This window comes from Neolamprologus multifasciatus, chromosome 7 (genome assembly GCF_963576455.1).
Source record: "Neolamprologus multifasciatus chromosome 7, fNeoMul1.2, whole genome shotgun sequence".
In the NCBI taxonomy this organism is placed as follows: Eukaryota; Metazoa; Chordata; class Actinopteri; order Cichliformes; family Cichlidae; genus Neolamprologus; species Neolamprologus multifasciatus.
This window is the reverse complement of record NC_140445.1, coordinates 66,157,002-66,278,897: the sequence shown is the minus strand read 5'-3', so window position 1 is coordinate 66,278,897 and position 121,896 is coordinate 66,157,002. Positions and strand designations below refer to the sequence as shown.

Here is a 121,896-nt window from a genome sequence, read left to right as displayed (position 1 = left end):
CGTTAATCGCCCTCTGGCATCGGGCCGTGCTTTCTTCCTCCTCATACCTATTTCCCAAAACTGTTTTGGACGCCTTACCTTCGTGTCCGTGTGTTGGATCAGACCGATGATGGTGGGCGTCGTTTTCATAGATGTGACTGCTTAGATCGGGCTGTGAGTCCCACATGCAGGGGCCAGTTTCAGTTTGGGCTCCAGCTGATAAATCTGAGAAGATATAAAATAGTGAAACAGGAAAAAAAGGATTCATACTTTTCCTCATCGTGACCTTATTCTAAGATAAGGAGCGATTTAGTCTTCACTGCTAATTCAAACACACATTCAGACATCAGGCTCTTAATTATTCAACAACTCATTTTCAGACATGTTTGGTTCATACTGTGCTGACAGCATCACACAGGTTCTCAGCTCCACATCCGTGATGGGATTTTCTCGTTTCACCAGACACTCCATTGGATTGACGTCCGGAGGCCGTGCAGGCCGTTGAGTGCAGCGAATTCACTGTTACAGTGAAGAAATCTGTTTTAAATGATTTGGTTTTGTGACATCTTGTGTTTGTCCTGCTATCAGAAGCTGCCCACACTGATCATAGACGTCAGCAACAATAGTCCGCTAGGCTGTGGTGTCACCGCCACCTCTGACCAATGAGAGAAGTGGATCCACGCCTGCCAGTCTGATCTACAGCTGGGATTTTACAAACATATTTAAATGTGATGAATATAATGGTACAAATAAGATTCAGATAAGATTATGAAAGATAACTGCGACTCTTTTCACAATTACTATAAATATTACATCTGTGTGGAACTTTTGATTGAGTCTGAAAATGTTCAATAAACAGATGTCTGGAGGAAGGAAGTGCAGACAGAGGCCTAAAGACAAAGTATGCTCTTTTCATATTTTTACCTTTGTAATTATTTTAACTTTCTATAAATGTCCTGCTTTGCTTTTGTAAATGATGTCACTGCTTTACGAGGCAGCTCACAGCTGGATGACATCATACGATGTAGGAGTGACGTCACCAAAACGCTGAGTATTTACAGAGAGATGATCCAGAGTAAATGTCAGAGTTCGATACTGATTCAGTGACATTTGGGCTGACAGAGCGAAACTATTAGACTGCTGAACAAGCTCGGACGTGGATGGGAAAAGGTGAAAGTGCTCCAACAAGGCAACGATGATCAAGCGACTCACTTCATTCGTGGTGGAGGTTTCTGTCATGGAGGAAACACAACCAAGTAAAATACATGACGTAACAAATGTAGAGCAACTTAATATAACAAGTTTTATAAACTCACAGGAAACACCCAGCAGGGCAGTGCAGACCAGTGTTGGTCAAGTTACTTGAAAAAAGTAATCAGTAACTAATTACTGATTACTTCCTCCAAAAAGTAATCCCGTTACTTTACTCATTACTTATTTTCAAAAGTAATTAATTACTTAGTTACTTAGTTACTTTTTAAAAACACGATTTACAACCTGAATAGGTGATAAAGTGATAGATCTTTCAGCCCAATTCTACTTTTTCTACATAATCATCATACAAAATGTAATCAAATGGAAAAGTCTCTTTTTAAAACTTGTTTTATTAGTTTTAATCTTTTAACTTTATGCATCAAGCAAAAATTTAATTATCTGCAACATTCTCTGACTGGAAGAAATTAGTTTAATATTTAAACCTATTTTCTGCACATTCCAGCACATAAAATAAAATATTTGTTTGTGTTTACACTCAGTCTTTCAAATAGATGCAAGTAAAACACAGCAGAAAATAAATAAAGTCAAAGACTAGCGGTCCTGTTGCTCTATTTTCACCTGTAAAGCAGGAGTGGGGTAGGCGGAGGGTTACCCTGGTGCAGGTGTGCAGCGGTCAGTGGAAGAATCCGCGAGTTTCTCTGTGAGTTTCCCATTACGTCGTAGCTACTCGCTGCTTGTTTGGAAGTTTAGGGGTTTTTTCGCTGTAAAAAGAAGTTTTCTTCCCACGCACAACGGACACTAATGTTTTTGTCACTTTTTATGGAATCAAACTCAAAGTAAGGTCAGTACTTCCACGCTTTAAACGCTGCACGCTCATACTCTCTCTGCACTCGATATATGATCCATTGTTGATCTGCACACAGCTGTTGTCACGAACGTCGCACTCGCTTACGTCACTGTCATGAGACATTCTCGCAGAAAAATCACGGTTTTAGTAACGCAGTAACGCAGCGTTCCTACGGGAAAGTAACGGTAATCTAATTACAGTTTTTGCAATATTAATCCCTTACTTTACTCGTTACTTGAAAAAAGTAATCAGATTACAGTAACACGTTACTGCCCATCTCTGGTGCAGACTAAAGCTGACCACTCCTCCTATGACTTCATCAGTAACACACTGACGCTGATACGTGAAGGACTCACACATGCTGAGCAGCTGAGTTCAGCGACCCTGCAGTTTAGGAGCTTTTTAATCAGCAAAATAGTGAAAATGAATCCAAAATGATCAACATTCCTGTGAAAAGCAAAGATGAAAGAAATTTAGTTACTTTAATAATCAAATTGAATTCATCACTCGTTTATGATAAGTCTCTGCTGCATGTGCTCACATGTTTAAATGACTGTGATCTGATAGAAAAGAGATCTTTTCCCTTTCTGTTGCAAACAATCCACCACCTGCTGGTTGCTCTGTGTTTTCCCGTGACAGCAGTTTATAGGTTACGGAGAAGTTTCCTCGCCGCTAATCCGCGATTGCTCACGGTCTGGGATTGGGCCTTGACCTTCAGGTGCTGCGGGTTAATCCCGTTAGCCCCGCGGGCATCCGCTGTGAAGCTCTCAGCAGACCTGCGCCGGCTGTGCCACACTCTAGATCCGTGTAGCAGCGGCATGCAGAACCACCTGTAGGCACCTGTAGGCACGCAGGTAAGGAACGCAGCTCCGTTATTACGTACAGTGAAATGTGCAACTTTGTGGGTTAAGTAGGTGGTGCTTTAAAACCTGATGGAGCAGACAGCTGGTGAAGTTATTGTGGTTTCATTTCCTGTGCTGAGTGAGCGTGTGCGCTATCTGACCCTCCTTAAAGATGTTTTGAAGCCGGGACTTTAATTTGAGCTTTAAAAAATAAAAATCTAAATACAATCAAAGTTAAATTATAATCTTGAACTATTTTCTTTCTTTTTTCTTATAAGTGAAGGGACCGTTTATAATAAGGATATGTGTGAGGATGACAGTCGGTAGATTATTTGGGGCCAGAGTTGCACGATTTAATGCCACAAATTTGAGAAGAGGCTCTGATCTCTGCTGATGGGAACGACGTCTTCTCCGTGGATCCACGACAGGATTCTTCCTTGAAACGATTCCCACTGCTGAAAACATGCGACAGCTCCGAGCGCTGTGATTGTGCTGTATTAGTGTCTAGAGCCAACCTATAGATGCAGCTGAATGAATCTTGGCCCTCGTTAGCTCACAATCACCGATAGCTGCCCCCTCAGGCACGAGTGATGCTGACAAAGGAAAATGAAAACGCATGGTTTAAAAGAACAATCTTGTGATTGACATTCAGAAATAATCGTTTGTCTCGTGTCCTGGACGGTGAGATCACGGTGCAGGACATCCTCCGTCTCCCCCCTGCTGATGAGGATTATCTCAGCGGGCTGATGAACTGTCGCCGAGGACAATATGGATAATCATGCATATATGTGTGAGATCAGTCAGCACAGTGGCTCTCCTGGAGCCTCTGAAACACTCCGTCTTCAGTCGTGCACATAGGCCGCTTCAAATGTTCTCGTTCCCACATTCGGGACGTGTTTCTTCCTCTCTGAGCGGTCGACCCCCCGCGGAGCCTCTCGCTAAAGCAGCTTACGGTTTGCTGCTGCTGGAACAAAGTCCTGCCTCCTAACGTCCTCTAACTCTTGACTCTGGGCTTTGCATGATCCTGATTTCTGGGAGTCTCTCCTGTGAGCTGACAGTGTGAGCACTTGAAGAAGCTGCTTTAATGAAGCCACGAGTAACGAGTTACTGATTTATTATCATCAGGACCATCGGCCATGTTTGACGAGGCTCTTTAATGTGTTTCTGTTTCACTTCAACAGGATGTTTAACTGGGTGGTGAAAGTGGTTCCTCAGCCTCCTGATGCTGGGACAGACGACGCTGCCAAGACCCCTGATGCTGTACGACACACACACACACACACACACACACACACACTCATACAGAGTAATTAACAGTCTGTTTTCTTTCCTTTCAGCCAACCAAAATTAAAGAGGGTGAGGATTATCTGTAACCTTTTATTCTCTTTTATTCATCTCTATATGTGCTCATGGATCTACAGCAAATGTCTTTATCTTCTCCTGCAGCTGCAGTGAAGACCGCCGCACTGAAAGATGCAGACGAGGTTTCAGAGGAAGGGTAAATGTTTGTGTCCATCAGCATCTTTGTGTCTCGGGGCATGCGCAGCTGCTGACTTCTATCTGTCTGCGTGCGCATCCTTTACAGCCAAGCGCAGACTGGAGTCTTGGGCTGGTTGTCTAACGGGTTCGTCAGCGCGCTCCCACAGCCTGCGAGCAGCCCCCGACTCAGCAGAGCCAACTCTGAAGCCAGGGTGAGTCTTTCTGTGACGTCGTAGTCGTAGGAGATGAACTATAAACACATCGTCTCCCTTATGATGTGGAAATGTCCTGAGCACAGTTTAATAATATTTTATGAGCACCAAATGTTCACACAGTTTGCTGGGGGCTCGTGTCCTGTAAATGACGCTAACGAACACTAACTTACCCCTGTGGGTCCTTCTCATGAATAAATCCTCACATGAAGCTGTTTTATCAGCTGAGTTTGTGCAGCTTGTACAGTTATTAGTTCAAATTACCAAAAGAAAGCAGAAGGACCTCCTCACGATCACCTCGTCAACCATGTGACTGATGAACCAACACACGAGTGTGTCACAATCATTTGTTTTGTTGGTGTAAAGATGCACTGAGCTGAGCTGAGAATCCTGGACTGTTGTGGACAAACTGTTTTATTTAAGCTTCATTTTATTTTCTACTCTTCTCTCTTTGTTTCTATATATTCAGCCCGGAGAAGATGGAGACAGGTACAGTATGACTGAACATGTGCTGAGTTTATAATGAACTCACATGAAATCAAATGAAACTGTGCTTCTCTGTCAGGTCAGTGATCAACTGGGTCACTCAGGGTCTGACCAAAGTGCTGCCTCAGCCTGACGACAAGTACAGAGAGGCTGAGAAGGACACGAAGGACGAGGAGCACACGGAGGTTAGAAAACAAAGCCGGAGAACTTTCAACATTTAAAAAGTGTCAGTTTGTCCTGTGAGCATGTTTATCTTTAGGAAACATCAACACTAAACTCACTGAGTGTTTAATGGAGGTCAGTGAACAGTTAAGTGGGTGACACTTGGCTGAAGCAGCGTGATACTGTCCCACAGGCTTAAAAGACTAATCGCGTATAAGGATCAAGGCTATAAAGGAAGTTGGGGGGGATCCTGTTAAACACCTTCACTGCTATCTAAACCAGGGCACCAACATTTATACTTCTTTGTTACTCTGATAAACAAAACAACACCAGCATCCTGCTCCTGCCATCGTCTCTATGTTACGCGTTTTAATCTCTCTCTGCTGTTCCAGGTGTACGACGTGGACACGATGCCAGGTATGTTCCACGATCATGCAAACACACTGGATGCATGTTTCTTCTTGTGAGTTAATAACAAAATGCATGAATGAAATGTTTAAACTGGGGGGGTTTAAACTCAGATTTCGATCCACTTCCTCACATCCCTGTGGTGGAGATGGTGTCAGACGACGAGGACACGGAGAGTTTGGCTCCTCACTTTCCTCCCAAGTGAGTGTAAACCGCCTCCTGCTCCACGTTCACACGGCAGCCGTAGCGAGGAATAATCTGCACTTTGTCTGAATTGCACCCCGAACACTTACAGGCGTCCTGATATTAAATACACACTAATGACACAAATCAGCGAGTTAAATATGCTGCAGACGTTCAGGCGGCCCCCTTGCTCGCTCTGTTTCAGTGTGGTGACCTGGATAAAGCAGATCGTCCCTCAGCCGGTCATACTGCCCCCTGGTGCTGTGCCCGTGGAACCGTCAACCAAGTCCTCCCGCAACTCTCTGGATAAAAGTAAATGAAGCCTGAAAATCCCAGTTCAACAGCAGAAACTGTGACTTTGTTTGAGGATATATTTTTTGTAAAGTGCTTCGTGTTGTCTGCTCCACAGTTCTGTCTCCGCCGCCTGAATCGCTCAGTGGGATCTCTCTGGATACTGAAAGCAAGGCCTCTGGGTGAGTCTAATAACATCCACGTGGATGAAGCGGGACTTGAGAGCGCCTCCTTTTTAGCAAAGCAGCATTTTGGGGGTTGCTCATGGTATGTTTGCACAGTGTGAGGCGCACTCCTGACACTTGGGTTGTTGCTCCACAGTGTGGTGAACTGGTTTGTGTCAGGGCTGGGTCTGAAGATGCCTCAGCCTGTTTCTCCATCCAAGGATGAAGCGAATGTAAGTGATGGGGAACAAACAACACCTGACAGCTGATTCTTCTTCTGTCATCTACTGACTCATGTGTCCCTGTTTCAGACTGTACCTGAAGTCATTCAGAAAGGTGAGTCTGAATTTTCCTGTCAGTCCTTTTTGATCCTGAGCGCCACAGTTCACAGTTCAATCAGCTGGATTACTATTCTGTGTTTTCTAATTCTAGAGAAAAGCGTAGAGTTTGTAGAAAAGAACATAAAGTTACCAGTAAAAACTCTTTCTTCATTTTGAACAGCTCCTCTGCATCAGTGTGACATTTGCAGACTCTTGCATGCTTTCTGTTGAAGCAGCTTCTTGTTTTTTCCTTATAGTTAATGAAGAGGTGTTTTGGTCGGACGGCCGGAGCCTAACTCAGTCCCTCTTCTCCTTCTGTTTCAGGGGGGAAGGTGCTGCGAGCCCCTTAAACAGCAGGAGGAGACGGCTGGGGGATGCTCTGACCCGCACAGATAGACCAATAGGCTCATTGAACTGTCAGCAGACAATAGGGACGATAGGCAGCTGTGAATGAACACGTGAACATAATAATATCTTAAACTCACCTTACTGTACTCTGTGCAGTTTAATATGAATGTATTGTAAACTAAATATAACACAGAAAATGTGTTTTATCCTGTAATCCTCACATTTCCTGTTTCATACCGGAGCTTTTAGAAGTCGCCGTTTGCTTGAAATGACTGTAGGCTGTGCAAAAAAATCATTTTAATGCTTTTTTCTCTTAAATGACTGTAACAGTGATGTCCAGTAATGGTTTGGAGATTACATTTGCACCTCCAGAAACGGGCTGTGACATCACTGTGACGCTCCCTGCGTCAGGGTGCGTCGTATGTTCGTGTTGCCATTTCACTATAAAAAAAAGCAGCAAGAGATACTGTAACAATCCTGATGTACTTACCATAGATTTACACACCTTTTTATCCTTGATATGATGATTAAATGGCAGCTATGTTCAGTTATTATTGTGTTCGATGAGGACAGATTCTGTTCTGTACGGAGCCCCACAGGGGACATGGGAGGAAAAAAAATTAAGACGGACTTTTGCGAGATCTCGCAAAACTAACTCGGGATCTCGCAAAACTAACTCGGGATCTCGCAAAACTAACTCGGGATCTCGCAAAAGTTTTAGCCGCATTCTTCCCACTAGCGCGAAGCTAACGGGAGGTCGAGACCTACTACAGCCGGGAGGAACACCGCTTTCCCGGCACATCGTGCCTCGACTGCCCGGTCGGCTTTGAGCCAGCGTCCGAAGAATGCGGCTAAAACGTTTGCGAGATCTCGCAAAAGTTTTGCGAGATCTCGCAAAAGTCCGTCTTAATTTTTTTTCTCCCATGTCCCCTGCGGGGCTCCGTAGCTCTGTGTCTTTAAAGGACCTGCGTATTTAATTTTAGTTTCTTGAGAATATTTTGTGTTTTTTTGCTTAAAGAAAGTTGAGCTCAGTTTGGTTCTTGGTCACGTTGCTGTATATTTAAAACGTAACATCAAGCAGAGCCTGCACGAGTCAGCGTGAGACGAGCTGCAGCGTGAGGCTGGTTTGATCGTATGTATCTGCTGTGTAGCCTTGAACTGTGAACTGTGGGCTGGGGGTGTGTTGTGATTTAAGAGAAGCACGCTTGTCATGCAAATGAATGTAGTAAAGACTGTAAAGGATGAAGTGAGAATAATAAAGGATCAGTGTGTGAACTGATTTTGTGGTGCTTTCATCAATAACACCGATAACTGAGAGGTCTTCGAATCCAACAACATTTCCTACCACCAATGAAATCGCAGCTGACGATCCTCGCGCCCAATAGAATTATAATTATACTGGTTAAGATAAAATCCCCCAGTTTTACCAACCCAACAGTTCTCATGCTTATCGCCCTCTCACAGCATCAGCCAAACTCAAACCAGACATGGTGCTGGAAGACGTGGAGTCAGACAACGAGGGCCAGCACAAACGTGCAGATCCTCCCAAAGCTCAAGCTCCGTCTGCATCCCTGCTTCCACCGTCACCTGCACCCCAGCAGCAACAGGAAGTGACACAACCCTCACAGTTGCAGAAATGCAGCGCCGCCCCTCCGGAGCCACAGCCGTCAGAGAGTGCCACAAAAGTATCTCTGGAAGACGCAGAGACCCAGACAGGCCGCTGGACGCCGTTTATTGAAAACATCAAGAAGGAGGCTGAAGGGGTGGCGTTGGCTACCATGGAGGAGCGGTAAGGATGGCGGACAAATGGAGAGAAACAGCTGCGTCCCTTATCAGATACTGAATGTTTAAATCCATCATTGTAGCACCAGGATGCTTTTTTAAGATATTCTCTGCTGTCATATTTAACACCTTACGACAATGAAAACAGCCAACAAAGAGAAATGAACCTGATTTAATGTAAGGACGAGATTTTCTTTATCATCAAAGGATATTTAGCTCACAGCACAAGCATGTTGTCCTGTTTTCCTTCAGTCTGCTTCAGGAGAGGATGGAGATGGCCCGGATGGCTGAAGAGGTTGCCAGGCAGACAGCTGAGATGGCCGTTAGACAGATGGCCAGTGAGGGACAGTCCCTCAAGCTCTCGCTGGGGAGTCAAGAACTCCTGGAGGAGCCTGAAGCCGAGTAAGACGGTGTACCCAGAGCAAACGTTTGTACATGTGCTCAGGTTAGCTTTGGCAGTGAGAGCCTGTTTGTGATTTGACGCGAGGCTCCGTGTCCACTCTGACCAGGCTGCCGGTGCTGCAAGAAGAGGAGAGCGAGGTGGAGATCAGCAAGGCCCCAGAGTAAGAATTCAAATAAGAGCTTCCTGGTTGTTAACGTCGTTGTAGGACTTTGTCACTGTGCATGTCATAGTAGTCTTGTGCTGTGCATAGCAGATGTGCATAAATGCTGATGTTGTTGCTGTTCCCCTGATTGATCCAGCAGCTTGTTGAGAAACAAGTAGCAATGCAACAATATAATATACAGGTTACTTTAAGCTGCAGTCAGGACTTTATTAGGTTATTTGATAGGAAATAAAGGATGTTGTACTAATAAATACACATAGAATAGTGTGTAACTGCATCTTCCAGCAACGTCATGCATTTTCATAAACTTTATTACCTTTGGGCAGTTTAATGTGTGGACGTCTGCAGGCCTGTGCTACAATCAGTTTCTAGCAAAGTGGATTTTATGTCCTTTTATTTTATCCGCGTAAAAAGTGATCTTGACATTAAAAATGTGGTTTTTAAGGGAGTTTCAGTTTCAGCTTTCTTTGTCATATGCAAGTTAGCACAGGGTCAACATGAAATGTGTCTGACAAGCACAACAACAAATCTGCAGTATAAAACAGTAGAATCGACTATTATACATATAAATATACACAAGTTTAAATAAAGATATTTTGAGCACTAAACTTTACAGAGAGAAACAGAAAGTGACGGGTATTGAGGTGTGTGTGTGTGTGTGCGTGTGTGCGTGTGTGTGTGTGTGTGTGTCGGGGGGGGGGGGGGGGCGGCAGGAGTGAGCAGCAGTACAAGATGGGCAATATAAGTAGTATCAAATCTACCATCACAGTTTATTATAAGGCAGAATCGAGCGCAGACACAGTGACATGTATCAGGCTCAACTTTGTAAATCTTGTTGACTAAAGTCTGTTTGTCAACACCAGCGACGATATTGGACATAAATAAATAAATAATCACTCTCTGTTACGACACTAGCACGGTCAGTTTGTTATCAGCAGGTCCAAATCCCGCGGGTTCTCGTTATGTGATCTTTGCATCGCATCACTGTGTCGTAGCAACCACGGCTTCCCTTGGCAACAGCGGACCCTCTTACCTCCGCGCGCCCGCCTCTTTTCCTCCTCTCAGCTGTTGCCCCGGTAACCCCGCGCACCTGCTGCAGCTGCTTCGTCCCTGGATTAAAGATGGACGGACATATCGGAACGGAACCTTTTCCTCGTTGTTTTTCTCATATTCCTAAAATCACCTGATGCAGTTTATGCGTCTCAGCAGCAGAATTAACGCGTGTCGATGCTGGTGGACATTTTTCTGTCGGGACTAATAAAGGTAAACACAGCCTATTTAAAAAAAGAAAAGAAAGAAAGAAAGCGTCTATAAAAACGTGACGGTAAAACAGAGTTTCTAACGTTTTTCATGTGTAAACAGTAACTCGTGTACAGAGCGAGCTTTTCTGCTACAGGTGGTCACAGAGTCGGTAAATTTGTGCTCAAAGAGAGAAAACAGAAGCTGAAGTTTCTTCATCCACAACAAATATTTCTGATATCCAGTAAAAAGCGGCTTAAATGACTGTAACCTGGTTTATGTGTGTCACGTTGGAACCTGCTGAAATATAAAAATAAATAGTAGGAACCAACTCTGTCATAATTGAATGAACTGTGATTTTACTGTAATCTCATAACGTTAAAACAAAGGAGAGCCTCTCCTAAACTGCAGTATGTGTCCAGCTAACAATAACAGCACTTATTACACTGTAAGAATCCGACAACACCAGCTGTGACTTGTGTCACCATAAGAGGACAGCTGTGTGTTCCCTCTCGCTCCTGGGCCGCCCAACAACCCGTTCTCTTGTCCTGTTCTGCAGGAAGAACGAGAGTCTTCCTCAGGAGGAGCAGAAAGTTGAGACTGAGGAGCCCGCCGTCAACGAGCCAGGTAGATGCAGTTCAAATATATATTAAAAATGTTTTTATCATTAAGAGGAGTTTCTCTCATTCAGCGTGACATGTTTAAGTAACATCAACACTCTTCTGAACAGTATTTACAAATGCAGGACTGTGTGTACGATCAAAGGACGAATGAATGACTCATTTCAAACCCGTATTGCATAGGTGTCAAACTCTAATTACATTTGTCCCGCGAAGCCACACCAAATTACTATTAGAGCTGGCCTACTGGTATTATACAGCTAATATATATATTGTTCAGTATTAAGCTTTGCTTGTTCCATATTCAGTTTTTCAGCAAAACCTGTTTGAGTCCATAAGAAAAGATTCATTCTTATATCTGGAGGAATAAATATATTTCAATAAATATTAATGTTAGCCCACGACTTTGTTCCAGTTTTGAATTTTGGCCCACCGTGTACTTGAGTTTGACACCCCTGCTTATTGGATCTTAGAGCTGCAGAAGGAAGCCTCGACCTCACCGCCTCCGAGCAGCGAGCCAGTGGAGATTTCTGGGCCAGAACAAGCACTAGAAGCAGAAACCAAGAGCCCAGAAGCTCCTGCAGAAGCTGAGCCCATCACTGAGCAGCCACAGAAAAACGAAGACATCGGTCAAACTGCTAACGCTGACAAGGCTCCTGAAAAAGTAATGTTTGACATCCCGCGCCGTATCACTGCGTTACTCTTGACTCTGTTATGCTAAAGCTAACTGCCCGACTGACTCAGTACAGCTAAAAAGATTTTTTTTAAATTACTATCAAGAAATCTGATAATAATGTTCATCGGATACCTGATTCCCAACTGTTGTGTGTGTGTTTTTGTAGGAGGAGGAAGCTACTGGGGATGACTGCGGTGGTACGTACCGTCTTCTTATTGTCTTTCAGGAAAGTCTCAGATTGCTTATCTGACTGTAACGCTCGTTCATCTCTTTGGACTTTAAATAGTAGATTCATTCACTGCTTGAGTGTGACTGCAGAGTTCATCTGGAGAGTCTGATATTGTCATTCTCGACTGGCTTCATTGCTGTCTGATTGCCAACAGTGCCTTTCTCCTACTGTATCTGCCTGTCGCCCTCTCTCCTCTGTAGCTCCAGTCAGCTGTGATGCATTTAAGAGCTGCCTGATGCGCATTCCCTTCACCTCCGAGTGCCTCGACAACATCAACGCATTCTTCAAAGAGAACGGCATCACTCCTCCCCAAATACCTTCGGTGCCTAAACTCTCTGACTTTACCAAGTACTTACCCACCCTACCCCCAGAGATACGCCAAGAGCTCTCCCAGATCAGACTCACACAAGTTCCCCGAAATATCGCCCAGACTTTCACCGAGCTTTTGCCCCAAAGCTCGGAAGTCTCAGTGGGCCCTAGTCTGTCCGGTATTTCCCAAAGCCTCTCGAACGTCCCGCAGAAGCTCTCCCGGTTTCCGAGCTTGGCGCAGCAGTATATCACGAACATTCGGAACCACCTCAACAGCCTTATGCCTCAAGATGCCTAAGAAACAACAACAACAGCAAAAACAGAAACAAGACAACAGTCAGCAAGATGTAGAACTGAGCCGGCTCGTACGACACGACCCTCTCCCTCCTCCTCATCATCCACAGCTGCGATCCCGATCCCCTTCTCCCTCCTCCCCTAACGGCAGCATCCTCGAGTTGCCCAACGTGCCATCCTATCCACGCCTGCCACCCATCGTCAGCTCCCCTTCCAAGCAACCCAGACCCCTGTCACATCAGCTGTCTGGTCTATCTAACCCAGCATTCTTCATTGAAGATGACTCAGACATCTCAGCAATAAGACCTGCAGGTGACTCCACATCAGTGTAGCGTTCACTGTCCTCTCACTCCCTGTACATCCTGAACTCAGTCATACTGCATGTCTCGTCATATGTGACAGACTCTAAAATCAACCTGGCAGGTATCTGACACTAAATCAAATACGAACCATCAGTAAAGGATGCTTGAGTTCAGATGTTTAGCTCGAGAGTCTGTGCAGGGTAAAAAAGTAGCTCTTTGTGTTGTTAAAGTAGATTTTTGTGTCTTTTTGTGTTGCTTTGTCGTTCCTCGAATAAGCTCACCTCTGACCCCGAGTTTGCGAGGGCTCATAGACGGGTAAGGTAAAGAGTTAAGGTGTTCCAAAGGATTGAAATATACTGACGCCATCTATTTTCTTCATCACTTTGATGAAGTCTGTCAAATGACTGTTGACAGAAGTGTGCCAGTGAATCATGAGCCAGATTAACCAGATTGTTTCGCTTGCAAGATTAGTAAACTAGTCCTTCACTATCAGGGCGTCTATACGTGGCCTAGTTCACGCGTGAATCCGCGTCATTAGCCCGCTGTAGGTCCCGCTAAATCGACCTTTCTCCCAGCCTGCCCTGCTCCTGCTTATACTTGTGACCTGCTTTGTCTTTTGCATTGCTTTCAGTAGTACGTGACGTTTACGTTGCAGCATCAGTGTTGCCTGTTTGCAGTGATGCGGTTGGCCTTGACTAAATGAAAATAAATGTCTATTTCTCCAGAGAGCTCCAACATCAGCCTTCGCCCAGCTGTTAATGTAGAGGATGTTGACTCTGATCATAAGAGGGCAGGAGGAGCAAAAGGAGGAGGAGGAGGGGAGGAACAAATCTCCCAAATCCTCACCCCACAGGACCCAAAGCTTACAACCCTCACTGTTCCTGTGACCCCTTCAGGTCGTCAAAGGTGAGCTAACGGGGGATTTATACTTCTGTGTTAAATCTGTCCCATAGGTGCAAAGCCTACGGCATAAACTGACGTGGATGTAACTGCACGTCGCGTTGACGCAATGAGCAGCTGGAGGGAGATGTTTCCTTACAGCCATTACAATTGTTTCGGCAAAGCCAAAAAGCTTGAGGGACAATTTAATTTACCTAAAAAATTCTGAAACATTACACAGCCACAACAATGAGTGACGAGCTGGGAAACTAACGTGGCAACATTTTCCATTTTTCCATTATGGATGGCTCCGCACGTGAAACACTGTGACCTCATAAACACCACCATCCACTGACATGGTTTACACTAGGGCTGCCACAAACGATTATTTTGATAGTCGACTAGTCACCGATTATTTTTGCGATTAGATCATCATCCATTGGATGTAAAACGTACAGCTTATTGCACCAGCAGCATCTGCTCTTATATAACTATCATTAGCTTACAGCTTTAAGTGTTTAAGGTCTGTGCTAACTAAAAATAAAGACAAGATGATAGTTTATTAAATTTTAATGAAATTTGCAGATTGTTTCGGTGAAGTTTAATAAACTCCTTGCTATCTAAAATATAACAGGACACCGGAGTAAATTCTCGAGCATCTCACACTTCTGATAATCAGCTGTCTGCTTGATGTTTATTCAGCTGTGTAAAAACTATAACTTTAATCTCAGCCAAACCGATTTACTCAGGAATAAATAAAATACTGAAAAAAGCCAAACAATAACATTTTTAAGTTATCTAAGTGACTTATATATCATGTTTAACCTGAGTAGCGAAAGACGGCGGTGGGTTTGTAAACGATTTGCCGGGAGTCCGGTGTTCTCACGGCTCTAGTTAGCCTAGCCCCCGGCTAGCTATCGAGCTAGTGGCTAACAGACGTCTCCGAAAACGTCGGAGCGCTTTTGAAAATATGTGGTGTCTTGATAAACTGAGCAGATATTTGAGGTTTACACAGCTACATTCTCGCCTGAAAATATGTTAAACGTTTATTTTGTGACCCAGAAAGAATAATAAGAGTAATATTAAAACTAACTAGCTGCCGCCATTGTTGGAAACTGAGCTGGGCTGCGCTATGAATTCTGGGACACAGCTTCTTCTTCTTCGGGGTTTACCGGCAGCTGGCATCCTTGTTCATGCAGTGCTGCCATCTTCTGTTTCAGTCCGTTATTACACTCTTAAATCCTACTACTTATTCCTGCGTCTTTTGTGATCTTACAAAGCTTCAAACGACGCGTCGACTATTAAATCAGTCGTGGACGATTTTAATAGTCGACTAATCGTGGCAGCCCTAGTTTACACTATTAACACTGCTCTACAAATTCACAGCAGAAGACTGAATCAGCATAAAACTGCATAAACATCCATATTTTTAGTATGATCACTAACTAAAATAATTATGCTCTTAACTGACTTGCTTCTATAAAACTCGCTGTAAGATTTAATTAAACACTAAATATTTAACAATACGTTGTTAGATGTTATTTTTGTAAGATACACTAAACGATGAAGATAAGAAGCTGTCCATGCCGCGTCCTCCTAAAGAGGAGAGCAGCTGTGCAGCTTGTAATCAGATTAGTGCCCATAGCATGTCTGTGAGGGCACCGTTAATGCTGAACAATATCAATATCGTTGTTTTCTCTGTCTGTAAATGCAGCTTTGGTTGTATGTTGTCAACAGACTAGTGTGTGTTACATTTAACATTTTGCACTCAAGTTTTGATCTCAGTTCATCTCAACTAAATATTTTTAACCCTTTTCTCTCTCCTTACGCTTTGCATCTACAGTAAAGGAGATAAAGAGTAAGGATCCTGTTTGAATTGTCTCCTGGGGCATTTGTGCACGCTCTTCCAACAGTGACCACTTCCACCATGACACTATAGATGTATTTGTGTAGCATATATGCAACCCTGCCATTATATGTCATAACACAGAAATAAGAAGTAGACTCACTGGGATACATGATCTGTGTGCGAGCTTCTCTTTGTCATGTGAAGCATTTTCATCCAAATATTTGTAGCAGAAAAACTAGAAATGCAGTTGTGCAATGTTTCATCATAAAAGGCGTTTGTCTCATATGTCTTTTATTATTACATTTTCCATTTTGGAGTGAAATGCTTCACACTTCCTACAGTCTGTTATGCTTTCTGTGATTCACCCTACTGCCCCCTACTGTCCATCTTGTTGCTCTGCAGTCTTTCCAGAGTCACTGCTGCTGCTTTTGTCTGTATTTTAGTGTCCTGCAGAACGATGTGCGTGCACTCAGAAACATGTCCTATCCTTTCTGCACGCAAAAACTCTGAAAGCTGCCAAAAAAACTACGCACACGAGGAAACCGGCACGTACAGTTTATGCAGAACACAGAAAACAGTTTGTTTTATGAGCCATTTGGAAAGAGTGCTTCCTGTTTTGTGTTGCTGTGTCTTGTGATGTTCTGTTGTAAAGTGTGATGGTTCTGTTTCTACTTTTGCACGGCTTTGTGCTTTTGGTTGTTTTCATAACGTAGCAGAAGTCAATAAACAAATGCATCACAATCCTGCGCTTGCTTCGTCACTGTGTCACCTGCCGGTCACATCACTGCGAGTGATTTAGACTTCCTCATCTGTGTCCTGGATTAACTCCGTTCTTCTGTTTGACAGCAGTGGAAGGAATCGCAGGAGCGTCTGGACAAAGATGTAAGATATCTGATCCTTATTGGTCCGTGCACTTTCCCATCTGAGGCTCACTTATTTATTCAGTCATCATTTCTATTTTCAGTCATTAACATGGATAGCTGCATGCAGCTTTTCTTACTTCTTTTGTCATTGTTTTGACCATAATCTGCAGTGATGTTAGCTTTTACTGTGTGAAATAAAGAGAATAATGTGACTAAGTCTGCCTGACTTTGACAGCAGGAGGCTTCATTCTGAAAGTGAGGATGACGATGAAGAGGCAAACATGCCCGTCAGAGCCTGGCCCAGCCAGTCCAGCCTGCACAGCACAGACGACGTGTGAGCGTGCACACACCGAGATAAATAAGTGACATTTACAATAAGAAAAATCAGCATCGTCTAAATAAATTCATGTCTCTGTGTCCAAGTCTGAAAGAACGTCCAGCATCTTCTGCCAGTCAGACCAGCACGGTGGTCAACGAGAGGCTTCAGGAGCTCGTCAGGATGTTTAAGGAGAGAACGGAGAAGGCCAAGGAGAAACTCATCGACCCAGACAGCTCGGATGAAGACAGCATCATCACCTGTGAGTCTCACACAGAAACAAAAGAAGTCAAAAAGATTTGCCGGCACATTTCAGTGTGTGTGTTACGGTGCACTTCACTTCCAGGTACAAAGAGTCTCGAGCCTCGCACGGCCATGAAAGCTGCCACTCAAACACAAGACTGATAAAATTACATAAAACTGCCCAGTGACTGTCACACACAGGTGAGCAGCTTCTGCCACCCACAGAGTTTTACCCACAGTGTCGCTCATTCAGTGAATGCCTCAGTTTCACTCTGTAGTTAAGCGCTTCCCAAAGTAGCTTCCTGTAGGTCACAGTCTTCAAGACAAACAGATAAATCAGTGCTTTGTTTTTAGCAAGGAGGTTTGTTTTATAGAGAAATGTCCGTGTATAAAGATGTGTGACCCCAGGAAGCTGCTAAAATGTTGCAGCCAATGGGATCCTAATAAAACCAAACCAAGGTCTGTGTGCACACGTGCGCCACAAACACCTCTGACAACAGGCCGATCACGTTTTTCTCTTTTGTTGTCACGACAGCTTCTTGTTACATTTAGCATCTGTTATTATAGCACCAGTGAGACGCTGGTCAGTGTAACAAAAAACTGACACTTTGTGTCACTTTTAACTGTCCAACATGTCGTCTGTGGCACCCTGTAAACAGCTGCAGTGTCCTGTGGTCTGCTTACAGATGGATAAACCTTTAACACTTTATTTGTTCCAGTAACCGATTTTTATATAAATGTCTACCAAATGCTAAGAAGGTAATAAAGCTTTGCTGAATCTTATCTTTAAGGCACTGTTTTCTTTCCTTCCTTCCTCCAGCTCCTCCTCAGCCTCCAGCTCCTCAGCCTGCTGCTGGAGCTCAGCCGCCAGATGAGAATGAGACGCAAGCAGGTCCGTCAGGAGGAGGAGGAGGAGGAGGAGAGAGCGGGACGGAGGAGGAGGAGCCTGGCCGTTGCTGCAAGGTGAAAACACCTCGGTGGATACGAGCCTGTGTGCGATTCCGCTTCCCCGCCAGCATCGACCCTTTCACCAGTGAGAACCCAGCGAATGCGTCACCGTCTGCCGCCTTCAGTGTTGTGCTGGACAGTTACTGGAATCATACCTCACACACACCCACAGGCTAAGCCACACAAATCAGACCAGATATTTCTGAGAAACAACCCCACACACTTATCAAGAGCTTTGATTCTTATCTTTAAAGGAAAAGAACACGAGAAACATGACATCATGTGAGGCTTTGAAACGGTCAAACGACTGCATTGTCCTGTTTTACAGAAACCCGTGTTGCAATCATCGACCATTTACTTTTCTTTGTGAGACTTTATCTTTTCTTATTCTTTTGCATGTTTTCTTTAGTAGCACTTGGATCTTGTTGGTGGCAGCTGATGCTTTCTTAGTTACACTCTGACCTCTGTGAACCGTCCACTCACTTAATTCCCTGATTTCTTCCTCTTGTCAGACCTGATGTACGTGCTGTGGATGTTTTTGGTGTCTCTGGCCTGGAACTGGAACGTGTGGTTCATCCCGGTGCGCTGGGCCTTCCCCTATCAAACCCCGGACAACATTTACTACTGGCTGTTAACCGACTACCTGTGTGACCTCATCTACATCCTGGACATCGCTGTTTTTCAGCCGCGCCTGCAGTTTGTGCGTGGAGGGGACATAGTGGTGAGTGGGTCAAAGGAGTAACATGGACACTTGTTGTAGTTTAAGAGTATAATTGTGCACATTTTGCTTTTGTTACAGTGTGACCCAAAGGAGATGAGGAAGAATTACATGAAAACCAAACGTTTTAAGGTAAAACATTAAGAAAGTGAGGTACATGTCAAAGGTCGTGTTTTCTTTGCATTTAAAGGGTAGAATCAGTAAAGTGAGATCCTCTTGTTTTCAGTTTGATGTGGTCAGCCTTGTTCCCCTTGAGCTCTTCTATTTTAAAACTGGCATCAACCCTCTGCTCCGCTTACCACGGCTGCTGAAGGTGAAACCCTGACACCACACACCCAACGTTTCCTCCAACAATCTCGCTGCTCGCTCATTTCCTGGGCTCTACATCACCTTTAGTTTTAGGAATCAGTCATTTACAGTTTCAAATACTGAGCTCTACAAATATTTTCCTTCCATATCTGCAGATCAAGTCCTTCTTTGAGTTCAACGAGCGTCTGGAGGCCATCTTGACCAAAGCCTATATCTACAGGTCAGCGTCACACTGCTGGTCGTGTCCTGATATGTTAGCACTCGAGTGGCAGGAAAAAATTGTGACTGTATTGTCCTCGTTTCCTTTTTGAAATAAAGTTTTAAGAGACATACAAAGCTACCGAGTCACAGGTGAACAATCTGCTGTCAGATGTGCGTTTCATGTGTTTTCCTGTGTTTTCCGTCTCTTAGGGTGATTCGTACCACCACCTATCTTCTTTACTGTCTGCACTTTAATGCCTGTCTCTACTACTCGATCTCTGACTTCATAGGACTGGGACTGACTCAGTGGGTGTACAATGGCGAGGGCAACAGGTTGGTGGGTTGTTTTTAGTAGTGGCCATGTGTCTTTTAACCAAATGACTGCTTTGAAGATAAGAACAGAGTGTTTCTCTTCTCAGTTACATTCGCTGTTACTACTTCGCAGTGAAGACCCTGATTACCATTGGGGGTCTGCCAGATCCCACCACCCTGTCTGAGACCATCTTCCAACTCATCAACTACTTTATCGGAGTCTTTGCTTTCTCAATCATGATTGGACAGGTAGGCGCACAAAAAAGTCTTTGCCCACCTTCATGATTTCTTTTTTAAATATTTTTCTCACACTTAAATGTTTCAGATCATCAAACAGATTTTAATTTTACACAACGATAACCTGAGTAAGTATAAAATACAGTTTTTAAATGATGAAAACAAAGCCAACATCTACCTGCACCTGTGTGAAAAAGTATTTGACCTGTTGGTTAAATGATGAATTAACTGCGACTGATCACGTTTTTTGGACAGTTGAGTTCAGTTTCACTAACGCACAAGGCCGACACTGGAACATGTCTGACAAAGTGAAGTCCGCTAACAGAAAGCAGCTCATCCCTGCACGATGTAAACAAACATGAAGAAAGTCAGTCTGGAAAGAGTTACAGCGCATTTCTAAGGTTTTGGGACTCCAGCGTTAAAGAGACTGGAAACTATGGTGTGTTATGGCCCTGCAAAGTAAGGGATTACTGTTGCAAAAACTGTAATTAGATTACCGTTACTTTCCCGTAGGAACGCTGCGTTACTGCGTTACTAAAACCGTTATTTTTTTGCGAGAATGTCTCATGACAGTGACGTAAGCGAGTGCGACGTTCGTGACAACAGCTGTGTGCAGATCAACAATGGATCATATATCGAGTGCAGAGAGAGTATGAGCGTGCAGCGTTTAAAGCGTGGAAGTACTGACCTTACTTTGAGTTTGATTCCATAAAAAGTGACAAAAACATTAGTGTCCGTTGTGCGTGGGAAGAAAACTTCTTTTTACAGCGAAAAAACCCCTAAACTTCCAAACAAGCACCGAGTAGCTACGACGTAATGGGAAACTCACAGAGAAACTCGCGGATTCTTCCACTGACCGCTGCACACCTGCACCAGGGTAACCCTCCGCCTACCCCACTCCTGCTTTACAGGTGAAAATAGAGCAACAGGACCGCTAGTCTTTGACTTTATTTATTTTCTGCTGTGTTTTACTTGCATCTATTTGAAAGACTGAGTGTAAACACACAAAATATTTTATTTTATGTGCTGGAATGTGCAGAAAATAGGTTTAAATGTTAAACTAATTTCTTCCAGTCAGAGAATGTTGCAGATAATTAAATTTTTGCTTGATGCATAAAGTTAAAAGATTAAAACTAATAAAACAAGTTTTAAAAAGAGACTTTTCCATTTGATTACATTTTGTATGATGGATTATGCAGAAAAAGAATATTGGGCTGAAAGATCTATCACTTTATCACCTATTCAGGTTGTAAATCGTGTTTTTAAAAAGTAACTAAGTAACTAAGTAATTAATTACTTTTGAAAATAAGTAATCAGTAAAGTAACGGGATTACTTTTTGGGGAAGTAATCAGTAATTAGTTACTGATTACTTTTTTCAAGTAACTTGACCAACACTGTGGCCATATTTTGGATCACGTTGGCTGGATTTTGTTCTGTGTGTCCTGTGCCTTTAAGAGTCTCTGCAGGTCCTTCCTGATTGGAGAGCTGGCAGCTGCTGATTGGTTCCATCATCAAGTGGCTGTTTTAAAAACCCTCTCCAGCAGTTGTTACCCCTGACAGCAGCAGAGCCGTCCTCCAAACCTTTATCTGAGATAAACTTCCGTGTGTGACTTCGGAGAATTGCTAAGTTTTGTATACAGTGTTTAGATGCTTTCACTTATAAATAGGCTCTGAAGCAGAAGACGTGGACTGCCTTCCTTCTCTTGTTTATTCAGTTAGGGAGTTAGCAGTAGCGCTTGTCTTGTGTTTGCTAGCACCTCCCTTTTTGGAATAGCTTGTTCTGTTTGTTGTTTTGGCCTTTGTTCACCCCGGAGTTAAAGCTTTCGGTTTTTGGTAACAATAAAACCACCTTAACCTGTAAATTGGCTTCTGGATATGGCTTTGGGGACCGGGCCGGGGTCACTCTCCTTTTAACCCTTATGTGGCGCTCCTGTACTCCTAGACCAGGACGTAACGTGTGAAGCTTCCAAAGGAGTGAAAAAAAGTCTGGATGATTGTCAAGACTTTGGGGAAATATTGTGTGGACGGGACTAACACAGCATCATACAAACAGTCCACAGTGGTGGTGGCAGTGTGATGGTCTGAAACATTTAAATGTGACAAATATCGAAAAAGAAATCAGAAAGGGGGCAAACGTGTGTAACATTAAAAGCTTGTGATTGTTTCGGGACACTAATAATCCTCATTTTGCTCATTCGTCTGTCAGATGCGAGATGTTGTCGGTGCAGCTACAGCAAGTCAAACGTACTACCGCAGCTGCATGGACAGCACTATCAAATACATGTCCTCCTACCGCATCCCGAGAGACGTCCAGAACCGGGTCAAAACCTGGTATAACTATACGTGGCAATCACAAGGCATGCTGGGTGAGGAGGACGTGATATATTTGCATTCATCTTACGCATCCGATGTTTCCGTCACACCTGACCCTTTGCTTCTTCCTTTACCGTCCAGACGAGCAGGAGCTGCTGAATCAGCTGCCAGATAAAATGCGTCTGGACATAGCGATCGATGTCAGCTACTCCATTGTGAGCAAAGTCCCTCTTTTTCAGGTAGGAATTAGAAATACAAAATGTAGAACATACTGGTTTCACTTAATCTCACTTTTTAAAATACTTTTATGCATCTGGAGAAGTGACGCCGAGGTTGTTTTATTGTGGCTCTCCCTCCTGACAGGGTTGTGACAGACAGATGATTTTCGACATGCTAAAAAGCCTGCGCTCGGTCGTCTACCTCCCGGGGGATTATGTCTGCAAAAAGGTACATGTGCTTATTTCTCCATGTTCTGGTGTATAAATAATGTCAAATAGCTCTGTCTAATCAGCTGGCTCGGGTATTTCACTTGTCTAAGGGCGAGGTGGGTCGGGAGATGTATATCATAAAGGCTGGAGAGGTGCAGGTGGTCGGAGGCCCAGATGGGAAGACTGTCTTTGTCACTCTTAGAGCAGGATCAGTGTTTGGAGAAATCAGGTAAAGACATGGAGCACAATTAAGAGTAAAGGTAAAACAAAATGTTTTCACACGTGCAAACAAGCATAGAGCCAAAAAACAGTGATGGTCACACTCCAAGGTCCCAGAACCATTTTTATACATCAAATCAAACAGTTACACTTACAGAGAAATTCCTCTTTCCTGAAATGTAAAAATGCAACTTTCTTTTAAATAATGCTGTTTTTAACCACAGTGCTCTTTGTTTGGTAGCTTGCTTGCAGTCGGCGGTGGTAACAGGCGCACAGCCAATGTGATTGCTCATGGCTTTGCCAATCTATTCATCCTGGACAAAAAAGACCTGAATGAGATCCTGGTCCACTATCCAGAGTCCAAGAAACTGCTGCGCAGGAAAGCCAGGTGGAATATGAATAGAAATAATATTTTCCTGTATCTGTACTGTGTGATTTCCCCTCACTGCCAGCTCATCAAACGCTTCGGTGCTGTCGGCCACCCATCATCAGTTCAAGTAGCTATGAATCCAATCCAAAAGCATTTTAAAACACCCAGCACAGGTGTACAGAAAATCAGTTAAAAACAAAAGAATAACAGAAAACAGCAAAAATTAATAAATATATAAAACACATAATACATAAAAATTAAAACAGCCCTATAATAAAAGAAAACAAGCAAGAAAACAACATCTTAGCTCAGAGAGATAAGATGGGGCAAGGCCATGGAGAGCTTTAAAATAATTTTATTACAGGAATCCAGCCGACCGCTAACAAAGGCGCGGATCACTGTCTCAAAGTGCTGCTGTGAAAGAACTGGCTTTATGTTAGCCTCAGCTGAAAGAAGCTAGATTTGACCACTGCCTTAATCTGACTGTCAAACCTCAGGTCACCGTCCGCTTTGACCCCCAGGTTTGTGACGGCTGGTTTAACATACTGGGCTGCGTCGAATCTGCCTTTTTTCTTTAGAGGGACATAGATCTGACAGTCATCAGCATACAAGTGGAAAGCAATGCTGTGCTTTCTCAGTACAGAACCAAGAGGAAGCAGATATAAAGAAAAGAGGAGGGGGCCTAGAATTGAGCCCTGTGGGACACCACACAAGAGGGGAGTGCTGTGCCCCTAATGCCCACCCAGTGCTCCAAAGGAGAGAGGAAAAGGATCCCCAGCATCAGTCGCTAAAAATATGTCATAGAAAACCTTTAAAAGGGCTGATTCAGTGTTATGAAAGGGTTTAAAACCAGACTGGAAAACCTCTAAAACATTTTGCTTTCCCAGGAAGGTATGACTACTTACAGTTGTCGTTAGCCGGATTATCCTTGTCTCAAACAGGAAGATGCTTAACAAAGGAAAGAAACCTGAACCTAAAGACGAGGCTAAGGACCCCCCGCTGGTACCAGCAGCTCCTGTCAGGGCAGAGACGCCCAAACTGTTGAAAGCAGCTCTTGAGATGACGGAGAGATCGTCGGGACTTAAAGGCGCTTTGGCAAAAGTCAAAGAGAAGACGAACAAGTCCAGCATCTCCTTACAGGTAAACATGATCAAACCCTGAGCTAACCCAGCAAATCATCTACTCTGAATAGAAGATTTATTTACTCTCCTCTTCCCTTCTCAGCCGTCCATCTCCTCCCCCCTCCCGCCTCCATCCCCCGCCTCCAGCTTGGAACCTGACAGGGAAGTGGACACGCCGTCACCCTTGTCTGCCGGCTCTCCCACATTTCGCTCTGCTTCCCGGTGTCGGTACTCTGCGACGCCTCAGTCACCCTCTGAGTGCCACAGTGACACAGTCACAGAGGAGCCAATCAGTGATGATGAAGGAAACAGGAAGAGGAAAGAAAAGAAGTCGTGATTACTTTCTATTTATTTAAATGTATTTTCTATTGTATAGCGCCAAAGCTGCTGCCTCAAGGCGCTTTAGACTTTATGGGAAAGACTCGATGATATCAGAGAGAAAACCTCAGTAATCAGATTTCCCCCTATGAGCAGCACTTTGGTGACAGTGGGAAGGAAAAACTCCCCTTTAACAGGAAGAAACCTCCGGCAGAACCAGGCTCAGGGAGGGTCTCAATAATAGTTTGAATGATCGTTAAATAATTATATCTATAATTATAGCCTAATGCATTTAACACATTGTACTAGTTAAGTTTTATAGCTCATCTAACGTAACAGGAAACTATCAGTCCCACGATTCTGGCCCATTTTCATCGTCTGCACTGAGTTTACCTGAGTAAATTCTGCAGGATTGAACTTGTTGTCTTTCTGTGAAACAGGAAAAGAAGAAAATGTTTTTGCTGTTGTTGTTTCCTGAATGTTTACGGATTCTTTTTGTAACCTTGAAAGTACGATTGCCTTACATGTCTGACTCTGTGTTGTGTTGGTGTACGTTTTGTTTTGAACAAAGATACTGGGTAAGGTTGTAGCAACATCTCCTAACTTCATAATAATAATAATAATGGATTGCATTTATATAGCGCTTTACAATGCCACTATTCATTCACTCTCACATTCACACACTGCAACAGCATATTTTACACATTGATACATATGTAATTGTAAAGCAAACAGTTTATTACTATGTACTAAGAACTAGCCTACTGATTGAATTAACCTCACTACGGTGGATCTTTTTATGTTTTCTTTTTTGTACAATAATGTAAATATATCTGTTTTTGTATTTATTTAGCTCTCACAGTTTAATTTTAAGTCACTGTGCTGTTTGTGTTGTCACGAGAGTACAATAACTGTAGAAATGCAAAATGCTTCACTTGTGCTGTAAATGCTTAATATAATCGCACAGCAGTACTTTTGTATAGATGTACTAACTGTAGCCACAAACCAGTGATCCGTACCGTCAGACCATAGAAAGGAATCATCGACAAAGGCCTGTTTTTTCGAGTAAATTTTATTGAAATAAATGAGTTTTCGTCATATTTTAGCATCTGTTCTTGTCTTTGACTTGTCATAAAGGTAAAAAGAAAAAAAAATATCCTGAAAAGAAAAAACAAACCGAAACTAAACAGGAAACAACAGGATGTGAAACCAGTTAGTTCTGGTGGTTGAAACAGTAACCACAGACCAGGATCTGGTTCTTGGTTCACTCCAGTTCAAATCAAGAACAAATTTGACATTTTTACTTCCTGGTGTTTGTTCCAACATATTTTAACTTTACTGATATTAAACTGGAGGTTTGTAGTATTTGTTGGGGGGAAAGGGGCTTGAATGATAAATCTAGTTAATATTCTTTTCTGCAGGTCAATACGTGGGTTAATTAATTCTTAACAGCCAGTCCCCACAGTTAAGTTGCAGTCTTCTCATACAGGGGAGATTTTTCTGCATGAAGTCATTTTAAATGTTTTTGCAAGATTTTCCAAACGTTAACTTTCACTGCGGATGTTTAGTATTTGACCCACAGTCATATCTGTCCCGTTTTTGCACTGATCATCACCTGCATTCATGCATATATCGATCCGCTTTGCACTTTTAACTTTTATTTTTATGTTTATTTAAGTGTAGTCTTACTTGTTTTGCACTAAGTACCGAAACAATTTCCTACTGTTGTAAACCTGCTCAGCATTTGGCAATAAAAGCCTTTCTGATTCGGATCTAACAGCTGACCGCTTCTCCTGGGCCGCACCATCGTCTGTGTGGGGCAAACAGCACATTTTCCGTACATTTAGGTCAAAGCGTCAAAAACAAAACAGATCAAAGCTACGCCGGTACCGAGCGTGCTGGAAAAAAAACACAGCGCCCCGCCCCCTGACGTCATCGGCGCCTCCTCTGCCGTCAGCTGATCGCACCTGAAGAGACTGAGCGTGCGCAGAGCCTAACGTAACGGGGCTTTCAGGGGAACGACAGCAGGTAACGCAGCTTTTAATGAGCGTGCAATGAAAGGAAACCTGTAGCTGTAATTATTAGTTCACGGACACCGTTTCTCGGTGCTGTGGACGCATTAGCTTAAAGGCTAAACTTAGTTCACGATAGCTGCTGTTTGGCTAGCTGAGTCACTGGAGATGGTCCTGACGATGGGGGACAGCGATGAGGAGGACGCAGTGGAAACTCCTGGGCTGCCCGTGGAGGTGAGTGCATTTTTCCTCCAATACAAACCCAGTGCTCGTGAGCTACAGTAACAGGATCTAATGGCAGTCAGCCACTGCGCATGACCAACTGTACCTGTCGAACAGTGCGCTCTCAGGTGAGCCTAGCTCGGATCGATCTCTTCGCGGATGTTTAATCTAATCCAGCATTTCTGTCTCAATCCGCAGGTCGTAGTTTACATCCTGAGTTTTCTCCACGCTTCAGACAGGAAGGAAGCGTCGCTGGTCTGCCGTAGCTGGTACAGCGCCAGCCAGGACCCCCGCTTTCAGGTCATTCCCCCCAGACCACAACAGAGACGATGAATTGAAAGGTGGCTGCACATTTTAACTTTGTTTTTTTCAAATTGCAGAGGAACATCACCTTCCGCTTCCCGGCTTCGGCCTCGTCCCTGGAGCTCATCAGGGGTCTGGGCCGAAAGCCCCGCTGCAGCCTGATAATCAGCCAGCTCGACGGCTTCAGCATCTCCAGGTCGCTGCTGCTGGAGGTGCAGTACTCTGACGAGTTAAACAGCTCCTGTCTGACACATGTTAGGGGTCCAGGTGGTTTTGTGTTGTTGTGTTTAATATAAAATGTCTCAGCATCCATTGCTCCTTCTGTGAAACTCTATTCCTGACGTCATGTGATGACAAACCCACAAAGAAGCAATCATAGCTTCCTGGTAGGCTCACATAATTCACACACCTCCAGGCAATGGAAACTTTTTCTTTTTTACAGTGGATTTGTCTGGACTCTAGTCATCTTAGAAAAACACTAGCATTGTTTTAACATTTATATATGTCACAGCCTTATTATTTTAATTTCCTGTCACAAGGATAAACATGTGACACGCCATAAATAAACGCCACGGTCCAAAGTTCAGAGCAGCTGTGGTCATTACTTAATAATTCATGCTTATCACAATCATGTACATCTGTGTGTGTGAACGCTGGATTATCACACGAAGATAAGGACCAAGTTTAGTCCACCTGTGTTGGTGTCAGAGCAGCGTGTGGATTTTAAGCTTTAGGTGATAATAAAAAATCATTTTTATGGCAGATGTTATAATTGTTCTTGTTAATTCACATAAAAGTCTCATTTAGATTAAAATGCTTTTTGCCAAGACTGACGTGGGAGCCCACTCTCCTGTTTCCCACTGACTGAAATAGCAGCTGCAGCACCTTTGCTAACCTTCCTGTTTTGTGTTGCCTCCTCCTCAGGTGGGCCTTTGCCTGGGCCCTAAACTGGAGAGCCTGGCCCTGCCTGGAAGCAGCATAACAGAGGCTTCCCTGCTGGGCCTGCTCCCTCGGCTTTCCTCCCTCCGCAGGTTGGACCTCAGAGGTCTGGACAGCCTCTTCATGTCTGGAGCGTTCCTCTCCAGGGAGGAGCACAGACTGCAGGTGGGTGGAGACGGGCAATAAGAAATCTGAACAATAAATTTTTTTATGGTGTCATAAAAATGAGCAATCATAATCTGCTTCCAGGTGCGGTCAGCACTGTGCGGTCTGGAAGAGCTGGACCTGTCTGACTTGCGCTACCTGTCTGACCTCACCTTCAACCGGCTGACCGGATGCACGCCGCGTCTCCGTCGGCTCTCGCTGGCTGGCTGCCATATTGCTTTTGAGTTTGACCCGTATCGAGGGTGCCCGGTGGGGGCCGTCGAGGACTCTTCAGCTCTGCTGTCGCTTAGGAACTTGAGGAGGTTGTTGATGGAGCAGAAATCCACCCTCGTAGCTCTGGACCTCAGCAGAACATCCATCACCCCTGAGTCGCTGCGCACCGTTGCACAGGTCGGATGTCGGCACAAGTTTCAGCGTCACTAAGAATCCGTCCACTGAGAGCTGTCGCTCTGTGTTGCAGGTTCAGGGTTTGTCTTTAGAGGAGCTGATCCTGCACGGCTGTAAGGAGCTGACCAACTACTCAGTGGAAGTTCTGGTGACGCACCAGCCGAGCCTCCTCAAACTGGACATCAGCGGCTGCACGGAGCTGACCAGCAGGTCTGTGGAGGCCATAGCGCGAGGTCTGAAGTCACTGACGCACCTCTCGCTGTCGCAGGACTGGAGGATCACAGAAAAAGGTTCCCCCCCCGTGCACGTTCTTGTGTATTTAACATGTGATCATTTTTATATTTGATATTATCGTTGGAGTGACCGTAATCACGATGATGGAACAAACTAAAAGCAGCAGCTTTAAGGGGGAAACAAATGAAATAATCAGCATTTTTCTATTTGAATAGAACTGCAAGTTTATTATGTTCGGTTCTTCACGCTCGCAGCTCCTCACGCTGCCTCTGTGATTAACATCGTGTTACCCACAGGCCTGTCGGACCTGCTGTTGCTGCCCTCCCTGCGCTCTCTGGACCTCTCTGAGTGTCTGCACATCAACGGCACAGAGATGGTGAAAGGCTTAAAGGGATCCGATGCTGCCAGACGACAGCTAGAGACGCTCAACCTCAGGAGCTGCACCTACATCAGGGTCGGTCATTGTCCGCGTCGCTTCATTCGCTTTAAAACAGAAAAATCGTAACTTCCTGCCTTTCTTTTAGGATCCTGCAGTTTTCTTTCTCGCCCGGCTGCTCGGGGACACTCTCTGCGAGCTCGACCTGACTTCCTGCAGTAATGTGACGGACCTGTCTGTGTGCGCCGTCGCCACCTACCTGCAGAAGCTGGTGGTGCTGCGGCTCGGCTGGTGTAAAGAAGTGACAGACTGGGGTCTGCTGGGAATGGTGCAAAGAGCCAAATGTGAGCCTGACGAGGAGACGGTGAGAATCCCAGCTTTGTGTCGATGTTCTGCTCTGAGCACGTGTGCTTGTTATAATAATTCGCTCTAACAGGGAGACAAGGGGCCCAGGTTCACCCGCACTTTTGGCAACATGGGCTTCTTCAAGCCTCCTCGCTTGCCTTTCGAGGAGCGACCCAAGCTGGTGACTCCGAATGACCTGGAGCAGTTCAGACAGCAGGCTGGAGCTTCTCTTCTAGCTCTCAGCAGGCTGCAGGAACTGGACCTCTCTGCCTGCTCCAAACTGACGGACAGCAGCATCACTCAGGTAGGAGGAGGACGGGCAGCGGGAGGTTTCAGTTTGCAATGCAAAATATTTGAAAAGTTCTCGTCTCTCAGGTGATGCGTTTCCCAGATCTCCACCATCTGTCTCTCTCCATGCTGCCGGAGATCACAGACGACAGCTTAGTGTCGACGGCGCGTCACTGCCGCAGTCTCACTAGTCTCGTGCTCAGCCACTGCCCAGGTATCAGCGACCGTGGCGTGGCGCAGGCGGCGCCCTACCTCCCCAGACTGCAACATCTCTACCTCTCCTGCTGTAACAACATCACCGACAGGTGATTAGCACACACAAGTAGCTGCAGCTCATCGGAAAGTCATCAAATTCTTACGCTGTTTGCTCTCCAAACCCCGCAGATCCCTGCTCCTCCTGGTGCAGCACTGCAAACGTCTGAGGACGCTCGACATCTCCAGGTGCAACAACATCTCCGTAGCAGCGGTGGACTTCCTCCAGACACAGCTGCCCTTCCTGGAGAATCTCCACTACAAATTCAAAGGTGGGGCTGATCTTAGCCTAAGCCTCTGACAGGCTGAGTGAACATCCTGAGAGGCTGCTGGGACGTGAAGAAGAAAACCTGCTGACCGTAGTCTGCTCTCAGCCTGCACATGTCAATATTTTGTGCAAGAGAGGAAAAATACTTTAAAGTTTACAGCAGGACCTCATTATGTCATCTCTTGAGTAAATATCTGCTCCTTTGTGTGGAGTAGGAATCACCAGTTTGGACCAAATGTTATTTTTAAAGGTTTCGAAGCACCACAGGAGGAAGAAAGTCGTCAGTATTTCATGTATTTACTGTTCGGAAAACTTGATCTTTATATTTAAATTCTTTGAGGTGCTTTTAAATGAAATACTGCTGTCACAGACGTAGAACATGTTGATTATAGAGATTGTTGTAGACCGATGCCAGCGACGCTCCATTTCCTTTGTTTTAATGCTGGCAGTCTTTGCTTGTTTGTGATGTTGTTAAAAGCAGGATGTAGGACGGGACACTTTGATGCTGTGGAGTGAAAACGTTTCCCCAACTTCATCTTTTAGATTAAAACAAAGTAAATCAGGTTTTAATCACTAATTGCTTTTCAAAAAAGTTGATTTTAAATATGATCGAGTGTCAGATGTTCTTGGAAAGGGAGCATCATGCCAAAACGAGCGAGTTTCATTTCCACTGTGGACGCTGTTGTACTCATCATGGACCAAAGTGTGCAAAGGTGTCTTTTATAAATAAACCAAAGTTTGTTTTTTTGCTGTATAAATCAAATGTTTTTATTCATGTGAATTAAATCAAAGCACATGATTCAACGTGGACAGAGGTCAGAGGTCAGTGTGTCAGTGTGGAGCAGCTGTGCTGAAATCAACCCCCTTACAGAAAAGACTGAAAATGAAAGCTGTCAGTTCCCCAGTAGCTCCTCCAGGTGGCGCCACTGAGCGCTCACATTATAAAACCAGCCGTGGACAAAAAGCATCAGTTTTAAAGTTACAATGAAATTTGATCCAAAAAGCCAAAAGTCATCCACTGCATGTACCGTGTGATTGTGACAGAGGGACATGTGCCTGTTTGTAACAACGATTAAAAATCATTTAATGCATCTCTGCTGCAGAGCTGCTGAGGTCCATATGAAGACGAGTGCCTGCAGGTGCATGAAGCTGCGTCCTGTGTAACACTGAACACCTGCTGTGTGTCTTTGCTGCAGAATAAATGACGTACCGTGTTGTAGTTAATGCCCTCTTTAACAAAGCCTTTCCACGCGAGTCTTCCTCACACACATTTAGAGAATTCAAAAATATAAAATGATTGTAAAACAAGTGTAAAGTACCATTACTTGAGTGGTTATATTAAAAAGTATTGAATTACATTTTGCTCAGTACCTGTGTGAAGCTTTCAGTGCAGACGTGCTTCACTCGTTTCACTTGGATGTTTAAAATAAGAAAACTCAAGCGTCAAAGTTATAAATCTGTGATTACGATGACGAGCGCGTGCACATAGCTCCGCCCACACAAACGTCTCGTTTCACACACACGTATTTACACAGTCACACGCTCATTGTTCCGTCTGGCTGAAGTCGTAGCAGAAGTTGAAGTTGCTCGGAGGTTTGGGAACGACCGGAGCGTTGTCGGGTATGGGAACGTTCTCCAGATCTAGGAGGCGGAGCTTAATCTCCATAGACAGGAGGATCTCCAGCTCACTCCGCATCGATTCGCTGCTCATCTCCCGGCCGAGGAGCACGCTCAGTCCGTCCGTCCACAGGCAGAACTGAAGACGTAGTGGAAGCTGGTTAGATTTGGTTTCTGTATATCACAAAGAAACTGAAGGAGGTGACGGAGCAGCATTTAGACTCACGTCGGTTCTGGACGGGGCGATGAAGTTCAGGCTGTACTCCTCTACGTCGTACGTGATGCTGAACGCCAGGTCGAGGACCTCCTACAGAGAAAGCTCAGTGAGACAGCGTCCACACTTATTATCAATCATTACCAGTAACAAGAATTATTGTTAAACAGAAAGAAGCTCGAGAGCAGCAGAGACGTCCCAGTGTGCTTGGTGAGGACTTCACGCTGGAGAGACCACACCTCTCACCTGGCCTGGGAACGCCCCAGCGTGACCCCAGATACCCTGAGTGAGCCCATCGATGGACAAGTCATGTTTAGTTTCTCTCCATATTTCTCCCTTGACTGTCCACACCACCGACAGCGGGAGGTGGTCACCGTGGTACTGAGAAGGTGAAACAGCTGACCTTATTCTGTTTGCCTTTGTTCTCCTTCATGTGAGGACAGTCTTTACCCGTCAGCAAGCCTTTGATATCTGCGACTGGAACTGAAGAGGAAGCATCAGAACACACATGTGGTTAATATACTTCAGACAATTAAATATAATGTCAATAAAAACTATCTGTCGGAGTCATATTAGCTCCTTCTTCTGTTTTGAATAACAAAGGGTTGTCAGTGCCAAGCGGTAGCTGCAGGTGGCCCCGCCCCTCCCCGAGGATTCTTCCTGTTAAAAGGAAGTTTTTCCTTCCCACTGTCACCAAAAAAAGACTGTTGGGTTTTCCTCTGTATTACTGTAGGGTCTACCTTACAATATAAAGCGCCTTGAGGCGACTGTTGCTGTGTAAATAAAACTAATAAATAAAAAAAATAAATAAATATATATATATATATATATATATATATATATATATATATAAAAATATAAATAAAATAATAAATAAAACGAATAAATAACTAATAAAAACTGCTGCACTGTTCTGCACTTTGTATCAGGGTTTGTTGGGCACTGATGCTTGATGATTAATCAATGAGCATAATAAACTGGAATTTCACACATGACAATTTCTCACAATTTAATTTTAATGGATAAACCTGAGCATGAATATGGCTCGAGCCATTTGGTGTAGAAAAACTGAACTCACTCTTCTCCTGCAGTGTTTCTATTGGTGGATTTTCCGTGTCTTCCTCCACATCGCCGTAGTGAAGCATTTTGTGATTGGGCGACAAGCGACAGTACCACAGTTTATCTGAAGAGACAAAGACGTGGGTTAGCCTGACACGCTCAGTCTGCCGTTTGCTGTACGCGAGCCTGTGAGCGCTCTCACCCTGTCTGCGGCGGCTGCTGATCTTCCTGAACATCGTGCCCTGACACAGCCTGTTGAGTCTCTGCTGCCGGATCAACTCGAGCAGCTCCGGCTTCAGCCGCTCTTTGAGTTCACTGGAAAGAAAAGCAGCAAAGAGCTATAAAATTATTTTGAAAACGTCACAAGCAGTTTTCTCGTTGTTCTGAGACATAAATCATCACTATCGCCCAGATGACATTTATTCAAATTAGGCCTGCCACGATTAGTCGACTAGTCACGATTACGTCGACTATCAAAATCGTCGAAGACTAATTTAATAGTCGACGCGTCGTTTGAAGCTTTGTAAGATCACAAAAGATGCAGGAATAAGTAGTAGGATTTAAGAGTGTAATAACGGACTGAAACAGAAGATGGCAGCACTGCATGTACAAGGATGCCAGCTGCCGTTAAACCCCGAAGAAGAAGAAGAAGAAGAAGCTGTGTCCCAGAATTCATAGCGCAGCCCAGCTCAGTTTCCAACAATGGCAGCAGCTAGTTAGTTTTAATATTACTCTTATTATTCTTTCTGGGTCACAAAATAAACATTTAACATATTTTCAGGCGAGAATGTAGCTGTGTAAACCTCAAATATCTGCTCAGTTTATCAAGACACCACATATTTTCAAAAGCGCTCCGACGTTTTCGGAGACGTCTGTTACCCACTAGCTCGATAGCTAGCTGGGTGCAAGGCTAACTAGAGCCGTGAGAACACCGGACTCCCGCTACTCAGGTTAAACATGATATATAAGTCACTTAGATAACTTAAAAATGTTATTGTTTGGCTTTTTCAGTGTTTTATTTGTTCCTGAGTAAATCGGTTTGGCTGAGATTAAAGTTATAGTTTTTACACAGCTGAATAAACTTCAAGCAGACAGCTGATTATCAGAAGTGTGAGATGCTCGAGAATTTACTCCGGTGTCCTGTTATATTTTAGATAGCAAGGAGTTTATTAAACTTCACCGAAACAATCTGCAAATTTCATTATAATTTAATAAACTATCATCTTGTCTTTATTTTTAGTTAGCACATACCTTAAACACTTAAAGCTGTAAGCTAATGATAGTTATATAAGAGCAGATGCTGCTGGTGCAATAAGCTGTAGTTTTACGTCCAATGGATGATGATCTGATTAGTCGACTATCAAAATAATCGTTTGTGGCAGCCCTAATTCAAATCTAATCAAAAATCAAGCAGCAGAACTCTGTTACACTGAGTGTTTAGTGACAAACAGCTACATAACAAACACCAGTATGACCTGCTGGTTGTTCCATACGGGTGGAAACTATTTGGAGTCGTCAGCAGAACAGCTGATCGGACAGTTTAACAAATCACATACTCCATTTTTATTGAATCGTTTCCAGAATGTGGGGTCAACACACGGGACGCTCAGCCGAACTGTGTGTGGATCACAAACACACTGAACCTGAGCTCGTTTATTTCAAGCTTCTGTTACAAATCTGATCTTCGCATGACTGAATCAGTACGGACGGCGGGAACTGCAGACCTCGACATTTCTCTGACATGCAGAAAGTAAATGACTTCAACTGTAAAAGGCAAGAAGTCAATCTGGGAAGCAGTGGGCGATCATCTGATGCGATGAATGCTGGTAGCTTTTAAACAACCTATCCATTTACAGATAGCCTACAGATAGACAAACATCTGTTTATACAGACTATAGGACAGTTGGTGCACATGGCAACTCCTTTAACACAGACCGGTACGCAGCACGTAAACCTGCTGATGCTCACAGCACAGGTGGAGCCAGAGTCTCTTCCTGGTGCAGTCGTTCCGTCTGCCGCAGTTTGAGGATCTCGCTGTAGTTGAGAGCGTTAACTTTGTTCTTGAAGAGCTCCAAGGAGGTCGGCTTACTCGACAGAGTCCTGGTGATCTGCTCCCTCACCACCTGCATCACCTGAGGACAGATATGGAAGCACAGACGGGTTACATGCTGTTGGTGTTTCACGGCATGTCAGCCTGCCTATTTAACACGTTTGTGCACAATGGTTGAATATTATTCCTTCATGTGGGCAAAAGAAGACTCAGAGCCGCTCAGTCATCAGTGCGATATCCTCTCCACGCACGAGCTCACATGATGGCCTTGCTTGCATTTGCCAAACGGTGCCATCATAACTTCCTTGACCTTAATGTGACTAAGACGTTAATCACTGGTTAGAGGAAAGATGGCGGTAAACCGAAGGCCAGAATCAAACACAGTGAGACTCCAAATTGTGGATACTTGTAAATATTTGGGAACGCTCGACTCGCAGCTTAAATCTGATATAAACACGACAAACTGCGGTTAAACGAGGACAACAAAGAATTTATTTTTGCAGAAGCTGAATGTTTTCAGTGTTTCTAAGAATATTTGATAGAATTGTTATCATTCTGTTATTGCAACACGTTCTTTATGTGCTGCTTTAATGAGCAGGATGTGAGTAACAGGGACAGTGTGAGCAGTATTCCTGAGCTCGAGTCTCGCGCACCCTCGACACAAAAACTGCTCCTCAAATTCTTTCACGTTCTTCTATTAAGCTGCTGGATGTTAAACGTAAAGAATAATAGTTTGTTCTTGTCCCGTCTCTTGTCCACAGCTCACCTGTCGGTCCGTGGGGGGTTCAGGGGGTTGAGGTTAGGAGCAAACCCCTCGAGCTCTCGGTTCGTTCATGCATCAGGAGTTAGTGAGGGTGGTCTCCACCCAGCAGCTGCTTTAATGTCTGTATTGAAACATACTGGAGTCAACACTGGTGAGGTCGTCGTCTTTGTGCAGGAAACTGTTCGTGCTGCTCGATGACAAACTGGTTTCTATCGTTGCCTGTAAAGTGTTTCTTTAGCTCAATTTTTACTTTATTTTTGTTTTTATTGAGATGGTGGTCGAACTGAATCGCCCAGCGTTTTCTGAAGCTCCGTGCTTCAGTGTGTTTCTACAGTGACGCTCACACAGAGACGGGAGGTGACCCTCAGCGCAGTGACATACGTGTTAAATCTATGGTTCCCTCAGTCGTAAAAAGTGGAAAATCTATATAAAAATCAATAGTGTTAAAAGACCGAGCCAACTCTGCGCTGCTGCGGTCACCCCCCCCTCACCCCCTCACCCACACACATACGTAGCTGACCTAGATCATTCCTGTTCACGCCCAATTTGATTGACTGCAAACAATCAGCGTCTAAAGTGTAGCGCGACACGTCGAGAAGCCTCGACTCGTTCTCAGAGCTCAGAGTAATCGCTCGCTCTCACAAACGTGACCAAAGTGTTCATGACTGCAGACAACAGCGGAGCCGTTTTTGTCCCGCAGCAGTGGAAACGCTGTGAAATCCAGACTGAACATGAAACAAGCGTCTACAGTGTCACAGCGCGGCTGCCTGCTCACGTCCTCAGAGCCAAAATAAACGTCCAGCAGCAATCACACAACACGCTCCCACCACCGTACATCTGTTTACCACTCATCTGTACACATCTGTACTTTCTATTCTGCCCTTATCTGTATGTAATCTGCTCCTATTGCACTTCTGATTAGATGCAAACTGCATTTCACAGCCGTGTATTTTTACATGTGCAACGACAATAAATCTAATCGACACATTGTAACGATTTATTAACAGCTTCTATTGTCACACATTAAAAACAAACAAAAAACCTTTTAGCCTTTGATGTCTGAATCACTTTTAAACTTAATATTGGCCTCTGTGTGCACCAGTTAGTTAGAAACTATCTTACCTCCATTCTTCCTCCTCAACAGACGATTATTTTAAAACCACGGCTTCAATTTTGACCCTCGGTCAGTCGCAGAAACGTGACGCGGAGTCAAAGTGAGATGGAGAGATCACCTATGACAGCAGAGGCCTTTGAGTGTTTGGTAAACAGACACGCTGGTGCTCACATGCACACGCCCAGCCGGGTCCGGCCCCTCTGTCGTTTAGCTCAGCGGGCCAATAGGAGCAACGGCAGCTGCCTCTCTGTTTGGCAGCGTGTTCACGGACGCTAAGTGTGCGTATGTGTGTTAGCGGAGGACGGCTGTTCAGATCATAACACAGCTACACAAATGTGTTTGTAAGTGGACCGAGGAGATTTCTTAATGTTGGAGGCGCACATGCAACTAAAACCTAAATAAGCGATATCACATGCGCCGTCACAGCCTCAGCTTTTCTTCTTCTTTGCTTCTCCCTGTCAAACTTTTTCCTTCTCTCCCTCTCACATCGTTTCCAGTTTTACGTTCCCCTCTGTTGTCGTGTCATTACTGCCGATGCCCTGGGCGCTTTGTTTTCCTCGTTTCCTTCTCCCTCTGTTTCTGCCATTCGCCGCGGTTCTCTTTGTCCACCTAATGCTGCTTTGTCCTTGCCTCAAAGCACCCTGGGAGGTTGGACACGAGCAGGAACAAAAGGCCAGTCTGCTGGTCTGGCACACAGGACACTGGCGTGCACCGGAGAGGTCAAAAGGTCACAGGGTTTTATGAGCACTGTGTGGATGAAGGATTGTTGAGATGAAAGATCAAAGATGAGAGCGCTCTGCTGACAGCTTGGCTTAAACCACAAAGTAACTGTGCGTGTGGGGGCAGGTCAAAATACAAACTTAGACAAATGTACAATTTAAATTTAATTTAAAGCATTCTGCTTTTACATTTCAGTCTCTCTGTGCTTCATTTTTACTATATCAGCATTTTTATTTACTTGTGTCACAGTTCATTAAGATAACTGAGTGGAAACACCCTGTGAGGTGTGATCAAAACAGTCCACCAATGGGCCTTAATGGATTCAAGGTCTCCCATTCAACCCATGCAAGGTCACCCACATGACCACAGGGATTAAAGTGCAGCTATTCCCAGATCATTCCCCGGAAGTCCAGTTCCTCCACCTGCACTCTGCAGCTTCTCCACAGACCTTAAATTACATTTTACTGTAATTTGTTCTGCTGCACACTGGCCTCAATCATCTCCAGCTATGACCACAATTTTCTGCAGCGGTTCGAATACGAAACATCAACTGAGGGGCGATGAAGAAGTGTTGGCTTCCCGCCCTCTGAATTAGCATTTTTCCACAGCATGTCTTTATCCTGTCTTCCTTCTCTCACCAACCAATCACAGCAGATGGCCCCGCCCCTCCCTGAGCCTGGTTCTGCTGGAGGTTTCTTCCTGTTAAAAGGGAGTTTTTCCTTCCCACTGTCACCAAAGTGCTGCTCATAGGGGGTCATATGATTGTTGGGTTTGTCGGTCTGTGAAAATATTGTCTGACATTAAACCATCAGGTTGGGGGGCGCTGGTCTACGATGCAAAGCGCCTTGAGGAGACTGTTGCTGTATAAATAAAATTGGATTGAATTTTTGAAATCAGAGTGCAGCTGATTTGTATTGTTCAGCAGAAATGGGATTAACTGTGGAGCAGATCTATTCACCAGATTTGTTCTACTTCCTGAACAAAAGCTCACCAGAAGAGATCCAGCATAGCTTGCACAAATACCCGCGGAGGGGGACTACTGACCTCTGTGTGCCTGACTATATTTAAATAAGGTAACTTTTTTTGCTTTTTGAACTTTTTGATGACACCTTGTACTACCCTTGAACTTCCTGAGCCTGAGGCCAGCGGTTCCCTCTGACTCCTCCGGTCTGCACGATGAAGCATCCTCGGGTTGGACACTGAACCACAGTTTCATATGCATGTATGACTCTGTGCTATGAATATAAAGTGTTTTGTTCCCGACCACACACATGCATCTAACATATATAACATGAAGAGCTGTGTTTGGTGCTATTGTGTAAAACGACGAACGTCACATAGAAGAATTTACAAAAAGCCACCGTTCACTTCAGTTTGGTCACCGGCTCGATTCCACTCATTGTTTTCTGATTTATGGAAGCGTTTTTGTGGTTGGGTGTACCGCAAATGACTCCAAGTACTCCGTGGGAAAGTGAGACTGACTGTCACTGCATTTAGCAAACATCCCACATGTGGCCATGGACGGTTTGGATCTGACTTGCCCCACGTCACCGGTTCACACTGCCACAGCCAACGACCAGTTAGGCCGTTCTAGATGAAGAGAGCAAACTCCCGTCTATGTGAGGACTGCGTGGTGTATAAGGACGGAGTTCCTTCTAGCAAAGCGAGCGCCTCTGCTGCTGTACCTTGTCGAAGTCTTCCTGTGTGGCTCTCATCTCTTTCCAGGTCTTATTGAGCAGCTGAATGCAGACGCAGAAAAGCTCCTCCATCAGCCGGTCCTGACTGAAGAAGATGGGGTGGTAGTCGGATCCCGTCTCCGAGGCTGTGAACAGATAAAATATATTAGAGCTCGAACAAGAACAAGCAGAGATCGCAGCGCGTAAGAGATCAGACTGACGTGGCTCTCCGATCCGAAGGATTTCACACAGGATGAGCGTGAGCTGGATGCTGCTCCTGGCAAAGGGACACTCGTGTTTGTCCTCTCGACTGCTGTTCTCCAAGACGAACTGAAGACAGAGCGGAAACTAAGCTGAATGTAACAAACGCAGCCGCTTACATGCACCCTGTCATCTTCAGACAGAGGTTTTCTATGTCTAACTAAACTGCAGATAAGTCCTGCTCACCCTGCTGTAGGCATCGGGATAACGCGCGGCAAAGTAGTACATGGTGTCCAAAGCTAAGAGACCAGGAGGCGTTCGTGACAAGTCCTGACCGGGGTTACTATTATTCTGAAAGGAAGGAAGACAACAATGTTTCACATAAACGACAGAAAAGCTGGCAGACAAACAGTTACTGTGTACGATCTCACGCTTACAGAAAAGCCCAGTTTCCTGAACTCTTTAGCACAGAGCGAACGCCGCCGTTCGTGACTCAGACTGTTCTCGCTTTCCGTCTCGAACGCTGCCTGCCTCAGACCGTGAAGGATGTCTCTTTGTTCCTGAGGTGAAAACAGGCGGACACACAGTGCGTGACAGAACATTAGAAAGGGTATTTTATTCATAAGATTTCAGGATTATAAATGTAAAAACATAAATGTGCAAACGTGGGTTTAACATGTCTGTGAAGGTCGTCGTAGTCTAAGGAGCTCGGAAAGAAAAGCGTCTGGACTCGGGCTTTACTCTTACACCTGAAGAAGCTTCTTGGATGAAACGTCTTCAAGGAAACTTAAAGTCCGGACGCTTTTCTTTCCGAGCTCCCTGAAACCTGACCCGCTGTGTTGCGGCTCACCTGGCTGCAACAGTCCAGAGGCGTCCTCATGCGGGGCTCCTGGAGATTCAAGGTAACTGACTGTAGGACATAGAGGTAGTGGGCCATCTCGTCTTGGACTGAACCAGAACTGTGGATTATATTCTGCCAGAGACACATTTGACATGAATACATTTTATATTTTATCATTATTAAAAGAATTTGTGAAACGTGATCGTGAAGATAATTTACCTTATATATGTACTGACGGACATTCTTCTTAGTCAGGAAATCAAACATATCCTGTAAAACAAGAAGAGCGTGTGTCACTGGGCTGCAGAGACCTGCTTCTACCACCGGGTGGCGATATAGAGTCGACGGGCAGCGTAAGGCAGGAGGCTCAGCCTGAGGGACTTTGACCTCTGTGACGAAATCACTGCTTGCTGGTACGTGCATCTCTGACTCAACCGCGTTTTTGTTCACAACTATTTTGCTGATAAGAAGGGCGGGTTTGTTGACCTGATGTAAAAGTGAGGAAGTAACAAAGAGCCTGAGAGAAAAGAGACGAATGAAGGAACCGTTTGTGCACATGGAGAGAGGAGCAGAAAGACTCGACTGTCTGCAGACGTTTGCAGCGGTGCCTGTGGGATTCTGACACGCATGGACAACAACTGTCCTTCACCCGGAGGCACATGTGCAACTGCAGTCTTCTCAGATTATGAGATAAAAACAAAGGGAATGAAATTATTCCAGGAACAAGTGCAGGCTCCTGGTGCAGTCCGTTCTGCTACAGCCACCTTTACCTGACGGACGCCTACATCAGCTACACTGACACATACTTTCATAAGGTAATATACAGTGGGGCAAAAAAGTATTTAGTCAGCCACCGATTGTGCAAGTTCCCCCACTTAAAATGATGACAGAGGTCAGTAATTTGCACCAGAGGTACACTTCAACTGTGAGAGACAGAATGTGAAAAAAAAAATCCATGAATTCACATGGTAGGATTTGTAAAGAATTTATTCGTAAATCAGGGTGGAAAATAAGTATTTGGTCACCTCAAACAAGGAAAATCCCTGGCTCTCACAGACCTGTAACGTCTTCTGTAAGAAGCTTTTCTGTCCCCCACTCGTTACCTGTATGAATGGCACCTGTTTGACCTCATCATCTGTATAAAAGACACCTGTCCACAGCCTCAACCAGTCAGACTCCAAACTCCGCCATGGCCAAGACCAAAGAGCTTTCGAAGGACACCAGGAAAAGAATTGTAGACCTGCACCAGACTGGGAAGAGTGAATCTACAATAGGCAAGCAGCTTGGTGTGAAAAAATCAACTGTGGGAGCAATCATCAGAAAATGGAAGACATACAAGACCACTGATAATCTCCCTCGATCTGGGGCTCCACGCAAGATCTCATCCCGTGGGGTCAAAATGATCATGAGAACGGTGAGCAAAGATCCCAGAACCACACGGGGGGACCTGGTGAATGACCTGCAGAGAGCTGGGACCAAAGTAACAAAGGTCACCATCAGTAACACACTACAACGGCAGGGAATCAAATCCCGCAGTGCCAGACGTGTTCCGCTGCTGAAGCCAGTGCATGTCCAGGCCCGTCTGAAGTTTGCCAGAGAGCACATGGATGATACAGCAGAGGATTGGGAGAATGTCATGTGGTCAGATGAAACCAAAGTAGAACTTTTTGGTATAAACTCAACTCGTCGTGTTTGGAGGAAGAAGAATACTGAGTTGCATCCCAAGAACACCATACCTACTGTGAAGCATGGGGGTGGAAACATCATGCTATGGGGCTGTTTTTCTGCCAAGGGGACAGGACGACTGATCCGTGTTAAGGACAGAATGAATGGGGCCAAGTATCGTGAGATTTTGAGCCAAAACCTCCTTCCATCAGTGAGAACTTTGAAGATGAAACGAGGCTGGGTCTTCCAACATGACAATGATCCAAAACACACCGCCCGGGCAACAAAGGAGTGGCTCCGTAAGAAGCATTTGAAAGTCCTGGAGTGGCCTAGCCAGTCTCCAGACCTCAACCCCATAGAAAATCTGTGGCGGGAGTTGAAAGTCCGTGTTGCTCGGCGACAGCCCCAAAACATCACTGCTCTTGAGAAGATCTGCATGGAGGAATGGGCCAAAATACCAGCTACTGTGTGTGCAAACCTGGTAAAGACCTATAGTAAACGTTTGACCTCTGTTATTGCCAACAAAGGTTATGTTACAAAGTATTGAGTTGTATTTTTGTTATTGACCAAATACTTATTTTCCACCCTGATTTACGAATAAATTCTTTACAAATCCTACCATGTGAATTCATGGATTTTTTTTTCACATTCTGTCTCTCACAGTTGAAGTGTACCTCTGGTGCAAATTACTGACCTCTGTCATCATTTTAAGTGGGGGAACTTGCACAATCGGTGGCTGACTAAATACTTTTTTGCCCCACTGTATTCACACAAAGCATCAAGTTTAAATGTTTTTGATCCTTAAAAGCTGTCACTAGGACACATTTATTCACCTGAATCTTTTAAGGTTACTGATGATGAAGAGTATGCACGGTGCTGCCTGGAGGCAGACACCGAGCCAAACTAAAACACCTGATCATTTGCACGCTTTGAAGTTTTACTAGTGTGGAAAAGAGGAAGTGCATGAAAGGTTTGAAAAGCAGAGGCACCTTTCGGTCCGAGTCTCCGGCTGTTTGCAGCAGGGCCATGAGTAAGGCCATGGCTTTGGTTTGTATCTGCTGATTTGTCCTGAAAAAGGTCAGAGACACAAAAACATTATGTTTACAGCTTTGCAGCCACATGGAAATGCGTGCATGCTCCTTTAACAGATTTCAGTTCTCATATCACCACACTGCACTCATGCAGTAAAAACTGGACAGTTTACATATTTAAACTTCCTGTTACAGAAACAATGCTGTGACTTACTGTCACCTCGTTACAGCGGCGTTACTCGAACGCGTTTCACACGACGCTATATTTATGTGCCAGATTAAGTGAAAGCAAATGATGCAGATTAATGATTTTGAACTTTAAGATGCAACAGTGACTTGTTGCGTGATGAACTACTTACACCTGAAGGTGAGCAATGAGCCTCTCCATGGTGATTTCCTGTTTGACATGCAGGAAAAGGCTGTGGCTGCTGAGCACCATGCTCTCCAGGATGTCCAAGCACACCTGCTGTATCGAGGCGTCGGTCGACTTGGCGTTCACAAAGCCGGCGATCTGAGGGAGAAACGCGAGCTTCAGAAAATCAAACTCGGAAAACACGCGCGAGGCGTGCGGAGAGCAGCGGAGACCTTTTTGATGAAGACAGAAGAGAGGTTCTCCCACGAAACGATCCCGTGATCCATCAGCTCCATGAACCCCGTCAGCGTGTGCGTCATAATCACATTACTCCTGAAAGACAGTAAAAAGAGGCGAGCATGAGACATTCACACGATCAGAGTCGGTGCTTTAAAGTCAGTAACAGTAACGTGTTGCATCGCTGAGAACTCAGCCAATCGTGTTGCTGCTACCATCACTTCAGTGAATCAGTCGGCGATATCTGACGAGGATACTAACTCATTAGAGTCTTCTACAATCTTGACCAATAAGAGGTGTCCGTCTCGGCTGATGAACTCCTGAGCAAAGGTCACGTCTGTTGAAACGCTCGCGAGTTCCTTCAGCGAATCGCAGCGCACGCCTGCGTCTGAGCTCTGGATACCCTTGAACAAATCCTCCGCGCAGCGGCCCTGAGTTCATCCACGCCGACGAAACACACACAGAGAAACACACACAGACAAACACACACAGAGAAACACATACAGAGAAACACACACAGAGAAACACATACAGAGAAACACACACAGAGAAACACATACAGAGAAACACACACAGAGAAACACACACAGACAAACACACACAGAGAAACACATACAGAGAAACACACACAGAGAAACGCACGGGCTCAGAAAAATCATCCATGGAGCTTTAATGCAACAGTTTAGACCTCTGGAGTCGTAGTTTGTCAGCATGTAGCGTCTCGCTGCGTCACTCAGAGGCAGAAGGATGAAACAGGCTGCAGACTCACCGGTGCCTTGGTCAGACGCAGAATGCAGCCGTTCTTGATGTCCAGGCGATTCTGCGACACAAACGAGCAGGCATGCAGACACGGAGAAAAGGTTTAAGAAGAACACCAAAAATAATCCGCGCACACATTTTGTTGCAGTTTGTGTGTCTATCAGAGGACGGCACGTCCAGGCACAGAAGCTCAAGAAGCTCATTCCTCACATCATCAAAGAATGACTCATCCTGCATATGTACTGTTTATTTACCAAAGGCCAAACAGACCGAGGTTAAAGCGGGTTAGCAGGCCGTCTGAGGCTCGGCTGCTGTTTGCACCACGACCCTGTTTGGCTTTTAAATCTAGAGCAGAACATATAAGACTGAATGCACGTGAACACAGACGTGACAAAATCTTTCAGCCCACATTTACTCCTCATCTCCAATAAAGCATCTCAGTCGCTGCTCTTCATGCCACTTACAAATGAGCCGTGCAGCTTTGCATAAATGTCACAGCCAAGAGCTTCTGCTGTTCTTCTTCTTAACATTTATTAAGCACAAAGTCAAATCTTTGCAGTCAAGTCTGTTTTGTGAGTCTGCCTGTGCAGACAGGATGAACCCAGCACGTTAGCGGTTTTTGGTGGTCGGAGAAACAGCTCAGAGAAAACCACCGACCACCTCGCTGCTGATAATATTAACACGCACATTTCTGAAGTCAGACTGCCACTAAAAGCAGGAAACAATCAGCAGCAGTATTCGACTGCCTCAAATAAGTCACAGACTCCTCAAGAAGCCGACCTTAACCTGAAACATCTGTGTTTAACTACCATCCCTACGCTAACTGTACAGGAGCTGCAGAAGCCTCGTCTGCATCTTTCCTGTCTTATCTCAGAGAGCAGGGAAGCTTCAGCAGCTTTCAAGAGGAATCTGAGTGAAGCTGCTTCTCGCTGTAGCTTCTGTTTGTCCTGTTTCACGCTCGTCTTTGACGACTGAGCTCCAGGAGACGCTCGTAAACGCAGGCGAAGCGCTGACAAAGTAGTGATTCACTGATCTAGTGGCAGAGATAGATGCTTATCTCGTAACCATGGAAACATCTGGAAGGCTGAGGGTCTGGTACTCGACGTTTTTGCAGAAACCTGAGCCAACGACAGACGTTATGTTGACTGTTGCCGACTGACCGATTCGGTGATGTACATCTGCACTCCGTCAGCATACTGCAGGGCGTAGTTGTCGGACCCGGGGAGATTCCACCTACACACACACACACACACACACACAGACACACTTCAGTGTGACCAATGAAGCACGATGATGTCAGAACGACCTCCACCCTCCATCAGACTTACCCGTCGCACACCTCCTTGATCACAGCAGACAGAGGTTTTTTCTGCAGAGACACAACAAAACAGCACTTAGTCACACATGATGCAGACGCAGCATAAAGCAACACACCTGCTGCACAACTACCATGTTTCTCTGTCAGGGAGCCGAATCCATGCTTCAGTAATGACATGCTCTTATGGGATCGCGGTTCCACAACTATTCCCGCTGGCTGGAAGCCTTGTTTGCTGGGCAGAGGGAATCCTACAGCTCGCCGACACTTTGTGTGAACAATGTTGCCCTCGGTGCCCAGAGTCCTCTTACGGAAATAAAAGCCAGACTACTTCCATGTCTGCCTCTCAGCTATCCTGCTATTAGCGGTCAGCCCTGTGGTTACCCTGTCAAAATGTCTTCAGGTTCTGTGGTCGACCCAGTGGACGGTCTGTCATTAGTGGCAGCAAAGAGGGTCAACGAATCAGATGCGTCTGCTGGAAACGTTCGGGCCAATGGGAAGTTTTCCTGGAGAGGTAGAATTGGTCGCGATTTAAAACGACCAATATTGTGTCAAGAAAGGCCCAAAGTAACACTCCTCAATAACTTATTGTGATGCTTCCTCCAAGAATAATCCCGATGAGATTATCAGCTGTTCTGTTAGTGGGTGAAAGGCGCTGGCTGGGAACCTGTTTAAGCCGACGCTAGTGTGCAACTCTTCACAGCCCTGCTGTTCACTACACTTCACTGTCTTGCGCAAGGAAACAACTTCCCCCAAGTTTCTGGGAAACATATGGAAAACTTCCCCACAATCACACGTAGTGCAGCTGGAGGGGAAAGACGTGTGCACAGAAAGCATCACTGCTATGAAACACTTTTATGGCTCACATCAACACAAAACCCCAGAACGAGTAACAACTGTATTAATAACAACATGTTCATGTGAAACAGTCACTCCCAGGGCACGAGACCGACCGCAGAGTCCGGTCATGTGAGTCGCCAACAAGAGCGACTGAGAGGAAGCTGAAAACTCACATCAGTGCATCACTGTGGAAATTTGAAGTGAAGGCAGAGAGAAAGTGTGAAAGGGGCGTGGCTTCTGTGATATTATATCAATATGTGCTTTCATGTAGTCAGTGTTGGGAAGGTTACTTTTAAAATGTATTCCACTACAGATTACAGAATACATGCCCCAAAATGTATTCTGTAACGTATTCCGTTACGTTACTCAATGAGAGTAACGTATTCTGAATACTTTGGATTACTTAATATATTATCATGCTGTTTACAACTACATGAATGTACTATTGCTGTGATTTATTACTGTTACTGAAGGTCCGCGGCTCCGAACCGTAGTAAAGGGACCTCTGGCTAATACGGTGGGTTCTGTGTCGGCTCGTAGCTGAAAACTAGCTTTACTTTGTTGTCTGGGTCAACTTTGCTAGCAGAGACAGAGAGAGGCGTTGAAAGGCTGCTCCAACAGAACTTATTGTTTCAGAGGAAAACACGAACACGGTGTACAGTCGAGTCTTAATAGCTTACTTACAGCTGGGCTCGTCAGGCTCTCTTCTTGGCTGCAGTGGTTATTATTATATTTACATGCTTCCAGCTCCCGTTTCTGCTCGATGACAGCTCGTACTTTTCCTTTTTCTCCCTCCCTCGCTCACAGACACATAACGTGTATGGCAGTCCATTCTCCCTGCAGCACGGACTACACTGCCCATGATGCTACATTCTTTAGAGCTATACCTGTAGCATTCTGCCTGTTAGCTTAGCACAACAACAACAAAAAGGCCTCTCTCACCCAGGAAACACGCAGTCGCAGAGAGAGAGCGTCACCCTGTAACCACGGCAACCGTAACGCTGCCTGGAACAACAGAACGTAGCTGTCAAACAAAACCCAAACAGTCCTGACCCGCCACAATATGAAACAGGGAAGTAGCGCCGTGTAATCCATTTATTTCAACAAAGTAACTGTATTCTAAATACCACCTTTTTAAACGGTAACTGTAACGGAATACAGTTACTCATATTTTGTATTTTAAATACGTAACGGCGGCACATGTATTCCGTTACTCCCCAACACTGCATGTAGTTCATGTAGGTGCAGCGGGAAGTGAGAACATTTGAGTTTAACTGTTAGTCTTACATCGCGTTTACAGTCGGGAGCTGAAGTGTTATTCTGACAGCTAATTTAAACATTTCATGTTACAGCAGCTGTTTCAAACCACAGCGGTGAGGAAGTGGAGGATCATCACCATCGGCACACACACACACCTAAAAGTGCCAATATTATTAGTGTCTTTCAGTTTCTAGAGTCATGATTAACTCACCTCCCTCTCTCTCACCCTCTCTCTCACCCTCTCTCTCTCTCTCTTGTTGAACTGACACGAGCAGGAGTGGGCGGAGCCTTCACAGACACACGGGCCAATATGGCGACACCTTTTTATTCCCCCCCAGCAAGAAAATGCCCAACACTGTTCAGATGAATGCACGTCTCTGTGGTCTGGCGTTGGCTGCAGCCTTTTGTCCTGTGACTCATCAGTGCTGCTGTGAACGTGCCAGAAAGTCTCAGCTCTGCTGGACTAAAACCAACCTGAATTAATCGACCACGTTACCTGATGCAGCCTGACTGAAACATGTCACAACCTGGAGTTCAATCAGAGCCTTTGCATTCTGACCAACTCTCTGATGAAATGTGTTCACGATGGCTGCAGAACTGTGGTTAAGGTTCCCCTGTTTGATTCCACCGAGCAGCTTTATATTCACCAGGATGCTGACGGTGCAACAAACTCAGAGCTGAGGGTCACAGCTCTGCCAGGTCCTCACACGCCATCCTGCACAATCTCATCTTTTCTTACACAAAAACTCCCAAAATGTCAGAAATATAAGATCAGGAAACTCTTCTAAGTCGTCCCTTTTCACACGTAGCATCGAGAGAGCGACGACTTCACTACGAGCGACTTTCTCACACAGAAACAGTCAGATCACGCATTAAAGAACGTTTAATGTTGCTGCATCAGACGTCTGCACGATCGTAGGGCATCGTTCACGGCTGCGGTGCACGTGTGAAAACAGCTTTCAACTCAACAAGACGAGTAAATGAGGTAAGATGCTCCGCGGCGGGAAACAAAGTCCCCTGTGGTTTAAAGCACATCAGACACTCAGCGTGACAGACGGCGTTATTTTAACCAACCAGAGCGCGACGGACGTTATCAGTTAAAAGCGTGCACATTGTATAAATGTGTGATTACCTGGTCCAGTTGTATGAGCTGGGGGTAGGCCCCGGGCATCTGGATGGCGATCTTCACGATGTCCTTCTGCTGCGGCATGACGGCCCCTCGTGGTTACACCGCTATTCAGCTGCTAACGGGAAAACAGCGTTATTGGGCACCTGTGGCATTTATATGAAATACATTGTGTCCCATTTCAGAACCATGTGACCAAAATGGACTCGAGTTTGCACAAAAAACGAGTCTCCGTCATTCGACAACAGAAAGGTGGAATAAGAGAGTGAAAGCTGACAGTCTGTGAATCTCATGGCTGCCTTGTGTTGATCCAACAACGTTTTCAACGTGAAGCTGCAGAACGCGGCGGTTCCTCTTTCACCGTTTATTTATGGCGAGCTGAGTGAAGCTGAAACAGGTAACCTGCCTGTACAGGCAGCTCCAGTCCTTCCATCGTTCTTCTCACTTCCTCCTCGGCTCTGAGACTTTTCCCAGAGGATAAAGAAGCTTCAAACCCTTCCTCGTCCTCCTCCTCAGCCTCTCCACACATGGACAACACACACAGTCTGATGTTGAGTCTTCTGTACACTCACTGGCTTGGTGTGATTAACAGCCCAGCCTGCGCTCGATCTCTTGGATGGTTTTTGCATCCTGTCACTTCCAGCCTCAAAAAGAAAGCTCGCAGTTCACAGCCGCATGCTTCGAGGCCTCCTCGCCTCCCTGAGGCGCTGTCTGATAAAAAAGGCCGTTTTAAGTAACGATAAGAATGCAGCCGATACCTGGATGTCACCTGTCAAACATCCATCTTTGTTTGGGGGTAATTCACATGGACTAGATGGAAGGAGAAGTCTGAAGGGCTAAACCTGTTCGGGTATGTTGGATGTGGTGCCAAAGGTCAACTTCCCTTTGAAAATAAAGTATTAATCTTAATAGAGATTTATAGAAACTGAGGTCTACTCAGCGTCTGACTGATCGAATTCAAAGGCCAACCTGTCACGCGACGGTTTTATTAACAATAACTGAGTACCTGCGGTTTTTAAGCCGTCCAAGCTGCTTAATGAAGAATGTGAAACTGAGCCCGTGTAGGCTACTTGCTGTGGTTACTGCTTCGGCTGCAAAGAACTAACCAAACAACTACACATAAACTGCGTCATATAGCTCAGCTTTGACTACACCAGTTTCCTCATCAGCCTGCAAGTGGAAACTGAACTTAACTTCAGGCCTGGTGTCAAAATCCAACATTTCAATAGAAAAATGACGAGTACATCAGTCAAAGCGCTGTAAAAGTGTAAAAGTGAAACTTGGCACAAAGTTTCCTTTTTCCCAGTGAGCACAATCATCAGGTCGACACTGACTGGCGTCGTAAGTTACAATAAGACACCACTAATAGCAGGATAACGATGTTGTGATGATAAATACAGAGAGGATGGTGGCGCTCACAGTAAACACGCGACCTGCTTGGCGTTATTTACGTCATCAAATATAACAAATCAGCCAGTTTCTGCTCAAGCGTCTCCACTTAAAGAGACAAAGAGCAGAAGTTCTCTGGGAGGAAATGCATGGTTGATGCCAGAGGTCAGCGATAATGGCCCGACTGCGTCCAGCTGACAGAAAGGCAACAGCAACTCAAATAACCACGTCACAATCAAGGTAAGCAGAAGAGAGTTTGTGAACGCACAACACACCTTGAAGCAGATGACCACAGCACGTGGCGCTCCTGTCAGCTGAGAACAGGCTCACCAAAGCTCGACGACAGCAGATTGGAAAAGTGCTGCACGGTCTGATGAGCCTCGATGTCGGGGATATTTTCTCAGCACACTTTGGGGCTCTCGGTAGCATCGTCTAAACGCCACAGCGAGTACTGTAGCAGACCACACCCAGCTATTTATGACCACAGAGTCCTCTGATGATTGCTCGCAGCAGGACATTGTGTCAAATCATTGCAAGCTGCTTTCTTGAACATGACAGTGAGTTCAGGGCAGCCAAAGAACCCTCACAGTCACCAGATCTCATCCAAGCACAGCGTCGTGGGGACGTGGTCGAAGGTGACACATCATGGATCTGCAGCTACTTCGTCAACATGGACCAAAACCTCAGGATGTTTCCAGCTCCTCCGTGAATCTTTGCAGGCATCATCTGACAGTGTGACTCTGTACAAGAATAATCTGTAGACCAGAGCATTCAGAGCTCACAGCTTTGCAACACTGCTGTCGCATCTATACGCAAACTATACGATCTATCAGAAAGAAGGAAGTGAGGTTGTAGACGAATGTGGCCTGGCGACAGGAATAGAACATCTCAGTTCATCTCAATCAGAAGCTTGAATATTGATCTAATCTGAGCAGACTCGCTCACCGTGGCCTGTCCAGGACGGAGATCAGCCTGCATTCCTGTCATCCAAGAAGAATCAACTTAAGCTAATCCTTTAAAAACACTTTGTAGGAAATGCTTAAAGTGTCTGAATTGATTTTATACAGCTTTACATTTAACGCATTAATGGTCAGGAACACGACACGATGGCAGAAATACAAATTAGAATAAATTAAAACCTCTCATTAATAGAAGTTAACATTTCTTTAGGGGAACGAACGTCCGCAGACAAGGAAAGATGAACTAAAAGATGTTTTTTGCATTTTTAACTAAACCCAACTTGCTTGTATCGAAAGTTAAAAAGCTGCTGATCAGCAAAACTGTGGAAGCTGCTTCATTTACTCAGGAAAAGAGGGAAGCTTTCATGTGAGGCTCCAGCAGAGGTTAACCACCAGTGCGTGCTTGCCTCAGTCTGTACCTGTCTGTGCCTGTCTGTGATGCCCCCCAGAATTAACCGAGTGGAAGCTGAAACCACACCCACTGTCTGGCTTAAAACAGAAGAGAAGTTGAGGTTTAACTTTAGTACTCTAAATGTAATGATCCCAGTTAACAAAAATCCTTTAATAAGCTGAACAACTGGTCAAATAAGAGATTAGCCAATCTTTAAAAGACACAAAAAAGCCTCAGCGGTGTAACACATGTGGATAATAGCTGCTTCCATCTGACAGCCAAAGACAAGACATGGTTCATTTTACAGGCCAGCAGTTACTCAAATTTATGTGTAAATCAAAGAAGAAGGAGAAGAAGAAAAGTCAGCCTTGCTGCGGTTAATCAGATACAATTTTCTGCTTTTCTGAACGGAAGTTGTTAGAAATGTAACAACAAACAGGTCGTTATAATATGGGAAGTTCCAGCTGCTACAATAGACGAGAGAGAGCACATCTCTGTGCGCACTCGCTCACTGTGCGGCTGGAATAGGTGGGCTCCCTCTGTGCGCAGTTTGAAGTGTGCGGAGTTTGAACTGCGCAGACCATTAAAAACATAAATGCATTTAAAGGAGATGATGTCAGACAGATTAGAGCCACATTCAGCTGTCACCGTCTATATTCAGTGAGCGGTTTGCTTCGTTAGGCTTAAAACCACAAGCAGGCTCAGAGCTTTTGTTAGCCTGCAGATCCTGTGTGTGTGTGTGTGTGTGTGTGTGTGTGTGTGTGTGTGTGTGTCTGAGACCCCCTGGACTGGCAGACCCCCCTACCCACTGGAAGTGTGTATGTAGGGAGGGAAGAGCTCAGCTGCCTGAAATTCCTGACCTGACAGAGCCGCACATACACTCAGTAAATCCCAAATGCTACAGGTTTCCAAGAAAAGGGATTTATATGGTAGAGAAAACTGGAAGCTGCCTTTTTAAAATAAAAATAAAAAACAGAAACACTTATATTCGAGTTTTTCTTATAATAATTAAGAATAAGACAATTGTGCTTTACATATAGCACATGTCAGTTAAGTAAAGTCATGTGTTGCTGCATTAAGTTAGCAGCTAAACAATGTTTTAGTTAAAAGTAGTTAAAAAAATAAGTTAAAAGTGCACCTAATCTGATATGAGCGCAGCCACAGCGAGTTGGAAACAGTCAACAAGAAAAGAAATGTGAGCACAGCTTTCTTTTTCCCTGAATCCTACCTGGTATGAGAAGACGAGTCAAGAGCTACTATCCTGCAGGAACCGCCGCAGTCGGACCGAGAAACATTTGCAGCTCCTTTTTTACTCTTCAGGAGGAACCGAGTCGGTCCGCGGAGGTGTGTTCCCTAGAAAAACATCCGACCGCTGACTAAATCTGTACCAGCGTCTCTGCAAAAAGTTTTAACTATGATAAGTTGACCTAAAAGTTCCGGGTCGGCTGGAGACTCTTGGTCGAGCGTTTTTTCTGAGTTTTTTTTTTTTTTTTTGGAGTCAATCATCTCTGATTAACAGACCAGTTTCCGATTTGGATTTTCACAATAAAACCCCTCCCGCGTTTCACATTAATTAAACGTTTAAATTGAAAATAAAACTAGAGATAAGGAAGAGAAAAATTAAAATGGGAACAATAACCAACGCCATATATTATTTTATATTTTACTACTTTATTGTTCATGCAGGAAACCTTTGACCGTCACGTTTTTTTCTTTCGAGCGATACAGTTCTTTTACTTTGAAACTAAAACGACATACATACCGGATGTGTCGTTGCTCTTTATGGTGACTTCTATCATATTTTCTTTCACATTTCTTCACTAACACATAAAATTGAATTCAAAGTTCCGGTGGCGTACAGCTGGTTACAGCCGCCCCCTGCTGTCGCCTCATAGTCCAGCAGAAAGACTTCTGTTTGTATCAGGATAATGTCAGAAAAAAGGAAGCAGAAAGACCTCTTCCTGTCCTGCTAAAGTGCTATCAAGATATTGCTGATCATGTTCCCCTTATATGCGAAATATTTTTCCCACAGATTTTCTGCCTTTGTTTACAGATGACAGTAAAACTGACACGAAATGCGAGGAGGAAGATAGCCGGGAGAGCCAACAGGAAGCTCATAAAATGGGATGTAATGTTTATCAAACGGCTACCATGACTCAGTTTCTCTACTTTCATCACAATGTGCAGAAGCTTTAAAGGCCATATGGGAGATATATAATAGAAGGATACTCTATACAGATGGTCCTCTATGTGTTGACCAGTAGAGTTTAAGGTCTAATCCCAGAATCCCATTACTTTTATCCTTCAACAGTTCCTCATAATCAGGTTACAGTTGGAATGAAATCAAGTGTGAACTGTAAGAAACGAGCAGTAAGTAACAAGCCACTCAAAATAATATTTAAGTGTTTATTGTGTTCCATTTGATGCAACTACAGCTTAGCAATTGTGATCCTGTTAAAAACTGACTGCATACTCGAGTCTTACACGGATACAATTTGTTCAGCGACTACTGCTGAACCCCGGCAGCTCACGACACTGTCCAAAACACAAACACTGGATATCGACTGAGGAGAGGATGAGTAGCAACCAGTCTGTCCACAGTGACGTCAAAAGTGCAACGACGGGAAAGGACGCTTTGCTGAAGCAGGTTTTGTCGATAAATTTCTTGAGTAGCTCCGAATTGGTGGCGAGAATCCTGTAATAATATATCTAGCTGGTATAAAAAATAAATGCTATTCTATACAAGCAGTAGAGGGGGATATACACAGTACATACTGTACAAACATACACGTCTTCCAGGGTAAAACAGGATGTTACACAATGAAATGATTTTACAGAAAGCACTTGTGTGTCCTTTGCGCAGAGAATAAACTCAGGTGTGATTTAGAGTGATGGGCAGATTTTCTGCTTACAACAAAAACCATTAAAACTACAGAAAAAGGATCTGTGCCACATATACACTTAAAAAAAAAAGGATAATTCAAGAAATACACATTTCACTGCAGCAATAAAAAGTACATCAAAAATGCCTTTTACATACAAACGATGGCATTCATATACATACATTATGAGTGAAAGTGAAGTCGTTTTGGAAGCAGAGGGGAGTTTGTCCTCTGACAAACACGAGTTGATGACTAAAGTGAGCCTGAATTTCTTAAAAAAGGAGAAAATTGCAAGTTTCGAAGCTCTAGTACCAGCTTGAAGTCAGTTATACGGTGAAGTTTAGAGAAGATTTTTGATTTTAGCAAGCACCAAGTTCAACATTTTAATTAAATGATGTTTTTTGGTCCATGATTCCTCGTATCACAAATTTAAATAGGCTTAGTTTTGCATTAAGATCATGAAACTGGTACAAAAACCACTCGAACCCTGAAAGATTTGGAAACGTCCCATTATTCTAAAGAAAGCAGCTCGTATAAGATTACGTGGTGTGATTAACTGACTTGGTTTACCTGCAAATGATTTCTCTGAAGTTTTAATGCGCTGGTAATACAAAATATATATTCTCTATGTACATGAGGACAGTGCATTTTAACCAGCTCTGTTTGGACTCAGTGAAGTCATGCATGACTTTTAACCTGATAGTAAAAGGGTTTCTCTTAAATCCCGGAGACTTCTGACTTAAGAGATCGGTCTATACAAAAACACACTCGCAGACACACAAGCACACTCGCATCAAGTGTGCCCACGCACGCTTGCTCACAAGCACGCGGGAAGCCGATACACAAACGTAACCCCTTATGATACATAAAAATCCCCCAAAAATATAATTACGACTCTTTTTTCCTGGAAAATCGGTAAGTAAAACGTTTTGTTCGCCTGTGTTTCTTCAGGAGGCGGCACACGGAGCTGCAGCTCATCGTGTCAGTGCAGAGGTGCCTTAAATGCTCCTCAGATGGGGATGGCTTTCCTGCACCTCCTCACGCCTCCACCGTCACGGAGAGGGAGGGGCAAAACTCGGATAAAATGAGGGTAGATTATATTTGGGCCAACTGTTTCCTGCTCTGACGACAACCTCGGAGGTCAGAGGTTGAGAATGGGGACGTCAAACAGGTCACACAGACCTTCTGTCTCGTCCAGGTTGTATATGTAGTCGTGGTCACTGGGTGGAGGCGACAGGCGGAGGAGAGGAGAGAACACTGGGGGTGAAAGAGAAATACATGAGACCTGTTATAGAGAACTAAGATCAGGCACCTTACAGCGTGGTGTGATTTCCTTCTTCTCCAACAGAGTCGACATTTAATTCCAAACAGAACGCAGATATTTGGAGAGTCATGTCAACAGTCGAGGGATAAACGATGCTTTCATCCAAATGAGCTCAAACACGTTCTGGCTACGATTTTCCTGCACAAACGCTCCACTTTGGAATCTTTCTGGGAACACCTGAAAAATACAAATATTCCAGCTCGTCTGTGAGCAAACATACCTTCTGATGACATCAAGTCCTCTAGCAGGTCACCACTCATGATCTCTGTCAGAGGAACAATAACATCAAGAGACATTTTTAAAGCACCGAGTCTGCAGGAGAATGAAGACAAGCATCAGCAGAAACTTTCCTAAGGAAACATCAACTTCTGCAAGAAGCCAGAACGTCACGATCTGGGAAATATTTCCAATGCACGCTTTCAATGTGCAGCAACGAATAATGTAGCTAAGCTGAGGAGACGTTTACCTTTTGTTGGGTCAAACATTTCAGAGAAGTCGAGCACTGCAGAGAAAAGACAAAACAGTGTTGCAGTCGACTGTAACCAAACCTTTATTGCACCAAAATGGCAGAACGGGGTCAACACTCACACTCAGATGGACCTGACTTCATTGGTTCGAATCCTGCAGAGGCAGAAGACGCCGCGGGGCCGTCCAGAGAGGCGGACGACTGCAGCTGCTGAGTAACTGCAGCGGGCGTTTCGGTTGTTGGGCTGAGCGCTGCGGTGGCCGTCACCTCTGAAATAAAGGCAAGAATCACACAACAAAAACATAGTTTGACATAATGTTGGACAAAATGTAGGAAACAGTGTGGCTGTTGAGAGAAAACGTTATAGGCGCTATTTGTTACAACCAATTTTCCCCGTGTGGGACAATTAAAAGATTACTCTACTCTCCTTACCCGTTGCTGTCTGGATGGCCGACGGAGCCGATGTGATAGGAGCTGTTTTTGTGGGAGGAGCAACAGCTGTTTTGGGGACCTGAAGAGGAAACAAACAAGGTGGTCCAGTACTCGAGTATAAGATCACTGTTCTTATTATTGGCACTTCAGACTCACTAAACAAAGAGAAAGTGATATCTGTGTGGACCTGTGTGCTGGCAGTGGGCACCTGGGAGGTAGGTGTTGGAGCTGGGAGGTTCTGCAGGACGTCATCTGGAGGAGGAACGGGCAAAACAACGGGCGAGGCACTGGAGGGGTCTTTATTGACCAATAAAACTTCAATGGGACCAGATGTACTTTTAAGACGGATCTGGTATTTTCGCTGCCCGTTGAGAACCTGCACACACAGTCGGAGACATGAGCGAAACAACAACCGCACCCGGGAGCGCAGAGGAAAATCCACTACAGACGTCACTTACAGATTCTGGTATGGGCACCTCTAGCTGCGTGCCTATTGGAGCACGGATGGCGAGGAGAGTGTCACCTGTGGAGGGAGGGCAGGGAGTGAGAAAAGCTGCTTTTGAGTGAAAGAGCGAAATGCCTGCAAATCCAAGCGTGTGAAACTCTTACCTTTAAATGCTCCACAGAGATCTTCGTGTTTTACGTAGGCCATAGTATGAATGTGTTAAGTGCAGCAGCGACACAAACTCAAGTGTTGTCAACACAAACACTAACAATGACTGAGAGACATTTAACGAGTATTTGAAAGAGTTCAAGTTTAAGCTTGAAAGAAAAAAACGTACATCTGTAACTAAACTGCATATTTATTAGACACCCTCAGAAGGACCTTGTGACATCATTAGGAGACATTAAAAGTCTCCTTCTTGGACCACGGAAGAAATGCTTCACCTGTAATTCATACTCTCTGAAGACCTTTGAACACTAATATACAGGGTCATGGTCGTCTTTCATTATGCTGCAGCGACTGTAGTCCAACCTACCAGTCAAAGGTTTGGACACGCCTGCTCATTTCATGGTTTTTCTTTATTTTTACTACTTCCTACATCCTCCAATTTCCTCAAACTCAACAGTAATAAAACTGAAGTTTTACTTGTTGGTACACCATCTATCTTAACCAAATCCCACAGTTTTTCCATTAACATTGAACGTTCTCCCACCCTCCCTCCCCTCAGGGTAAGAGTTTGGGTGTCATACTTGATAATACTCTCTCATTCCAGTCTCACATTAATTACATAACCCGGTCTGCTTACTTCCACTTACGTAATATTAACCGACTCCGCCCCTTCTTTACTCCCCATGCTGCTGCCGTCCTTGTCCATAGTCTTATTACATCCCGTATTGATTACTGTAATTCCCTCCTATTTGGTCTCCCTAAAAAGTCCCTTCATAAACTCCAACTTCTTCAAAACTCTGCAGCTCGGATCATAACCCTACTCCGTTAAGAGCTCATATCACCCCAGTTCTCCAGCAGCTTCACTGGTTGCCCATAGAAACCAGGATAAACTTTAAAATCTTACTTCTCCCGTTCAAATGTGTCCATAAATCTGCTCCTTCATATTTGTGTGACCTGCTCCATATCACCACTGTTTCCCATCCTCACACCTCATCACTGTGGGGAGCAGAGCTTTCAGTCGCTCTGCTCCTCGGAGTCTCTTCCTCCTGCACTAAGAAATATTGACTTCCTCTCCGTATTTAAGTCACAGCTCAAAACACATCTGTTTAAACTGGTTCATTCGCTTTAATGCTGATTTTATCTGTTGTCACGCTCTGTTTTGTAATTTTAACTTATTTGATGTATTTTATGATTGTTGCTTTTATTAATTGTGTTTTTTGTAAGGTGACCTTGGGTTTCTGAAAGGCGCCCTCAAATAAAATGTATTATTATTATTATTATTTTATATAAATACTGAAGACATCAAATATATGAAGCAAGATTTATGGAATCATGTAGCAAAGAAAAAGCTGATAAATAACTAAATGTGTCGTATATTTTAGATTCCTGGAAGTAGCCGCCCTTTGCTTTGTTGACAGCGCTGCAAACACTCGGCCTTCTCTCAACGAGCTTCACGTCACCTGAGATGGTTTCACTCCACAGGTGTGGCCTGTCAGGGATCATTTGTGGAATTTGTTGCCTTCTTAATGGGGTTGGGACCATCAGGTGTGTTGTGCACAGCTGACAGCCCTGTTAGGATTCATATTATGACAAGAGCCAATCAGTAAAGAGAAACGACAGCCCATCATTACTTTAAGAACTGAAGGTCAGTCAGTCCAGGAAACACTAAAACTCTGGATGTCTCCCCCAAAACCATCAAGCACTACGATCAAACTGGCTGACATGAGGACGCCCGAGGAAAGGAAGACCAGGAGTCCCATCTGCTGCTGAGGACACATTCATCCAAGTCACCAGCCTCAGAAACCGTTAACAGCAGCTCAGATCAGAGCCCAGATAGATGCCACACAGAGCTCCAGTAGCAGACACATCTCTACATGTTCAGAGCAGACTGTGTGAATCAGGCTTTATGGTCAAACAGCTGCTGAGAAACCAGGACTAAGGAAAAGCAACAAGAAGAGATTTGTTTGGGCAAAGAAACACAAGGAGTGGACATTAGACCATCTGTGTTTGGTCTGATGAGTCCAAATTTGAGATCTTTGGTTCCACCTGCCGTGTTTTTGTGCAAAGGTGAAGCATGGAGGAGGTGTGATGGTGTGGGGGGGCTTTGCTGGTGACACTGTTGGGGATTTATTCAAAACTGAAGGCACGCTGAACCAGCATGGCTACCACAGCATCCTGCAGCAACATCCCATCATTTATTTTTAACAGAGCAATGACCCCAAACACACCTGCAGGCTGTGTCTGGGCTGTTTGACTAAGAAGGAGAGAGATGCAGTGATGTGTCAGATGGCCTGGCCTCCACAGTCACCTAAACCCAGTGGAGATGGTTTGGGATGAGCTGGAGCGCAGAGTGAAGGCAAAGGGCCAACAAGTGCTCAGCATCTCTGTGGACTCCTTCAGGAGACGACCTCATGAAGCTCATGGAGAGAAAGCCAAGAGAAAGCGAAGCAGGAATCAAAGCAGAGGGGATGTTAGGAAGGATCTAAAATATAAAACTTGTTCTGAGTTAGTTCACACTTTTTCCTTTAGTACTTAATTCCAATGTGTTCATTCATAGTTTTGATGCTTTCAGTCAGAATCTACAATGTAAATAAAGAAAAACCAAACTTCTGACTGGCAGTGTATGCCAACACCCACAGCTGGATCAAGTCAGATCTTTGGCATTGCTCAGAGTAACATTTATGAACCTGCAGCATTATAAAGAACAACAAAATAAACGATCACAGCTATGCAGATGACACACAAATATATATCACAATGTCAGCAGGAGACCGAGGCCCTGTACAGGCTCTTGGTAAATGCATTGAGGAAATTAATGACTGGTTGTGCCACAATTTTCTCCAGCTAAACAAAAACAAACTGAGGTAATAGTCTTTGGCGCCAAAGAAAAACGATTACAGGTCACCAGAGAACTTCAATCTATACACCTAAAAACCACAAACCAGGAGAGAAATGTGGGTGTAGTGATGGATGCAGACCTAAACTTAGAAAAACACATTAAGACTATAACAAAATCAGCTTACTATCACCTCAAGAATATTTCAAGGATAAAAGATCTGATGTCTCAACAGGACCTGGAAAAACTAGTCCATGCATCCATCTTTAGTAGGCTTGATTACTGTAACAGCATCTTTACAGGTCTACCTAAAAAAATCAGTCAGACAACTGCAGCTCATTCAGAGCTCTGCTGCTCGAGTCCTCACTAAGACCAAACAAGTGGACCACATCAGTCCAGCTCTGAGGTCTTTACACTGGCTGCCTGTCCGTCAGAGGATAGACTTTAAAGTTCTGATGCTGGTCTATAAAGCTCTGAATGGTTTAGGACCAAAATACATCAGTGACCTCCTGACCCAGTCTGAACCTTCCAGATCCCTCAGGTCATCTGGATCCGGTCTTTTATCAGCTCCCAGAGTCAGAACCAGGCACGGAGAAGCTGCATTCAGCTTTTATGCTCCTTATATCTGGAACAAACTCCCAGAAAGCCTCAGATCAGCTGAAACACTCAGTTTATTTAAATCCAGGTTGAAGACTCACCTGTTCTCAGCTGCATTTGAATAAAGCACCAAATCTGCACTTAAGCTTAAATTTCAAAACCTACATTTTAACTTTTGATTTTATCTACTGTTTTTTAATCAATTTTAAATCCTGCTTTTTATTGTTTTTGTTTTCAATGTCTCTGTGAAGCACTTTGAATCACCTTGCTGTTGAATTGTGCTATATAAATAAACCTGCCTTGCAGTACCCACTAGTTCTCTCACACAGGTGTGCACTGGATCTGACACTGCTCTAATGAAATACTAGAACACAAAATGAATGTACAATCTAACAAGCAGCTTCAAGAGCAATAAAGCCATCGTGTTAAAGCAACCCTGACCACAGGACAGACTAAAACCCACAGACTGTGCAGTGAAGGATATGGGCTGTTGTTGGAGTCATCTGTCACGTTCTTGATGCTTTGCTGGACCCAGACTCTCTGCTGGTCCAGCTCGTGTTCCCGAAGGGCCAGGTCATCGAGCTCCGCCTTCAGATCAATCAGCTTATCGGCTATCTCTCTGGTGTTGCACCCTGGACCAACACCCCTAAAACACAACGGTAATAGCATGTTTATGTACAGAGAGGAGATAAAGACGCCTTCATGCACACACAAAACTCTTGGCCTGAACTCTCAGATTCACATTAATTTGCCCGAACCTGAAAGATTTGAAAATTTCAGAAAGTTTACTTATGCGTAATTAAAGCTTTGATTTTCTTTTCTGTCCTGAGTAAAATGAAATGTTGATGTATATTATCAGCTTACATATGTGGGGCTATCCTAGAAGTTGCAGCTACGGTAGACGGGGTCTTTCTATTATTCAGCCGGTGGCATTTATAGTGCATATGGTCTGTGGTCAGTCCTACAGCCCTCATGAGTTATGCAAACTGAAAGTGTGAATGTGCACTTTTCAGTTCATTAGTCATTTCTGTCCTGTTACCACTAAGCTAAAGCCACGAGAGCGTCTTCCATGAAGCGCAAACATGCAAAGAACAACACCAACAGGCACCACAGTCCTCAGGTTCTCACCTACTTCCCCGCCTCTCTGCATGTGTAGCACATGCCTCGTGTGCAGAGTGGAAGGTTTGGGAGTGATGCAAGTTCTTGCAAAACATGGTTTCAAATAGCTTATACCATCATTACCTAAGCATCATCATCCTTCTGTCAATCACTTAAAGAACAAAATGAAATGTGGACTTACTTCCATTGAATACTATTTTTGGACTTCTTCTCTATCAGTCCAATACCTTCCAGCACGTTAGTGATGTCATAGATACGCCGTTTCTGACGCACAGCCAAGGTGTCTGCCGCCTGAAAGACAAGAAAAATTCATTTAAAATACAGACGACAGTATTTATGTAGCTAACGCAAAGACAGGGACTGTGGTATCTAGGCCAACAGGTGCCCTGCAACAAAAAACTGTTAAAGTCACACCAAAAATGGTGGCATAATTTTAACTTCCTTCCTTTAGAGCCCAAATCATCTGATGTGCAACATGCTAACATTAACCATATGGCAAGTGCTGATACTGTAAGCCCACGCGTTATCATCAAGGCCTGTGGCTAAAGTGGACTCATGGAAGTTCCTTAAAGACAGCTCTATTTGAAAATTCACATAACATAAATTCATATACATTCCCAACATAAAATGCTTCACCCTGCAGCACGCAAATGGCCTTTCAATTATTTTATTTATTTATTTTCAGCCTAAAAATCAGGGGAGAAAATTGTTTTTTGGCACCAAACTAATTTCTGTCAGTTTTTCGTAATGGCTCCATCTCTCAATAACAGGATCCCTGGAAAAATGCAATAAAGTCCTTTGTTGTGTGAAAGTTACAGAGTATAACAACAGAATGAATCAGTAAATTTGTTTTTATTATCATAGCATTTTTGCACTACCTCCAAGCACTTTGCTCTCCATTGTTTTATATATAGACTGTATACATCTCTTCTGTTTGCCATTTATTCCTGATGTCTTTACTAATATATACATAATTTTGTTGTAAATGTACAATGACAATAAAAGGGCTATTTTATTCCATTCTAATAAACTGGTGAACATTAAAGTTGAGGAGACAGGGAGGGAAAAGGGGGTTGGCACTTTATCAGCATTGCACAGTGCAGCTACGAGTGTCAAAAGCTATGAAGCCAATCTATCTGCTAAGACCCAGCAGCCACTGTGATACAGTTCAAGTAATGCTTGGCTGGTCAGGCTGCCTTCTGGTTCACTGGTTTGTTGAAGAAAACATGAATGGCAGTTTGGTGAAAGGCTTCTATTTATAACACAAGCTGAGAAGTTCGGTAAAGTCTGGTTTTCACTTTAAAACACGTTTTAAACTTTAGGACTTTGAAGCCAAATAGTATAAATAGCACAATATTAGACTTTTCAGACTGTAGTTCTATTTATAAGTATAGAAGAGCACAATTATCAAGTACCCAGTTACTTCAAGTTCATCTAAAAGCAGCTCATTATGTCATATCAGAAGCGCTTATAACAAGGATGGTGACTGAATGCACTGTCCTTTAGGACACATGCTCTCCGAGTAGCTGCGGGGAAACTAACACAGTGAATGCATGTCGTTAAGTGACAAAGATGTTATCAATCAGAGAAAATTTGTTCATGTGTGAAGATGCAGCAGGGTCGAGTCAAAAGAAAGCGACAAAAGCTGACCCAGTTTTTAAACTTTGAATCTGCAGGGGGCAGAGTCTGAAAAGTTGACCGGTGTTCTCAAAGTTCACTTGTTGTCTTTGCTCAGTTCTCTAGCTAAAAACTTGAGATCAACATTTAAGTTGCGTTTGAAAGTAACCCGGGTGTATTGAAACTGCAGTGCCACGAAAGAAAACCGTTCGAATTAGCCTGTCATAGCTAGGCTAGGCTAACAAGCTAGCGAAAGTGTAACGACAGCGGGCAGGCTCCAAATGACATGTGCTAGCTAACAACAAAGACCCCGGGTTGCATGCTCACAGCTTTTAGGTCCAGCACCCCGTCCTTCGCCTCCTGTAGTAAAGTCACAAACTTGGTCGTGAGCAGCCCCAGGCTCTTTTCGTGCCTGCTCGGGGTCTGCGGCTGCAGCGAGTCTCCCACAGCTACCAGGTCGCCTCTGTTACTGGCCGACTCCAGCTCCATCATCACTCGGGACCAGCTCCGTACTTCCCCCTGCCTCCCCGACCAAATCCAGCCAGCGAGCCCAGGAAAGCACGCCCAGTCAGATAAGCAGAAGGCCGGGATAGCGCGACGGCGTTCAAATGTGCTGGTGTAACCCGCGTTTCTCCAATTTATTGTCCCAAATCAAGTCGAACAGGCTGAACACGGTAATTCAATGAGCGAACAGTCGGCGGAGAGCCGTTGGCCACGCGAGGTATGACGGGACGGTTCAATCATTCAAGGGAGTGTCTGCGAAAACTCCATCGTCAAAGAGCGTGGAATAAAGCGACAGCGCCAAGACTTGTAAAGTCATTACATTGTTTCTAGTGCGCCGTTCTATTGTTCGCAATTAAAGGTTAATTTGCAAATTCTTTTCGCTGTTATTTTCGTTTACAGCTACAACACTGAGTTTTTCCGGATTAATGTAGTAGTGCTATTTTCAGACGCACCCTTACTGACTCAAACTTGAAGAAAACACACGCACGCGTCAAAGCACGTACACGCCTACGCTAGCTTGCGTGCGCACGGGATAGTAGAGTATAGAGTATTTAGAATTAAGAAGTCCTTTAAAACTACACACACACAAATATCTTCATATATGTTATATAAATAAATAGTATAAGTTGCGCCACAGACTGCACACAGCGCTCACTGGATTCATTCGACATATTTTTAGTCTGCATATTAAATGTACAATCTTGTGTTTTTTATATATTAAACGCGCTTGTACACGTATCAGTGATTCATATTCTAGTATTTATCATTTGACTCTTCATGGCAGCTGACCAAATTCAAATGTTTATCTGCTAAAAAAGATCATGTGGTTGAAAACATTAGGGAAAGGCGTGGTGTACTTCTCCTTTTTTGTCGGCATGCTGGTTTTGTACACTGCAGATTGTTCATTTGAATGTTTTTGTTTACCACCAACTTAGACAAGCATCTTACACAAAGTCCAGGCTGACGTTTATAGTCGTGTGAATTTGTTTTAAATCCCTTCCTGATTTCTTAGTAGTAAATTCAACAAAATCAGTGTTTGAATGATTAATATTTTATTAAGGAGTAAAAAAAAAAAGCTATGCAAACTTACACGTCCCTCTGTATATACAATAAAATAAAATAAAATGAATAAAAAAAAATCATTCTCTAATTCCCTTGGCTAATGAGAGTCATTATCTACAAATGGAGAAAACTTGGAATAGTGGTGAAATGCAGGCCCTAGTTAAGTTAATCGGTGACCACCCGTTGCTGATCAAAAGTAAAACAAGAGTCATCTCACCACATTTGGAGAGAAAAAAGGACTGATGAGACAAAAGTTGAACTTTTTGAAAGGTTTGGATCATAAAAGAGATCATCATACCACCATTAAGCGTGGTGGTGGTAGTCTGTTGGTCTGAGGCTGTTTGCTGCTTCGGGACCGGAATTACTTGCTGTAAGTCAGTGGTTCCCAAACTTTTTTTGCTGGGCCCCCCTTGTTTTACAAGAAAAATGTTCGCGCCCCCCCCCCCCCCCTCGCGCGCGCGCACGCACGCAAGAACACGTCCTCCAAAGGCAGAGGCGTCACGGTGTAATTATTTTACATGTAGTTGTTTTTTTTTTTCCTGTGTAATAATATTTAACATTGCTATCAATACATTTTTCAAAAAATCCCTCTGCAAAATGGGTTCAAAAACATAAACAACTGTTGGATGCTGTTTGTCCGTGATTTGAACCGGGGGAACAAATCGTGGCAGGATCAGCCTGATATTATTTGTATCCCACTGTAACTTTACTGTATAAAGAGCTAGCATCTCCAAAATGTCAGGAGTAGTTAGTCATTACAACAAGTGTTTGTGAACTACAAATCAAGAATGTGGGATACTGTTTGTCCGTGATTTAAACAGCCCAGCGCTGCTCCCGACGAAGGGAAAACCAATCCTGCAGGGAGACCTACCTCGGCACTTGTGCAGGTAAAACCAAAGGGAAGATGTGCTTCACCATATTTTCTAGTCTTTGGCTTAGAATGAAGTTGGTTTGGAAACATTCAGCTATGCTTCATCTCCTGCTTTGCGTTTGTGTGGGCGCCCCGTGCTAGCAGTGTCCAAGCGTTGTTTTTTTTTGTTGTTTTTTTTCCCTTTTCATGCCGCGCCCCCCCCCCCCCCCCCTGCAACGGCTCTGCGCCCCCCCTACGGGGCGGGCCCCACACTTTGGGAACGTCTGCTGTAAGTGATGGAACAATAAATTCTCTCCCTAACATTAAATACTGAGGAAAAGTGTTTGCCCATCGGTTCATGTTATGAAGCTCAAGCGCAGTTGGAATTCGCAGGGGAACAATGATCTGAAACACACCAGTCAGTCCACCTCTGAATAGCTCAATAAATATTAATATACTGAATATTATATAAATAATTATTCTTCTTGAAATTATTGTTAAGAGAAATAATAGATTCTTTTTGGCAGCTGATATATAACCACGCCATCCAGCCGACACTATTTTAAACCAGCAGGGGGAGCTAGAGCCCAAGGGAAAAAATCCCAATAAGTCAAATCTTTCAAGTCAGCAGATTCGTGACGGTAATAGCGTTTTTAAAAAGTCCAACACTAAAAAATATACAAAAATTAAATTTTATCAGAGCTGCATACAAATGTGTTAGCAGTAGTGACCCAGAGTTGAAATATAAAAAATTATAAAAATAACCACCGAGCTTCTGCGCCGCGAATCTGCTTCTGCTGTCACAGTCAGCTGACTGCGAGCTCAACGATAAACAGGAAGGCTACAGGAAATACCGTTATTACATTCATCCAGACGCAGGTGATTTTGAGTTTTAAAAGGTTTCATGTTCATCACATGAAATTGAAAAAAATAATACTGTGGCCGTCTTGGCAGATTTGTGTTTTGTTATTTTTATTCTGTTTATTTATTTATTTATTTTTAGATATGTGGTACTTTCAGTTGTTAGCCGCGCTGCTAGCCAACGTTGAGATTCACGTTAACAAACTGAGCAGCTATTTAGCAGGGATTAAGTTACAAATATTTACGGCCTTTGTTGTAGCTTGTGAATACCGTGTTTTTGTGCGCAAACATCGGTTGTGTCACAGATTTGATGCGACAGTGTAAAAGTGGCGCAGCACCAGAGGCTTGAATTCATTCATGGTTTTCTGCTATCTTGTTTTGTTTTTGTTTTTTTCAGCTGTGACCATGAAGAAGAACAAAGCCAAGGCCAGCAGCAATACTGAGAAGGAGTTTGTGTTCGAGTTCAGGGCAGGTAAACACAACTGTGTCCTTAAAGTGCCCCTGCAGTTTCCTGTGCAGGAGAACATCAGTGACCTCCACGGACGCCTGATGCTGCTGCACAAAATGCCCTGCTACTTAGAAAGTGGTGAGATTGTTATTCTTTCCCCTTCCCTGAGTATAACCACGGCCCTGACTGTAACATAAGACAGCTAGAAGCTGCACTAAAGCATTCAATTACAGGAGCTTGTTACATTTTTTGCACAAAGCTACAGAGTTGCACTTTCCACTTTGCTTGCACAGACCTGAAAGACTTTCTTTTTTAAATATCTGCTTTGTGTGTCCTTTGTTGCTCTAGAACTGAAAAACTCACTTTCCGGTTTCGTTGAGAAGGAGACGATTCTGGATTATGACAGAGAGGCAGAGCTGGCCCTGCAAAGACTCACGACAGGAGACGTAGATGTAAACAAGCTCACCAGTGCATGGACCAGGTCTTACGTGGAGGTAATAACACATTTCATTGTGTTTTTATCGTGTTAAACACAGCACTGTGTGAACTAGGGCCTGGGTTCGAATCCATCAGAAACCTGGGGCCCAAAGTCCAAAGACATGCACATCAGGAAAAGTAGGTGTGAGTGTGGAGTGGGTATCTGTCTCTGTGCGTCCACCCTGTGATGAACTGGTGGCCTGTCCAGACGCCTGGTTCTACACAGCAGGAATTCGCTGCATCCATGCACCTTAACGGTGAACCCTGAGTTTTCAGAATTAAGGAGGTGGTTCACTTCTTACCAGAGGGGCAGCGCTTGAAAACCTAACATGCTCTGGAGCAGGTTGTGTTATAGATTAGAGATCAGCAGGTACACGATCACCTCTTACTGACTAATCAGTTCTCCAGAAATTTCTGAAAGATCCCTTTGGATGGAGAGTGGGAGTGTCTCAAAGTTTTTGCCTTTCTCTGACTGGCATCAGTAAGAATCATAGATTCTTTCTTTTAAATATGAATGTTATATCTAGTCTGTATTATGTGTTTAACCTTTTCATAGTTTTCTAATGTTGTAGTTTTATCTTCCTTTATCTTCCTCTAATATGTTTGTAATCGATCAGATGCTGTCAGTGTCGCCCTTTCTGTGTTAATGCATTCGTAGCTAGGTTGATAAATCCTTGGTTAACTTATTGAGTAGATAACCAGCTTCATGTGACCGCTTAGCCTGATTGCTGATGTTAGACTAACTGAAACAAGATAACTGAAAGATCCTTTGGATATGCTGAAGTACAGGCCCCAGCATGCACCCCTCCGCTTACTCTGTGACAGCCAAGATATTTTGGATAAGTGGTTAAGAGAATGGATAGTTCAGAGGTCAACCTTTCTGAAAATCATAGGTGCCTCTTCTAGGCTTCTTCTACCCTCTGCGACCCATATCCATCATGGTGTGACAGTGTGAACGGCACAAATCCGATATTTTCAAATCCGATCTGGGTCACTTTTGTATGTGGTGCTGAATCCGATACATATCTGATGTTTTAGAAAGCTGCTGTTTGATGGTCACATCGCATTAAATCCGTCTTTTACGTCACTGACACAAGACAGACGCTAATTATCAGTGCCGGAGAAGACATCGCGAACGCTTCCTGGCCATCCGGTGAAACTGTTGGGAAGACAATGTTGGAGAAACGTGAACATTTTATTTGTTCTGTATAATCTGCAGATTCTGACAGAAATCTGTAACTATCCTTTGAAGCAGCGCTCCTCTAAAACAGCAATAAGGATCATTATTAGGCCAAATGTAAATAACAAAATAACTTTATAACTTAAATGTAATTAATGTAAGTACTCTGTTTAATCTGCACTGGTTACTTCACTTTATTGTTATTGATATTTATATATAAAAGTGCAATACTGTAATTTTCTGCTGCTCATTCTTGTGCAATATCCCATCTGCCCTCCCGTCATATTTCTTTTCAAGATTTTCTTATTTAATCACTAGTGTGTACATATATTTATAGATACATATATATTTAGTCATCTTTTCTCTTTTACCATGTCTCTCTAATATTTTGCTCCTTACTATTTTTCTATTTTTTTATTATTTTATTTTATTTTATTATATTTTATTATGAGTGACTGCTGCTCGTCAAACACATTTCATTGCAATGTTGACCCTGTGCTAACTTGCATATGACAAATAAAACTGAAAACTGAAAACTAAAGCAAAAGTGGGAAACGTAAAGTCTGAAGTCTTTATATTAAGTCCATCAGTCAAACATACTGTTGGTCTGGGTCTAAACAGAGCGCGTTGTGTGTGACGTCTTCTTTTGCGCATGCGGACGCTTTGAGCGTCACACTAGAGCACGTTTGCTGTCACATTTTATTTGTAGTGTGAACGATCAGACAAAAAAATCGGATTTGATCAGAAAATTGGAGTTGAGCATTAAGACCTGCAGAGTGAACGTAGCCTAAGTTACAGAAAACATCTTCCATAAGTGTCGCTATTGTTCTATAACACTGTGTTTAAACTGTAACTTCAAAATGCCATTTGGCCGTTAGAATAAGGAATCATGCTGCGACTGTCTCATTCAGTGACGCAGGAAACAGATTAGATTCAATACAGAAATTTGTAAAACTGTGGACAAATGTTTCTGTTAAAAATATCTGTTAATATTCTGGACGCTACTTTTTAATCTTGGCAGGTATTCCAACAATACATTTCATTGGCTGCCTCACAGACCCTGATAAACACAGCTGCATGTTTCTGCAGCAGCACAGCAGCCTGGTTTGGAAGTGTCCTTGAACACTCTCACTAACTGAATTCAAAATCCTGCTCCTCACATACAAGGTCTTAAATAATCAGGCCCCATCTTATCTTAATGACCTTGTAGTACCATATCACCCTATTAGAGCACTTCGCTCTCGCTCTGCAGGCCTACTTGTTGTTCCTAGAGTATTTAAAAGTAGAATGGGAGGGAGAGCCTTCAGTTTTCAGGCCCCTCTTCTGTGGAACCAGCTTCCAGTTTGGATTCAGGAGACAGACACTATCTCTACTTTTAAGATTAGGCTTAAAACCTTCCTTTTTGCTAAAGCATATAGTTAGGGCTGGACCAGGTGACCCTGAATCCTCCCTTAGTTATGCTGCAATAGATGTAGGCTGCCGGGGGATTCCCATGATGCATTGAGTTTTTCCTTTCCAGTCACCTTTCTCACTCACTATGTATTAACTGACCTCTCTGTATTGAATCGTATCTGTTATTAATCTCTGTCTCTCTTCCACAGCATGTCTTTATCCTGTCTTCCTTCTCTCACCCCAACCGGTCGCAGCAGATGGCCCCGCCCCTCCCTGAGCCTGGTTCTGCTGGAGGTTTCTTCCTGTTAAAAGGGAGTTTTTCCTTCCCACTGTCGCCAAAGTGCTGCTCATAGGGGGTCATATGATTGTTGGGCTTTTCTCTGTATCTATGAAGCGCCTTGAGGCGACATTTGTTGTGATTTGGTGCTGTATAAATAAAATTGAATTGAATTGAATTGAATTAACTTTGGAGCCGTCATGGATCATTAAAGCCATTTAAACAGAACTGGAGCAGTAATTGATTATTCATGAGTTCTGGACCCCTCAAAGAAAAACCCCCAAACAAACAAACAAAAAAAATCTCATTACACGAGCCCTCATGCTGTGTTTAATGTCTCTCGCAAGCATTTCACTTGGTTACTTTGATGCATTTCCCACCAGAGATGGAATATATTCACATGCCCGAGAATTGAGTCATTACTTTTGTGCTGTGGATAAATAGAAAACAAACACAATTGTGAGAAGCAGACTTTGTGGTTTCCTAATGAAATTGTGTGTGTGTGTGTTCACTGAGACATTTATTTAAACCCAAATGCCTCGTTTCATGTTTAAGGAAGGCCGCTGAGATCAGCTCCCGCTGCACATTCAGCAGTTTGCCTGCAGTCCCGCTTGCACAGAGTTTGTTGCCTAAACATTCTCGAGCTTGTGTAGATGAGGGGTGCTCGCACTGAAGAGTGCTGTGATTCTGCATTTACTGGGTCAACTGGCCTCGTATGTTTTGCATACTCGTATGCGACTCTGCATTTTGCCTTCTTTGTTTGGCTACTTGTGCTGAAAATAAGCTGCTTGCTTATTGTTCTTGTTCACAGTCTGGTCATGGTTAATTCAATTCAATTCAATTCAATTCAATTTTATTTATATAGCGCCAAATCATAACAAAAGTCGCCTCAAGGCGCTTCATAGATACAGAGAAAAACCCAACAATCATATGACCCCCTATGAGCAGCACTTTGGCGACAGTGGGAAGGAAAAACCCCCTTTTAACAGGAAGAAACCTCCAGCAGAACCAGGCTCAGGGAGGGGCGGGGCCATCTGCTGTGATTGGTTGGGGTGAGAGAAGGAAGACAGGATAAAGACATGCTGTGGAAGAGAGAAAGAGGTTAATAACAGATATGATTCAATGCAGAGAGGTCTGTTAACACATAGTGAGTGAAGAAGAAACACCCAGTGCATCATGGGAATCCCCCGGCAGCCTACATCTATTGCAGCATAACTAAGGGAGGATTCAGGGTCACCTGGTCCAGCCCTAACTATATGCTTTAGCAAAAAGGAAAGTTTGAAGCCTAATCTTAAAAGTAGAGATAGTGTCTGTCTCCTGAATCCAAACTGGAAGCTGGTTCCACAGAAGAGGGGCCTGAAAACTGAAGGCTCTGCCTCCCATTCTACTTTTAAATACTCTAGGAACAACAAGTAGGCCTGCAGAGCGGGAGCGAAGTGCTCTAATAGGGTGATATGGTACTACAAGGTCATTAAGATAAGATGGGGCCTGATTATTTAAGACCTTGTATGTGAGGAGCAGGATTTTGAATTCAATTCTGGATTTAACAGGAAGCCAATGAAGGGAAGCCAAAACAGGAGAAATATGCTCTCTCTTTCTAGTCTCTTTCTAGTTAAGCACTGTACCTCCACCCTGGTACCTCCACCCTTCTTTAACTGCTTACAACCTAACAAAAAGATGCTTTGCTTCCTGTTGCAGACGACACTGGAACATGCGCGCCCTGAAGAGCCCAGCTGGGATGAGGACTTTGCCAATGTGTACCATGAGCTGATCCACTCCCCTGCCTCAGATACGCTGCTCAACCTGGAGCACAACTACTTTGTTAGCATCTCTGAGCTCATCAGCGAGCGAGACATGGAGATTAAGAAGCTTCAGGAGAGGTTGGTGCTCGGCAGCATTGGATTGGGATTTTTGGATTTCCTGAACATGTTTTTCTGTCTTATTTCTAAATATTTATTGCCAACAGTTTTGCCTTTAGTTTGTTAGCCAATGTTAGTTCTCAGCCCCCCCCCCCCCCCCCCCCTTACACAACTATTATCAAATAGATCATCATCTTAAATTTCTTCCATGGACTAAATTAGGTCAGATCTTTTTTTCCCTTTAAGCAACCACACTTCAGATGATTTAATATCTGTTTCCTACCACAGAGATAATTTTTTATCATGTTTTATGAATGTTTATCTACTTTCCCAACAATCTGTTTTACAATCAATAAATACTTTCCTGTTTTGTAGGCAAGCGGCAGAAATGGACAAAGTCATGCACGAGCTGGGAAACACACTCAGTGACCAGGATGTGAACGCAGTAGCTTCTCAACACTTTGATGCACAACAGGTGAAAGGAAGCTGAGGTGCTCGGTAGTTTGTCTCAGTGTTAGTGGAAGTGTTGGTTCACTCCAGTGGAGAGCAGAAAAGATGATTTCAGCTGTGACGTTTCAGGAGATGCAGGTGGTTTGTTTTCAAGTAAACTTTTTGTTTAGAGCCCTGAATGTTTGACGTTGTCATCGATGAACAGGTGCTCGAAAACAAGTGGGCAAGCGAGCTTAAACAAGTGACGGGCATTCAGAAGCATGAATACCAAGACTGGGTGGTCAAACTGCACCAGGACCTGCAGAAATCCACCAACAGCAGCAAAATAAAGTGAGTTCTTCTCTGTGTATCTGTGTGTGCACACTGCAGTGCAGCCTGTCTGTGTTTGTTCATTTGATACATGAAACCTCACTTTCTGCTCGCATTTACCTGAGCTAGCCTTTTCAGGTGCGTGACAATACCCTCATGGATTTCGAGGTACAACAAAATCGTGGCTCAAGAGTTGGGAGTTCGCCTTGTAATCGGAAGGTTGCCGGTTCAAGTCCCAGCTTGGATGGTCTCGGTCGTTGTGTCCTTGGGCAAGACACTTCACCCGTTACCTGCTGGTGGTGGTCAGAGGGCCCAGTGGCGCCAGTATCCGGCAGCCTCGCCTCTGTCAGTGCGCCCCAGGGTGGCTGTGGCTACAATGTAGCTACATTGTAGCCACAGCCACAATGTAGATTGTACATTGTGGCTACAGCTACATTGTAGCTTCTTTGGGGTCCTTAGTAAAGCACTATACAAATACAGGCCATTTACCAAAAACAGTCGATTCGAGATAATAAACACCAGAGTCAGCTGCTTATTCTCACTCTTTCCTTTAGAGGAGAAAACCTGCAGTGAGTGCAGCATCATTATGTATGTGCTGTGATAATAACACTGGGTTTAATGCTGGTTTATGAAATTTTACACTGGACACTGGTGAGAATAGTTAATGCAATGCACGTGTCACTCGTGGGTCCAGAATATATTTCTTAAACTTGAAAAACAAGGCTGAGGTTTACCTGCCACGGCAGAAGTAAGTTTTAAGCAGATCAGTCACAAACTTACAAGAAAAAATGTTTTGTGTTCACCTCAAATAGGTGAGCTGTTACAGATTTATTCTGCTGTGTTTTCCTGGTCTGTGAGAAACAGATTATAAATTCTATGCTACTGTATTATTGTTGGCAGATTACCTGTGTTGTGAGTGTATTGCCCGTGCACTCATCAGTTACTTTGCAACCTGCTAGTTTGGGTTGCTCGTGTTATTGAGTAGCTGAGCTGAGCTGGGCGTGTGTGTGTCTGTAAACAAACATTTCCACTCCTGTGGGTGCTTTCTTTGCAAAATGCAACTTTGGACTTATTATGTTTGACCTGAAAACTCGACAGGAAGTCAGAAACAAAAGCTGGGTCGCAGAATTTTAATAACAATGAGAAAAGTCATAAAATGACATGAAACCGATCAGCTGCTTTCCATCTTCACAACAAAACTAACCTTAACTGGTAACAGCTGCACATTACTAGAACTACACTACTATAAACGTCTGCTTTAATGTCGATGTAAATGTGATTACAAGAGGTCATCAAGTTGCCTTTGACTGATTTTGAGCTTTGTAGCAGTTCAGACCGTTGTCTCGAGAAAACGAGTGAAAAACGTCTAAAAGTGGTTCACAGTAATGTGAATAGTAACGTGGGTGCATTCCCACTGTGAGAGACAGCATTTAAAAACAATCCAGGGAATCACACTGCATGATTTTTAAAGAATTTATCTATCTATTATGTATTGCACTGCTGCACGTAAGTATTTGAACACCTGAGAAAATTGGTGTTAACATTTAAAGCCTTTGTTTGCAGTTACAGAGCTCAAACGTTTCCGTAGTTCTTGACCAGGTTTGCACACAGTGCAGCAGGGATTTTGGCCCAGTCCTCATCACAGATCTCCTCTGGGTCTGTCAGGTAGTTTCAGCTCCCTCCACTCCAGAACCTTGATATGCTTCTTACGCAGCCACTCCTTAGTTATCCTGACTGTGTGCTTCGGGTCATTGTCATGCTGGACGACCCAGCCACGACTCATCTTCAATGCTCTGACTGAGGGAAGGAGGTTGTTGCTCCTCTCCTTAATGAAGTGCACTCGTCCTGTCCCCTTTGCAGCCCAAAGCATGATGTTCCCGCCCCCATGCTTCGCAGTAGGGATGGTGTTCTTGGGATGCGACTCATCCTTCTTTTTCCTCCAAACACAGCGACTGAAGTTGAGACCAAAAAGTTCTGTTTTGGTCTCATCTGACCACATGACTTTCTCCGGCGCCTCCTCTGGATCATCCACATGGTCACTGGCAAACTTCAGACGGGCCTGAACATGTGGTGACTTGAGCAGGGGAACCGTCCATGCAATGCATGAAACTGTGCTCCAGCTCTCTTCATGTCATCGAGCAACTCCTCTGGGCTGATTCCTCACCTTTCTTATCATCAGTGATAAGATGCAAGATCTCACCCCACGAGGTGAGATCTTGCATGGAGCCCCGGTCCGCGGGAGACTGACGGTCGTCTGTATTCAGTCACTATTCAGCATGTGTTTAATATTCTGACCAAAGAGGGAAAAACAGATATCACCAGAACATCTGTGGCTCTGAGACAACGTGCTGACCCTGATCGTCATGTTATTACGTGTGGATGAAACTGAGAACATTCGACATCAGCACTCGGAGCGTTTTCTAAACGTGCACTTTTAGTTAAAGCTGCGAAGCGAAAATTGAGTCGGGGTTTGGATTTCTTTGATAAGGTGTCTTTACTTTTCCGTCTGTTTCCCACATTTAAATAAAACCTGGTTCCACCCGAGGCTCAAACTGAGCTCATCAACAAAGCGTTTTCTTAAACCGTAAACCTCTGTTTGAGTTGTGAGTAGGGCTGCCACAAACGATTATTTTGATAGTCGACTAGTCACCGATTATTTTTGCAATTAGTCGACTAATCAGATCATCATCCATTGGACGTAAAACGTACAGCTTATTGCACCAGCAGCATCTGCTCTTATATAACTATCATTAGCTTACAGCTTTAAGTGTTTTAAGGTATGTGCTAACTAAAAATAAAGACAAGATGATAGTTTATTGAATTTTAATGAAATTTGCAGATTGTTTCGGTGAAGTTTAATAAACTCCTTGCTATCTAAAATATAACAGGACACCGGAGTAAATTCTCGAGCATCTCACACTTCTGATAATCAGCTGTCTGCTTGATGTTTATTCAGCTGTGTAAAAACTATAACTTTAATCTCAGCCAAACCGATTTACTCAGGAACAAATAAAATACTAAAAAAAAGCCAAACAATAACATTTTTAAGTTATCTAAGTGACTTATATATCATGTTTAACCTGAGTAGCGAAAGACGGCGGTGGGTTTGAAAACGATTAGCCGGGAGTCCAGTGCTCTCACGGCTCTAGTTAGCCTAGCCCCCGGCTAGCTATCGAGCTAGTGGCTAACAGACATCTCCGAAAACGTCGGAGCGCTTTTGAAAATATGTGGTGTCTTGATAAACTGAGCAGATATTTGAGGTTTACACAGCTACATTCTCGCCTGAAAATATGTTAAACGTTTATTTTGTGACCCAGAAAGAATAATAAGAGTAATATTAAAACTAACTAGCTGCCGCCATTGTTGGAAACTGAGCTGGGCTGCGCTATGAATTCTGGGACACAGCTTCTTCTTCTTCGGGGTTTAACGGCAGCTGGCATCCTCGTACATGCAGTGCTGCCATCTTCTGTTTCAGTCCGTTATTACACTCTTAAATCCTACTACTTATTCCTGCGTCTTTTGTGATCTTACAAAGCTTCAAACGACGCGTCGACTATTAAATCAGTCGTCGACGATTTTGATAGTCGACGTAATCGTGACTAGTCGACTAATCGTGGCAGCTCTAGTTGTGAGTTATATCATTTCATGTTTCTTTGAGCTATGATTTATGAAACACTAACAACATCCTGGGATCAAACTCTTTATTAACCTGTATAACCCACACCCACTCGCCCACTAAACCTCAGCTGCAGCTAAACTTAAGCTTTTTATAACTGTCGGTTCCATAAAATGATTTCCTTGAATCCGCAGACGTGCTAAGGATTGGTTTCTCATCCCTCTCAATTTTCCAGTGAGGAGATTAAGGTGCAGCCCAGCCAGCTGTCAGAAGCCGCAGATTCGGGTGCCAGGATGTTCGAGGAACAGCCTCAGCTGGAGGAGAGTTTCACCATACACTTAGGTACTTCACATGCTTCCCCGGTATTTGTGCACAGATCAGGGATCGCTGTTAGAGTTAACACAATAAAAATTTGCAGGAGCGCAGCTAAAGACGATGCACAACCTGCGACTGGTCCGAGCGGATGTGCTGGATTTCTGCAAACACAGACGACACGGCAGCAGCGGAGCCAAGCTGCGGCGGCTGCAGACGGCGCTGTCGCTGTACTCCTTCTCGCTGTGCGGTCTGGTGCTCCTGGTCGATAACAGGGTCAACTCCTACAGTGGCATCAAGAGAGGTCAGGGAGCACGCGGCGTATAATGTAGTTACATACATGTATGTTGATTCCTGCTTTTACCTGCAAAGAGTCGTTTTTGGCTGTAACGTGTTTAGTTTCTGTTTACCTTCTTTTCTTTTACTGGGAGAAGCCAAACTTTAAGTGTTTTATTCACTCACTGTGTTTGAGTTCATCTGGGGCCTACTCTGTGTCAACCCACAGACTTTGCAACTGTGGCAAAGGAGTGCACAGACTTCCACTTCCCCTGCCTAGAAGAGCAGCTGGAGGAGGTGCAGCAGGTGGTGCTGTACGCCAGAGCCCAGCGGAGCAGCAAGCACAAAGACCAGCCCGGTGAGACATTTCAGCCTGGAGGTCCCGAAATCTTGGGGAATAAATCTGATTATTCTTGATGCTATGGTTGTTTCTTTAGGAAAACAAGATGTTTATCTCCTGTTTTAATACCCTAATATAACATATGAGTAAAATTCAAGCCTTTCTCAAACAAACAATACAATAAAAGTTATAGGAGGCAAGTAAACGCGTATACTTGCCTGTACGAGTCCGGCTTTTACACGAAGCTCACACTGAAAGGTCCTCGTGGAGCTGCGACGTTTCAGCGTTATGCTAGCAGTACGAGAGCGGGATTAAGCTGTCAGGAAATGGAAGATGTTGATTTTATCGCAGCATAAGTGATTTACTGAGTAGAGGTGTCCAAGCCTGTCACAGATCCACTGCTAACACTGTGTGCTGAGCATTGTTCCTGCTGATTTGTGCTTTATTCTGCAATCCTGTATCCTTACAGAGACTCAAAAGAACGGCGGTGATGATAAGAGCAAAAATGTTGAAAGAAATCCCTCGAATATCTTACCAGGTATTAAGAAAACACTTTGTGATTATTTTTAGAGCATCGTTTTATATTTTAACTGTCGGCGACATCTCTTCCTGAAGGCGAGTTCTATATCACGCGGCACTCCAACCTGTCGGAGGTCCACGCCGTCTTCCATCTGTGTGTGGATGACAACGTCCGATCGGGGAACATCACTGCCCGGGACCCCGCCATCATGGGCTTGAGAAACATCCTCAAGGTGTGCTGCACTCACGACATCACCACCGTTACCATCCCTCTGCTGCTCGTCCACGACATGTCCGAGGTAAGAAGAGGCTGCCGATGCTCGCACGAGTGCAGCTGCAAGAATAAAAGCTTGTAAACTGCATGTTGTGATATAATAATCTCAGTGGAGCAAATGAGCCTGACTGTAAGTTTATTGGACCAGCAGACGTCCGGGTATTGAATCTGCTTTTTCCCCATAAACTGCACGAGTACACAAACTGATCAGATTTCTCTAAATAGAGAAATGATCAGGAAGTACAGGACGGGTGAATGGTTGAGCTGGACAGATCCATTGTTGGGTTATTAGACGTTTCAGGGTTGCCGTGGATGTTTGATGGTTTAGTTTGGGCAGGTAGAAAAAAAGTCTCATTTGGAGTATTCCTGTTAGATCAACCTGAGTATTTGTACGTCATCATCATCATCATCAACTTTATTTATAAAGCATTTAAAACAACCACAGCTGACACAAAGTGCTGCACATTGGAACTGTAAAATAAATTTACATGAGATATAAATAAAAACCAAATAAAAGAGTGAAATCATTAATTAAATAACTACTTCAATTAAAAGAGAAACTAAGTCTCGCTGAGGTTAAAAGCCAAGGAATAAAAGTGGGTTTGAAGACGTGATTTAAAAGTGGACAGTGAAGGGGCCTCTCTAACGTGCACGGGCAAATTATTCCATAATTTTGGAGCCACAATAGAGAAGGCCCCGCCCCCTCTGAGCTTCCTCCTGGAGCAGCTGGTCAGCTGACCTGAGAGACCGACAGGGTGTGTGGGGATGAAGAAGCTCAGAGAGGTAAGGAGAGGTACTTGTGTTATTACACTGTAATAAACGCTTCAAACTGATACCTGTGGTTGAACGTTAATGATTCAGTTGTATTAAAAAGTAGAGAATTGAAACTTTAGTGATTAATGGTGCTGAGAAACGTTGGGAGGCGTTTGAGTTCAGCCGGCTGGGGCTGAAACGTTCGTTATTCGATGACTCTGGTTTTGGATTCGTGTGTTTTTGCCTTCTTTCTTTTCTTGTGTTACCTGTTTGAAGCTCTACTGTCAGCTCTTTGATACAGGTGGGGGGGAAGCAATAGGGGTTTTGAGTAATCAGGATCGGTTCCCAGAAAAACTGCTATGAGTGTTGTTACTCAGTGATGTTGTAACAGGGTCCGTCACAAACTGTGATGTTCGTCTGTGGTCTCGCACTTGCGTCAAACCCCAAAACCTGATGGCTGTGCAACAACTGTGAGCACACCCAGACTGACTTGAAGCTCATTCATGTACGGTAACGTCTGACTCGCTGTAAATTCAGATTACAACTTTTTTTGGGTGACCAATCGTGCAGAGCACATCCGCACAGCGACAGTCAGTGCTCACATGTTTGGGTCAATAACAGAAAAAGCCTCGACGTGAATCGAGCCGACACTTCTTGTATTTAGTCTGTTACATTTGTTTCTTTGTTTTTAATCACATTAGATGTCCTTTGTTGGTTATTTAACTGAGTAATGTTACCAATAATAACATAATCAGTTCAACAAGCCTCTTTATAGATGCCTAACCTTTCGTCTGCTGCCTAATCAACAGTCTTTTGATTCATAAAACTAAAGTTTTGGAGCTTCTGGAGCCTCGAGAAGCAGAGGATACTTAATTGAAGGCTTCTCATTTCAAAACTTTCCATCTGCCAGCTTCTTTTTCAGGCATTTCCCTTTTGAGGACAGACGTTTGCCTGTTTGTACAAGCCTATTGTAGTGTTACAACAACTGGTTTAGTTTGTCTACATGAACGACAGACCACAGTCCAAATCCAGCACGGCTGTTGTTCTTATTTTAGTTTTTCTTTTTCCTTTGAAGTTTGAGGAAAGAGGTTCACATAATAAATGCTCAGTGTCACTGTAATATATGGTTAAAGGTTTGTGCAGATAAAACTGAACACTGGGTTCATTTGGAGCCGCTTTGCAGACGTTGACTGTTTCACGACGGCTGTGTTCATTTTGCTGGCTGTAAGAAACACTTTTGTTCTTGCCTCGAACTGTTTGGCAAACACCACAGTCGCCTTCAGCGCTCCTGTTTACGGTTCAGTCATACCAAAAAGCTGAGTGAATATTCAGAAATCCCTCACTAAAGCCTGTGCAGTTTATCCGAACACAAAACGTACAAGTAAACAAGAGTGTGCGTTGTGGCAAAGACTCTCTGTTACACTCCTTGCGGTGAGAACAGGTAGTTTGCAAGATGAGATCACTGCACAAACTGCAGCGGAGTACACTCAGAGCTGAAAGGAAATAGATGTTTGATTTAGCACAAAGAACATGTTGACAACATCAGTTGCCTAATAAGAAGCTTTGGATTTGACACAGTGATGGAAACTTAGGCACAGGTTAAAGTAAAAAAAAAAGATTTTTTATTTAACCCAAAAACATAATTAGTTAAATCCTGCAAAAAGAATCAAAATCTTGGGCCCATAAAGAGGTCAAAATAACAGAACTCTCCTCAAAGTTGACAACACGACTGATAACTCAAACAAACTGACCTCACATAACGAGACAAAGGGGAAACTTAAATAGTGGCTGATCAGCCCAAAAAACAGGAGAAGGGGTAAAACACACAAAAACTAACTAAACCTAACATAATGAACTCCAATTCCCCCCCATGGTCCCGAGTTATGGCATGAACCAATTAGCAGTCTTCCTTTAAAGCTGGCTCCGCCCCCTTTCCACCTCTTGGCTCCTTAATCAAGGGACTGGAACAGCTGCAACTAACTCAGGAAACAAAGATTAATCACACATAACAGTGTAAACTAAAATGTGCGCACTTATTTTAGAAGTGTTATGTGGACATGTGAATGAACTCTAAGCCAAAACCAGTTATTTATTGTCCTGTAAATTAATTCCTATATTTAAAGAAAGACATGTGAATGTAATGTTACTTATAAGCCTCCACACTAACATGGTGGGTGTTACCACTGTGTGTCTGTAAGTGCAGCCATCAGACACAAAGACGCATCATATAACAGCTTCTCTGCTCTGTAGTGTGTAGGACGTCTTCAGCTCTGTGTGGAGTAATGTTGTGGAAACAGTAAATGTGTACTAATGTTCTGTGATTTTAACCCGTAACATCATTCACCACCAACTCGTTTGCTTTTCTTTCTCTGATCGTGTTTGAACTGTAGCACAGATAGAAGTAACACGAGAACGTTACAAATGTTACAAATTTGAAAGAAGATGCCAAAAGTCTTTTGAAACATTGTTTCACTTTGTGGAGCTCGTACCCTACAGGTGATGGTGCTACATGAAGTCTTTGAAATGATTTCTTTATTTTTGAGTCGTGTGTCTCATTTCACACCAACCTTCTCTGTTAACTGCAGGAGATGACCATACCGTGGTGTCTTAAAAGGGCGGAGCTTGTATTCAAATGTGTCAAAGGTAACATGGACGTTATGCATAGCTGTTGCACAGTATTTATGGACATACTGATTGGTCGTTCAACCGTCTGTCAAACATAAATATACAGAATACTTAATACTGTTACTTTATTATGTATTAATACACAATAATTGCACTTAACATTGCATGCAGCAATGTAAGAATGAATGGTGATGTTCATGCTACTTTTCTTTGCAGGTTTTATGATGGAAATGGCGTCGTGGGACGGCGGTGTGTCACGCACAGTCCAGTTTCTAGTGCCAAAGGTGAGATCAGTTATTCAGGCTTCAAACGTGTAGCTGTGGACACGCTGTTGTTCTCTGAGTGACTGCCTTCCGGCCATGCTTCATGCTTCTTTTAAAGAATTGTATACTTAAGGCCTCGCACGTACATAATGTAACAAAAGGCACACCTGGCCTTGCAGTGCATGTCTCCGACTGCACACTACGAAGAGTTAAGCGTGCCATAAATCATAGATTACAGAGCTTTAGGATATTTTAGCTCCATATTTGCACTGCTGTGATAAAAGAAAGCTCAGAGACTCAATCACATAAATGTGTGATAAGCAGTGGGATTAGTGTGCAGCTCGCCAACACTGAGGTGTAATCACTTTCCCTTTGTTGGAAATCCAGGTCTTATGTTCATTTGTTATTATTTAAGTTATAAAGGAAAGAGAAAAAATATTGGGTTTAACTTTGAAGCGAGGTTTTCTGTTATTTTGATTGAAGCTTGCCGCGCAGGATGAATCACGGCCGTTACTATTTGCGAAGCTATACATGCAGAGTTTTTGCGGTTTGTCAGGAGGGCGGTGGATCCTATAGAACGAGCTCCCGCCGACAGGATAAGATGATAAAACGAGCGGCATCAAAGGACTCTGACTGTACGGGCTTCCTGTCAGCTACATGCTCAGACACCATTCAAAATAGCAGCTACTGAAACGACATTGTTGTCTGCGACTCAAAGAAACGCTGTGTCTAAATATAAGCCGTGTGTTTGCGGGACGGTGCTTCTGCTTTAGGATTACTTACATTCTTACTTGACGGGTGGCAGTGCTTGGAGTGTGTCCCCTGTTCCAGTCACAGCTGCTGAGCTCGCTTCATTTCAGGACGCCGCCGAGGCTGTTAATACTTGACTGGACGCCAAGAGTTCAGCTGTATTATTGTTTTTTGGGAAGATGTTTCCGTGCAAACCTCAGTCTGCTCACTAACCCGGTCACCCCTCTGTGTGTCTCTTTGTACTCACAGACTATCTCAGAGGAAATGTTCTACCAGTTGAGCAACATGCTGCCGCAGATCTTCCGCGTCTCCTCTACCCTTACTCTCACCTCGAAGCACTGATTGGTTGAACCTCAGCTCATTCAAATGAAGACAAGTAAAGTCTTTGTGTTGTTTTTATTAAACTAGGATGAATATAGAGACTTTGTGACATAGATAACTTCCATTTGTTGTTTAAAAACAATTCAGTTATGGTGGCATTCAGTGCAAAAGAATTGATGAACTTTCCTATTATTGCACCGTCCAAAGCTGCTCACTCTGACTGGAAGAGGACTGGATTCACTGGCACGCTAAAACAGCTGCTGCAGTTATCATTTAGAGTCTCCAGGGTGTGGTTCTGGTGACAGCGTTTTATTGCATTAGCTGCCAGTACTGCAGAGTTTTCCTTTAAAGCTGCAATCTGCAACTTTGTTCACGTTCAGCTGCTTGAAGTCGGTAAAAATGAGACAACAAATGAGTAAAGTGGGCTGAACGGTAAAAAACTTGTGACTCGTCATATCTTCACTTTTTTCTTTTTACAGTATGTTGATTATTGCAGGAAAAATCACCAATCTGGGCTCAAACTTGAATGCTAGTTTTGATGTTGACATCTTAGCAGCATGATGTCGTGGTGCTCTGGCTTCAGCGACATGGACGTGGCTCTTTTAGTCCTAATGACAAATTGCATTGCTGCTCATATGAGCGGTGTGCTTGTGATTTTGTGCTGCATTGCAGACAGTTGAGGCGACTGCCGCTAACTCTCTGTGGGAGTGTGCATGTGTACGGTCCCCCTCCCCCCTCACCTGCGTAACAGTAGATGGCACTGTTCCTAAAGACTAAAATGTGAAAAAGAGTAACTGTACTTGAACGCTTTGCTTATCGGAGGAAACGTTTTGCCTATTGAAATTCATCTCAATCTATTCTAAGTGAGGGAAACGGCGCTGAAAGTACAGCTCAGTTGTATTTTATGTTAAACACGTAGATGTGCACTCTGTATATTTACTTTATGTGTGTACATTTTTTATGTTTTAATAAAGTAACACTCCACACTGATGTGGTGTATTCCTCATAAGCTTCTGACAGACTTCAGCACTGGATGATTAGTTTTTCTGTGCCCCCACCCATCTGCCAGAACTGATGCACTTCTAGTGAGTTCGTCTCCAGGCTGTATTTACTCTTGATTGGTTATCCACAGGGACCTAATCTCCCTAAAGTTAATAATCCATGTCATTCATTGGAATTACATTCCTTCACGTCTAATGGTTGGCCTACGAGCCATTTCAGACAGATAATCAATTTAGTTTCTCACAAAGTTTGCCACTGCGGCATTCAGTGGTGGCATTAGGCTGATTAAAAGAGTGACAGTGTAGCAATCAGCTGTGCCCAGAGAGAGTTATGAGATTTTTTGAATGGCACTGTGTTGAAACTTGGGACTGTTTTTATCATGCAGCCAGGCTGAGAAGCCACAAAACTGTAAGAATATGTAATGCAAAGTGTTCAGCATTCTCAGGATTGGTCTGGGAGGCTTTGATTGTGCACAAGCTTAAAATGCAAAGTGTGTGTACAGTCACACAAACATGTAATTACATGCATAAAAATGCATCATTATTTGATGCGATAACAATCAGAAATATTATTTTACACTGTTTTACCGGTGACTGGTAATGGATGATGTAATATACAATCCTCTGCAAAAGTAAAAAGTTAATTTACATAAATATCACTTACTGTACTATACCCTTTATCTTAAGGTCAATTCTTACTGCACGGCAATAAGCATTTCCCCACGTGTCACACTGTGTATGTGACAGATTTGAATTTAAAGGGTAAGTCAGCTGTTACACGGCGAGGCTCCACAGTAGGTTGGAAATGGCAAAATTATATATAATTTATATACAGAAATTTTAATGATATGAAAATGCTAACAGACAAATCCTGAACATGAAAACAAACCCGAGAGCGCCAGTAGAAACATCATACGTCACAGGTGCTGCTACCGGATGATGCTTTTTTTTTTTTGCTTAAAAAATAAAAACGTGAATATCTCTTGTGAAACGCTTTAAAAATAACAGCAAATAATGCATTTGTTATTTTAGGTTTTGATTAAATAAAATAAAGGAAATCTTCTTTTTGTGTGGCGTTTTTGTTTTATAAATTGTCATTAACGTGTTATTCTACTTTTTGCTACATTTATTTCGAAGTTCCAAACCGGAAGTCGCTGCTGTCGCTGCCCCTGGCTTGACAGAGGTTGTCACAGCTGGGTAGTTGGCTCGCTACAAGTTAAGCAACAGGGGTTGTCGCGAGCGAGCAAGTTGCTGCATGGATTTCTCGGAGCTCCGCGCAACTTACGGTTAAGTTTGCACCTAAACGAGTTGTTAGCGCGATTCTGTCTGTGTGTGTTCAGTCAGGCTTTCGTGTGTGATACACATCTATCACATGTCGGCTGCTCTACGTGCTCAAACTTATTCATTGTATGTGGCTGCTGCCTTGCGACGTTGTTCACCGCGTCGAAACTGCAGACAGCGGCTTTAAAATTTGACCCAAGCGTCCCCGACTCGTACGCCGCCGGACACCGTGATACAGCTGACCTGAAAACGGAGGTAGGTGTGAGGCGATGTGTGCTCGAGCCTGCGGCTAAAAGGTGCGCGGTTAGCCAGGGTTCAGCAGCGTGGTGCTGTCTGGAAGTTTTTTCCACTCTGCGTCGCAGACTGCCGCTTTGCCACCGGGCTCCTTGGACACGGATGCCGTGCCAAGTGCCGTGGTGGCAGTAACTTTACGCTCTCCCCGGCCGATACGACGCTGCGTGTCTACACCAAAACCTTCGCTGTGAACGTTTGGCGCTGTGTAGACGAGACCCCGCTGGTTTGACACATGGATGGATGGGGGAGGAGGCGTTTGAGGACACCCCCGTGTGGAAAGTTACGAAGTATTCCAGCTGGATGTGGCATCGGCTGGTAACGTTCACAAGAATGACTCCTGGGTTTGGTTTTGTTCTCGTTACTCCTTTTTAATGTCTCGTGCGTGTGTGCGCGCGCTACAGAGTGAGGTCACGGACCGTAAAGGCATCTAAAAGCTGCCCTATCATATTTAAGACATGTCCTGTATCGACAAGTGTTCTCAGCCTGGTGGGATTTTCCACAGTGCGGCCATCAGCTTGTTGGTGACTCTCAGGAACTAACGTGTGTGCTTTGATTTATCAGCTGTTTAGGATCAAAACAAAAGGCTGAAATGCCTCACGAGCTTTCCTGTTCAGCATCCTGTTTTTCAGCCATCATTGGATTTTGATTCCTCAACTTTTTGTTTTGTTTGAACAATGTTATCACATTTTTACAGCCTGCTAATAGTAATTTCTTTATCTGAGGAATGTAGCACCAGCAAATTAAGAACTTCTTTGGTGCTGAAAGTTTCCACTCGCATGTTTTTGTGAGGTTGTGTGAGTCTTGGAGAAAATTCAAGGTTCAGAAACCACATTAGGAGGGCAGAGGATCAGAAGGTTAAACCGCTCTAACCCATGACCGTGACTCTGCCGTCACACAAAGACCTCTTTCCGCGTCTTCGTGGGCGCGTTAGGTGTGGTATTTACTCTGCCTTGGAAACTGGACTCCTCTCTTTCATCCTCACACGTCACTTCTGTTTATTTCCTTTTAAAATGGCATCAAATTAAACTGCGTCCACGTGTGCGCAGCTTGTGAAGTAGTAGCGGTAAATTCTCACTACTGCACTGACATCATCCAGAAGTTAGTCTGCTAATGATCAGTGGCAGGCTGTCGTCACGGTTGACCGGCTGGTCTCAGAGCAGTTATATTCTTAGTACTCGCAACTTTCTTATTTATTTGTTGCCCCCAGGAAAGCTTGGCTCATCTGCTCCACCGCGATAGAAACGCTTCTCCACGCCGCGACCAGCTGGCTGTTCTCTAACTGCGCCCTGACAGTCTGATGTCCCCCCAAAGCCAAGCGCAAGATAATCGCCCACCGTCGAGGACACCAAGCTACTTAAGCAGACTGAAGGCTTTGCAGTTCTAATCGCTCGTAGGCTGTTTATCTCCGGCTCGGTGTTCTTCCTGTGTGTACCTGGCTTTTCAGCTCTTGCATATGCTTTCAAAGACGAGTGCTGGATTACGTGGTGGGTGTGATGCATATATTTTTTTCCTACCTTTTGCTCGAAGGCGTTTTGTTTCCCTTAAGCTCTGTGTCCTCTTCACAGCATCGTGTGCTGCCAGCAGTCACAGGTAGAGTCTGAAATCGTCCCTCACATCTGGGAAAGCGTCGCTATGTGGATGTGTTTGATAACAGCGCCTGAACTTCTGTGTGTTTGTTTCCCAAACTGTTTTTCGATCGTTTCCAGTTCTTTGTCTCAGTTTTATCCATTATAGGAAAATACAAAGCTTTTGATTTTGCAGGTTGGTTGAAACCTTCATCTAAGTTGGGACTAATAGCCTGGAGGGAGGGAGGGGGGGGGATCCATGCTGGCGCTCTTATTTGTCTCATTTTCTTTGTCTCTGCATGAATTTGTGCATTGTGTAGTTGTCTTAACACTCACACCACTTACACCTCGTACATTTGCTGCTAAGTCCCTTAAGTACTAATCATTGTAAAAACAGTGAGCTCATTTGTTGAAACAGGAGGGGGGAGAGAAGTGGTAATGGCAAAAGAAAGTTGATGGGGAGGGAGGGGGAAGTGTGAGATTTCCCCCCCTCTTTCATTTGGTGTGTTGTTCTCTGGAGTACAACAACCACCAATCAAAAGCAACACCTGCTCCTAGACTGTGAAATCGCACGAGTGCTGGAATGCACATCGTCAGGCGCCGTAACCACTAACAGGGAAAAGGCGGAATATTCAGGAACCTGTGATTCCTGCATCTCGCACTGACAGGAAGCAGAGGAGCTCAGTGTTTCCCAGCTCTCTGCAGGCACCGGGGTCAAAGTCCAAACTGCTTCCCTGTAATGTGCTCGCCAGCGAGCCGGCCAGAAAGAAAGCCCGCATACAGACGACCTTAATGGGCCCGAGCTACAGAAAAGATGGCGGCTTCCCCTCCAGCTAGGAATGTCACCTTTGTGACACGTTATCATTCAGCCTTTTCACTGTTTTACGTTGCTGCCGCTTCCTCTGGGATGTTGCTGGGAATGTTTTTGCACCACGTTTGTTTTATCGTCCTCGTCTTTCGGCCGCTCCCTTCGGGGAGCACCACAGCGACTCCGTCTCATCCTTCTCTGTCGCACCAACGCTGCGTTTCCTCTTTCACTACATGCGTGAGTTTTCTTCGTGGTCTTCCTCGTTTCCCGTCGCCTGGCAGCTCCATGTTAAACACGTCCTGTCGCAAACATTTAAATTCAACTTAAAATATTACTAAAGCGTCACTGAAGTCATATGTTCCTCCGGCGGTTTAATATCTATCCTTTCGAGATGCGGCTCAACCCACGAACGTGTCCCTGTGACGGTCGTGGAGGTTCAGACTTCTGATGGGTATGGCTGTGTTTCTGTAAGGATCCGAGTCCTCTCGTGACCTCTCTCGGGAGTGTAGCCGGATTGACTTGATTTGAGAAGGTGAAGACACATTTAATTCAAGCATCTAGGTTATCGATGCTCTTTTAATATCTTCTCTGATTAAAGGATGGACTATTCCCTGTCTTCTCTCCGGGCTGGCGTGCGTGGGTGCACTGGCTCTGGTTCAGTTCTCGAGTGGCTTGCTCGGCCAAATGCTTTTCTCTTTAATCCTAATTTGCTGCTCGGTATTTTTGTCATTCAGATTCACTGTGAAATATGCCAACTGTACGGCTTTTTTTAGTGAATTATGGAAACATAATTGTGGCTCTCGCTTCGTATATGGCAGGAAAAGCATAATTATCCTGATGCCTCCTTTTCCTGAGATGTTGTGAAACATTAGATAAAATTTAAGCCTTTTTTGTCCTCTCATAATGTCATTATATTGACTGCTGGACAGTTTTTTAGTCCTGCGAGTTTTCACCACAAACTGCCCGTCATGTCCCCTCTCAGGCCTCTGTTAATCTGATGGGGCCATCTCATTTCTGGGACACTGGTCCTATTTCCCAGTGGAAGTCTTGGTGAGATTTCCTTTTTGTCTCGGATCCTGTTGATTGATAGGAATGATCATTATGTTAAAGTAATGTTACTCATCCTTTGTCAGCTGAACAGGAAACAACAACGTAGCGCTAACCATCCTTTTAGCCTTTGTGCGTGCATGTTTGTGGACGGAACATTTTTATGTAATATTAATAAAAGTCTTGCATTGTGTGTCTGTCAAAGCTGCGTCTCTCATGTTCCTGCTTGCAGATGTGAAATTAAAAGTCTTGTTAGGAAGACTGAGTTTGAACTCGAGCCTGTAATGTGATTAGGGATGGGTATCGTTTAGGTTTTATCCGATACCGGTACCAAACCGGTACTTTTGAAACGGTGCCGGTGCTTAAACGGTGCTCAAACCGGTGCTTAAAGAATGGAGAACACAAAATTGGTCCAAAAACCTCTCATGTTTAACTGTTTTCACTTTTTCTTTGGTCATTTTAGCCTTTTTGTCCAGGGTGAAGGGAGTATCTGCCATCAAACAAGAAGACAGCTGCATGTAGCTATGATGGTGTTTGCTAGTTCACCTTACATGCATTAATGTAATAACGTGGTTAGCCTACTCAACGTAAATTACACACGAACAACATTAAGCTACTCACGCAGAGAAGAACGGCTGCTGCTGCATCATCATCCTCATCATTTCTGCTACACTGGCAGGGCTAGGGGCCAGGACTCTCCTCTTCGGGTTTTTGGGGGATGTTGCTAACTCCGGGTCGATAACAGGCACCACACCCGCAGTAGATGTGCTCGGTGTGAGGTCTCGCAGCAAGCTATCAAATACGGCGCATTTCTCGGCTTTTAAAAAGAACGCTATGCGTCGCCAGGTGTTTCATCAGATTTGAGGTGTTACCTCCTTTGACAGTATCACAGTATCAGCTTAAAGCACTTGTTGCAGCTGCTGAGTTTGCATCTTTTGCTGTGAAGTACAGACAGACTTTGACCGCTTCGCCTTGGACATTTTTAATCTGTAGCTCTGCTCTAAAAGAACGTACGTACCTGGACCCGCCTACTATCCTCGGAAACGTAAAATGATTGGCTAGAATCCAAAGTCATCACAGCTCAGGAAAATAAAGCACCGAAATGTGCGCTGCTTTTCGGTCTGCTTACTACCGTTTATGTCAGAACCGGTGCCATCATGGCACCGGATACCGGTACCCATCCCTACATGTGACGTTATGAATTTGTGTTGCATGTTGGAAGTTCCAGCTTCGTTCTATCGCGTTGAACTTCATGTTGGCCTGTAGTGTCTGTGCATGTGAGGTTAGCTGAGGTGCGACACCGTGGGGTGCAGCTGTACAGATGAGTTAAGACCAGTGTGTGCACCGTCCCCCCTCATTAAACACAAATCGGTGCACTTGGAAGCTCGACGAATGTTTTTATTATTTTTTTTCCATTGCTAATCTACTGAATGAGTCATTGCTTCTATTGTCAGAGTACGGTAGTAATGGGAGTTGGGAGCATGAGTGCACTAATCAGACAAAAGGACTCAGACAAAAGCCTGCTTCAAATCTTCTGCCATTAAGGTAAAAAAAATCCTGCTTCCTGTCCGAGGACTCGGAGTACGTCTGCACGACGCTGCTTTAAACGGCTTCGTGTTATATCACATGTTGAAATGTGCTCAGCTACAGATTCTTTCACTTTCTGCATTTATCATTTAAACTCATGTTCACTGAGCTGGTGGTCGTTTGTCTGAACACAACTTTCTTTAATTATATCACAAAGGTGCCAAGTCTAATAAATAAATACTGTAGTGATGTAAATGGGCTGGTTCTTATATAGTGCTTTTCTACTCTATGTTGAGCACTCAAAGGGCTTTACACAACTCAGTCTTTCTCTCATTTCAGTTTGATTGTTGACAAACTGAACGGTTTGTATTACAGTCTAGTCCAACTTAACTGAATCAACCATCTGGTACAATTATAGCTATTCTGAACTATGCAGTTTATGAAAACTATGCAGCCCCTTCAGCAACTGAAGAATTTGAAAGTAAATTAAAACAAAATATAATTTTACATTAAATAAAAAAGTTTTAAACGTAATTAAAATAAAACATGTCTTAAATTAAAATAAGTAAACTGTCATGTTTATTAAACACATTTGGACAGTGAAGGAATGTCAGGATTCTTGCTCAGAAAAAGGATCAACATGCTCTGAAGTCAGAGCACAAAAACCTTTTTTGTAACAAAGTATCGATTTCTGCTGTCCCTGTATCCATACATTATTAGCAAACAAAATATCACCATGCTACACAGTATCCATTTTTTCCCCACCCCTAATGTTGAGCACTCACACTCAGCACTTTACACAACTTGTACATTCAGCCAAGCACTTTTTCTACTCTTATTAAAGTGCTTCCTAACTAACATCCACACTTCGATAAATGCAACATGGGGCTAGTATCTGCAGACTGGAGCAGACTGGGATCGAAGCACCAACTTCCTGTTAGTAGCTCAGGTGGTCGACCTGCCGGCCTGTGTCGTGTGAGTCGGAGAGAAACCACGATTTAATGAAACGTCTTCACTGAGGAGTCCACGAATGTCTTCACGTGGCAGCACCATTAAGAATAGGATTCCCCAACTCGTTGGTGCAGTTGGCCCCAATGAAACTACCTGAACCCCCCACCACACTCAGTCCAGGTGAATGTCACTGATATTGACACCCACCCGGTCTGTTTGTCATTTCTTTCTAACGCCTCCTCTGCCAGCTTCATTTCATTTTCTGACTTGACTTAGTTCTGCCCACGTGGGTCAGGCGTGAGCGACGCTGCGTGGCATCGAAGGCAAAACAGCCTCAGGTCTCGCTCTCATGAAATAGGCGAACAAACGCTTAACAATCACTTTTCATGATTCCCATTAACAAGACTCACAGCTATGACAGTTCAGTATGGCTGCTGAACCGCAGACACAATCTAAACGGACCCTGGAGCTGGGATAACACAGCCTCCTTACACATTTTTCCCATGGTGATAAGGGCTTGGCCAGATGTTCGTGATACTTACTCGCACTCTGCAAAGCAGAAGCCCCGGCGAGTGTGTGATGGCGGGTCTAGTAAGGCGTTTAGTGTGCCAGATTATGAACGACCCTGCTGCCTCCTGATAATTTCTGAACTCCGTTCGAAGGAGACACTGAAAGGCTTCCTACTTGATTTTGTCCGTCTTTGAAGTCGGGCCCTGTGAACGGGCAAAACGGCGTATTATAAGACACCACAGTGTTCTCTTTCATGTAGCGAGCTGAAGGGGATGCTATTGAGTGTTCGAGGGAGACCTTTGATATGTGAGATGCTCTGTGCCTTATGAAAAGAGCCAGCTTATGATTTGAGTCAGCGTGCATGTGAGGGCTTTGATGCCTGTTTTCTCGCCACACCAGTGTGTTTGTCAGAAACGTCCACCCTTGTTGATGCACAATGTCGTGTTTGTGAGCTCGTTTCGTAACGAGCGTCCCGACTGAAGTTTGGAGGGCACGATTAGAACGAAGGAAGGAAAGATTTCGCCTGATTGCATGTTTCTTTTGTTAGCAGGGATACTTTTCTTGTCGAGTCGACGCCGGACGTTTCTTTTTCTTTTTTCCTCCCCAGAATATATGAAGTCGCCTCTCGCTCTTTAGTCATTTAAGGTTTGGAAAGTAAAGAGCGATGCTATAAAAGTTTTTATGCTGCTCTTTTATGTTTGCGCAGAAAAGGCCATGTGATTACAGTTTTACGGCGCAGTGCTTCCTGACTACGGCTCCATGTTTATTAAAAATGATTTAAACGCTGTGTGCACAGGATTAATCGTGTGTGGAGAGCGATGGTTTGTCCGTGGGTGCAGAGCTGCAGCGATGAGGGACTTTGCCCTTCTCATCTATCTTTACCATCTGGTTTGTGCAGCGTTTGACTGAGGCGTTAATCATTGCGCCCTGGGGCCACTGCTGCTCCTACAACAGCTGGAAAAGGGAGACGGACCTGTTGGTGTCCATCTGTCCTTTTGTCTGTCAGTCCTCAGTGGACTGCTGCATTAACTGTATCCCCGCAGCTGTAGGTTCATGACCTTGGTGTTCCTCGCACAACTACCACAAAGTTCTCGAAAAAGCTGGAAGGCGCTTCCTGGTGCTCTGTCTCTCAGCCCACGACTTCCTGCAAGTCCGTCGCCGACTCCATCCCAGCATTTAAGTGTGTGGACTTGCCTTTTTTTGTTGACTGTTAAAAAACGATTGCACACTACAGAAGCAGTTAATGCTTCCTTCCTTCTGCATCTTTAGCCACTAAAACAAGAAATGCATCTGTAATGGTTCAAAGAAACATATAAATAAGAGTTATTGTCCAATAGCTGGACTTTAGATACTAGTCATTCTAAAAAGTACAACCTGGAAGACGGCTTCACGTGCTGCACGTGTTCAAGAACAAAAATAAATGAAAGAAAAGATGACACTTTGTTTTTAAGGAAAGATGGTGAAGGAGGAGAACGTTTTGAATCCGTATAATTTCACTAACACTGTTGCTACACTTTTGCACTGGCGTGCTTTAACCCTTTAAGACCGACCATAGAACCAAGTCCACCAGAGCTTATATTATATGTTTACATGCTGTGGAGCCATTTTTGGGAGCATTTCAAGTTGCTATACATCGATACAACCATTACAGCCCAAATTTTAATAATATGTCTGCATTAAGTGCATAGTAATTACATAAATTGCAAAAAAGTGCAATAAACTACAAAAAAATTGAAAATTGTTTTTGTTTTTTTAACATATATTTCTAGTTAGACAAATTTAAGAGGCTTATCCCTCAAAACTGTAAATACAAAAAAGTTGCACAAAATAGTTTCCCACCACAGGAAATTTATTTTGAGTGTCTTCATAGTTTTATTTTTGAAATACACCAATTTTTATATACTGCAGGAAAAACGAAAATAAATATTATAATGCAAATTTGCAAAAAAGCAGCATATGCATCAAAATAAACTATTTCCAGCAGTGCAATATGAGTCCTAAGCATCCCAGAAACCACACAGAAAGTCAGAAAGTCAAACATAACTTTTAAAAACACCAGTATAGGCTCATGAGGCCCTGATGGTAAAAAACTACATTTCCGCAAAAATGACGTCACTTCCCGTTTCGGGCAGGTCATGGCGGACATGCGATAGTTCGCGCTGATGGACGTAGGAAGTGTTATGAACAGCTGATCGGATCGGCAAAGCGTGTTTCTGGAATATTATGTTTTTGTTGCTGCAAGTGATTTTTATGCAGTTTTTGCAAAACTATATGTGGAAGGAAACTGTGACCGAGGACAAGCTGATGGCATAAGATGTAAGTACAACTCCTCCGGTTTCATATGCAAAAAAAATTATTGCGCTAGCTCACGTGGTTGCAGAGCTACTGGGATTTAAAAATAGTTACACCAAACAGAGCGTGCTGCTCTGACCGGTTTTAAAGACTTCTCTTACTACTCTTTGTGCAGCCTGGTTTCCTCTCTTGAATTTAGACTCGTGTGAAACCTCTCCATCCAAACGCTGCTGTGTTTCTGTTCTTTTACAAAACTAAGCCTAACTATGATGATCTCTGTCGCTCTCCCCCTGCACCAGTACTGTGTCTCTGCTCTAACTTTGTGCCCACAGTAAGGCATGTCCTCAGATGAACTGATAAATAGCACAATAAATAACAAAGCAATAATCCTCATCCTCGGACGTACTTCCTTCCAAGCTCACATCCCAGAGCAGCGACCAGCTGCAGGCGGTGGATTTAGTTCGACCCTGGGACGAGAGAATCAGGCAGCTGAATGACATCGAGGCCGCAGCAGCAGCTCGACCAGGCTGCCCTTAAGTAAACAGGGAGAGGGAAGGACTGGATCCAGCTGGTTGGCGCCGACTCTCTGATAGCAAATCGATGTTGATGTAAGAAAACCGTAACTGCAGAATATGAAGTGAATTCTGGATGTTTGTGGCCGTCTCAGGGTCGCTTTCATGGTGGATTTATTAAGATGCATTTTTCTATGGATGAATCGCCACTTTATTAAACACAGTGTATAAAGTTCAGATCTGTTTGGATCCATCAGTGCTCGGCTGCTTCTGTCTGTTCACACAGTGAGCAACGTCTTTACCGGAGTTGTTTTTGGCTTTTACTTATTTATTTTATTTTTTTATTGTTACAGTCGCTCTGATTTCTTTGAAATTAAATCCATGTTTAAAAGAGCATCATTAAATCTTTCAGTTTTCCTTCTTGCATGAAAATGTGTCTTTTTTTTTAACTTGAAAAAACCTGAAAAATAAATTTTGACTCTCTCGTCATGAAATTCTCCATCATGAAACCTTTTTCCTTTGGCTGTCACGTCTCTTCTCAGATGCAGGAACTGCCACGAGTAATTGTTCTTTTGCGATATGCGATCGGTCTTTTAATGCTATCCAACATTATAATGTAAATGTTGCCATGGCAGCTGGGACCTGTGGAAATGAAACACTGGTGGGAGCTTTGAGAAACAAACAGACCAGATGTGGACCAGCTACGCTGTCTTAGCTTTGGCGATGTTGGCCGTCTAGTGTTCTTCGATGGGAGCGGTGCTTATCCTGAAGACTCTACGGCGCATTTATGGACGCTCTGGTTAAACATCAGCATCACGTCTTTACTTAAAGGTTAATTTGCTGTGCGACCACACAGTGACTGATCGATCCCTCCCATCCCATCCTTCGTGCGATGTATAATGTGGGTGACATTTAGGCTTTGTTGGGTACCTGCTGCTACACGCCAAGAGCGCCGGCCCTCCAGATCTATTTCTGAAACAATGTTTTGGCCGCCGTGTGTCGTAGCCCATTATGGCCACTTTGGGTTTGCCTGGCACAGGAGGAAGCTGGGTTTGTGGAAAAGGCGACTGTGGAATTAAATCGTTCTCGGTCAGCTCGTGCATTTTTAGCCAGAGCTGCAGATAGATGTAAAAAAAACTTTAACGATTCGAGCAGCAAAGGGAGGGAAAAACCGTTAGAGATATGCAAAGTTTGCTTTATCATCTTGTGGAGCGATAAATTCATTTGTTTAAAGAAAAAGGTGTGTGGTATGTTTGGACCTGGCTTTGAAGCCTTTCTCCGTCTCTGTTTTGCAACATTTTCCTTCCTGCACATTTTCTCTGGTTTTTCATTCCCAGTTAATTATTACACCACTTGGATGGTGCGCTTTCAGCCCGTGCGTGTTTGTACTTTGGGTGGGTAATTGCAGAGTAATGATGGTCTACGTTTAGCAGCTATTTTAAAGAAAGGACACTGTTTGTATGCATTGTGAGGACTTCTAAATATATCTGAACCAAGAGGACAAAATATTTTGTTTAAGTCGGGACAGAAGCTGAGTAAGTGAGGCCGGGCCTCTTTCCAAAATGGGATTTTCAGAGTTGTCTTAATTCCAGGCGAGCCGCTCCTGTTGCAGAGGGAAGTGCTGCCAGCAGCCTTTCTCCTGCACTCTGCTCTATTGATCAGGCTCCGCGCTCCAAAAATGGAGATTCCTTAAAGTCGCTGGGAGTCTAATGACATTACTGTTTTAAAAGCTTTTCTGTGGAGGGCTGGTCTCGGCTTGCAGGCGTTTGGTACAGACATGGCAACTGGCCGGGTGGTCGCCGGATCATGTGTTTCCCTGAAAATGTGCACTTTGTGTGTGTTTGTCTACTCAAATAGGCTTTTGCTGAGCTGGTGAAGCAAGAAATATTAACGAAACCCACAGACAAGTAGTCATGCAGGGGTTTGAGCTCAGCTACGACTGGGCTGGTTGAAAGGTGGTAATAAGAGAGGGTGGGAGAGCTGCCCCCTGACCTGGTAGGCGGCTGAACATGATACTGGGTCAGGGGGTATAATACTCAACTTTTAGGGAGTGGTTCTAGACGGTGAGAGAGAAGAGCTGGGGGAGTGGCTTCATTGTGGGGCTGTTAGATGATATCAAGTCATTCTTTGTTTCCTAAATGCCTCTTTTGCTGTGCGTCTCTGTTAACACGTCTCAGGTTTTAGTTTTTGTCTGAGAAGCAATATCCAGAAACGAGTCAGACAAAAACCAGCAGGATTCCTCAAGTGCTTTGGGATTTTCCAAATTCCCACCTTACAGACTGAGACACGGAAAAGTGGAAGGATGGCAGAGATGCAAAGGAGGTGGGCTAAATAAGAGCGGCGGGAACAGGAGACATGGGAAGAGGCAGGATAAATAAGTCCCACTCTTGCTAGAAGCAGGTGGTTGGAAGCATCAGTGCAGATGAGCTTTGTGAGTCACGAGTGTTGATCAGACGAAGCAAATAGCTTTTAAAACAGGTTGGATGATGAAGTTTCAGCAACACACGTCTACAGATGGACCTTTTTAGGTTTTTCTCCTTTCACTGGTGAGTATACTTTTGCCTAATTGCTGCTTTTTATGGCTCGTTGTGCTATTTTGCTATTACTGCCCTTTTTCATGCATTGTTACCTGGCCAGGTGGCAGCGAACACGTCTTTGGGGCTTCTGGTGAGTAATATTGGTGCTTTCACCTCTGAATGACGGCTGGATTTGTAGATGCTGGCTGAATGTGCTGTGTTCATGTTAGTCTGTGAAGTGAAACTGTAGCTACTGTTTGGCTAACGGTAGCTCTGCTGCACTGTAACTGAAGTTATGCTGTTGACTGAAGGTCTCGGTGACCTTTTACATTCTTTTATTAAAATATAGATGATGTGCAGCAAAGGGCGCAGAGTTACTTAAATGTCAAATGTTTCAAAAGTGCACATCCTTTGAAGTTACTTCTGAACAACAGGATCTTTGCATCATGTAAAATTAAGAAGAAAGAGATTTGACTTGCTACATGAAACTTCTGCAGACGATGCAGCTGAAGTCAGTTTGGTTCCTGTTTGTTTTCACTTTGACTTGTTGGTATGAAGGACGCCGTTGTTTTGCACTCGGGAATCTTCTTCTCCTGTCAGCGACTCTGGAACTCAACGTATCAAGTTTGGGGTGTTTTTAGTTTTGTGTAACCACAGGCAGCCGTGGTGCCATCTATAAATGTCATCTCTCCAACACCTTTTGCACTCATGTAGCCACATGTCATCCCATTTCTCTTCTTCACTGTGGGAATTCTCCAGTCACTGGGACTTCCTGGCTAAGTTCAGACGGGACACGGCAGACCCCACCTGAGTGTTACGAATGATCTGTGTCGTCACACGTCCAGTTCTTCAGCAAACTAATCTGGACGTTTTCTGCATGCGGGTTTAATGTTGCACAATCGTGTATTTTCACAGAAACTGATCCTCACTGATAACCTCTGTGCCAAATCCAAGGACGCCGCTCGTCTGTTTTTTCAGAGTTAAATTGTGCAAGAAGTGCGCCGTCTGTGTCGACATCTTTAGGGAGATCGCTGGCTCTAATGGCGCTACAGCTCGTTCTATAACGGAGGACTAGTGATTACTGCTGCAAAGGTTTCCACTGAGCATTGTGTCTGTAACCTTCTCCATCTTTAACGTTTGCTTTTTTTTGTTGGTTTTTCTTGAGGCACGTTTCAAAAAGTGACAAAGCTCTTGTTTCCAGTGGTCATTTCACCACTATATCCAGCATTGGCTAATACACAGGTGCACTTCTATTTTATTTTTTCATCCATAATTACAGGCTTTCCATTTTGACTTTTAAATTTACATTTATATTTGTCATTTAAAAAAATCAAATATTTGCATGTAGGTTAAAAAAAGTGTTCATAGATGACATTAAAATTGTAATTAAACTTTAAACCAAGTGGTAAACACTAATGCATCGATGCAGTGGAAAAGCTGGAATAAAGTGCGGATGTAAAAATCAAGATGTTTGTAAATAATCTTTGTTTACATGATGCATCGCAGTCGAACGGGAAAAACCCAAATCGGCTAATTACTTGTTAATGAAACCTAATTACAGCATGACAACAGCATTAACTGAATGTAAACACACCTGATCAAGATTAAATGACAACACATTAGCGTTTGGATAGACTCCGTTCATCACAATAGCTTTTCTGACTGTAACGGCTTTGAGAGGAGACGTGTTATCAGCCGGCGTCACAGCTGGACGCTCACGCACTTCTTTGTTTGGCTGTTTCTGTGAGCCGCTGAGATAACGGTCACCTCCCCGAAGCATAGCTGGTCTCCTTCCCCCCAGCCTCTGACACACACACACACACACACACATCAAGCGAACATGGCAGGAATGCAGGCTAGGTTAGGCTGCCATGGTGTGTTTCAGCTGGGTGGCTGCTGCCCTTCCATCGAAGCACTTGTTTGTTGTTTTGCTTTGTTGTTTTAGTTTATTGTGTTTGGTGGTTATCTTGGGTGGGGGTACGCTTCAGGGTTTGGTGGGAAACTGTCCCCCGGTCTGCTGCCTACCCTTGAGTTTGCGTTTAAAGTTGCCTCGAGCCCAGTGCACCACTGAAGACCAGACAGGTAAAGTTTTGTTGTGTTTTAGCTTTTTATGCTGGGAGTTGCACATAGTGAACCAGTGGCACCAAACTTGGCAAGAGGTTTGAGACCGTTCATTAATTATGGTCTGTAGCTGAGGCAGGTAGGTCGTTTTTAAGTTGGCATAGTGTCACTGTGCGTGCATCTAATGTCAGTGTTGATGCTAATGAGATCCTCATGAGGTGAGTGTTGTGGGGAATATGGCTACTTTTGTTGGATCACTTGTGAGTGTTGTTGGCCAGGTGATGGCAACAACACTGAGGGGTGCTGAGGCACCCTTGATGTGGTCGTTGTGTGGCCATAGCTCTCCATTTGTGGTCACTAGAGGTGGGAATCACCATACATCCCACGATACGATATTATCTGTACATAAAGGTAAACTTTATCAATCATCATTTTCTCTAATATCAAAGTCTCACACTCAGTCTTTCTCTCATTTCAGTTTGATTGTTGACAAACTGAACGGTTTGTATTACAGTCTAGTCCAACTTAACTGAATCAACCATCTGGTACAATTATAGCTATTCTGAACTATGCAGTTTATGAAAACTATGCAGCCCCTTCAGCAACTGAAGAATTTGAAAGTAAATTAAAACAAAATAGAATTTTACATTAAATAAAAAAGTTTTAAACTTAATTAAAATAAAACATGTCTTAAATTAAAATAAGTAAACTGTCATGTTTATTAAACACATTTGGACAGTGAAGGAATGTCAGGATTCTTGCTCAGAAAAAGGATCAACATGCTCTCAAGTCAGAGCACAAAAACCTTTTTTGTAACAAAGTATCGATTTCTGCTGTCCCTGTATCGATACATTATTAGCAAACAAAATATCACCATGCTACACAGTATCCATTTTTTCCCCACCACTAGTGGTCACTAGTATGTTTTCTTTACTGAACCTTGTGGATTAAAGTAACTTGTTGTGGTATAGGCCCACTTGTATGTGACTGTTTGTGTGGTGGAGACAACAGATCACTTGGTTGTGATTATTTGTTGCTACTTTTGGTTTTGTGTTGTTGCAGGTCAGGTTTGACTGTTGTGTTGGTCACATGTTACTTTCTGTGTTCAGTGTGGCAACTTCAAATCCTCATGCAGGGGCATCCATGCTTAAAGATGCCGACTATAACGTGAACACTGTGCTTCTGTTAGCTTTTACTTTTATTTCAGGTTTGTGGGTCAAGGACCTGGAGGCTTCAGAGGGGCTTTTAATAAATTTAGGGGTCCTAGAGGAACCCTTATGAGGGAGGAGGTGTTACGTCCCTCTGCAGCCCCTAATCTCCTCAATGTTTTCAGCTGGTGCTAATTGGCCACACCTAGTCAGGTGTGGATAACAGCATACCTGAGGCAAGCTTCCAGGGAGCTCACTTGTCTTTGCCATTTTAGCCAACCTGGTTTTCCATTCTAAGATAAAACCTCTTCTCACCCGTACTCTGGTATTCATCTCATTTTTTTATGTTGCGGCTTTGAGCCGGGTCGTAACAGTGTGTTTGTGAGACCTCACTCTAGCTGTGTGAATCATCTTTGGCCTCGGTGTGGTGAGCACTGGTGCTCTCCTCCTCTCTTTCCATGGTTGGATCTTACTGGTGTGAAGACGCGTTCCTGTGCTGGGAGGGAACGAATCCTAAAAAGAATTCATAGTGACGACATATTTTGTTCCTAGCAGAAGAAATTAGTCTCTTATTAAAATAAATCCTGAAGGAAAACCTACAGCGTTGTTGTCTCACGAGCTATGAACCGTCTGCTCGTCATCCTTTCAGTCTAGACTCTTCTGAGTCATTGTCCTAATTATGTGGAGATTTGAACGGAAAGAATTTTATTTTTACCCTCTAGAAATGAGACTCGGTTGGCTTTCCAGCTGAAATATGAGATGCATGTCCCGTACTCACGTTTTCTCACCAAACCAGCATTTTAAAATAACGGTGATTGACTGTAATTTTTACTCAGGCTGCACAAACCTGGGGGGGTTATTAGCACCAAAGCTTTGCAGTTGTTCCTTTTTTTAAATTTAAAAATTGCATAAAAAGAAGAGGTTGGTCACAGGATTTGCAGTGAAATGAGGGTCAGAGTTGGGAACGGGAGAATGATGGCGATGGATTAGCATAGCTAATCTGGATGACAACACCCGGTAATGCTCGTTGAAGAAGGGATGAAATGAGGTTGTTGTAATTGCATAGAGTATCTAATATCTCTGTTGTCTTGGAATAATTGTTTACACGAGAAATGAGCTGGGCGATGTGGACTAACAAATCATATTTTGCCATTTTAAGGCTCGACGATTCATTTCAGCCGGTTATGTAAAGTGTCTCAAACCTCAGTTCTGAGACTTTTAGGCCTTGGTGAATTCAGACGTTTTCCCTGATTTGTAAATACAGAGAGTTGTACTGTGTGCTGTAAATTGTACATTTTGAAAGCGTTTGCACAGCTGTGCTGTAGCTTCATGTCCGACCTGATCGGGTATAGCTGCTGATGTTGTGGTTGTATGTGCAATATTTATTAGGTCATACATATTAAATAGGGGTGCAACGATACACAAAATTCACGGTTCGGTTTGGTTCGATACAAAAAAAAATGTTCATGCCTTTTTAATTTGTCATTTATTAAAATTATAAATATATATTTTAACTCAAAAGTGCAGTTTTTAAATTTAATGTTGCTGAAACAACAAAATAATTACAAATAATTAATCTATCTGATGGAGAAATCCCTCATCTTTGGAAAAGAGAGTTTATTACAGAGAAATGTCTCTTTCCAAAATAAAAGCTCTACTATACGCTTCTTCTGGGCTATATTCTCAGCAGCATATTAAACATATCAGGTCCCCATAAGGAGAATCATGTGCTAACGGCTGTCTAAATGACTCGGGTAAAGTTTGTAGCATGCCTGCTTGTTGTTTTTGTCTGCTTCCACTTGTCTTTGCACGAGGATGATGTCGGAGTAAATGTGCAGTCATATTCGTTGTGTTCCCACTAGTGCTGTCAGCGTTAATCTGAAATGACGTTAACGCCACAACACGGCAAATCTCCGTTAACGAGCTACCGCGGATCACCTCATGAGTGGGGCTGGACGGCCAACACGTTAACGAGCTAACTGCGCTAACACACTAGTTCCCACCAATGTAATTGAGCATTGCTGCCACATCCGACATACTGTTTTACTTTAGTCCATGACGCGCTTACCTTCAGGGTCATACCTCACATGAAGACCAAAATAGTTCCAAACGCCAGATCTGAATGAGGGTGGGGGAGGTTCAATTTGCCATGTTGCAACGAGCTTAGCTTCTGTCTCGCTAGCTTGCGCTGCACTCAGTGAATCTGCGTTCGACTACTCCGCCTAGGCTGCACTGTCGAGCGCAGATCCACTGAGTGTTCAACACAGACAGCACCGTCAGAAGGAAAGTTGATAAAATAAATTAAAAATTTTGTATTGTTCATACATATGCGTACCGAACCGAAAGCACTGTATCGAACGGTTCAGTATCGTTGCACCCCTAATATTAAAATATGACATGCTTTTTTTTTTTTAAACTTAGACCTAGCTAATACTGGGTTGTCCCTCCTTTGCCTCTTAATTCTTCATGGTACAGAAGAGTATCCTGTTGTTCACAGCTGGACTGTCACTAAATTTGCAGCCAGCTAAGAATAAACTTGCTTGAGAATAAACTTTATTCCACTGCTGTCGAGTTCTTATTTTCTGAGGTGCGACTGCAGGAGGAAGACTGGGCTGAATGGTAAATGTCACCGATGCATCTGTTGCTACACAGCAAACGGCTCACAGACTGCACATAGTCTGGAGCAAGTGCTGAGTGTGGTCTCGCTGTCAAACTGTTGGATTGCAGCTTAAAATTCGAGCAGCGACTGTGGTATGTTCATTAATTTATAGGTTTAGAATCTCATTTACTGCAGATGCTCGAGCCTGAGGTGGTACAGACATGTGATTCGAAGCGATGAGAACTCTGTAGCAAAAACGGCTATGAGGATCGACCCAGAAGGACGCCGGCCTCGAGGCGGACTGAAGAAACGGTGGATGGACCGTCAACGCATCACCTGAGGACGCCTCGGACAGAACCAAATGGAGAAACCTTTGCCGAAGAGCGGACCCTGCACCAGCGGGACAACGCCAGGATGAAGAAGAGTCTCATCTACAGACAATTTAATAATGTATGCTTATGTACATGCTGGGGGAAAATGCAGACGTGGACGGTTGGAGGACTGAACGAGCGGTCACTCCCTCGTACTCACCTGTGACACGTGCAGCTGGTTCGTCGTAACATAAAGCTCATACATGCACAAATCCATAAATGGCACGCAGATGTCCGCACGGACCCTTTGCACTCACTGCGTGGTCATGAACTTTACGTGTCTCTGACCTTAGCGGACCTGTGAAAGGCTTTGGTTTTGCATGCTGAGTGTTGAAGTCACGCAAATCAGGAAGCCAAAGCAGCTACAATGCCAGTTAATGTGCAAAGCAGCAAAACCACCTGAACTGACATTTAAAGAAGAGATTGAAGCATTTGTTTAGTAAAAGTATGTTGGTTTTTTTACTTGATCTCATCTTGGTGCATGTTTTGAATTCCTAAACGGGGATGGTAATCCAATCATTTGGGTCTAATTTGGCCTCTTGATACTTATTTCTGTAGAGATCCCACGTCTGAGCCCACCTCGAGGACGGTAACCTGTTTGTTTCCTTTTCACCTGCTATTTTTCTGCAGTGCAGCTCAACTTTGTCTTGTTTTACAGAGAGAGCCATAGAAAAAGGTTTGCTGGCCAAACAAGCGGTCTGCATAAAGACTGGTCTTGCTTGTCCCCCTGTGCGGACGATTGGGTCCATTAATGTCCAGGAACCGGAGAGGCAGAGCGGCTATAGTGCTGCAGCCATTCAGCGTGAGCCAAGCAGCCAACCAGAGCCTCCTGCTGTTTCTCAGCCACGGCCTCTGCTGTGTTTTTGGCTGTGATGTCATCTCAAAACAATTCCTTCCGCTCTTCTCTTACAAACCTCGATATCTGCTGCGAGACCCTCCACTCGTACCCAAACATGCTTCCTGTATCTTACCGTCTATGAGAATCCTGCATCAAAACATTTAGTCTGGAGTTAATACCTCCCTCTATTAAATTACTCTCCCTGGCACAATGTATACAAAGGCTGTTTTGTATTCTAAGAATACCACTCGGAGTCATTAGGGCTGATTTTTGTGAGTTGGGAGGGGGCGAGGCTGAATAGGAATTGGTAATGGAGCAAAAGGAGAGCTGACAACAGTAAAGCAGCCTGCATCTCCTCGCCGTCACCTGTCTGGCTCCAGTTGTGTTATTTGTCAGGTGAGCAGCAGGAAAGTCATTTGTCTAACAGCCTAAGCGTGCCTTTGTGTCTCCGAGGCTACGTGAAGATGAAGGTCATGACTGGAATGCATTGTAGAGTCAGGTGTCATTAAGTGAGCAGTGGAGTGTGTGTGTGTGTGTGTGTGTGTGTGTGTGTGTGTGTGTGTGTGTGTCTCCTTTGTCCCCTCTCCCTAACATGCAGACTTGAGTGCTTAAAGGCTCCGTTCTGCTTTAAAACGGCACCACAAACACTTTGTTAGCTGCAGAGCTACAATTTACAATAAACTGACCCTATTTTTTATATTTGACTTTAACCTGCTAAGACCTGAACTCTTCCACAGCAGCATTTTTAATTTCTCTCTGATATTTGGGCTGATTGGGACCTAATGAATGTAAAAAAGAATTACCAGATATATATTTTTTACCTTATTTTTGTTTCTAAGAAAAATCAGAGCCACATATGAGGATATTCGTTTAAAATTTCGAGAGAACAGTAGCAGCATAACGTCCTCGTAAGTGGATTCAGGCCCTTGTAGAGCAAAATTAAGTATTTTGGTCTAAATAACCCAAAATAGGATGTCCACATATGTGGACGCAGGTCCTAGGAGGTTAAGGAGCATGAATGGATGTCACTCTGCAGTCCTTCTTTAGTTCGACACCGTTTCATTTTTTTAAATTTTTTTTTTTATAGCGCTTTACTAGTCCCTAAGGACCCCAAAGTGCTTTACATATCCAGTCATCCACGCATTCACACACTGGTGATGAAGCTACATTGTAGCCACAGCCACCCTGGGGCGCACTGACAGAGGCGAGGCTGCCGGACACTGGCGCCACCAGGCCCTCTGACCACCACCAGTAGGCAACGGGTGAAGTGTCTTGCCCAAGGACACAACGACTGAGACTGTCGGAGCCGGGGCTCGAACCAGCAACCTTCCGATTACAAGACGAACTCCCAACTCTTGAGCCACGATCGGCCCATAATTTCCAAAACACTGTACTCTGACGCGCATTTGGGAAAGTGTGTCCAGACGAGCTGCGATTTCTCACGTAAACCAATCAGATTTCTGTACTCTTGCCACTTTTTCAGTCTAACAGAGAGTCAGATGGGGCTGCGGTGGAAGGCGTTCACACCGAGAACCATAAAGATGTCAAAAGGTTCCTCTTAGAATGCAGGTCAAAGATAAAGCTGACCTCAGAGGAAGGATGAGGAAGAAATGTGCGCACACACACACACACACACACACACACACACACACACACACACACACAGAAGGTTGGTAGGGGGTTGTAGTGGCCAGACAGGCCCAGGGGCAAAGGCTGATCCCCTGATGAGTGTCTTTCAGTGCGTCCAGGCTGGGTGGGAATAAGATCTGACGGGTGTGAAATGGACCTCTCTCTCCCTGTGACCCGGGCGCCTGATCGGCCCGGCCTGCTAACACTGTTGCTTTGTCCTTCAGATTCTCAGACAGCCTCTATATCAAAAGTGTCATAATGACAAAGATGGGAATGTATGAATGCCTGAGGAAGTCTTGCAGTGGTGTTGATAGCATTCAGTTAATGTCCCTGATCTGTAATGATGTGAAAGGCATCAGATTTTAAATGGACCTCTTAGCTAACACCTTCTACTATTCAAAAGCCACTGGTGGGGGAAACGGCTTGGCCACTATTTTATGTCTTTATCAGCTGTTTTGTTTTTTTGTTCAGCTGGGTTTTTTCCCACCCAGCAAAGTGGAAAGTCCTTGAAATACCGACTGAACCCATCTCTGTGCTTAACCAAGTCTTGTCTGAGATGATCACATCCATGTTGTTTGCTGGGAGTGAACAGATGGGCAGCATTGGCAGATAAATGTCACACTAAATGCAAATATAGCGCCTTGTTGTTCTTGTGGCTGTTCTGACCGTTCGTGCTCTGCCCCTCTGCTTTAACAGAACACACCGTCTCATTGGTGGATGATGACGACGGTGTTTCTCTTGGTTGTGTTTTTATTTATTTTCTGCTGCAGGAAGCAGAGCGATCTGCACACAGGTGTTCATGGATTGCAGTTTTCTATTTAGAGGACTTTCGTCAATCTGCCTCTTCTGCTGTTTCCAGATATTTCAGTTTATGTAAGATTCTGCTTTTGGTTTTCAGACTTGGCTCAAAAAACTGAGAGACTCGTCGCCTTATCGGCATGTTCGGGTGAATGATTGGAGTGAATACATGCTGTTGGATTGGGAAAGTGAGAGTTTCACGAGGCTGTTATGATTGGACTAGAATTAAACAACTTTTTATTGGTACTGATAAAAACATGTTGGAGAACGTATGCTTCAACGTGATCAATAAGGATACAGTTGTTGTTCTTTTGAACCTAAAAGCACCAACTTGACCAAACTGTCGATGACGGTGTTGTCAGTCTGCCTCTATCTGGCATCACATTGGATCCTGTAGTAGTGTCTGGCATGCTGAGCCCATATACCGGGGTTGGGGAACTCCAGGTTTTAGACCTGTCCTTGATCCAACACAGCTGATTTAAATGGGTAAATTAGCTCCTTGACATGTCTTCAAGTTCTCCAGAGGCCTGGTAATGAACTAAACATCTGATTCAGGTGTGTTGACCCAGAGTGAGATCTAAATGGGAGGCAGAGCCTTCAGTTTTCAGGCCCCTCTTCTGTGGAACCAGCTTCCAGTTTGGATTCGGGAGACAGACACTATCTCTACTTTCAAGATTAGGCTTCAAACTTTCCTTTTTGCTAAAGCATATAGTTAGGGCTGGACCAGGTGACCCTGAATCCTCCCTTAGTTATGCTGCAATAGACGTAGGCTGCCGGGGGATTCCCATGATGCATTGAGTTTTTCCTTTCCAGTCACCTTTCTCACTCACTATGTGTTAACAGACCTCTCTGCATTGAATCATATCTGTTATTAATCTCTGTCTCTCTTCCACAGCATGTCTTTATCCTGTCTTCCTTCTCTCACCCCAACCAATCACAGCAGATGGCCCCGCCCCTCCCTGAGCCTGGTTCTGTTGGAGGTTTCTTCCTGTTAAAAGGGAGTTTTTCCTTCCCACTGTCGCCAAAGTGCTGCTCATAGGGGGTCATATGATTGTTGGGTTTTTCTCTGTATCTATGAAGCGCCTTGAGGCGACTTTTGTTGTGATTTGGCGCTATATAAATAAAATTGAATTGAATTGAATTAAAACCTGCAGGACACCGGCCCTCGAGGCCTGGAGTTGGACACCCCTGCCATATACGGTCAGAGCATTATCATTCCCAACGCGTAACATACTGATGATTTGCCCCGCCCCTGGGCGTCACATGGTAATGCGAAAGGTGCTCTTCCAAGTCCTTATGAAACGCTCTGGGTTGTCAGTTGAATCCAACAGAAAGCCGCTCGTGGCGCTAAGACACGCTCAAGCAGAGGCTCCAGCTGTCCATTCCCTTAAGCTTAACGCTATTACATCGTGTTTTCCAAAGTGATTCAGGATCAGGACGTGAACAGATTTAACATACACGATGATTTGTTAGGTTGATTTTCATGTCACATGTAAAACACATGTATAGGTTCATTCTGACCCGTCTCACGCCGCAGAACGCGTAACGTAATGTTAGGTGATGGGATGACGTGTTGTATACGTTACAGGTGACTCGACTGATCATCTTGCCTGATCCTTTCTGCCCAGCAAAGATCTTTTATTGCTCGTTGAGTTCAACAATAATCTGCTGAATATTTCCTGAAGGAGAACTTGAAAATGTGACTTAAGCTCCAATCAGAGCTTATTAATGCAATAATGACAGTGTAGGCCCCGGGAGGTGTGGGTGCTAATGCTGGTGCTCCTGTCAAATGTCGTGGTGAGGGAGAACTTTTTTTCCCAAAGGCTAATGGTTAATTTATTTCTACATCTCTGACATATTTTAAAACGAGGCGGAAAAAAGCGAGCAAGGAAAACAGCAGAGAGTAATTTGCATAGCAAATGGTTCGCCACGTTGCTCCAGCTGACTCATCTGCTTTCTGTTGTTGTTCGTGCTGCCCTGAAGCTGTTGAAGAGCTCAGAGAATCCATCATTGCTTTCTGACTTTTGCTGCCATTTCCGTGTCTTTGGAACATATAATGCAACTCGTGTGAGGTTGTATTCTGTTACAAGGATGCTGATAACCTGTGTAACCTGAAGCCACTGACATCTGTGGCTTTGCAGGTGTCATCCTGTGAATAATTGGTTTTGCTCAGGTTTTATTTCAGCTTTTAAACGGGTAATGGTCATGACGTGGCTGTGTGCTGAAAGCTTTTCTTTTGCTCTTCAGATCCAGAATGCTGAGAAGAGGATGAATCCTCCAGGTCATCTGAGACATCAACGTGTCTTTGCTGCTGTCCCTTTGCGACAGTCCTCTGGTCCGACCGGGGTACCATCTGCTTCCCCTCATCCCCCCCTTTGTCCCTATCCAGATCCTTCCCCCCTTCCCTGCCCCCAGTAGTGACCATCCCAGAGGGAAGGAAAGGCGACCCAGCCTCTGTAAATATGCCTGGATGGAGGTCTCATTGGCGTCTCGTTCTCCTGAACTCCCTGACCTGTGGCCTGGAGATCTGTGTGGCAGCTGGGATCACATACGTTCCTCCACTGCTGCTGGAGGCTGGAGTAGAAGAGCGGTACATGACCATGGTGCTAGGTAAGCTAATTACTAGGCCTTTTCGGCACTTCGCGGTGTGGGTGTTTGCATGCACTTAAGCCTCACTCTCGTACACGTATTCATGCTCTCTCGTCGTTTCATCTCTTTCTGTTAAACATGAAAGGCAAAGGTGGGACCGCCCACCTTGCAGGTTTCAGCTGCGTGTCCTGTCTATCTCCTCGATTGCTGGTTCAATGACGATATGTGTTTTAAATAATAGTTTCATGGTATAATTGATACGTTAGACACGAGAGCTGGGAATCAGAGTGACTAATAATGAGCATTTCCTGTTTCCGAGTGTCTTTGACAAAAAACAAACAAACAAACACACAGAAAAACAGACCAGTATAAAAAATTGGTTTTTGCCTTGAGCTAGGCCTGGCTGGTTGGCAAAGACTGAATAGGAGACTGTGCTCGAGTCCAGCGGTCCCCAACCGTTTTAGCGCCATGGACCGGTTCAATGTCCGACAATATTTTCATGGACCAGCCTTTAACCCTTTAAAGCCGGTCGGAGCCGGTGTTCTGCACGCTCTGTTTTGCGTAACTACTTTTAAATCCCTGTAGCTCTGCAACCACGTAAGCTAGCGCAATATTTGTTTTTGCATATGAAACCGGAGGAGTTGTACTTACATCTTATGCCATCAGCTTGTCCTCGGTCACAGTTTCCTTCCACATAAAGCTTTGCAAAAACTGCATAAAAAGCACTTGCAGCAACAAAAACATAATATTCCAGAAACACGCTTTGCCGATCCGATCAGCTGTTTGTAACACTTCCTACGTTGGAATAGACGTCAGCGCGAACTTTCGCATGTCCGCCATGACCTGCCCGAAACCGGAAGTGACGTCATTTTGCGGAAATGTAGGGTTTTTTTTACCATCAGGGCCTCATGAGCCTATACTGGTGTTTTTAAAAGTTATGTTTGACTTTATGACTTTCTGTGTTGTTTCTGGGATGCTTAGGACTCATATTGCACTGCTGGAAATAGTTTATTTTGATGCATATGCTGCTTTTTTGCAAATTTGCAGTATAATATTTATTTTCGTTTTTCCTGCAGTGTATAAAAATTGGTGTATTTCAAAAATAAAACTATGAAGACACTCAAAATAAATTTCCTGTGGTGGGAAACTATTTTGTGCAACTTTTTTGTATTTACAGTTTTGAGGGATAAGCCTCTTAAATTTCTCTAACTAGAAATATATGTTAAAAAACAAAAACGATTTTAAATTTTTTTGTAGTTTATTGCACTTTTTTCCAATTTATGTAATTACTATGCACTTAATGGTCGCAGCAGATGGCCCCGCCCCTCCCTGAGCCTGGTTCTGCTGGAGGTTTCTTCCTGTTAAAAGGGAGTTTTTCCTTCCCACTGTCGCCAAAGTGCTTGCTCATAGGGGGTCATATGATTGTTGGGCTTTTCTCTGTATCTATGAAGCGCCTTGAGGCGACATTTGTTGTGATTTGGCGCTATATAAATAAAATTGAATTGAATTGAATTGAATTTAATGCAGACATATTATTAAAATTTGGGCTGTAATGGTTGTATTGATGTATAGCAACTTGAAATGCTCCCAAAAATGGCTCCACAGCATGTAAAACTATAATATAAGCTCTGGCGGACTTGGTTCTATGGTCGGTCTTAAAGGGTTAAGGTGCGGTGGATAAATAATACAAAATAAAATTATACGACCAAAACAAAAACTTTTGTAAATATAATAATAAAGGCGAATTCACTGTGTAATTGTGTAACTGTATTAGCAGCGATAAAAACCCTGAAAACCAAACTTTCACAGCCTGGTACCAAACGACTCACAAACCTGTACCGGTCCGTAGCCCGGGGGTTGGGGACCGCTGGTCTAGTCTACTAACTCTGAATGACACATTATCTCCAATAATAATATGATATATATTGTATATAATTTATATAATAATACCTGGGTGTTTCGGCCCAGATATAGTGTAAGGAAACACTGATCAGTGATTCTGTGACACTTTATACGTTGCAAACTAATAAACATAATAATGTTTGTGCATCTGCAGAAAGATCAAAAGAACAAAAAGCAGGGTTTCTGTGAATTTCGTAGGTTTTGCTGTAGTGTAAAGCTATCGGCATTAATTTTTGCAGAAGCACTGTATATGAGATCCAGTGGCAGCTAAATTTGTGTCACAGTGGGGGGTGTAGCATGGGAGTGCGAGTACGCCTCGGGACAGCCGTCTTCCATTTAGGTCATAAAACCATAATTGAGGTCTTTATGGAGGTAAGTGGTCAACTCACCTGTTTTGTCAGTGTGGCAATCAGGCAGCAGGGAGGAAGAGCCGCGTCCTCCAGACCGTCAGACACACACAGCTGCTTCATTCAGTGTTTGGAGCCACTGTAATGTGAACTTATTAACCCAACTTTGTTGTATGAAAATACAGTTCAACATATTTCTTTAAATCTAACAGTGCTCTTGCTTTTATTGATATTTGCTTTAAAAATACCATAAATTGAAGTAGTAATATGTGACTACCAGGTGCTGCCATAAATACTCGGCTTTGATTGAACCCCTCCCAGCTCACATGTGTTTTCTCTTTGATCTTTTTTACCTGTTTTGCTCTGCATATTTCACACCTTGGAGTATTTGCAGTTGGTGAGAGCACCATTACAGTTCACCAGAGATGGGCAGTAACGCGTTACTGTAATCCAATTACTTTTTTCAAGTAACGAGTAAAGTAAGGGATTACTATTGCAAAAAAGGTAATTAGATTACTGTTACTTTCCCGTAAGCATGCTACATTACGGCATGTTATCTAATGTGTTAAACTTTTTTTTTTTTTAAAGTAACGAGTTGAATTTTGCAAATGTAGTGGAGTAAAAGTACCGTTTCTTCTTCATAAATGTATTTAAGTAAAAGTAAAAAGTATTGCGCAAAAAAGGTAGTAAAAGTACATTTTTTTCAAAAACTTACTCAAGTAAATGTAACTCGTTACTACCCACCTCTGACAATGACATAAGCGAGTGCGACGTTCGTGACAACAGCTGTGTGCAGATCAACAATGGATCATATATCGAGTGCAGAGAGAGTATGAGCGTGCAGCGTTTAAAGCGTGGAAGTACTGACCTTACTTTGAGTTTGATTCCATAAAAAGTGACAAAAACATTAGTGTCCGTTGTGCGTGGGAAGAAAACTTCTTTTACAGCGAAAAAACCCCTAAACTTCCAAACAAGCACCGAGTAGCTACGACGTAATGGGAAACTCACAGAGAAACTCGCGGATTCTTCCACTGACCGCGGCACACCTGCACCAGGGTAAACCTCCGCCTACCCCACTCCTGCTTTACAGGTGAAAATAGAGCAACAGGACCGCTAGTCTTTGACTTTATTTATTTTCTGCTGTGTTTTACTTGCATCTATTTGAAAGACTGAGTGTAAACACACAAAATATTTTATTTTATGTGCTGGAATGTGCAGAAAATAGGTTTAAATGTTAAACTAATTTCTTCCAGTCAGAGAATGTTGCAGATAATTAAATGTTTGCTTGATGCATAAAGTTAAAAGATTAAAACTAATAAAACAAGTTTTAAAAAGAGACTTTTCCATTTGATTACATTTTGTATGATGATTATGCAGAAAAAGTAGAATTGGGCTGAAAGATCTATCACTTTATCACCTATTCAGGTTGTAAATCGTGTTTTTAAAAAGTAACTAAGCAACTAATTACTTTTGAAAATAAGTAATCAGTAAAGTAACAGGATTACTTTTTTTGGGGAAGTAATCAGTAAATAGTTACTGATTACTTTTTTCAAGTAACTTGACCAACACTGCAATTCACTAAAGCATAATTGGCTTTGCCTCTGTGCTGTATGTATTTGAGGCTTATTTGCTCACGCCGGTGTGGAAGGACCTTCCCACCACAGGTTTCCAAAATGCCCACTGGACCTGCAAAATGTATAAATGGAGAGCAGGAATTTCCCCACCGGGACTGATTTCATTGAAAGTAATTAATAGGTCGTGTCACGTAGGGTTAGATGATCTTATTGCCTGTAACCGATACCGTTTCTGGTGTGAGGCGTGATGGCGACGGCTCTCAGTAGTGCAGTGGTAGACTCTTCAGCTCACACTCATTTGGAAATCAAACTAATAAACAGTGATGACATGCTTGTGTTTCCCCTTTGATGATGATGATGACGGTAATGGATGTAACCGCTCTTCACACAAACACGTTCTTTCCAAAAGAGTGCTGAGGTGTTTCAGCTGTGTTGGGTGAATGTCAAGATGCTGTTATTAAATTATAATGAGGCAAATTACATTTAATGTGGATCTATTATTAACGATAATTTGATTTGAAGCATTCTCTTGTTCTTGGAACACGAGCTAAAAGTTCACCTTGGTTGGCAGCCGGTTGGTAATCAGTCCCTGAGATCGTTAGCACTACCCTTATACATACAGTACATTTATTCACAGGTCTGAGGCTGCGTCCACACCAGCCTGGATAGATTTGAAAACGGTGTTTATGTCTGAAAACGCTCCACACTAGCATTTTCAGTTGTTTTCAGAATTATGCGTCCACGTTCCAGTCCTGCGCATGCGTAAAACACAAGAAGATTCGACCTGCCTCATTTCTGTCTGCTGCTTATTTACTTTCTAGCTCTTTGAAACGTCGCGAAAAAAGTTGAGGAAAAGCACCGAGTTTGTTAAATGGACTCACAATGAGGTGGAGTTGTTGCTGCGAGTAACACAAAAGTACAAAGTTGCAAAAGCGAGTGAGAATTAAAGAATTTGAAGAAAAGCTCTCCGGAGCACGTACAGACTGATATTAATCTTTAATAGGGCTGTCAAACAAAACAACTGCTGTATAATGCCCTCCGCTATCTTTGTTTAATTGGTCACATGACTGCATTACATGACTAACATGCGTCATCGTTTTTGATAGTCTCTGTTTTCGCTGTCCACACTGCGACCGTTTTCAAAATGCTGCGTTTTCCTTGAGCGAAAACGGCGTCTCAGTGTGGACTTGAAAACGATGCGTTTTCAAATGCAAACGCATTAGTGTGGACGTAGCCTGAATCGTTGGAAGCTTCAGCCAAAGGTGGTGAAGCTGAAATGGACCAAATCCCCTGCGTTACTACATCCCAAAGGATACTCTATTGGATTGGCATCTGATGGCTGTGGAGGCCATTGGAGTGGAGTGAACTTGTCGTGTTTAAGAAACCAGTTTGAGATGTCTGAGCTTTGCGGGATGCTGCTTCATCCTGCTGGAAGCCATCAGAGGATGTAGTCGGTGTAGACAGGGTCACCAGCAATACTCTGACCATTACACCAACGGCACTGTTGATACAAGGCTCCATGTATCTGTGCTTTAATGTTGTTGACGCCAAATTCAGGCAGAAGTCGATACAACCAGGCAACATTTTCCCAATCTTCTGTTGTCCAGTTTTGGTGATTGTAGCCTGATGCTTGATTTGAACTTCAGCAGGTTGCCTGATACCATGTTGACCATCTGTATATGCCTAAATACTATGAGTTGCTGCCATGGCATTGGCTAATTGGATATTTGCATTAATGAGCCGGTTCGGTGACTGCGGTTACAGCAAAGGCCCACTTTAGTTGAAATTGTTCGACATGTGGACTACGAACTAAAAGCGAGTTCATGACCTTTGGTCTGCAACAGCGTTTCGGTGGGTGGTACGTGACAAAGTAACATCCCCACTGAGGAAAAAGACGATCGTTGTTATTCACTTTACCTGTCTGATTGGACGGTTCGCATTTGTACTGTGTGCTAATATGAATAGTTGCTTTATCCTGTAAGTGCAAATGGCATTCCCGTGGTGCTCACTGCAGGCGTCTGTTTGAGACGTTGCCTTGTGACTGTTCTGATGATAGATATAATTCCACCGTAACAAAAGGCTCAGAGTGCACAACAGAAATGGCCATTCAGCTGTATAAAACAATATCCCCTCCTACTCTTGCACTTCTCTAACAGCTGCTTGTGATATGAAGAAAAATGATTTCATTGTAGCGTTGCTCTCAAACACGCTGCACTGTAAGCCAATCTGGAAATGGCTTTCAACCTAATTCCTCTATGCTTGTATTATAATGGAGTGCTGGGATGTTATTTGAATGAAGATGGATATTGTGTCTTGGGAGGCTTATAGCTAATTTCCCCAAGCAGCAGTGTCAAGTTCTCCGATGGCTGCTGTCTACTGTATCTAATAGCCATTTGTGGTTGCTTCATCCAACAGTAATTACTTTCTTTCTCTAGTTTCTCTTACTGGGGCAGAGAGCGTTCTGCTTTCTAGCATTTAATCGTAAGTATGTTTAGTTGAGCACATGTGACGCTTTTTTATTCATTGCATTGATTATTTTTCATAGCACACATGCATGTTTCTAAACTGGAGCTTGCATTGTGTTTAGGAGAGGTAAGAGTGTGTGGTGAGTGGGGAATGTGTGATGCAGTGACACTTCCAGCTGTAGATGATAAGGATTGTTTTGAGGGGCCTCCACAGCTGCAGAGGGAGAAATGTGATCGAGGGTAGACTCGCTGGCAGCAGCGTATTTGTTCTACCTGTCTCCATTTCCCAGTTTAAGTGGCTCCTTTCAGTTCAGGGCTCGCAAAATCGCTAGCCCGTCGTCCCGGGGCTAGCGATTTTTCCAGTCGGGCTACCAAAATCTAACTCAGCCCTGCCCGTCGGGCTATCATAGGAAAATATATGTCAGTGCTTTTGCATTCTTTCGCCAATGTAGCTGAGTAATTATGTCATTGGCATCGATGAGCCACTGTCAATATGTGACATATTGAAATTGCGTTTGAATTTGCGCTTGTTTTTTGCTTTCATTTTGCGATCGCGCGAACGATGTGTAGAGAGCAGCAGCACTGATTGGTGAGTGACGATTAATTGCGCACCAATTCCTCTGACATCGTCTTGTCAATCATTAGCTTACTATTCAAACGCGACAAGTGAAATCTCTCGCAGCAAACTTAAACATGTGAGAGGTTGAACGTGCAAAGAATCGCTGACCGTTATGTGAATACGTGTGTAAAAGCAGCAGGATTTACGCTGGTATTTTAGTTCTGCGCAGCCAAATAAGACAGGTCAGGGTGAAGAAGGGGAGGCCAAAGAAAAGCCGACCACAAAACGGAAAAGTTATGACAAATCAGACTATGAGGCAAAAAGAAAGTGCAGCTTTTTTGGTTTCATGGACAAAAGAATTTCTGTGGCTGGAACATGACGAGCTAAATAACATGATGTTCTGCCAGGTGTGTTGTGAGTTTCATTTGATTTCTGAGTCGACAAGCGCCTTTGTTACTGGGACCAGTCATTTTAAGAAAGACCCCATCAGAACCCATGAGAAATGCATTATTGCTCAGTCTGTATCTTTCCCAGAACAAACAGCAATTGCAAAAAAACATACTACAAATAAACCAAGCACAACAAGAACTCCTGAAAAATCAGTTTAGAACAGCTACTATGTTGCAAAGAGTGAACTACCACTAGCAAAATGTAGCAGTCTTTGCAAACTTCAAAAAGCAAATGGCCTCGATCTTGGTTCCACGTACTTCTTACCCGTGACTTCAGTGGGAATTTCAGATTCAGGATCTGACACAGACTGATTCATGTTCACAGTTCTTACAAGTTCATAGAAATTTCTGTTTAATTAGAACCAAGTATTTGAGTTGATGGTTGTAATTTTTATACAGTTGTTGTGATTTGTATTTTAACAATTTTTTTGATTAACTTTTGTTTCCGTTACAATATTATACTTTAATGTATAATATTGTAAAGGAAACAAAACATAAAAAATTGCTTTCTTTTTTATTCGGGCTACTTAAATTTATTTTGGGCTACCAAAAACTGAAGAGTCCCTGCCCGAAGGGCTACCAGAGATTTTGAAATTTTGCGAGCCTTGCAGTTCATGCTTTTAAGTATTCTCTTCATGTTTCACTTTCTTGTCAAACTGCAGAAAGAGTGCAAATTGATCTTGCTTGTGTGTCCATGTTGTACTACTTTTTGAACGTTAGTCTCTTTGGAGACAAAGGTGCCACCGTTGGTAAGAAACTCACAGGCTGACTTCAGAGCCATTAGAGTCAGACGAACTTGGGAAAAGTGTTCCCTCGTTTGGGGCTCTGTCGTTTAACACAACATCCACTTTCCAAGTCTGAGGCTCCTTTCTGAGAGCCTGTCTGCATTTCTCAGTGGGCGATGGCCTTTACGTTGGGGATGAGCTTAATGGGGACCAAGTCAACACCGATAATCAGACTTGAAACGAGCATAAACTTATCTGCAACCACCCTCCAGGTGCAGCACAGATCCACCAGAGCTCAGGCTTTCTGCAGAAACTGGAACTTGCGGTTAAGCTGGATCAGTTTGAAGGAGGAACGAGAGCGATGACCTGTTTCTTTGGTGGTAGAATTGATCTTTTCGGGTCTTTCTGACCTTAAGTTTCTTTCCTATATTTGCTGCTTTACTTTTACGCCGGACTCTAACACACACGTTTCACATTACAGGTGCTGCAGAACAGCGTTCATGATTAACAGGCTTCTGTGTATTTTTATTTTTTGTGCGTTCTGTAAACACTTAACCCTTTAAAGCCGGTCGGAGCAGCACGCTCTGTTTTGCGTAACTATTTTTAAATCCCGGTAGCTCTGCAACCACGTGAGCTAGCGCAATAATTTTTTTTGCGTATGAAACCGGAGGAGTTGTACTTACATCTTATGCCATCAGCTTGTCCTCAGTCACAGTTTCCTTCCACATATAGCTTTGCAAAAACTGCATAAAAAGCACTTGCAGGAACAGAAACATAATATTCCAGAAACGCGCTTTGCCGATCCGATCAACTGTTCGTAACACTTCCTACGTCCATCAGCACAAACCATCGCATGTCCACCATGACCTGCCCGAAACCGGAAGTGACGTCATTTTCGTGGAAATGTAGTTTTTTACCATCAGGGCCTCATGAGCCTATACTGGTGTTTTTAAAAGTTATGTTTGACTTTATGACTTTCTGTGTGGTTTCTGGGATGCTTAGGACTCATATTGCACTGCTGGAAATAGTTTATTTTGATGCATATGCTGCTTTTTTGCAAATTTGCATTATAATATTTATTTTCGTTTTTCCTGCAGTGTATAAAAATTGGTGTATTTCAAAAATAAAACTATGAAGACACTCAAAATAAATTTCCAGTGGTGGGAAACTATTTTGTGCAACTTTTTTGTATTTACAGTTTTGAGGGATAAGCCTCTTAAATTTCTCTAACTAGAAATATATGTAAAAAAAACCAAAAATGATTTTCAATTTTTTTTTGTAGTTTATTGCACTTTTTTGCAATTTATGTAATTACTATGCACTTAATGCAGACATATTATTAAAATTTAGGCTGTAATGGTTGTATTGATGTATAGCAACTTGAAATGCTCCCAAAAATGGCTCCACAGCATGTAAAAATATAATATAAGCTCTGGCGGACTTGGTTCTATGGTCGGTCTTAAAGGGTTAAATGAAGGACAGCGTGGCCACTGGGCACGCACGAATTCCTTCTGATGAGAAATGATGTAAGAGTACTTCACGGGCCACCTTCTTAAATGTCAAAATCTAGCCCCGAGATCTCATCACATTAGATCTTGTGTGGACGTCTGTGTGTGGACCAGCGTCTCATGGTGTGTTCTAATTAGCCAGACCCAGCCACGTGTGAAGGATGACTGCTACCTTCAGGCAGCGAGCCATCTGTAGGAACCGTCACCTCAGCAGTCATTAATGACGGCAGAGAGATGCATGCAGTTCACCCCTGAGGTCGATAACAAAGAGGATCTAAGGCAACCAGTAAAAATCAGGCTCCACTCGACCAGTTCTTGTATCTTTTAACCATACTGGTGTTTGTTCCAAAGGCATGTTTGAGTTGATAGGGATTGGTTTTGATTATTCCGCCACATCGACATCTGTGACTACATGTTTTCCCCAACATTGTCTGTGTTTCTTTATGCTTTGTCTTTGCATCTTATGGTTTGTTAGTATGATCTCTGACTTGTGTTTGCCTGGTTGTACCTGCAGGCATCGGGCCAGTGCTTGGCCTGTTGTTCATCCCCCTGATCGGCTCAGCCAGTGACCAGTGCAACAGCAGTTACGGCAGGAGGCGGCCTTTCATCTGGCTGTTTTCGATGGGAGTCCTTCTGGCGCTTTTCATTATTCCCCACGCTGACGTCCTGGCAGCCCACGTTGCTTGGGGTGGCCGCACGCTCCAGGTGTGTAAAATGTTTGTTTGGATTTGAGTTTTTCAGACAAAGGGTAAATTCTTCCCGAGAGTTTATTCGTTTGAAGACTGTCCTCCATATAACCTTGCGTTTCCTCCGTGTTCCAGGTGGGCTTCCTGATCCTTGGTGTTGGGCTCCTTGACTTCTGTGGACAAGTTTGCTTCACTCCGCTCGAGGCTCTTCTGTCAGATTTGTATCGGGATGAGGAGGACTGCAGCCAAGCCTTTGCCATGTTCTCCTTCATGGTGAGCTTGGGAGGCTGTGTGGGTTATTTGCTACCTGCGCTGGACTGGAGTCACGGCCTCCTCTCGGTTTACTTGGGAGGCCAAGCAGAGTGCCTCTTTTCCCTCCTCATCCTCATCTTCATCTCCAGTGTGCTAATCACCATGAAGGTGTCCGAGGAACCCTCTTGTGCCAACAGCGGCTCGGGAGAGTCGGGATCTCTACTGGAGCCGGGGACCGGTGTGATGGAGGCCGGCCGGTGTGGCGTGCCACGCTCGTGCTGCTACCTGCTGAAGTGCAAGCTGCGGCTCCTCAAGTCTGGACCCCTGATGTGCTTACTGAGGACATGCTGGTCCATGACGCCGGCCATTTACAGGAGCTACTGCCACGTTCCACGGGTGATGAGGCAGCTGTGCGTGGCTCAGCTCTGCAGCTGGATGGCTGTCATGTCTTTTATGCTTTTCTACACAGACTTTGTGGGTGAAGGCCTTTACGAGGGCGTGCCCAGTGCATTACCGGGGAGTGTGTCCAAACAAAGATATGATGAAGGTCAGATTCCTCTTTTTACTTTACGTGCATATGATGTAAGATTTATGTCTTGCATCTCTGTAGACAGTATGGCATTGCCAAAAAAAGTCTTAAATGCACAAACAGCTGATTACCGGTGCTCGTTGTGCTAATCGGATGCAGGACGTGTCCTTTTTTTGTTATCGTGGCACACAGCTGACCTGGAATCCCGTGTATCTGTTATCATGCATCCGTTTCTGGTTTGTCTCAGGGTATCTGATGTAGACGACGGCTCAGACTAACACACCGATACAACACTGCAGATAGGAGTGTGAAGTTAGACCTTTTTTTTTCCTTCTTTTTTTAAGCATGTCAAGTAAATCCACTTCAAAATGTCAGGTATTGTGCTCCACTCCTGCTCAGGGCTGTGCGATATGCCGAAATATATCAGATGACGATATAAAAAAATGTATCGTTTCATAAAACAGTCTAGCTTTTATTTCTTGCTGTCCTAAAACGCCATTTACTGCAATATTTCTTCATTGTTTTAGATGACTGTTTGCAACAGTCACCGCGGCATCACAGAAAGACCAGCCAAAGCACATCGACAAGCTCGTTTCTAAACGAGGGGCTGCGCTGTGCAGAAAACTGCAAATTACGCAGCAAAAGGGTCCCCGCCATAGAAAGCTGCTGAGCTGTTTGATTGGACCCGAGTGAGCAATCATGCCAGACAGAGGCAGGACTTGGTGCCAACCAACTTTAGTTATTTTTATTTATCAAACATTTAATTTACAAATGAAATTTGAATTAATTTTAGTTTACTTAATTTGACAGTTAAGCCATGTAACATTTTTCTGTTATAGCCTGCTATTAAAACTGTCACCACCACAAATATGTTATTTACTTTAAGATCATATAACCATACAATCCCACGCGTGTTCTGACGTCTGGGTTTGTGCTTCTTAATCTGCAAACGTTTTCCTAAAGTGCAGCTGTGCCCAGAAAATGTTATTAC

At 43.8% G+C, this 121,896-nt stretch overlaps 6 protein-coding genes and 2 long non-coding RNA genes across 24 annotated transcripts in view; 4 read left to right on the top strand and 4 right to left on the bottom strand.

The window, feature by feature from the left end:
• The first annotated feature begins 2,380 nt into the window (after positions 1-2,380).
• On the top strand, positions 2,381-25,698 carry LOC146515943 (uncharacterized). Of its 7 annotated transcripts, none has more exons than XM_085165981.1 (38): positions 2,381-2,895; positions 4,065-4,143; positions 4,221-4,239; positions 4,330-4,381; positions 4,469-4,574; positions 5,044-5,063; positions 5,140-5,245; positions 5,615-5,639; positions 5,744-5,831; positions 6,019-6,125; positions 6,199-6,286; positions 6,426-6,501; positions 6,580-6,604; positions 8,401-8,725; positions 8,971-9,120; positions 9,228-9,281; positions 11,083-11,150; positions 11,617-11,807; positions 11,986-12,016; positions 13,679-13,859; positions 15,676-15,690; positions 16,528-16,563; positions 16,780-16,878; positions 16,968-17,122; positions 17,924-18,136; positions 18,564-18,772; positions 18,851-18,901; positions 18,996-19,082; positions 19,234-19,298; positions 19,490-19,612; positions 19,699-19,840; positions 22,036-22,195; positions 22,284-22,381; positions 22,506-22,589; positions 22,681-22,799; positions 23,031-23,177; positions 24,101-24,299; positions 24,384-25,698. In XM_085165981.1, the coding sequence occupies exons 2-38, from the start codon at positions 4,066-4,068 to the stop codon at positions 24,615-24,617; spliced, it is 4,026 nt and encodes a 1,341-aa protein (XP_085022107.1). In that variant the 5' UTR covers positions 2,381-2,895; position 4,065; the 3' UTR covers positions 24,618-25,698. The 7 variants fall into 7 exon arrangements, with proteins under 7 accessions (XP_085022107.1, XP_085022104.1, XP_085022101.1 ...); XM_085165975.1 differs by lacking the exon at positions 2,381-2,895 and adding an exon at positions 2,902-3,942; XM_085165978.1 differs by lacking the exon at positions 4,221-4,239 and having other exon boundaries at positions 4,305-4,381.
• On the bottom strand, positions 24,057-53,414 carry elmo3 (engulfment and cell motility 3). Of its 4 annotated transcripts, none has more exons than XM_085165982.1 (21): positions 53,197-53,414; positions 49,236-49,347; positions 46,017-46,057; positions 45,849-45,921; positions 44,699-44,749; positions 44,191-44,360; positions 43,926-44,025; positions 43,700-43,851; positions 43,299-43,377; positions 40,864-40,914; positions 40,654-40,776; positions 40,241-40,363; positions 40,050-40,154; positions 39,824-39,932; positions 39,612-39,748; positions 35,248-35,411; positions 33,482-33,594; positions 33,299-33,403; positions 32,624-32,703; positions 32,233-32,313; positions 24,057-32,145 (listed from the first exon to the last, which is right to left on the bottom strand). In XM_085165982.1, exons 2-21 carry the CDS (start codon positions 49,311-49,313, stop codon positions 31,933-31,935), a joined length of 2,148 nt encoding a protein of 715 aa, XP_085022108.1. In that variant the 5' UTR covers positions 49,314-49,347; positions 53,197-53,414; the 3' UTR covers positions 24,057-31,932. The 4 variants fall into 4 exon arrangements, with proteins under 4 accessions (XP_085022108.1, XP_085022109.1, XP_085022110.1 ...); XM_085165983.1 differs by having other exon boundaries at positions 49,236-49,344; XM_085165984.1 differs by lacking the exons at positions 49,236-49,347; positions 53,197-53,414 and adding an exon at positions 46,138-47,228.
• fbxl9 (F-box and leucine rich repeat protein 9) lies at positions 26,728-31,629 on the top strand. Its single transcript, XM_085165991.1, has 11 exons — positions 26,728-26,844; positions 27,031-27,132; positions 27,213-27,347; positions 28,060-28,239; positions 28,324-28,629; positions 28,700-28,916; positions 29,157-29,314; positions 29,385-29,600; positions 29,673-29,885; positions 29,957-30,174; positions 30,254-31,629. Exons 1-11 carry the CDS (start codon positions 26,779-26,781, stop codon positions 30,420-30,422), a joined length of 1,980 nt encoding a protein of 659 aa, XP_085022117.1. The 5' UTR covers positions 26,728-26,778; the 3' UTR covers positions 30,423-31,629.
• A 946-nt stretch (positions 53,415-54,360) lies between the features above and the next one.
• e2f4 (E2F transcription factor 4) lies at positions 54,361-64,613 on the bottom strand. Of its 3 annotated transcripts, none has more exons than XM_085166002.1 (11): positions 64,182-64,613; positions 62,419-62,528; positions 61,593-61,764; positions 57,682-57,715; positions 57,531-57,595; positions 57,260-57,448; positions 57,073-57,151; positions 56,763-56,909; positions 56,641-56,676; positions 56,395-56,439; positions 54,361-56,107 (listed from the first exon to the last, which is right to left on the bottom strand). In XM_085166002.1, exons 1-11 carry the CDS (start codon positions 64,344-64,346, stop codon positions 55,992-55,994), a joined length of 1,158 nt encoding a protein of 385 aa, XP_085022128.1. In that variant the 5' UTR covers positions 64,347-64,613; the 3' UTR covers positions 54,361-55,991. The 3 variants fall into 3 exon arrangements, with proteins under 3 accessions (XP_085022128.1, XP_085022127.1, XP_085022129.1); XM_085166001.1 differs by having other exon boundaries at positions 57,682-57,726; positions 61,604-61,764; positions 64,182-64,612; XM_085166003.1 differs by having other exon boundaries at positions 57,281-57,448; positions 57,682-57,726; positions 61,604-61,764; positions 64,182-64,608.
• A 2,436-nt stretch (positions 64,614-67,049) lies between these two features.
• ferry3 (FERRY endosomal RAB5 effector complex subunit 3) overlaps positions 67,050-121,896 on the top strand; it is a 231,544-nt gene continuing 176,697 nt past the window's right edge. Inside the window, exons 1-14 of the mRNA XM_085165999.1 lie at positions 67,050-67,149; positions 67,529-67,717; positions 67,928-68,073; positions 72,604-72,785; positions 73,140-73,239; positions 73,420-73,544; positions 77,375-77,481; positions 77,558-77,755; positions 77,957-78,085; positions 78,537-78,605; positions 78,683-78,885; positions 82,199-82,256; positions 82,455-82,522; positions 83,501-100,300. Of these exons, the coding sequence (XP_085022125.1) occupies positions 67,537-67,717; positions 67,928-68,073; positions 72,604-72,785; positions 73,140-73,239; positions 73,420-73,544; positions 77,375-77,481; positions 77,558-77,755; positions 77,957-78,085; positions 78,537-78,605; positions 78,683-78,885; positions 82,199-82,256; positions 82,455-82,522; positions 83,501-83,593 (1,659 nt within the window). The 5' untranslated portion in view covers positions 67,050-67,149; positions 67,529-67,536 and the 3' untranslated portion in view covers positions 83,594-100,300. The remainder of the gene's footprint in view (positions 67,150-67,528; positions 67,718-67,927; positions 68,074-72,603; positions 72,786-73,139; positions 73,240-73,419; positions 73,545-77,374; positions 77,482-77,557; positions 77,756-77,956; positions 78,086-78,536; positions 78,606-78,682; positions 78,886-82,198; positions 82,257-82,454; positions 82,523-83,500; positions 100,301-121,896) is intronic.
• Positions 85,747-121,896, top strand: part of LOC146515937 (solute carrier family 45 member 3) — a 41,002-nt gene continuing 4,852 nt past the window's right edge. The window contains exons 1-4 of one of the 6 annotated variants that reach the window (XM_085165997.1): positions 85,747-85,859; positions 109,568-109,930; positions 119,953-120,143; positions 120,260-120,923. In XM_085165997.1, the coding sequence (XP_085022123.1) occupies positions 109,783-109,930; positions 119,953-120,143; positions 120,260-120,923 (1,003 nt within the window). In that variant the 5' untranslated portion in view covers positions 85,747-85,859; positions 109,568-109,782. The other 5 variants (XM_085165996.1, XM_085165995.1, XM_085165994.1 and 2 more) reach the window with 5 other exon arrangements.
• Positions 91,792-121,896, bottom strand: part of LOC146515938 (uncharacterized) — a 34,179-nt gene continuing 4,074 nt past the window's right edge. Inside the window, exons 2-3 of the long non-coding RNA XR_014875045.1 lie at positions 117,529-121,896; positions 91,792-91,875 (exon numbers count right to left, since the gene is read on the bottom strand). The exon at positions 117,529-121,896 is cut by the window's right edge and continues 782 nt beyond it. This is a non-coding gene — a long non-coding RNA (uncharacterized LOC146515938). The remainder of the gene's footprint in view (positions 91,876-117,528) is intronic.
• LOC146515939 (uncharacterized) lies at positions 102,900-103,165 on the bottom strand. The gene is made up of 2 exons (XR_014875051.1): positions 103,079-103,165; positions 102,900-103,023 (listed from the first exon to the last, which is right to left on the bottom strand). It is a non-coding gene; the product is annotated as an uncharacterized LOC146515939 (long non-coding RNA).

Coding starts and splice junctions, on each gene's coding strand:
- fbxl9 (XM_085165991.1), top strand. CDS start 26,779: ATGGTCCTGACGATGGGGGACAGCGATGAGGAGGACGCAGTGGAAACT. Junction 26,845..27,030: donor CTCCTGGGCTGCCCGTGGAG/GTGAGTGCATTT, acceptor CTCAATCCGCAG/GTCGTAGTTTACATCCTGAG. Junction 29,886..29,956: donor CGGACAGCAGCATCACTCAG/GTAGGAGGAGGA, acceptor CTCGTCTCTCAG/GTGATGCGTTTCCCAGATCT.
- elmo3 (XM_085165982.1), bottom strand. CDS start 49,313: ATGCCGCAGCAGAAGGACATCGTGAAGATCGCCATCCAGATGCCCGGG. Junction 40,777..40,863: donor TCCGTCAGTACATATATAAG/GTAAATTATCTT, acceptor TGTCTCTGGCAG/AATATAATCCACAGTTCTGG. Junction 33,404..33,481: donor CAGCAGCCGCCGCAGACAGG/GTGAGAGCGCTC, acceptor TTGTCTCTTCAG/ATAAACTGTGGTACTGTCGC.
- LOC146515943 (XM_085165974.1), top strand. CDS start 3,902: ATGATCCTGATTTCTGGGAGTCTCTCCTGTGAGCTGACAGT. Junction 8,726..8,970: donor TTGGCTACCATGGAGGAGCG/GTAAGGATGGCG, acceptor GTTTTCCTTCAG/TCTGCTTCAGGAGAGGATGG. Junction 22,800..23,030: donor TCAGTGTTTGGAGAAATCAG/GTAAAGACATGG, acceptor TTTGTTTGGTAG/CTTGCTTGCAGTCGGCGGTG.
- e2f4 (XM_085166002.1), bottom strand. CDS start 64,346: ATGATGGAGCTGGAGTCGGCCAGTAACAGAGGCGACCTGGTAGCTGTG. Junction 57,716..61,592: donor ACAACAGCCCATATCCTTCA/CTGCACAGTCTG, acceptor ACTATGGCCTAC/GTAAAACACGAAGATCTCTG. Junction 57,596..57,681: donor TCTCTGTGGAGCATTTAAAG/GTAAGAGTTTCA, acceptor CTCCCTCCACAG/GTGACACTCTCCTCGCCATC.